The 130,755-nt window shown below is 37.0% G+C and overlaps 1 protein-coding gene across 4 annotated transcripts; it reads right to left on the bottom strand.

The window, feature by feature from the left end:
• Nucleotides 1-9,232: 9,232 nt before the first annotated feature.
• Nucleotides 9,233-111,679, bottom strand: EFR3A (EFR3 homolog A). Of its 4 annotated transcripts, none has more exons than XM_077944034.1 (23): nucleotides 111,197-111,679; nucleotides 78,974-79,119; nucleotides 74,779-74,906; nucleotides 73,012-73,162; nucleotides 69,532-69,653; nucleotides 65,666-65,815; nucleotides 63,473-63,610; nucleotides 59,719-59,797; nucleotides 56,320-56,455; nucleotides 54,132-54,299; nucleotides 48,626-48,740; nucleotides 47,657-47,708; nucleotides 45,183-45,355; nucleotides 44,808-44,883; nucleotides 39,290-39,451; nucleotides 38,519-38,650; nucleotides 37,331-37,398; nucleotides 35,917-36,044; nucleotides 26,894-26,985; nucleotides 21,898-21,946; nucleotides 20,984-21,087; nucleotides 20,404-20,453; nucleotides 9,233-12,327 (listed from the first exon to the last, which is right to left on the bottom strand). In XM_077944034.1, the coding sequence occupies exons 3-23, from the start codon at nucleotides 74,883-74,885 to the stop codon at nucleotides 12,222-12,224; spliced, it is 2,358 nt and encodes a 785-aa protein (XP_077800160.1). In that variant the 5' UTR covers nucleotides 74,886-74,906; nucleotides 78,974-79,119; nucleotides 111,197-111,679; the 3' UTR covers nucleotides 9,233-12,221. The 4 variants fall into 4 exon arrangements, with proteins under 4 accessions (XP_077800160.1, XP_077800159.1, XP_015001486.1 ...); XM_077944033.1 differs by having other exon boundaries at nucleotides 79,043-79,119; XM_015146000.3 differs by having other exon boundaries at nucleotides 111,457-111,679.
• Between the last annotated feature and the right edge of the window lie 19,076 nt (nucleotides 111,680-130,755).

The following is a 130,755-nucleotide window of genomic DNA, read 5'->3' as shown; positions in this document are numbered from 1 at the left end:
GCACGCACGCGCACACACACACACACACACACACACACAGAGAAAGAGAGAGACAGACAAACAGAGACAGTGAGAGAGAGGGATGGAGGGAGACAAACTTCCATCAGTCATTGCTCCTGAGGAGGGTGATATTTCCTTCTGGCCTGCTGCACAGTTGGGGACAAAATGGGCTCTGGTGGCCAGAGAAGTCTTTAGGCAAAGAAATGCAGATGTCAGCAGCTGACAATCAGCCAGCATGCACTAAAATGGCAAGGATGGAGGCATGCCCCCATGGCATTTGCTGCAAGTAATAAATTGCTTGTTGGCTGGCTCCTTCTTCCCTCCCTTTAATCCAGGAGGAATTGACTAAAGGTCCACTCACCATGGCTGTCACTGTGTTAGGTCACCCACAGTATAATGACCATCTGCCTTCTCCACATCTTCACTAGAGGCAGCTGAATGTGACTGGAGGAAAAAAAACGAAACTGAGCTGACCCATTTCACTTCAAGTTTACAACCATGAAACCTCAAATGGATGCTCAGACTTTTCCTAATTCGTTGACTCTTCTGCTCTACAGGACAACTATTTGGTATCTTCTCTTCTGCCCTCAAATTCCCCTTGCCTCCCCCTCACTCTCAATTGAGGACTCAAGAACTTTGAAGAATTTGAAATTTTACCTTACTTACAACCTTACAAGGTTGTGTTTCATGGATGCTGGCAAAAGACCTGAGATGCTTGGGTCAGAGACAAAGGACTTTATTACTTACAGCAAAGACAGTAGCCTGAGTGCCAGCATTCATGTTGCTTTCCTGAAACCTGAAGCAGTGCAGAGAGGGCCAGGGGACACCTACACATGCAGTGGTTTTAATTACACAGGAGAATTCTGAATTTAGGGAACCTGGATGTTTTATAATGGGCTTTAAGACTGCCTGTCTTATATCCCAGAAGGAGACATTATCTTTAAAATACAGGAAAATAAGTATGTCTGCCTGTGGAGTCAAAGGGAAACATCATCCCTGTCTTCCCAGTCTGTTTGCTATACTGCATCCTTGAAAAGTTAGTCCAGAATAAAGGTAGTTTATGTCTCAGCTCACAAGACATGCAGAAATGCAGGAGACACATGGAGAATTGTTTAGTACGATTCTCATCTAATACTCAGTACAGTATTAGATCTCATCTAATATTCTTCTAATTAGATCTCATCTAATACTCTATTGAGATAATTGAAGCTTTCCAATGGGAATACTTTCATCTTCCTGCCATCAAAACTACAAAATTCCCCACATAGTCTTTCTCTTCCTTCTTGTTACAATGAAGTAAGTGTTCCTTGTCCTTATTGAAGGTCAAATTCTCCACCTATCATCTAGTACAATGCCCTCTTACCTTCTCTAGGGTTTGATTCCTGCAAATATCTCCTCTTTGTTCTATATCAATTTCTCTCCCTCTTCTGTATCACTCTAATCTGCGTGCAAACACAGCCTAAAGTCTCCCATCTATAAAAATCCCTCCCTTGACTCTACATTCTGCTGCAGATATCACTCCCCATTTATTTATTTGTTCTTATAAGACAACTTCTCAAAAAATGGTTACATTCCCTGTCATCTTTTCAATCAGGCACATAACATCATTCAACATAAACTGTTCCAGTCAAAGTCACAGATGACCTCCATATTGCTTCTTGGACCACTGGACACCTTTTAATCTTCCAGTATAATTCCACACTGACCACTCCTTCTTTCTTCAATATTTTTCTCTTATTAGCAATGACTATACATTCTACTAGTTTTCATTCTACCTTTTTGGTTACTTTCCCTCAGTCTTCTTTGCTTATTCCTCCTTCTTTAGCAATCGCTCTAAATGTTAGTGTACTTTAGTGCTCAGTCCTAGGCATTATAAAAGAAAAATTTTGCACTAGACACTTGTTAAAAATGGCAAGGCAGATTTTATTCAGTACTACTGCGGTAGAGGAGAGACCTCTGTGCAACTTGAGCTCAACTCTGCCAAAACAAAAGGTGAGAGGCCTTTTTCTCAGGTATACAATACAATATTGTAAATTATTGTCCCCATGCTGTACATTAGATCTCTAGAACTTATGTTGCACAATTGAAACTTTGTATCCTTTGACCAACATCACACCATTCTTTCCTCCCTTAAGTCCCTCTTCTCTGCTTCTACAGGTTTGAGAATTTTAGATTTTACATATAAGTGAGATTATGCAGAATTTTTCTGTGTCTGGCTTAATTTACTCAGCATAATGACTTCTAGCTCCATCCACGCTGTCATAAATGGCAGGATTTTCTTTTTGTGGGTGTAGCTGAATATTTCATTGTGCATATATACACCACATTTTCTTTAATCATTAATCTGTCAAAAAATATTTAGGTTGTTTCCATATGTTGACTATTGTGAATAATGCTGCAATGAATACAGGAGTGCAGATACCTCTTTGAAGCCTATTTTTAATGCCTTTGGATATCTCTATCTATCTATCTATCTATCTATCTATCTATCATCTATCTATCTATCATCTATCTATCTATCATCTATCTTTCTATAGAGAGAGAGGAGTGGGATTGCTGGATCATATAGCAGTTCTATTTTTAATATTTTGAGGAATCCCTGTACTGTTTTCCATAATGGCTGTGCCAACTTAAATTCCCACCGAAAGTATAAAAGAATTCACTTTTTTACATATCATCACCAACACTTTTTTGTATATTTGGTACTAACCACCATAACAGATTTGAGGTGATATGTCATTGTGGTTTTGATTTGCATTTCCCTGATGATTACAAATGTTGCACACTGTTTTATATGCTTTGTTAGCCATATGAATGTCTTCTTTTGAGAACTATTTAGGTCCTTAGCCCATTTTTAAACTAGATTATTTGTATTTTTGGTATTGAGTTATGTGAATTCCTTATATATGTTGGATACAAACCAAAATGCCTAAGAATGTATTTTTTCTCACATTTTGTAGGTTGTCTTTTTACTCTGTTGTTTACTTTGGTACGCAGAAGCTTTTTCATTTGACATAGTCCACTTGATTGTTTTTGCTTTTGCTGCCTTTGTTTTTTGGGTCATCTCCAAAAAAATTATTGCCGAGACCAATGTCAAGAAGGTTTTTCATGTTTTTTCTTCTAGGATAGTGTCAAGTTTTGTGTCTAAATCTTTAACTCATTTTTGGTTGATTTTTGTGTATGGTGTGAGATGTGGCTCTAATTTCTTTATTTTTTCAACGTGTATATCCAGTTTTCCAAACACCATTTGTTGAAGAGGCTGTCATTTCCCCATTGCGTGTTCTTAGTACTCTTGTAAAAGATCAGCTAACCGTTAGTTTGTGCATTTATTTCTGGGCTTTCTATTCTGTTCCATTGGTTTGTGTCTGTTTTTATGCCAACACCATACTTGCTTATTATAGCTTTGTAATGTACTTTGTAACCAGGAAGTGTGATGCCTCCAACTTTGTTCTTCTCAAGATTGCTTTGGCTATCCAGGATCTTCTGTGCTTCCGTATGAATTTTAGGATTGTTTTTTCTATTTCTGTAAAAAAAAAAAATGCCATAAGGATTTGCATAGGGATTGCATTGAATCTGTAGATCACTTTGTGTATTATGGACATCTTAATAATATTAATTATTTCAATTCTTGAAGAATGTTTCTCCATTTATTTGATTCTTTTTTAGTTTCCTTCATCAGTGTCTCATAATTTTTATTAAATAGGTCTTTTACACCTCTGGTTAATTCCTAAGTATTTTATTTTCTGTTACAGATGTAAATCTGATTATTTTCTTAATTTCCCCTTAGCATAGTTTGTTGGCTGCGGTGTGCTAAAGGAAACGTACTGAAGGATGTAAGGGGGACTGGTCTATGTGATTAGCCATCTGTGTTTGTTAATTGGTGGTTATCTGAAGGCAGAACAAATTTCTCATGTGTTAAGGACAGGAGGCAGTTTTGCAAATGAGAGCAAGGTGGGAGATAGCTCTTTTGTAAACTGGAGCACTGTTGAGGGAGATAGCTCTGCTGTCTCAGTTCCTGAGGCTACCCACCCTCAGGAATTGGGACAGGAGAGCTATCTCCCTCAACATTGGCCTATCAAAGAGATGGTTCCTAGGTCTGTGAGGAGACATTTCTGAGTGGTAGAAGATTTATATCTCAAAGGATCAGGGAAAATAATTCCATTTCACTGGAAGGAAGAGTAAATTATTTTGTCAGCATCGAACTTTCCCAGACAAGGACTTAAGTGGGGCTGAGGTCCTTATCCTAAGGGTGTGGCCTTGAGCTGTTAGGAGCTATACTGGTGTTTGCTCCAGACTCCTAGTGTGGGGAGTGGACAAAATTGTTTGTGGTGAGAGTGGAAGTTCTCAAAGGCCTAGTCTGAGGCCTACTTGAGAAGAGGGCTCAGAGGAGCCTGACTTGATCTCCTTGATCAAGGAGAGAGTCTTTGTCAGTATTCTCTTCTCTCTTCATGCAATCTACTGATGATTTCCATATTTATGGCTCAAATGCTGACCTTTTCCATGACTCCAAACTCGTATATTTGAAAAGTCACTTGGATTTTTGCTTGATAGTCTTTAAGCATCTGAAGTTTAACTTTGCCAAAACAAACCCCTTGATTCCTAGCCTGATGCATCCTCTCCCACTATGAACTTGCTCTTGCCCCACTCTTCCTGCCTTAGTGAATGACACAGCCAATCATCAAACTTAATCTGTCCTAAAACCTCGGAAACTTTTCCTGTATCTTCCCAATTCAACCCATCAATACACTCTCCTGGCTCTACCTCCCTTGGTCTACATCTCACCAGCAACAACCAGCTGCTCAGGTACTGAGAATGAAGTAGGTCTAGATTCCTGAAAAGTCCTGCCAGGGAGAGCCGTATTTGGACTAGGAAGCCTTTATGGAGAGCTGTTTAAAGGGGTGTCTAGCAGTGTCTGTCAGGTACAGCTTAAACTGGTAGTTTGCTTTATATTTACAGTAGTCCCCCGCTTATCTGCAGTTTTGCTTTTTGTGGTTTTAGTTACCTGTGGACAATTCAGGTCTGAAAATATTAGATGGAAAACTCTAGAAATAAACAATTCAGAGTTTTTAAGCTGTGTACTGTTCTAAGTAGTGTGATAAAATCTCTCACCACCCCAATTCATCCCACCTAGGATGTGAATCACCCCTTTGCCTAGCATATCTTGCTGTAGACACTACATGCCCATTAGTCACTTAGAAACTATCTCAGTTATCAGATTGACTGTTGCAGTATTGCAGTGCTTGTGTTCAAGTCACCCTTATTTTATGTCTATAGAAGTATATTGTTATTAATTTTTCTATGGGCTTATTGCTGTTAGTCTCTTACTGTGCCTAATTTATAAATTAAACTTTATCATAGGTGTGTATGATAGGAAAAAACATAGTGGTATATGGAGTTTGGTAGTATCCACGGTCTCAGGCATCCACTGGGGATCTTGGAATATATCCCCTGCAGATAATGGGGGAATAAAGTACATTTGTTTTATGTTAATAGCTTATCAAGAATTTCACCCTGGTTGGCTGACTGGTAAAGGCAGGATTCAGGCATTCCAGATCCCTGGTAAAAATACCATCTTACAAAAGATTCTGGGTTTATGCTTAACAATCTGCAGGGTAGGTTTAGATTGTGAAGGGCCTTGAGTGTCTGGCTAAGAAGTGAGCATATTGGTTCTTTTAAAACACATCAAGTTCACTGCTTCTGCTTAACAATCGTTAATGGTTCTCCCTATAAATACTGTTAGGCAGAAGTAGTGAACTTATGTTTTAAGAGATGATTCTGACAGTGCTTAACTGAACTAGAATTGAAAAGTCCCCCCATGTCCCATTCTCCGCTGTGTGTCTTGGAGTAAGCACCAGCTTCTATCCTGTTTAGTTTCCTAAATCACTTTTCATTTCACGTCTTTTCCCTTGGGCCCATCTTGCTGGCTGCGTAGCGGAGGGAGGGGACAGTCCCATTCTGCTCCAGAAGGCTAGAGTGAAGGCGTTAGATTTGATGACTCCTAAGCATTATTCCAGGTCTGACTCAGTGAAAACAGTCTTCATAGCACTACACTGTAGACTGAATTACAAAAAGCTGGACCTGAAAGGGATTTTAAAGGTGATACTTTCCCTGAGATTACAGGATTCTGATGGTAACTTCTCCCCCAACAGTATAAATCAATAATGGGTGGAGAAAAAGACTTTTTACCCCACTTTGAGTTTATATGGCTTCTAGGGCATTTTTAGATTTCAAATCCTAATAGTTTGAAAAAGGGAACGGGCAAAACATGAACAAGCAGCTCTTCTAACTTCTTGGTATCTTTCTCTTGGTCCCTTTCGCAGCCCCTCTTTCTAAAGCTATGTGTTCCCAGGTGTCTATGTGGGGCCAGCAGCTTTTCACGTCACAAACCCTCTCTTCCTTGGGACACGCTCATTCACTTTCAGTTTTAATTATTGTCAATGTGTTTTTGACTTCTGAATCACTACCAAATCTCTGAATTCCAGGCCTGAATATTCAACCTCATGCTAGTATATGTTACTTGGATGCTCCCCAGGCATCTTAAATTTAACACATCCAAAACAGGACTCATGTTAGAGTCACTTCCTCAGGAAGCAGAAAGGCTGGTGTTATAACGATGATGGAAGCCCTGTAATGTTGGGCAAGGAAGTCTGGGTCCTATTGTGTATAGGAAAGTCTGAGAAGTATTTTAAGCAGTGCTTCCTACACTTCAGAAAGATGTATCTGGCAGCAAAATAAAAAATTGGAAAGAGTGCAGACTAGGGACAAGAAGCTACAACCAAAAAAGACAACTCTATAAAAAATAAAGATTCAGAATATATATTTCTCCAAGAAGATATACAAATGGCCAAAGAGTACATGGAAAGATGTTCAACATTATTAGTCCCTAGAGAAATGCAGTTGCCAGGGCCTGGTGGTGAAGGGGAATGAGTGACTGGTAAGGAGTATGCGGTTTCTTTTTGGGTGATTTAAGTGTTCTGGGATTAGATAGTGGTGATCAGTGCTTCACTTTGTGAATATATTAAAAGCCACTGAACTGTACACTTTGAAATGTGAATTTTATGGTATGTGAATTATATCTCAGTAAAATTTTTTTTTTTTTTTTCTTTTTAAAAGTAGACTACTATGGACTGAGTTGAATGCCCTGGATCCCTAATTTCAATTTCTTTATTCATTTAGATCACTTACAATTATATTTGAGATGATTACTTTTTATATTTTCTTGCTATATTAGGGCATGGAATGGTATTTCTAATTTTCAGATACACTAAAGTTGATGTCATAATGAGAAGTTTACTAGTTTAAAGTTAGTTGGTGAATGACTACTGTCAGCTTTAAGTCTGAATTTCAATGTACTCATCTGTAATATGTAAGCTTTGAATGAACCTGACTCTAAGATTCTTTCAGCTGTTAAGTCTTTTAAATCAGGAATCGTACACGTGTACAGCTGTAACCTTTATGCAGGTGAAGTAGGATAAGAAAAGCAAAGGGTCAGCAAATAGAACAGTGCAAGAGGTATTATGGCCAAAACCAGTGAGCAAGATGGGGGACACATGAAATTATAAACCAAATGCTCCCAGATTTAGTCTTGTTCTTAAATACCAGATTAGATGGTGCTATCTTGGACATTTTTTGCTTGACTTCACATCCTCTAATCCTCACATATCCCTTCAGACCCTGCTGTGATAACAGTTTCCACACAGACTCTGGCTGCCTCATAGAAGTGGAATGGCAATGCCTGCGTGCTTGCTGTACTGCTGTACTTCCTGCCTTTTGGCACAGGACTTCCCCGAGAAAGAGGTATGGGAAACCTGGGGTAACAGTTCAGCACTCAAGCACAAACAGTCCAAAAATGTGGGGGAGTTAATGACCACAGGGCCACCTTCAGCCATGAACAGAAGCCAAATAATAGATGCTTTCCCAATTTTTCATCCCCTGGGAAGTTTTGAGATTATTTTTATGAGACTCCTTAGAATGTCCAGTGGAATGGTTATGCAGGCACCTCAAGTGATAGGCAATCAAGAAATCCTCTTAACCGGCTTTTTCTGCTTCCATGTTAAATCAATTTCGAAAGTAATACCTGCACATACTCTTGTCTCAGGCTCTGCTTTAGAGAAACCTAGGCTAAGACAGTGCCTTCCTAAGAGTCTGCCTCTGATTCAACATACAGGTAAAAGGCTGAATACGGCAAAACTAAGAGGCAGAGTTTGATGTTCCACCTCGCCTCTGCTTAAAACTTATTTGAACTTGGCACTTGAGATCAATAGCTTATCAGATGAGAGAACAGGTAACAGGATCACAGCAAGAGTTGGAAGGAAAGTATATGGGATAGCACAGCAAACACCGTGCTCATTTTATACCCATGCAAACAGGTTCACAAACGTGGAATGGCTGGCCTAAGACTGCAGAGCTGAGGGCTGCCCAGTTGCTTATGTCCCAGTGTAGTGAACTTAAGGATGATTATTAATCACTTATTGAATGATTATTCTGTGTCACGTAGGTGTGGCACAGGGAACCTCTTCTAAGTGGTTCACTTACTCCTCACAGCTAACCTTGGAGAGCAGAATTTACCATACTCATTTTACAGATGAGAACTTCATGGATCAAAGTTCAGTCATTGGCCTAAGGTCACTCAGCCAGGTAGTGGTGGTGCTGAATTTGTGAACAAGAGCCGGAGCTCCTCACCGCTATGCTACATTGCCTAACAAAGGAGGTTCAGGCTATGAAGCACATCTGTGTAAGTGGTAGAATAAGCAAACCGGGGGTTGGGAGAGAGAGGGTACTGAGAGTGTGTGTGTGTATATATATATATATATATATCTTATTTTTTTTTTAAGAGCTGCTTTGTGTAATTTATACGACAAAGAGGTAGGGTTGAAAAGACAATCATTAAGACTGACACAGAGATGGCAACTACATTTTCACAAGCACACACTGTGAACTTTACCTTACTATGTCTTGTCATGATTAGCAGTTATCATTCTGATATTCCAATGTACATGGGAATGAATCCACTTGGCAAATTGATTTCTACTAAAGCTCTTCATTTTTTGTTTTTGAGATAGGGTCATGCTTTGTCAACCAGACTGGAGTATAGTGGCATGATCCTAGCTCACTGCAGCCTTGAACTATTGGGCTCAAAAGAAGCTCTTCATTTTTAATTTAAGCAAATATTGAATAAATTTAATTAAATGTAACAATAGCTATTATAAAAAATGAACTTAAATACAAGTAATCTGATTTATGTTTTATTGCTTACATACGAATTGCACAGTGAATTTTTACATTTCAAAAACTAACTTTATTACATTTAATACAGATATAAGCATGAATAAGACAAATTAGTTCCATTTTCAGACAGGAAGAAAAACATTTTGGGTAGGGAGAAGTTAATTGCTGGTAAAGTGTAGTACTATTATTCTAAAAGATAATGAGTTCAGAAATATTAAGGAAGTATGTGGGTGTGTGCGCATAGGTATTCAGGTAAACTCCAATAACAATAAAACTCTGTAAGTGGTCACAGACAACACAAGTACAGGAGGAACATTTAAATGTTAACTGTTTAATGTCATGAAAGAAAGAGTGATATAAGCAACCCAATACAGCAAAAAGAGAATGATTAACAATTTATTGAGTTTTATATATCTACAAAAATATAGCAATACAGTGAACTTCACCAAATCCTAAATGTTCACTACCTGAACTGGCTACCACCATGTGCACACCTCGTTCCTGCAGAATCTCCTGCAGATATGGGAGAGGCAGCCAGTGAACAGATCCATTTCTTGGGAGTCCTTGTCAACAAGACCAGTTCAGAAATCCAGGATATAAAGAAGCCTACTGTAATTTAAAAACAGTAACAAAAACCCCAACAAAACCCAAATCAACAAAGACCAAGATAAAGGTGTGATAAACATTAATTGTAATGGTTTTCCTTTACATGCAATACATGCATTTTAAAATCACTAAGAAACATGAAATTTTGTAGAGCAAAGTTTGTGTTTCACAGAAGTGCAAATGAATATTTTACTTTTTATACTATTAAATTATATATATTTTTCCATACAAAAGCACACAGTGTTAATCTATAAAATGACATCCAAGTGGATGATGATTGTTTTTGCATGTCCCCCTGCTTAGATTTTTTTAAAATATATAGTCAAAAATTAACATCCTTCTTTAAAAATACAGAAGGAAAAAAGGGCAATAAAAAAAATACAACTTGGCTTTACTGACTGGTGTAGCATTTTACCTGATCAAGAGGCAAAGTTCCAGTGACAACTGCCACAGGGCCCTTCAGTCCTCCAGTGGTAACGACTCCACTGTCACTCTGAAACAAATCTTGTTGATCCACATTTAAGAAGCAGCCCAGGATCTTTCAGTGTCATTTCATACGTTTCAATGACTAGACTGGTTTTCAAGATGTTGCGCTTTTCTTTAAATATTCAGAAATTTTCAAGTATGCTTGTCCTATTATCATTTCCTTACTTTTTTCCGTTTCTACTACAGGTGCCCAAATAGCCATAAACACAAACATCCCATTCTTCACTGCAATTTTTTAAACAAAAACAAAAGCCAAAAATTAAACTCTCTTCTAGGCTACAGTTTTTGATATGTATGCTGTTTTATGTAAAAAGAAATGGAATCTGAAAAGATAGAACTATAAACAGGTGACTTTATAAAAATGTCCTAAGAGAATTTTCTGAGTTACAAAGAAAGCTGTTCATTTTACCACGTGATAGAATTCACTAAGATGTAAGTACTGTTATGGGTCTGTCAGTGTATGTGTAGAGTGCACCTGTGATCTTGGTAGCTGAAATCAAAAGCAGCTTAAATTGACGAACTTTAGCACACTTGATTGTTAAAACACAGGCAGCTTTTCAAATATAATATAACTGATTCTAAACAGATGCGTACAAGTCACAGTTCAAATCTTACAAATTAAAAGTCCATCTGGGGAATTTTTTGACTATGAGGATCTAAAACAATGCACAATATACAAATGTAAATAAATGTACTCTTAATGGAAATCAAAATGTACAGACTCTTCACAGGTGAACTAATAGCTGTTTTAAATGTCTTTTTTCTGCACTAAATATATATCTCATTTAATTAATGGAGCCACAGCAAAATACTACTATAATTTCAAAGCACAGCCTGTAAACTAATACATCTTATGATGTAAAAATATTGCACAGTTTGGTACTCCAAGAGTGAGCTCTACACTTCTCAAGCAGAATGGTCAAACTCTTGGCAGGAAACCCAGTATTACAAGAACCGGACAATTTAAAGTATGGCGTTTTTAGGGTCATTTTCGAGGAATGCTATTCAACAGATATCCTATTATTGTGAAGATGAGGAATGCCTATCACATATTATTACAGTAACTGAATAGCAGGGTGCCTATCCCAGCTTATCTAAAGCATGGGGACAAAAAGCCACTGAACAGTTTTACAGCCCCAGGACTAGGAATATATTTAAATGTATCTGCCTTTGTAGAAAACAATAACAAAAATTCTACATCTAAGCGGCCGTGTAGATGTTTTTTTTTTTTTTTTTTTTTTTTTGAGACGGAGTCTCGCTCTGTCACCCAGGCTGGAGTGCAGTGGCCGGATCTCAGCTCACTGCAAGCTCCGCCTCCCGGGTTTACGCCATTCTCCGGCCTCAGCCTCCCGAGTAGCTGGGACTACAGGCGCCTGCCACCTCGCCCGGCTAGTTTTTTTTGTATTTCTTAATAGAGACGGGGTTTCACCGTGTTAGCCAGGATGGTCTCGATCTCCTGACCTCGTGATCCGCCCGTCTCGGCCTCCCAAAGTGCTGGGATTACAGGCTTGAGCCACCGCGCCCGGCCTAGATGTTTAAGAGAGAAACAATTTATACAGTTTCAATCCTCTGAAGGCTTACTTTTGAAAAAACATTACATTTGTGAAAAGTTTAAAATATACTACTTAACAGTGGAATAAAGTGAAACCAAAACATGTTCAACTTAAAAGGCAACAGGAACCTCAAAGCAAATTAACATGGCATAAATCTATCTTTGAAAGTACTTGAAATTATATATAGCTCCAAAACTTCTAATATGGTATGCCAAGCATTTGGTTAAAGATATGTTCCATCATTATTTTCAAGAAGTATGTTAATACACATTATGTAAACCCTGAAAGCTCAGCTTGGCTGTAATTTTTAGGCTTTACAAATCATATGCTGAGGTCTTCATGAGCCAATCAGTACACACACAGATCTGGAAACTTCATCTCATAGACTGGGACCGATTGGTATTGGGCATGCCCAGAAGTAATGGTCAGTGTTCCTGATGGACTGGGAGGAGGACTGTAAAAGAACAAAGGAACATGGTCAGCAGGTGTACTCACAAGCTGTTCGTGTCACCGAGTATTCTGTCTACTATCTGCAAATATCAAAGTCAGACTCCTCAACTGCAGAGATCAATGACATTGTAGTTACTGGCCAACTACAAGGCTGCATGGGAAACAGACCACAGTAGTGTCAAACTGTTTTTAAGTCTAAAGCAGACATTTTCCTTGGAAAATATGTATATACAATTTTAAATGCGATTATACTCTACCCATTCTTGTAAGCTGCCTTGTTTCATTAGTAAAAAATTATTTCATGTATACAGATATTATGTTTTTGATGACAGCATGGTATTCCATTATACAGATATATCATACTTGATTTAATCCAGAGAACAAATGCAGGTTCATTTTCATTTTCTCATCATAATAATGTTAACAAGTCTGTTCTTACACATACATAATTTTATTCTGACTGGTTGTCTCCTTGGTTTATAGTCTTACGAGCAGAATTTCTGCATCGAAGTGTATTCAAAATTTTGACTTTGGTACATACATATTACCGGAATACCAGCAATTTATACTTTCAGCTTTTCAGTGTACCTTTTACACTGTTACAAATATTAGATATAGTCAGTCTTTTTAAAACAGCTTTGCCAATCTGAGAGGCAGGAGGTAATTCTTTCTTATTTTCATTTTTAATTTTTATGTTACTATTAATGGCAAGTATCTTTGTAGTATCCATTTTAGGTTTCTTTGAAAATGTAAACTGCCTCTAATCCTACTCAGATATTTTTCTCTTATCAATTTGGGAAACTAACCTTTTGTCATATGATACAAATGCTTTCCTCTAATTCATTATTTCTCAACTTTTTCTGTTGCCAAATGCTTAAAAACCTTACCAGAAAATCAATTATTTCCTTGTAATTTTTAGTTTTTGAGTTATGCTAAGAACAGCGTTCCCTCTATGTCAAGATTACAAGAAATACAGCTGTATTAATTCTACTGTTTTTATGTATTTTTCTAAACAATGAGTGAAGTTGTCTATTTTGGTAAAAGCAGTGAAGTGGAAATCTTCCCCCAACCCTCCCTCACTGGTCAGTAGTGTTTAGCAGTTGTCCAAACGAGATTAACTCAACAGTTGCTCTTTTCCTTGAAAATCTGAAATCTTATCTTTACCACAGATACCTTCCTATACTTGAATTTTCCTCTCTTCCACTTACCCATATGCAGGTCCAACCTGATGTAAGTACCAAAGATCTGTCATATGTTTTTCTACCAAGCAAGACAATTGCTCCCTTGTTTCTTTCTACAGCATTTTCCTGACTGCTCTTGCATGTGGATTCTTTCACATTGCCCTTAGCATCATTTGTTCAAATACTTAATAAAAATTATCTTACTAAAATGATAGCTCAGTCTACAGAAAACTGATGTCTATATCAACTTCCTATTCAAGAATAAGATGTTTTCATTTGTATAAATATTCTTAAGCATATTTCAGAGATATATAGTTTCTTCATTTAAGTCTTATATAGTTCTTTGAATTTATTAGTTCATGGTTAAGAATGTTTTCATTTTAACAAATGCACAGATATTAATTTCATATAATTATTTTTAACTGTAAATTATCCTCAATTGTTAAGTTATTCAGTTGGTTTTCTTCTATTTTCCTGATATATCTATTTTTGGTAACTAATAATTTTGGAATTGCTCCAGATTTATCATACACTTAAATTTTTTATTAAGGGATAATTTTCACAGAGTGAAATACACTGATCTTAAGTGTACTGTTTGACAAAAATTGACAAATGTATACACTCATGTACATCACACCCATGTAAATCATAGTCCAATAGAGATAATGAACACTTTCTTTTTTTTTGAGATGGAGTTTTACTCTTGCCACCCAGGCTGGATTGCAATGGTGTGATCTTGGCTCACTACAACCTCCTCCTCCCGGGTTCAAGAGATACTGAACACTTTCAATCACCCCGAAAATGTTTCATGTCCCTAACTAGTCAATTTCTCCCCACTCTGACATACCCATACACATACATCCTCATGCAACAACTATGTTCTGATCTCCATCACTGAAGATTAGTGGTGCTTGTTCTTAACCTTCATGTAAATGGTCTATACAGGCTCTATGAACAGTCCAACAAACTGTCTTTTTATGTCTGATTTTTGTTACTTAATATGTTTTTTAGATTTATCCCAAAAATTGTGTTCCTTTTTATTGCTGAATAGTATTTCATTATATTATCATCATTTGTCTGTTCTCGTGATAATGGACATTTGGCAACTATGAATAAAGCTGTCATAAACATTCACATGTCTTTTTGTGAATATACTCAGTTCTCTCATTTTAATGGGCACAAAATCGTATCTTGCTATTTAAATTTGCATTTCCTTGTTAACTAATGATTTTAAACACTTTTACACATGCTTATTGGCGATTCAAACATTCCTTTTGTAAAATGTCTACTGTCTTGGCCATTTTGAAAATTGTCTTTATTTTTCAGTTGTAGGGGTTCTTTATCAGATATCGGTACTGTGTATACTGTATTTTCTCAGTTTGTGGTCTGCCTTTTCATATTCTTACTGGAGTCTTTTAAGGGTAAGTTTTTAATTTACATGAAGACCAATTTACCAATTTTGTTTAGTACTCTGTGTGTCCTAAGAAATCTTTTTGCTCATTTAAGACTGAAAGGACTCTTTCCTATGTTTTGTTTTAGAAGTTTTGGTTTTAGATTTTACATAGACATTGATTACCCAACTTAATAATTAATGTTTATGTTCAGTGGAAGGTAGGGATTGAGATTAGTATTTTTCTCTGAGGTTATCTAGTGGTTCCAGGACATTTGTTTAAAATATTTTCTTTTCCTCATTAAATTGTTTTGATTCCTTTATCAAAAATCACTTAAGTTTTTGATAGGACTCTCTATTCTGTTATCTTGATCTCTTTGTGTACTCTTATATCAATAATGTCTTGACTTCTTTGGCTTTAAAAATCAAGTATTGAAATTAGGCAATGTAAATTCTTCAACTTTATTTTTCCTTTTCAAAACAGTTAGCTACTCCAGGTCCTTTGTACTTTCATCTGAATCTTAAAATCAATTTACACGTTTTTACAAAAAAAAAAAAAAGTCTGTTGGGGTTTTGATTGACATTTTATTGAAGCTACAGATCAACTTGAAAGAAACAGCATATAAACAATATTTAATCCTTCAGTCCATGAACATGGTATATCTCTCCTTCATTTAGGTATTCTTTAATTTCTCTCATTCATGTTTTACATTCATAACAGAAATCTTACATACTGTTAAATTACGGCTAAATTTTTTTTTAATGCTATGTTTAAAAATTTACTCTTGCAATTGTTTGTTGTTAACATATAGATATACAACTGAATTTTGAATACTGACCTTGAATACCTTGAATCCTGTGACCTTACTAAAATTCATTTAATTCATGTAATAACTCTAGTAGGGTTCTTTTTTTTTTTTTGTCTTGATTACTTAAGATTTTCCACATATACAACCATGTCATCTGTGAAAAGATAGTTTCATTTCTTCCTTTCTCATCTTTATATTTTTCCTTTTTTTCACTTTACTTACCTAAGACTTCCAATACAATGTTGACATGGTGAGAGTAGACATCCTTGACCCAGTTTTAGGTGAAAGGCATCAGACTTTCACCATTATATATAACACCAGCAATAGATTTTTTATAATTACTCTTTATCAGATTAAGTTCCCTTCTATTCCAAATTTTCTGATAATTTTTGTCTTAAATGAACATTGAGATTTTGAAATGCTTTTTTTTCTGCTACTGGTGTGATCATGCAACTTTACTCTCTTAATTAATGTGGTGAATTTTGCTGACTGATCAACTTTCTAATGTAAAACTGATCTTGCTTTCCTCATAGTAACCCCATTTATTTAGGTCATATCATCAGTTTTATACATTTGCTAACATTTTGATAAAGATTTCTATGACTATATTCAAGAGGGGTACTTGTCTATAATTTTCTTTTTTTTTTAATTATTATACTTTATGTTCTAGGGTACATGTACACAACGTGCAGGTTTGTTACATATGTATACATGTGCCATGTTGGTGTGCTGCACCCATTAACTCGTCATTTACATTAGGTATATCTCCTGATGCTATCCCTCCCCTCTCCCCCTTCCCCACAATAGGCCCCAGTGTGTGATGTTCCCCTTCCTGTGTCCAAGTGATCTCATTGTCCAATTCCCACCTATGAGTGAGAACATGTGGTGTTTGGTTTTCTGTTCTTGCGATAGTTTGCTGAGGATGATGGTTTCCCACTGCATCCATGTCCCTACAAAGGACACGAACTCATCCTTTTTTATGGCTGCATAGTAGTCCATGGTGTATATGTGCCACATTTTCTTAATCCAGTCTGTCACTGATGGACATTTGGGTTGATTCCAAGTCTTTGCTATTGTGAACAGTGCTGCAATAAACACACGTGTGCATGTGTCTTTATAGCAGCATGATTTATAATCCTTTGGGTATATACTCAGTAATGGGATGGCTGCGTCAAATGGTATTTCTAGTTCTAGATCCTTGAGGAATCACACTGTTTTCCACAATGGTTGAACTAGTTTACAGTCCCACCAACAGTGTAAAAGTGTTCCTATTTCTCCACATCCTCTCCAGCACCTGTTGTTTCCTGACTTTTTAATGATTACCATTTTAACTTGTGTGAGATGGTATCTCATTGTGGTTTTTATCTTTGTCTCATTTTATGTTGAAGTTATGCTGGCCTCATGAGTTAGAAAATGTTTCTACCTCCTTTGTTTCCTGAATATATATGAAACTGGTATTATTTCTTACCTAAATGTATGATAAAAGTAAGCAGTGAAGTTAAATGCATTTTCTTGTAGGATGCTTTTAAATTTCAAATCTATTTCAACAGTTAGAGGGTTATTTGGATGTTTTACTACTTTTTGTGTCAATTTTAGTTAGTTTTGACTTTCAATGATTTTTGCCCATTTCATCTAAATTGTTGAATTTATTGTCATAAAATTGTTTTATCACATTCCTTTATTATAATTCTTTTTTATTTGTAATATTGGTAATCTGTGTTTTCTCTCTTTTTCTTCCTTAACACTGACTAGAGGTTTACCAATTTTATCAACTGTTTCAAAGAACAAACTTTTACGTTTGTTAATATTTCTTGTTGTCTTATTGCCTATTTTCTGTTTCACTGACTTCTGATATACTAGTTTAGCTTACATTGTTCTTCTTTCTCTAATGTCTTACCAAAAGTAATTAATTCACTACTTTCAGATCTCTCTTCTTTGCAAGCAAAAGCATCTAAAGATATAAAATTGCTCCTGAGCAAGATTTTAGCTTCATCTTACAAAACTTTGATAGGTATTTTCAGTTTAAAATGTTTTCTAATTCCTCCTTTCATTTCTTCTTTAAGATATGGGTGTGTTTTAATTTCCAGACATTTGAAATTTTTCTAGATATGTGTTAATGAATTACATATTTTTTTTTGTGGCAAGAGAACATACTCAACATGATGTCTTAACATGTCAGTTTCCTGACATTTACTTACATTTGTTATAGTCCCACATTTTTCTATTTTGTGAATGTTGTATGTGCTCTTCAAAAGAAACTATATTCTGTATTTTCCTAGCATAGTGTTTTCTAAAGGCCACTTAAATTGACTGAAATGGTTCAAATCTTATATCCTTTCTGCATTTTTGTCTTCTTGTTGGTTATGTTTTAGTACTCTTATGAGAGGAACATTAAAATTTGCAATTATAATGCAAAGAAACAGGAAAGTATCATGAGAATAAGCAGTGTCACACACATTTCTTTCCATACTATATGTATCTTGTCCTTTAAATTCTTTGACATGTGTGTGTGGGGTCTGGTGGGAGGTGTGGGTGTGTGGTGTTCTAAGGGCCTTTTCTACTAATTCTAATAACTGGGTTATCTGTGAGGCTGCTTATTCTCACTGTATTTTACAGCTTCTTTGCCTTTCTTGTTTTTTTTAACCATACTCAGGTATGGTTAAAATGTAAATGAAAGAACAGTGGGAGCAAAGTATAATATTGTGTGTTCTGCTTCTTTTATGGAGAATACAAACTCTTTCCACTGTCTGATGGTTAGGGTGAGGCAAATTAACAAGAGGAAATGTATCAGACAGGACCTGAAAACTCTGAAGACACATTTCTATAAAGTCTGTTTAGTTTCTCCATAAAGCTGTTCCAGAGCTACTGCTTCCTAAATAGGTGACCCTGTATAAGTTACCTAACTTCCATGTATCTGTTTATAAACATGTAAAATGAGAATAATCACTATCTGTTTGTTAGGGTCTGTTGCAGATATTAAATAAAATAATACATTTAGCACAGTGCTTAGAACAACACAGGTGCTTAAAAATGTTAATTATTAGTAGTAACTTTTCAATGAATGTAAGTATTAGTAGTAGCTGTGGTATCAATGAAACAGAATTAGTTATAATACTTACTCTAAAATATTAAATTCATATAATTATGTTAGTTTGACTACATGTAATATGGTGATCTCTAGCAACATGCCTTTTAAGAACATCAGTTATGGATTTGAATTTTGACTTTGTCACTCGCTAGCCGTATGACCTTCAGCAAGTTATTTTACTTTTCTCTAAGCCTTGGTGTCTTCACCTGAAAAATGAACAAAATAGTGTCTACCTACCTTTCAGGGCTATGGTGAGGATTAGCAGAAATAACAGATATAAACCATGTAGCATAAGATCAAGTACACAGCAGACATTTACTACTAAATGTTTGAAATTTAGTCATCAAAGAAGTAAATGCCCATACCCAGCAATTTTAATTGAATCCTAAGTCTAGCACAATAGTCCCCGACCTTTTTGGCACCAGGGACCAGTTTTGTGGAAGACAATTTCTCCACGGATGGGGACTGGGGGGATGATTTCAGGATGAAACTGTTCCACCTCAGATCATCAGGAATCTAATGGGATCCCCTGCATGAGCAGTAGTTCACAATAGGGTTCCCGCTCCTATGAGAATCTAATGCCGCATTGATCTGACAGGAAGCGGAGCTCAGACAGTAATGTTCGCTTGCTCGCCGCTCACCTCCTGCTGTGGAGCTTGGTTCCTAACAGGCCATGGGCCAGTACAGGTCTCTGGACTAAGGGTTGGGGACCCCTTTTCTAGCACATGTTGAATATTTTATTGTGATTTTCTGTTCTTAAATTTTGTAAATGAGTGATTCTCAACTTAGAGAGTGTAGCAGGTATGGGAGGGAAATGTCTAGAGTAAGATATATAATGACAAAAATGTGCCTTGCTTATCAAAGCAGAAAAAAGGCTGAAATAAAAAAGCAAGTTGCCTAGAGCATTTACCTATCTAATATTAATATAATACAGGGTTGAAGCAAAACAGACTTACTTAATCAAGCTAAAAATATAAAAGATATGGCAGATACAGAAAAAATTTCCAGAAGCATAGACATATCTTCTGGCCGCCTCTCACGAAAGCAGGTTTCCACACTGCCTCTCCTTCCTTCAGGTGCTACATTTCTTACTAATGTACAGACATAGGATAATCAAAGAGCACAATAATTCACAACAGAACTGAAATGAATATGATGTAAAAAAGCTAAAGGAAAGTTCAATAATTCAAATGAGCTATCTGCATAGGTAGACTTATTACCGCCCTGAAAAGAACCATGAGGCTGACATATTAAAATGCAGTTTCTGCAGGACAAAACGATTCAACATGAGCAATTTCCTAATTAAGCATAATATTAGAATATGGGTCTTTCAAATTACCCAGATGTCCTTATGAGATCATCAGGAAGGAATGAATAATCTAAAAAAGCAGCTAAAAAGCTAGAGGACAACTAGTCAAGAAAGGGTATCAGACTCTGCCTAAAAAACAGAATCCCTATTAAGCAAAGGATCACCTATATGATCTTACGTTAATCCTAAATGCAAAGCATTACTTTAACATAACTTAAACATAATGAACCACAAATTCATAGGGGTCCGACAGTTTCTATTTGCGTATGTGTGTTATTGCTACTGTGGTAACAAAACCCTTACCGTATGGTGAGTTCCAATATTTGAGCAAGTCTATCATGAAGCAAATTTGCCTGCAAAAAAGAAAAAAATGTTAAGAACGGATTATTTTCTAAGAATCTATATATAATAATAGCAATGTAATTTAAGAGACAAAGTGTAATTGTGACTATTAAAGCTGATTAATTATTAAGTACACAATGCTTTAACATTTTGGTTTGATCTGTCTTACCTATTAGAATTTAATGTAAGGGTTGTCTTTTTCTCCCTTTCCTAGTCTCGATGTTAAAAACAAATCAACAAACACATAAAACAAAATACCTGCAGCAAAATCATGAAAACCACTGAAAAAAACTATCAAAAGAATAACAATCACTAATATTTAATTTGGGAAACCAGTTCCACCATTTCCATCAGCTTACATCACACAAAGAAATTATTTAGGCCTCATAGATATGCCTTCAGAGTTTTCAGTCCTTATCAGATATATTTTCCTGTGTTCTACTGATCTGACTAAAGCTTGGAACTTATCAACCAATCACTAAGTAAGAGTTTCCACAAAACAACAGCCCACCCACAATCCCTTCACCATTTGTTCACTTACTTTGGATTCACACTGTGCTGCTATTTCTTCAAAAGGTGCTTTCTGAAATTTCTCTATCACAAGACGCCTCTTTTCCTTTTCCTGTTCTTCCATTCCACTGGTATCTACATAAATATTTATAAAGACTCATTAAAGGGAATACATAATTTCACAGAACCCAGTCAATGACCATTAAGAGCTAATGATATATCATCCAAAATTAAGGGCAATTTACAGGGCTACTTTTGCAAGAAAAAAATAAAAAGGCCTAACATCCATGAAATATCTTAAGGCTAGAAAACACATGCACAAAAACAAAACAAAACAAAACAAAACAAAAAACTAAGGGTTAGTACTACACAGCACAAGATTCCCTTTCATAGAATGCCTTTGTCTCTCTTACCCAAAAACAGCAAGGGAATGGGAGCTTCCTACAAGTCGAACTACTTCGCGGTCCTTCCCGAAGGATGACTCTTTTATATAAACATGTTCTTGCATATATGAGGTACTATATAAAATATTTGCTAAATTGAATCTTGGTACTGAGTGGAATAACTGAAATACGAACGGGGTCATTTGGAACCATGTTGTTGTAGCCTTTTCCATTTATTTACCATAATTTGGGAAGGAATTTTCTTGGTCTTATGATGATGTATGGTCTGGCCAAAGTTTGTGGGAAAGTAAATTAATAAATGTCTTCTTTTATATCACTGCCATAATTGTGTCTACTTGTTCAGGAATATGACCCTGATGGGACAAGACAATTTTGAAGCCTAAAACATGTAGCTAAATAAATGATACATTTCTATAGAAGCCCCCAAGTGTTTTTGGTTTTGTTTTTGTAATGTCCCCTCTACTTATTCTGTCATTGAAAAAAAGCAGCAGATAAAGATAAGTTAAATATCGGTAGTACTAACAAGTGCAAAATATCTCACCAATTGCTTTCTTCAATGCTTCAAAAGTGATTTCTTCAGTGTTACTAACCTAGAGAAAAGTGATTATAGGTGAAATCGAGAGTTAAAAAGGGTCAATATAAGTAATACCTTTACCTAGTTACAAGTCATCTAAGAAGTTTTTCAGATTTGTTTTCTTCTTTGTGTTGGTCTGAGCTGTGATTATACTCTGCAGTACCAAATAATCTCCACTTTTTCACTGGTTCTAACAATGGCCTACTGCAGTGGTTCCCCAAAACAAGTCTATAGATTAGCATTAGACTGCAATAATTAACATACTCTAGGCAACAAAACCACCTTGAATTACAGAACTCAGTCTCCACTTCGGTGAGGCACAGGAAGATTTGAGTCTCACTGACTGAACATTGTGCTGTAAGTAAACGATGCTCTGAGACAGTGAAGGCTGAGATTATATATAAATACATTTTTAGACATGTGATAAAAAACAACTAAGTACTCTACAGCCACTATAATTTTGGTATCACACACAGTTTACAAATCAAAAGTGAAACTAAGATTTTAAACGATTGAAAAGTAAAAACCACTACTTCAGGAAGTATTTCTCTAAAGTCAATCACCAATTTATAATCTCTGAAACTATCCTTTTAACATATGTCTTTCAAGTCTCTCTTGCTTTGAGATATGTAAAAAGGTATGAAAACAACTGCTTTAAAAAAAGGCAAAAATACATTTTATGGCATCAGCACATTTTCAGGAAAAATAATATATCTAGTTCCTATAGTATCTCTGAATAAAAATTAAGAAACGATACATGGGTACTTGCCTGGGAATCTGGTCATCCCTAATTTTAGCTCATGAGCTTCTTTTGCTAAGTCTAAGGCAGCAAGACTAACGAAAGCAAAAGATTTCATTCTCTGCACCTTAGCTTCTCTGTAATACAAAGGCTTTAGCTGGAAATCAAGCAGCAAGAGTTCCACTCCCTCAGTTTTGCTACTGAGGGTTCATATTTCTAGTTGAAGTCAGATTAAACTTGGGAATCTTCAGCTGTTTTGTTCTAGATATCTGGAGCAGACATATAAGATTAGACTCTGGCTGGTCAATTATTTGTACTTATAAGCATTCTAGTACTTCAGTGAAAAAAAGAAATTGCTTTTGTTCTTAGAACTGGCTAAGAGCTTCTGACTTTTGAGATACAACTCCAGTATAGGAAAAAGAACATGGGAGAAGTCAGAAGGCCAGCATTCTTGATATATATAATTTTTACTTATTACCTGTCAATCTCAGATAAGAGCTAAAATACCTTACCCTATTAACTCTTCTTTTTGTCCCTGTTTGCCTTAATTCAGATAATTATGATGCAGCTTCCTAGCATCAAGAGCCCCCAACTCACGCCATCAGTGTCCACCTTTTTTCTTTCTTTTTTTTTTTTTTTAACATCTCCTTTCTTTAAATCCCTTCAAGTCATTTGTTGGTCCTATCCATTCTACTTTAAAGTAGAGTATTACTGCCCTCCTGTCCCTCTTTGTTACCTCCAGCCTGGCTACTCTAGATCCTCATTCCATCAACTGTGGACTATTACAAGGATCTCCTAACTGCCTCTACCTCCAGTCTCTTCTTTCTAATTTAGCCTTGTCACACTTGAGAGATTCTTTTTATGAAAACACATTTCTAATAATGACACTGACTAAATTTCGGTGTTTACCTACTTCCTATGAAGTTACATACAAAGCCCTCAGCCCGGTATACAACTTTCTATAATGTTCCTTCAGTCTTATCTCCCACTTGTCCCTTTCGTGAATCTTTTTTTTTTTTTTTTAAAGACTAACTGCTTTATACTAGCATTTAATGATTCATGTTTTTATATACCATAGCTGGTAAATACAAGCTACATACTTTATTTGGTGATCTACCAAACTACAATCTATTCCAACTCTAGAGGAAAAACTGGTTATGTTGGAGTTATAGAGAAGTGGTGCAAAGGCACCATCCTAAAGGAATTTCAACATTCCCTTTATAATCTAGGACTTTTGATTTATCTATGATCTACAACACTAACCTAGACTATATAATGCCCTTGGGCCTACATAAAATCTACCATTCATCTTTTTCTAATTATAGTAGTTGTTATGTCACTTCCACAAATATCATAGTAATTTGATAGCATCTAGCACCACAGTGTGACTAACATTGACTAGATGTTAGCATACACACAGTATCTCCAGTTGTATTTGGGGAAAAAAGACAGGAGTACATGGATATAAAACAAAGATCTGTTATTTGTACCAGAATAAACAACAATCTTTTGCAGTCAACCAGTGACTTAATTTTGTACCAAAAAATTTAACATATACTCAAAATTTAATATATATAACATCCTACCCATGGCCTTAAATAATCAAGCACTTACTATAAGCTTTTAGAGAGAAGAGTAGTGTGATGATTTCAGGTTTTACTCATATCAATTATGCATATATAAGGAAGCAAAAAATCATGCCTATAGTGCTTTATTCTATTAGTCAAGCTGATAATTTTATCTCGGGAAACAGAGATGCCTCTGTTCTATTTTAGTCATATATCTTCTTGAATATGTTAATTTAAATTAGGTATCGTTATAAAAATGTGTGTATGCATATATATGTATATATATGCATATATATGCATACATATACACATGTGTATATATGTGTATGCATATATGCGTATATATATACAGATATATATATGCATTGGGAAGCATTCCTCTAAAGTCAATTACCAATTTATATTCTCTAAAAATAACTTTTACCTTGAGTCTCTCAAATCTCCCTCTTGCTTTGAGATATGTAAAAGGTATAAAATCAACTGCTTTATGATAAAAGTATCAGTAATACATTTTATGCCATGAGCACATTTTTAGAAGAAATAATAATATACATCTTTTTATCTATGGCAATTTTTAGAAAAAGTTCACCAAATGATTCTCAGTAGGCCAAGGTCGGAATTGCAAATGTCAGAACTGGCACATCTCAAGTGGACCAGGTATTTCACCAGACTAGAGTTTAGGGAAACAAAAGTTTGTGATGGTCTCCATCTAAACAACCTTCTGCCTCTCTCTCTTTTTTTAAATTGTAAGTTTAAAAAGCAAAAGCAAATACATCTGAGGATAAACTAGGATTATACATACAAACTATAAATAATTTTGATCAAATAAAAAAGTTATTTTTTATGAGCAATTTTCTTATCTGATTCATTGTAAGAAAATAGTTTGATATTTTGCTGCACCATTAACTGGTAAATATCTATTTGATGTGAATTTCTTCTGTCTGTTGTATGAAAGTAATTAATTAGTTTTAGCCTAGAAGATAGTATTATTCTGTCTTCTGGTATTTGAACAAACATCTCTAATATCCAAAAGCAGATTCCACAATGGTAAATGAGTCCGAAACTCAAATGTGCTCAAGTAAATGTGATACTAAACTGTACTTAACTTTTCAGATGCTTGGTGTGAGGCATATTTGACTTAGGACTTATAGTAAATGAAAAACAACAGGATCTTTTAAGAGTTAATAAAAATATTAACGGACTTTTAATGTAAGATTTGTGACAAGAATCTTTCCCCTACACTGGGTCTTTATGCAAATGTTTTTTCAGTTGATTTTATCAAAATAGACTGACTCTTTCCAACAGTTTCAAGTGTTCTCCATATATTTTTGAAAAAAATAAGAATAGTTAACAAAAGGAGAAAGGTGAAAATAGCAGTCAATAACATATAGTGTACTCTTAACAAAATTAAGTTTATAAACTAAGACTTTGGATGAACTTCTTCCCTAGAAAGGTAATAGTGGCAAATTCATAATCATTAAAAGGACAGAACTAGCAAGATACTGTTCTTACTAGTAAGGGGTGTATAAATTAAATAGCTCTGAAGAAAGAGGTGAATTTAGGCAAGGTGGTTATTAAGCCTTAAATTGGTAAGAAACTTTAGCTTTAAGGCGTCGAGTTTCAAAATGAACACTAAATGCTGCTTCAACTACTCTTGATGCCGTGCTGATAATTTCTTAATAAAACTGATAAGTTCTATGTAATGGGGAGTTGAATGGCATAGAAAACATAAGTCAGTTGGCTGTACTCTGGCCACTAAATAGGTTTAGTACCTGAAGACAAATAAATCAATAGGAATTGGAAGGGGGTAGGAGGGAGGCTTGAGAAAGCATAAATTCAGATAACTTCCTTTCCCTTTCCCTATAGGGATATTCTTTTAATTATGCATATTGTACCAATGAGAAATAAATACTTAAGAAGGCAGACAATGGATAAACCACAAGGTGGAGGTTCACTTGACATGCTGGCATTTTGGCATTTTTACTTGACTATGAAAAAATTCTCTGGTGGTTTGTGTTGAATAAGTCCTAGAGAATACTGGCTGCTTTTTCCCCTATAACTCAGGAGGGTACGCTCTTGTGCTCTTCTGAAACGGGAGGAGAGCATGAAATCTATGTTTTAAATAAGCCACAGTCCTTACAGAGTACATAGCTCACTAACGCAGCTTAAACTACATCCTTACTATCCAAAATAATTAAAACATTTTACCTTAGAGATGAACTTTTAAAACTTTTTAAAGGTAGTGAGCATTTGGCTTCACATGAGGATGTATAGTTATATTTATTTCTGTAATTTGCATTTCCTAAATTTTTAAAAATAAGTAGGATCTAGACAGCCCACTAATTTAATGACAGGCTTTGTATAAAGTTTCTTACAAAAAAAAAAAAACTTTTACACTAAATTATAATGTGAAATCTGACAACATCGTAACATATAATGTTAGGTTTATATATCTTCACAGACAGCTGAAATGAGTTCAGTAAAATAAACTATAAATAAATTCAAAGCTAAATCAGATTAATTTCTACTAATAGTTTAGTTGATTTGAGGATAATTTAGAGTTGTATTTTCTCTTGTTTGAAAGTGTGGAAGGCAAAAATTCTTTTAAATGATGTCTACCAAGACAGTACTCTACCATAAACTTTCAGTAACTTACCACATCATCAGAAGGAACATTGTTGGATAAAATATCCACCTGAATGGATACGGTGTCCACAATGCTTTTTCTTCTAGAAAGTCGATCTTCATCTGAAATAAAATTGTTTTCCTCCCATTATTTGTTAGAAATGTTATGTTGGTTTTCATTTATAAACTCTACTTATCTCAGATTTCAAAAACTGTCAAAAAATTAAGACAGTTTGTCTTTTTTGTTCCTTCTAAATACATAAAGCAGTGTGTTCTCGGACTTTTACATTTCGTGAAGCAGATTAAAAAGTAAGATTGATGGGGTAAACTGAAATAAGGTTATCAGATTTTTATTTTTCAAAAAGGGGCATTTAGGACAGCAACAACCACCACCACTACCGAATAGTTTAAGAAAGCAAGTCAGTGTAACAGCAAACAAAGGAAGTACATAATCTAAACTTAGTACATTTATCCTAACTCAAAACTGACAATATTAATATTGCCCTTATCTCTCTAATATTTTCACCAAACAGTGAAAGCTGTCAACTAACTCTGGTTCTAGGATGACAGTTTGGGAAGCAATGTTTAAAGGTGTTTACAGTGCATTACAATTTGTGGACGGAAAGCAATTGCTGTTTCAATTAGTATCTCCTCCAGCATTGTCCGTTCTGTCATCTCCATCAGCTGTTGTTATTTTGTTATTTTGCTTTATAACTGATCACTTCTCCAGAAAGATGTTGCCTTTACCTCAGTGCTCTAGCTAATCTACTTTTCTGCCCCCAATTCATTTGTACAGTCTGAACAAATTGCTCTGATTTTTCACTACTGACTATGCCGAACTCCTGTAATTATAATCCCAACCCCAACCACTCTTCTGACAGCGCTCTTAAATAAAATTCCACGGTCTCCCAAATCACTAAATTCAAAAGCTAGTCCTAGCCCATTTTCTGCTTAACCACTTTATGAACATTTGAATTTGTTGATCATAATGTCCTTACATACATTCTTTTCTACTTCTGTTTTTCTACTTTAGCATTCAATACTCATCAAATCTAGGAAATGATTAGAGACCCTGTTAGGTGTTACGGACAGTCTGCTGAATAGATATTACACACCTCGTGCAGCTTCCAGTTTAACAGGAAAAATATACAATAAAATCACACAAATTATTAAAGTATGATGGAGAGTACAGGATGCTAGGAAAATATCAAATAATCATGATTACAACCGAAAAAAGGAAGTCACTTTGTGTATTCCAATATATAGAATTAGAGGCTTATTCAACCCTTGGAAAGCTGAGTGAGTAAAAGTTAGGCTAGCCATCGGATATTCTCAGTCTGCAGCATGGAGACGGTAATTCTCAAGAAGCTTCTGGAAGTTGCTAGTCTGATATCCACCCATTTGAATGCTACACTGTCTTTTAAAGATAACAGTTTCTCCTCTTCTACTTGCAGATTGTTCTCAGCGCTTTTCATTGTCAGTCTCTGATTCTGAAAAAACAGTTCCCAATTTTTCCTTTACGACGCAGAAGAGAATTCAGGAAGGATGACAATGATGCCAAGTTGGCTACTGTTCTACTCCCAGTCCTAAAAGGAATGTACTCACCCAGGTCACATCCCAGGACCTCTAACTCTCTCAGAGAGTTCCCAGGTACTATTAGGGTTGCAGCTGGCACCCACTAGGTGATCTATAAATACTTGTGTGACTGAGCAGGATTCTGGCGCCTCCTTTTCTGAGTTCAACATTTCCAATTTCTTATTAATCAATTCTATTTGACATGTTCTAAATCCAATTCCACATCTCTAAATAAACCATCTTTATCTCCACATTGTCCTATTTATTTTCAGGAGTGCCATCTTTCAAAATCTTCATTTTTTCTTACCTAAACTCTTAGGATAGCTTTCCAGTGGGTCTTCCTAGTATGTTTCTCCCTTCTGTACTACCAATAGAGTTGTTTCAAAAACAGATCATTTTCAGTCCTAATTAGAATTGTTAAACAAATGCAGCCCACTGCTTAATGCCGAGTTCCCAAGGTTTTCTACCTCACTGCACATATTGAATTATAATGCATGCATGGTACACAGAGATAAGTGGAAGGGCCTGCTCATATTGCAGGCTCAGACTGCCCTAGGCCCTCTCCAGCTACCTGAAGAGCAAAGGAGAACAATACCCAGACACACCTATAAAGTTCCCCCAAAACAGTAGGGAAGTTCAGGTCTAGAATCAGCCTAACAGCACAGAGTTACTGTATCCTCTGGCAACACTTCATTGTTCTTTTTCTTCCTGAGACAGTGTCTCTTCTCTGTCACCCTGGCTGGAGTAGCGGTGTGATCAAAGCTCATTACAGCCTCAAACTCCTGGGCTCGGGTGATTCTCCCACTTTAGCCTCCCGAGTAGTCGGGACTACAGGCACGTGCCACCATGCCCGGTTAATTTTTTTAAACTTTAAAGTGCAGGGGTACACGCGCAGATTTGTTATACACATAAGTTTGTGTCATGGGGGTTTGTTGTACAGATTATTTCATCACCCACATATTAAGTCTAGTATCCATTAGTTGTTTTCTGGAAGCTCTCCCTTCTCCCATCCTCCACCCTTCAACAGGTCCCAGTGTGTACTGTTCCCCTCTATGTGTCTGTGTGTTCTCATCATTTAGCTCCCACTTACAAGTGAGAACATGTGGTATTTAATTTTCTGTTCCTGTGTTGGTTTGCACACGTGTATGTTCATTGCAGCACTACTCACAACAGCAAAGACATGGAATCAACCGGCTAAATTTTTTGTTTTAACTTTTTGTAGAGACGGGGTATTTTTTTTTTTTTTTTCTCAAGCTGGTCTCGAACTCTTGGCTTCAAGCAATCCTCCTACCTTGGTCTCCCAAAGTGCCAGGATTACAGGTGTGAGCCACTGTGCCCAGCCTATGCTCCATCTTTCTAATTCCATTCTGTATATACTGTGATTTTACTTTACTAAAGAAGCAAAGATTGACGAATTAAAAGCAATCAGCAAGAAACTGGTTTCTCTCTTACTGACTACTCCTCTACTCCCAGGTAGCCTTCCATGGTTGTAACTAATGCTGTTAGTCAATATTACAGTTTGCCCTTTCTGGGGATGTGACAGGATTGCAATTCCTGTCCTCTCTGTGGTTAGGAGGGGTTCTGTAATAAGTCCTGGCCAATACAGTACGAGTAACGTACCAGACAGTGGTAGCTCCATCAGCTTGAATTCCAGAATGTGGATGATGCATAGTTATGTACAGCAAGTCTGAGCAATAAATAAATCTTTACTGTTTCAAACCATTAAGAACTTGGGGTTGTTTGCTACTATAGCATAACCTAGCTAGGGTTTCTTAACCTTGACACTATGGACATTTTGGGCCAGATAATTCTTGTTGTGGGAAGCTGTCCCTTGTATTATGAGATGTTCAGCAGCATCCCTAGCTTCTACGCACTAGATGCCAACAGGCCTATCCCATCTCTCTCCGTCCCAGTTGTGACAACTAAAAATTTCCCCAAGATTGCAAAATTCACCCTTAGCTGAGAACCAGTAACGCAGTGCATCCTAATGGCAGACTTTTCTACAATTTTACCTGTATGTCACCACCATGTTAACTAAGCTTCTTAAAACACTAACCACATAACTCCCCAAGCTATGCTCCCCAACTGCTTGTAATTAAAAGGACATTCTAGGCTCTCTCATCAGATCTTACCAACAGTAACTTCAGCCTTCCCTAATTAATCTAGTGTTCAACTCAAAGATGCCTGTTTTCTAACCTCTGTGCATGCTGTAGGATATCTGCTTTCTAGAAACATGTCATTATCCTGTCTTTCTTTGCCATCCTCCTCACTATAGAGATTCTTATCTTCCAAGGCCTATTTGAACATCACATCGCTTCCTTAAGTGTTAAATATTACTCCAATTATTTCTACTTGTCCCTCTTTCTTCTGAGCTACAAAAACTTACTATCAGTTATTAATGAACTTCCCTTCCATCATCCTTCAGCCTTGTACTACCGTCATGTACACTGATGTCTGACCTATATATCCATGCATGAAATTCAGTGAGACTCTGGGTTTTGTATCTACCATACAAAAGTCACTCAGGTTCTACTGCATGAAGGCTGAAGGTACAGAATCAGTACATACTCAACTGCAACAAAACAGGACACATTGTTGTGCAAGAATTTTCAGGATGAGAATATTTTATATCCTGCATGTGGCTACTGCTAAGTTAACTTAGATCCTGTATTTTTTGTTTTTCCTTCATAATGATATGCTTTGATTTAAGTAACTGGACATAAACACATCAGTGGAATTGCCCAAGGCAGTATGCGGTCATCCCTGCTGATCTGCTTATAGCATCCAGGCACACTAACTTTCAAGGTCTCTCCAGAAGTAAAAATAAGGACTTCTCTCAAAGGAGACTATAAAAGAATTTCTGGGTTAATTTATGAAAGCTGAGGGGTTGCAGAAAGAGAGTCATGTTGAAGCCAATAATAAAAAAAGAAAAGAGAAGTATGGGGGCCGGAAAGGGGTCCCTGAGCGGCAAAATCATTGAGAACAAAAAGGAAATATAGTGTTGTCTCAAAGGTGATCAATAATCACCTTCCAGGAAAATCCAAAGAAAGGTCTTAATCAATTTTCTACTTCTCTGAAGCTTCAGCAATTTGTGCCAAGTTACCTTTCCCTTTTTGGAAGCTCCTCTACAGCTGCCTTCTCACCCCCCAACCTCCTAGCACCCACATTCTAACATTACCTTACTTTCCTTTCACATTCTTGAGACTTTCAGCTTTGGGGCTTTACGTTCCTTCCCAATACGGCCTCTCCTCAGGAAAAGAGAACTGTCTAAAGCCATTCCATCCTCTTTATCTCCATGCCTTCACTGTGAGAAGTCATCCTCCCTGAAGGCTTTAGCAAAACCCCCTATGTTGCTTTTTTCAAAATTTGCATGTATAACCTCCTAACCCTCACACAAAACCCAGTCCTAACTCCTAACTGCCTCAAGCTACTTGCATGCTCCACTCTCAAAGATACTCAACACGAGGATTATCTCCAAAACCAGCCACTTTTTCCTATTTATTTCTGTTAACAAAAACTCTATCCTTCTACCACCCCAGATTCAAAACTACTTACAGAGTTTCAGCTGAAATATGTACTTCTTTCCTTCTTCACTTCAGCCCAGCTGATATGGTTTGGCTGTGTCCCCACCCAAGTCTCAACTTGAATTGCATCTCAAGAATTCCCACCTGTTGTGGGAGGGACCCAGTGGGCGGTAACTGAATCACGAGGGTTGCTCTTTCCCACATTATTCTCGTGATAGTAAGTCTCACAAGATCTGATCGGTTTATCAGGGGTTTCTGCTTTTGCTTCTTCCTCATTCTCTCTTGCCACTGCCATGTAAGAAGTATCTTTCACCCTCTGCCATGATTGTGAGACCTTCCCCAGCCATGTGGAACTGTAAGTCTAATTAAACCTTTCTTTTGTAAATTGCCCAGTCTCTGGTATGTCTCTATCAGCAGCGTGAAAACGGACTAATACACCAGTTTTATCTCTCATCCCTCCGAGAAAAACAAAACGTACACAAAAAAACAAGCAAATGAAATGGTAAGTAAATCCTATGTGTCCCCTCAGTTTTACACCATCCACTCAAGCGCCCAAGCCAGAAACCTGGACAAAATCCCTGGCTTTCTCCTTGTCTCTCCATACCAATCAATATTCTCACTGATGCCTCTTTATTATGGGCCACTGTCATTTCTCCTAAGGATGACTAACATGCCATCAAAATAAATAGTCACCCCATCCCCAGTTTGCAAAATTACAACCAAAGTACTATTTCTAAAATGCAACTCTGATCATGTTATCCTCTGATTAAAATCACTCATGCTTCCCCACTGCCTTCAGAACAGAGTTTAGTTCACCTTGCTTTACAATTCCTACCTCCGCTCCCTGAAGTCTGTCGTCACTCTGTTTTAATTCACAGAACAAATCCTGTTCTTGCCTACCTCATTCCTTCACACATGTTGTTACTACCATATGAAGCATAGTTCACTTGCCTAACACCTGTTTCAAGCTCAGCTTAGAGGCTTTTTCCTCTGGAAGACATCCCTGGCCCGCCAAACCTGGATTAAATATTTTTACCTGCTACTGGAGGACCCAAAATGTCCCTAATCATAGCCGTATAGTCATATTACAATTGCCTGGTTATCTTCTTAGAGAAAAATTATATAATGAAATTAACTTATTTCCTATGCACCTAGAATAATACCAATCATCTGCTGTGTTTTGTGGTTCAAGTAAACAATACATTTAAGAGAGACTGTAAGCTCTGTCAAAGTAGAGACCTACCTGTCTTGTTCATTCTGGCTTTTGCTTGCACAGCAGCTGGCACACTGGAGGTGCTCACTTAATATTTAAATAACTGTATGAGCTGACTGAAGCCACTGATACCTCTGAATGATTCAGATGGGGGACACTACTGTTTTCATAAAGCAGTACTTGGCACAGGCCTAAACATACACTATTCATTTGAATTCTAGGTTGATTAAAGTAAAATACAATAATCTGCTAACATTTATCAACCACATTATTAGGATGCCAGGCATCAATAGTTCAATAAACTTGAGGTAGATCATCATTCTTTCTCTAGATCCAGTTATCATTGTGTTTCAATCATTCATCTGCTTTTCCCACTAGATTGTATTCCTTGAGGATAAGAATTGCATCTTAACATCTTGCTACCCTATGAAAGTCATAACAGTGCCTGATATATATTAAATTGTAGGTACCCAGTAGAAGTTAGAGAAATAAATGATAAAAATCAATCTGGATCTTTCTGGATGTGTGAACAATACTTGAGCCCCTGAAAAATAGTGAAATCAAATAATTTATTAAGCAACTAACTGGAGAGGCTGGTAGTGGTGTCACCTAATCATTTAATTCAATTTTAGCCTCACTATCCTCATTTGTAAACAAAGATAATGCTACCTTCCTCACCAAACCATTATGAGAATTACATAAGAAAATGAATACAAAGCACTTATCACAGTGCCTAGCACACAGTGCATAATACATGGTAGCTACTATTGTGATGATGATGGGTATTGCATGATACACAACAAACTAAATATGTTCTGCCTTTTATTTTAATACATTGTTCTTAAATCCCTTCAAGTTTTTAAATGAATTATCTGATGGTTACATAGCAAAAGGTAATTTAATTACAGATTCAGTATCCCGGCCGGGCGCGGTGGCTCACGCCTGTAATCCCAGCACTTTGGGAGGCCGAGGCGGGCGGATCACAAGGTCAGGAGATCGAGACCACGGTGAAACCCCGTCTCTACTAAAAATACAAAAAATTAGCCGGGCGCGGTGGCGGGCGCCTGTAGTCCCAGCTACTCAGGAGGCTGAGGCAGGAGAATGGCGTAAACCCAGGAGGTGGAGCTTGCAGTGAGCCGAGATCGCGCCACTGCACTCCAGCCTGGGCGACAGAGCGAGACTCCGTCTCAAAAAACAAACAAACAAACAAAACAGAAAAACAGATTCAGTATCCCATAAAATATCACTGTTTATTCTGTTTCTGCATTAAGGTAGGATACTCACGCCACAGACAGGTTCTAAACAATCAGTCTTTACAAATCAGAAAAATCTAGGATTTCTATGCAGTTATACAATTAAGTAGACACTAAAACATTCAGAATTCTTTCAGTCATTGGCAGAGATGCATTATGAGAGAATACATCTTTTTTAGGGGTGGGAGGAATCAGGGAAGTGCAGACCATTTGCTAAAAATTTTAAAAGTACCAGAGCTTTCATTAAAAATTGTTAAGAGTTAAAGGAACAGGGTAAAGAGAAATAACAGGGGTAAAAATAAACTATGGCTATAAGGAAGATAAAGGAAAATAATAATTAAACTAATTACAGAAAATATGCAGGCCACTGGCCCCATTTTCTAAAAGGCACATTTTATTAAGCTATTTTCCTAGAGGACAGGTGAGGGAAAGGGCAGGCCAAACTGACAACTGGATTTACCTTTGTGCTTGTGCCTGGGTTTAAGAGGTTTTTTGCTTGAAGGAAAGAGAGCTAAATTCAAATTATAAGAGTTAAAATATTTTTAATTTTTTTTTAGTCTTTTAAATTATAAAGCTCTAATAATGTTTTATTCTTAGCACTTTTATTTCCTCAAGGAGTTCCTGAGGAACACAATCTTTTATAGCATAAAATTAAAAAGAAAACGCAAAAGCACTCATTAACATCTCAGACTGTTATGAACAATTATTACTGTACTAAATGTATGTATTTTGGATCCATGTTGTTTAAAAAAAGCCATTTACAAAGACTGCGCTACTTGTAGTGACTAATCCAGAAATCTTTCTAAGTGAAATCAAATGGTTCTCTTGTAGAACAGAGGTATCCCCAAAGAAAGAACTAACTCACAAAATCTACTTATATAGTCACCAAATGAAAATGAAAGCATAAGACATAAATTCTTTGATTTTAATTTTTACAGTAAAGGTTGAATACAAGACACTATGCAATTTTACCTTCAAACAGAATTATTTCAGGCAATGGGAAGAATAGAAGGGACTATATAGGTCACAGAGAAAAAAAAATCCGTAACTCAAAAAGTTTGTAGTTTTATTTATATAACAACAGTCTGTACTCTTTCAAATAACAAAAGTTGTCTAATTCATTAACCTCAATAATCACTTATCATTAAACAATTTTCATCAATTTCCATAACTTAAATAGAGTATCATTTAATGAGAAAAGATCTCACTTTAAAATATACTATTAAATAAAATATTAAGTATTGTAACAATAAATATTCAAGGACTTGATTTGCTCGTGGTAAAATCATATCTATGTTGTTAGAGATTTACTGAAGGTTTTCAATAGCAAAATTAAAAAACAGAAGTAAATACTCTTAAGCATTTGAAAATGGCTGGGCTATAGTAAGGACACACACCAGAATTAATTTTCATTGCTAACTGGGTAATGAAAAAATTACTATAACATAAGCAATCACCAGAGTGAGAGTTCTAATTATCCTCCTCTTACCTGTTACTTGCGGTACATACGGAACTGACAATCTCTCAACACTATATCCACTTCCACCTAGGGACTCTGCAATCTTGTTGGTCAGAAAGTACAAATCTTTCTCATGCTTCTCTAAAGATTTTGGAAGCCTGCCAAGTTCATCAAAGCAACAATCATTCAGTATTAAATTACTGAGCAAAAATTAGTTACTATGCAAAACATTCCAGAGCAAAAGCCTCAATATTCTAAATATAAACACAATGTAAACTGTAGTAACAGAAAAATCAGTATATTTTAGGCAACTAATTTGAGCTCTTTAAAAACACATAGTATGCGGTCCCATATATTAACCATTCTGCAGTGATTCTTCTCCCAGTAACATTCCAGTAGTGAATTTAGCCTTATATTACTCTGCTGATCTTCACTTGTTAAGTAATAAAGAACACTAAATGTAGCTTTTATTGTCATGTTAACAAAAAAGTGTACTGAGACACAAAATAAAAATGCAGCCCACTGACTGTTAATGAAAACCGTATTAGCCAGCTAAGTGTTAGGAAGTACTTGCCCACCCACATAAGGTTTCACCTTCCTTTCAAACTGCTTGATATTATCTTACTGATGCTTTCAATATAAACTGCTTTTATAGCCCAAAAGTTCACACAAAAAATTATTCATATATATACTTTTCTTTAGAGAACAAGAAATAATGCAGGAAATAACACTGATTTTCCTTAATACATTCTTTCTTCCACAATATTTTGAGTATTGTTACCTATTACTGAACGTCTTCAACAGGATACCGTATTCTCTTAAAGGTTTGATCATTTACATATGAGAACATAAAATATGCTATATTTAAGAGAGACAGCCAACATTTTTTAAAAAGTAGGGTAGGTTTTTTTTTTTTTTTTTTGAGATGGAGTCTCCCTCTGTTACCCAGGCTGGAGTGCAGTGGTGTGATCTTGGTTCACTGCAACCTCCGCCTCCTGGGATCAAGTAATTCTCCAGCCCCAGCCTCCTGAGTAGCTGATACTACAGGCACATGACACCACGCCCAGCTAATTTTTGTATTTTTTAGTAGAGACAGGGTTTCGCCATGTTGGCCAGGCTGGCCTAAAACTCCTGACCTCAGGTGATCCATCCACCTCGGCCTCCCAAAGTGCTGGGATTACAGGCGTGAGCCACTGCGCCCGGCCAAATCTTACTCTTAAAAAACTTTTTCAAGATTGACTCCATGTTGTGCATGAGTCAACATCCATAATGTGCAGGCCCTTTTATAACAAGGGAAATAATTAAATGAATTAAATGACAGACACAAAATGATGATTAGTATAAAGCACCAGGAATTACTGTAACAATATTTACTCCTTTATAATTATTACTGATTGGTTTATCAAGTCAGTACCCCATCCTTAAAACGTAAAGATTAACATACATGCACTTATCTCTGAAGATATGCTCTGGTAGAAAATAAGGGGCTTCCATAGTTCGAATTTCAATAACCTAAAAAACATTCAAAAACAGAACAAAAATCAAAAATCCCACCCCTCAGGACCTTGCTATAAAAATTTGGAAAACAGTTTAAAAACAAAACAACTTTAAACATTTATAAGAAATACCATCACTGTTTTTGAATTTCAGCTAAGTTTACAGCCCAAGTGTACAGTCTGTTTTCACATTTATTATTTTTAAAATTTAACAGATAAAACTGTGACAATAAAGTAATATATAAAGCAAAAAATGATGACACATTACATTTGATTAAGCCTAGTATGATAAAGCAAGAATATCTATTTTCTCAAATGCACTATTTTGTAAATCGCTTTACAAATCACCATCCTCCACCTGCTGCATTACCTTTTGCAGCCTGTGTACAAGGTCTCCAGGCACTTGTGTGGTCTAGCTCCTCCAATGAACTGTGAGCAAAGAGGTACTCTGCTTTTGTAATACTTAATTCTCTAGTGGTGGGCATCAATTATTCACTCAAATATCTGATTAATGAATGGATGAGTTTTGTTTCTTAGATTACACTAAAAGCCTACATTTTAGTAAGGACTAAACAATGTGCTTCCAATTTAAGAAAAATAAAGTTCTCTCTTACAGACGTCTTTAAAAGTGGACTTTTTCTGCTAGGTAAGTTGGGGGCACTGTAATGTTTATTAAGTTATGCAAATAACGATGTAAGAGTTACTGCTAAAGAAAACTAAATATATTTGAAAGACATAGGACAATTCTCTGAGATGCACATTAATTATTCAACTTTTGAGATCTGCCTCAAGTAGTTTAGAATAAACAACAAAAGAGTGTAATTTAAGAAAATTTAGATACCAAGATTCATAAGGGTTCAAAGGAAAAAAGTCACAGAATAAATTACATAAGGTATTCTAGAAGAAAACCATATATTGCATTCAACCACTACATTAAACTATTATAACAACATTCATCTAAGAAAATATAAAAACAGTAGTTACAGTTTTAGCTGTAGTTTCAGTTTACTGGCTGTATATTTTTATAGAATTATCTTAATTTGATACATAATCACCAAAGTTAAAAATAATCATTGGAATAAAATTAGCAATTTTGTACAAAATTCAAGTTTAAGGACTTTTCTAAATACATTTACCTTGCTAACATGCTGGCAAAATGCAGGGACAGCTATCATCTGACTTACAAAGTTGAGGTATGCTGCAACCAGTGCCATGATTCCACAACGATGGAACATTGGCAAATTATCCTCATTGATAATTGCACTGTCCTTTAATGAGAAACAAACACATCAGAGAGATCAAGTTCTTATGCTCCACCAGCATTTTCTCTGATTACACTGGAAAACTGCAGGTAGTTTGGAAAGCTAACAAAAATGCCACTTTATCAGAAGTTATTTTCTAAAACAATTCTGAGAGGAAAATAAATGTTCATTTACAATAGAGTTAAATTTTTCAACTTAAACTCTCTTCCCTAGGAAAGCCTTTCCTGTTCACACACACACACACACACACGCGCGTGCGCACGTGCACATATAGCCATTGCATACTGTCCTTCTATTACATAACACTTATGCAACTCTAATTAAACAACTGCATGTATGTCATTCTTATTTAATGACTATCCCCCCAGGGTAGGAAGTGTGGGTACAGGGGTACAGGGACTGTGTCTGTCTTCTTCATCACAGTATATCCCTATGGCCTTGAAGGATATTTAGCACACAAGTTGATGCTTATGCAACATATGTAAAAGGAATAAATGAAGAATGTGATCATAGTCTTGAGTATTTTAGATTTACAACTAGATAACTCCCTTTTAAAATTCATGTCCTTGGATAAAGGCAATACCTCAAAGATGGTGTCTGCTTTATAAAAAATGTATTCTGCAGTGAATGGTTATGAAAGCATACCTGTAAAGCAATGGCCAATCGAATGAGATCAATAACTACTTCTTCATTAGCCAGTTCAATAGTTATAAGAGCAAGAGAAGTATAAAGTAGTTCATAGTTTTTCTGAACGTTGTCTTCCTCTTTACAACCCAAATATATGTGCCGATATAGCTGTTGCCCATTCTGAGGATAAAAGACAGAGGAAAAAGGTAATTTTGCTTAAAATGTAAAAAAGGCAGATTTCACATGCATACACTTTGACAGTGTAGCTATGTTATTATATAGCTTAACATGGAAATGAAATTTAAATTGATGATCAGATGGTCAAATTCCAATTATTAACATCAGTCAACATGCTAATATATAACTACAAGCTAATGTTAAAATTGAAGACAAACCTTAAATAAAAACAATCAGTAAAAAATAGTTCCTGTGCTAACGATGAAAATGTTTTTTAATAGTAATTTGAAAAAACAAAAGCAAATTATGGATTGACTTGAGAAAAAAAGTGAAATGGATGGCAGAATCCTGAGAGATACTTTGGCAATACAGCCTCAGCAATGATAAAGAATATTGTGCTGAGAGGAAATGTACTCAGGCTCTCTTGACTGGGGAACAAGCCCTGTAGGTTAGCCGTACAGAGAAGAGCATCTGCAGGTTCTGTTACATTTTGGCATGGAGTCTCTGAAGGCAAGTCTATTAACAGGGAAGAGGTTACAGAAACTCCCCAGGTATTGCATAGAGGCTTCCCCTAAACTGGACTGATCTAAGTAAAGATCATTACAATAAGGCCGGGCGCGGTGGCTCAAGCCTGTAATCCCAGCACTTTGGGAGGCCGAGACGGGCGGATCACGAGGTCAGGAGATCAAGACCATCCTGGCTAACACGGTGAAACCCCGTCTCTACTAAAAAAATACAAAAAACTAGCCGGGCGCAGTGGCGGGCGCCTGTAGTCCCAGCTACTTGGGAGGCTGAGGCAGGAGAATGGCGTGAACCCGGGAGGCGGAGCTTGCAGTGAGCTGAGATCCGGCCACTGCACTCCAGCCTGGGCGGCAGAGTGAGACTCCGTCTCAAAAAAAAAAAAAAAAAAAAGATCATTACAATAAAGATTTATTATTTATTATTATAATAAGAGATTATTAAAGCCTTTCCTTTCTAAAGCATTCCTGGATATAGGTGCAATGCCATTTCCAGTCACAGTGGCGACATTAACTCAATTAGCTCTCAACCCTAACTGTCCACTGGAATCACTGGACGACTGGAATGACCACCATGCTCTTGCCCTCCCCACTTCTCACTACTGTCCACCCTCCTTTAATATCATGTAACTGGTCAGTGGCAGAGTATCAGTATTTTTCAAGTATAAAGCTACCCATGTGGTTATAATGTGCAGGCAGGGTTAAGAACACTCATTTTTCCCATGTGGAGAGACTTCAGGCTTAATATTCCAAGCCTGTTTCTCAGAAGGTTCTTCGGATCATTTTAGGAAAAGAAACTGGGCAAGAGCAGCACAGACTCTTCTGAAGCCAGCCTGCCTGTAACAAGTATGCATTCTGCTCTGTTCTCTATTTAATATGCACTAAGGTCCCATCTCAGTAAGGTGGCCTGTAGTTCTCCAGCTGTGACAATGACTGACTGGTTAAGTCTGCATAAATCTGTGGTACGGTGTTAGCCTTTTTTGGCTACAGATATAAAGCTACCCTCCAGATTCCTTTATTTCTGAAGTTGTTATTTTGGTTTCCACCTTTCTGAATTCAGAGTTTGTCTCTCTCATTCTTTCTCTCTCTCAAACACATATAGTTTCTATACTTGGGTGGGGAAAAGAAAACTTTATGTATTGGGTCCTCTTAAAACCTAAGAATATTCTTAAATTCTATGGTTCTAAACATCACTAACAAATATTAAAGTGGTGCATATATATGTGAGAATTTAGACTTCAGGTTCCTTAAGTAATAAGTTTGTTTTTAAAAATTACCTACTACATACCATATTAGATGAAATAAAAAATTTGTAATATGTAATGTAAAAATACAAATAGGTATAATGACTTTACAAACTGGTATGGCATTATCCAGTGAATCTGAAAAATACATAACCTATTACTCAGCAATTCCTCTCCTACAGGCCTTGGAGAAATGGGAGTTATAATACACAGCATAACACATGTACGAGCATGTTCACAGGAGCACAGTTCATAACACTCACTAACTGGAAACAATTCAAATGTGTGCCAACAAAAGAAAACTTGTGGTATATTCATATCATGGAATACTATTAAAGCCACACATGGATGAATTTTACCAAAATAGAGCTGAATAAAAAAAACTAAACTTAAAAGAATACACAATGTATGGTTCCCTTCACCCAAATAACAAAAACTGGCAAAACTAAACAATATAGTTCAAAGACGTAATGTATATTAGGTTATCAAACTGTAAAAAAAACTCGAAGGAGTCAATTTCCATCAAAGTCAGAGCAATGATAGTGATTACTTGTAGGAGAGAGGATGGAGTTATGAAGAAGACAGAACATGTGGGATGCTTTTGTTTATACTGTTGTTCACCTTAAAACAATTAAAGTAATAATTTCCATATATTTTATACTTCATAATAAAAAGTACTCTTTTCTACATAATTCCTAGATTTGGTGAAACATTAACAAGAGCCCTTTCACATGGTGTGAAACCATATACTATATACTGAGTTGCAGACTCAGTGGTGGCCGCTGTTTTCTCTGGAAGAATACACTTCATTAGGAAATTACAGGTGAAGTGATACCTCACAATGTATAAGGGATTCCAGCCCTGGAACCATTTTTCAAACAGACTCCGTATATAAGACGTCCCTAAAACATTCAGATGGAGTCGTTTTAGGCTGGGTAGTAATCTCAGACACAGTTGCCTGAACAAACAATGTTAACACAGAAAATATACTGTCTATGCTAAACTAAGATTCTCTTAACTAAAGGCCAGTCCATTATCCTGTGGCTACAGAACCCATTTTTTTTTCTTTAGTTCTTTGCAGAAACTTCTCTCAGTTGCTAGTTTTCATATGGAAATCAAACAACATTTTTACTGATAAAACAAATTGGAAGGTAAATGAAAAATGGTGTCAAATTATAAAAATAAAATTTTGACAAAGGAAAAAAGTGTGAACACATTGCTTCTAAAGAGAAAGACCCAAAAAGGAATGGTTTACATTAATGATAACAAATGCTTAGCAAGGAAAGTTATTCTGAATTATAAAACAGAGGAATAACTAATTCAGAGAATAGTTTAAAGATTCAAAATCTAACATGAATAATAGTCTAATCTTGCTGTTAAATTACAGCCTTCTAAATTGGTTGACTAGCAAAATAAACAGCAGAAGTATTATTTCTATAACTCATAACGGATAAAATGAAATCCAGTCTCAATGTCCGTGACTGTTTAATGTCATTGTATAAAGTCAATAACTCAAAAATCAGTTATCAATTGAGTTTTCAAAATTCATTATATCAGTAATGATTAAAAATTCCTCAGTATGGAATCAGCCTAAGTGTCCATCAACAGATGAATGGATAAAGAAAATGTAGTGTGTGTGTGTATATATATATATACTATATATATATATATATACACTATTCAGCCTTACACTAGAAGAAAATTCTTTCATTTGTGACAATATGGATGAACCTGGAGGACGTTATGCTAAGTCAAACAAGTCAGTCCCAAGAAATACTGCATAATCTCACTTGTATGTGGAATCTAAAAAAGTTGAACCCACAGAAGTAGAGAATGGTGGTTAGCAAGAGCGGGGGCCTGAGAGCAAGGAGGAGGGTAATGGAGAGATTATTGATCAAAGGTTACAAGGTTTCAGACACATAGAAGGAGTTAAGTTTTGAGACCTATTGCACAGCAGGGTGACTAGTCATTAACAGTGTATTGTATATTTGAAAATAACTAAGAGAGCAAATTTCAAATATGTCACCATAAAAAAAGATAGGTAAGCAAGAAAATGGATATGTTAATTAGCTGGATTTAAACTTTCCACATTGTATACATATAATCAAAACACCACATTGTATCCCATAAATGTATATTTATAATTTGTCAATAAAAAATATTTTAAAAAATTGTTTGAAGTTCCTCAGTTATGTAGAATAACTTCTTTCATTAGTTAGGTGATATAAAGAAATAAAAAATAAAAATTGAGAAGTATTAATGTATCTGTCCTACTTATTAACCAGTTTTTTGATATACAGTATAGCCTCACTTAAATTTTTTTTTTTTTTTTTGAGACAGAGTCTCGCTCTGTCACCCAGGCTGGAGTACAGTGGCGCAATCTCAGCTCACTTCAAGTTCCACCTCCAGGATTCACGCCATTCTCCTGCCTCAGCCTCCAGAGCAGCTGAGACTACAGGTGCCCGCCACCACGCCCGGCTAATTTTTATTTATTTTTTTCTGTATTTTTAGTAGAGACGAGGTTTCACTGTGTTAGCCAGGATGGTCCCAATCTCCTGACCTCGTGATCTACCCACCTCGGCCTCCCAAAGTGCTGGGATTACAGGTGTGAGCCACCGTGCCCGGCCAACCTCACTTAAATATTTTATTCAGTGAATCACATTAATGTAGAAACGGTGATATTTTGTAAATTATTTTTTAAATGAAGTTTTAAAAAGGAGTTAACTTGAAACACAGCAATCAATAGTATAGGTACAGATAGTAACACGAAAGACGGTGTCAGGGAGAAAGCATGGGCTAGTAAAGAGGCAAAAAAGAACATGGATTACAGGTCTCTGCACCTAGCTTCCTATGGGGCTGTCTCCTGTTCCCCGTACCTCTAAAAACAGGCTCCCTTAGCTGGCAATACTGTGTTCGTTATAAGGGCAGCTGGCAGTGTCATGGTTATCATATCTCTCAATGTTGACTAAGTGTCTGGCAAATATTAGGTGCCCAAGCTTTGGACAAATAATAACTGCAAAGAAAGTTTACTCAATATGCAAATAACCATAAATATCATAATTTTCTAAATTCAGCCATTTGCCAGTAGACCTACAGAATTTAAATTATCATCATGAAAATCCAGCAAAAACCACTATTAGGGGCAGAGATCCTGCCCAACTCATCTTTATATCCCAAATAGTGTAGAACACAATGCCTAATAGACAATAAAAACTCACCACAGTTAATTTATTCGATGGTAACAGGTATTTTCAGAAACTTGAAACTGTCTACAAAAGAGCTGCTAAAAGAGGAATCAGTATCTATGTTTTTCAGTGGGAGAGGATTGCCAGGGCAAGAATTATAGGAAGACGTTTTACTCAGAGAAGAAATTAAGAACTACTACAGCAGCCCAACAATACAATGTTCAAATACAGGCTGGAGGAGACACCACCAGGAATGTTATACTTGAGGGAGGTTGAAGATGGCATCTTGAGGTCTTTCAATTTCAAAATTCTATGGCTTCATTTCAAGGTCACAGATCAATACAAAACCACCTAACAATTCAAATGGCTGTAATTTACACTACGCATTTTTTTTTTTTAGAAGATGTCTTACCTTTTTCATGAAACTTGTATCTTGTCTACAAATTTTTTCTCTTTTTATCTTTAGGTCAGCTACATCCGGTATTATTCTAGAGACAATTAATATATCATTTTTAATGAATAGCACATTTATTTACAATATCACATCTTATATGGAAAATTGTATTTACACTTAAGAGTTTGATAAGCCTGTATGTAATACTACTGAATTGCTTCTGAGGAGTACATATGTGCTTTCCAAAAAATTGCTATCTTAAAATATATTGATTAAATTATCTCAATACCAATTAAATAAAATGCTAGATTTTTAAAAATCACAATACTTAAATACACTAATTTAGCAATTTAAAAACATTATCATTTGATCCATTTCAAAATGGCATATTACCTGATCCCTCGAAGCTTTGCCCTATTGTCATGGCGATCCATGAGATTATGCATTACTTCCAAGACCAACTGTCTCAGTTCATAGTCTTCCATGAGAGATGCTGATAACAAAGGATCCAGGAAAGACCCTGGCAGTGCAGTAACAATCGTCTTTGCTTTATATCCAGAGGTCACCTGATTATCGGGAAGAAAGCAAACAATTTTGTCACGAGTCCTTTTTTTTGTAAAATTCTCATATTGTTTTATAAGAACCATAAACTTAGGAAAGAAAATATGGACAGAAGCCTGCAGAGAAGACATAAAGGAAATGTGCAAAGTAATGAAGGATTCTGGCTGGGTGCGGTGGCTCACGCTTGTAAACCCAGCACTTTGGGAGGCCGAGGAGGGTGGATCACGAGATCAGTTGATCGAGACCATCCTGGCTAACACGGTGAAACTCTGTCTCTACTAAAAAATACAAAAAAAAAGATTAGCTAGGCATGGTGGCGGGCGCCTGTAGTCCCAGCTACTTGGGAGGCTGAGGCAGGAGAACGGCGTGAACCCGGGAGGCGGAGCTTGCAGTGAGCCGAGATCGCGCCAATGTACTCCAGCCTGGGCAACAGAGCGAGACTCTGTCTCAAAAAAAAAAAAAAAAAAAAAAGTAATGTAGGATTTTGCTGAATTCACAAAAACATCATTCATAATGAGAATAAAGGTAATAACAGCATACATTTACCACGTGTTAGGCATGATTCTAAGCACTGCATACGTATTAACTGTCCTCACCATATCCCTGTAAGGTACACTCTAGCGAATCGCATTCATAAGGAGAAACTGAGGCCCAGAGAAGTTAAGGTTAGTACGAAAGAGATATAAGGAGCTTAGGTGACAAACAGTAAAAGTAAGACCTGCAAATTTTAAATTTAAGTTTGCAAATTATTCTCTCATTTTAAATTAGGCAGTTGGTTAATGGGAATACATTTTCATTTTGGGAAGTTGTACTTAGTTACTTGATTGACTTTTTTTTGAGACGGAGTCTCGCTCTGTCACCCAGGCTAGAGTGCAGTGGCGTGTGGTCTCTGCTCACTGCAAGCTCTGCCTTCCGGGTTCATGCCATTCTCCCGTCTTGGCCTCCCGAGTAGCTGGGACTACAGGCGCTGCCACCACGCCAGGCTAATTTTTTTATTTTTAGTAGAGACAGGGTTTCACCGTGTTAGCCAGGATGGTCTCGATCTCCTGACCTTGTGATCCACCCGCCTCGGCCTCCCAAAGTGCTGGGATTACAGGCATGAGCCACTATGCCCGGCTGCTATTAAACATTTTAAGCATACCACATAGATGTTCATTCAGTCGACTATATGGTATAATCAGGATGGCAAGGCAAAATAATTTACTTAGCAAATTTGTCTAATATAAATAAAGGCTTAGGATCAAATTAAATTGCAGGTGGGAGATCTCAACATATTTACAGGATTATAAACATATATGGAATACTTAACATTTACATTTGGGCATTTATAGGATGGAGGTAGTTTTATAAGTCAGCTGGGAAACCGGTGGGACACCTGTCTACCCATCCGGGAAAATCATACCACATATAAACATAAACTTCAGATTAAAGTTCTAAATATAGAGAGCTAAAATTTTAAAACTGCTATAAGAAAATACAAACAAAAGCATTTATATCATCAGAGGAGGAATGGAGTTCTTAGATACAAATGAAAAAGTACAAAACATATAGAACAAACTGATAAATCTGGCTATATTAGAATTCAAAACTTCTATATGATAAGGGCCATAAACAGAATTAAAAAGAATTAAAAATAAAACCATACGAGGTATTTCTGCACTTAGGTATGAGACAGTCCGTTTAAAAAATGAGATCATGTATAGTAAACATTTCCAGGATAAATCTAAAAGATACTGATTTCGAAAGGATACATATCTGCTAGCAATGGTTGAATCAAATGTGAGTACAATTGCTAGAAAATAATCAGAGGACCTTTCGTTCTGGGTATACTTTTCCTTTTCAGCTATTGATAGCCACTTCAAATTTTAAATGGCAAATATTCATTTTAATGAATTATTTTCCCAATCAGAAGCAATTATTTGGTCAGTATGAGAAAGAATTAGCATAATATGTTGAAAGAACTTTGGATTTCAAATCTGAGTTCTGTTTTTCAGCCCAGCGACTTTGGTGGACCTCATCAACTCCTTCTACTCACAGTCTCTGAGCCCAGGTATCTCATCTATAAGACGGCAATAGTTTCTGCCCTGTGTATGTTTCATCATTATGAAGATCAAACACAATGACAGAAGAAGTGAGAAATAAATATATTTTTTATAGGATAATCTTTAAAATGAAGAACATAATAAAATACTAACCATAAACAGTAACTTACTTAAGAAAAGAAAGGTTGTAACATGAAGCTATTCAATTAATGCTTACAGTAATTTAAGGTTAAGTGTGTCCTTTATTTAGCTTAAATGCCTTACCATAAGCAAAGATCTCAGCAACATTATCTGAATCCTCCTGGTTCCTAAATCCCTAAAATATACAAAAAGCTGGAATTATTATACTAATTAGCATTTATATTACTTCATTTACTCCAATTACTGATTTTAAAATTCTATTCTTATTGGCTAAATAGATTTTATTTTCATAACAGTTTTAAGTCACGGCTCACTTTACATGCCAAAGTAAAATTCATGTGAATTAAAACTATTATCTTCAAAAATATCAAACTAAAAAATCTGTTATTGGCTCTCAAAACAGTCCTATGCGTGTGATGATAAGAAAATTTAATCATATAAACAGACAACTAAACAACCCAAATTAAAAGACATTTTACATTGGAGAAAATAATTACTGCAAACATAGCTGATGAGTATAATCTCTCTTTAACAAATATGAATAAACAGGTAAGAACAATTTTAAAAAATAACAAATTAATGGTCAAAGAAATGTAAGTCGAATAAGATACTATTACTTCCTTATTAAATTAAAAAAACAAAAACATTCACAAACAAAAACTTTAGCATGTTATAAAACCAAATAAAATGTATAAAATAAGGGGGTCAGAGCACATAATCTTTAAAATCCCTTTCAGTTCTAAAATTCTAGGAATAAGCCACTATTTCTGATATACTGACATTAATTTTTAAAATTTATACAGGAAACTTGAAGCTTAACCCTGAATGTGTGTGCACACACACACAATGTCCAGGCCAAACAATTTCTAAAGATGGAAAAATCTGAGAATTTATAAGCTGAAAATGAATCTAAAGGCCTAAAAATGTTAATTCAATTGCTTAGCAATCTACTGTCATAATAATACTAACTGTTTTCCATAGGAATTTTATTACTAATGATTTTTAAAAAAACAAAACTTAAACATTTTCTAGATTTCATTAGGATAAAATGTAATTCAAGATTAAGTTCAAATTTACAGTCTGAGAACATACCCTAGTTGACTGATATCCAAAGTATGGGTAGATGTTCCAAAAACAGGTACTTTCCCCATAATGAACATCATGATTTCTGACCTCTGATAATCTGGTAAGTTACTTCCAAAAAATCCTATGAAAGTATTAAGATAAATTTTAGAAATTGAAAAAGTCTACTTTTCCATATAGCACAAAATTATTTTTAGCCAAAGTTTTCAACATGTGGTAAAATAATCACTGACAAGTCTGTATGCTACATGTAACATTAAAGAATATTACAATTTCATCTGCACAAAATCATTTAGTTAGGTACAATATAAACTGTGTATAATGGACTGATAGATAAAATGATAAATTTATCAAAGTCTTTTTTATATAATTATAACAGTGACAAACCAGCACTGACTTGAGTTGACTGGAATTTTAGAAAAAGGAAAAATATTGCCCGGGTGTGATGGCTCACACTTGTAATCCCAATACTTTGGGAGGCTGAGGTGGGTGGATCACCTGAGGTTGGGACTTCGAGACCAGCCTGACCAACACGGTGAAACCCCATCTCTACTAAAAACACAAAATTAGGCAGGCGTGGTGGCACATGCCTGTAATCCCAGCTATTCAGGAGGTTGAGGCAGGAGAATTGCTTGAAACTGGGATGTGGAGGTGTGGTGAGCCAAGATCGCACCACTGCACTCCAGCCTGGGCAACAAGAGCGAAACTCTGCCTCAAAAAAAAAAAAAGAAAAGGAAAAATATTTTGGTAGTATTTCTGATGAAACTCTAGTTCACACATTGTGAGCCTAAATTTTTGTTCCAGTAATCAGGCCACACATTGGTAAAGAAGTCAATAATTAGTCACTACTCTGGTTTTCCAGGATTGCTCAAATATCTGAATGTCATTATAATAAGCCAAATTTATAGTTTACAAACCCTGTGAATTAATTCAACATACATAATTCAACTGATGTAAAAAATAAGTAAATAACTTACCTGTCATTTTTCTGATGCAGTCTAGTTTCTGAGAATATTTTAAATTTATCTGCTGTAGCTTTTGATACTTACTTCCTGGTCACAAAAGATTTATAACCTTTAATTATTTACTCACACTTTAAAAGTTTCTTATTTCTTTGAAAGACTGGAACAGACTATCAAATCATGGCTGTTATGTTCCTTTCTTAAAATTCAATGTCATCATTACAGAAACTTTCTGCATTTTTAGTATTTTTAAAGAATAAGCTGACTTTTCAATATAACTGTTCAGCTTCTATTACTGGAGTTAATGATCTGTTTATACAAATTCAAACTGTTCTATTCATCATTTTGATTGGACCTAGGGGTAAAAGTCATTTCCCACAACCACGTACATTAGCAGTCAAAAATCTCATAACCTTAACATGACTCCATCTCCATAAAGTATATTACTGTAGTTAACACTTACAGAATACATATTTATGAAATAAGAAATTATTTTGTACTTGGATCCTCAAAATAACCTTATGAGTCTAGGTTCTCTTATTTGTCTCAGTTTCCTCTTGTGGAAATGAGGATTAGAGAAGTTAAGAACTCACCAAAAAATTACACAGCTAACATTAGGGCCTGAGATAAGGGTTATTTATTTCCAAAGCCTACGCTATTATTATTATTCTATAATTCTTCCATACAACTAGATACATTCCCAGTCTTGCAGAAAACTGGACACTGACCTTCTGTTTCAAACAAGTTAGTTATTACCACAAGGACATGAAGTACCCTGCAGTTCTCTTTACCACAGCACCTAACTACAGTAAAAGTTTGGAGTTAACAAGCACTATCATACTTCCCTATATTCAACAACATTTGTATCTCTGATTCAAGGTCATTCTTCATGCTTTTCAAATGTGTGGAATAGTATTCTCTAATTCAGTGGTTCCCAAGCTTTGCTGCACATTAGAATTACCTCGGGGAGCTTTTAACATGCTGATGCATAGGCTACATACCAAAATAATGAAGTCAGAATATCTGGGGGTTTCGGAAGTCCAAGCATCAGTGCTTTTCTAAGATCCTGAGGTAATTTCAATGTGCAACAAAGTTAAGAACCATTGTCCTAAGGAAAAACTCTTATTTTTGTCTCCCAAGCATACGGTCAACTGAGTCCACTATATCTGATGTTAATTAGACACAAGACTATTAAAGACCTAAAAATAGTAACAGTAGGAAATAAATGCAACTAATGTATGCTTTAGAACTGCTTTATTTTTTTAACTTAAAATTGGGTAGGAGTCTTCAATATGACTAGCTCTAAGGACAGACAGTCACCAAAAGCATCTCATTCTCTACACTTACTGTTTGTATTTGAACTACTGAACAGAAATGAGTCCAGAAGAAAAGAACAAAGCAGGTAGCTATGTTCTTCACTATTTTAAAAGAAAGAGGCATTGGCCAACAGCCTGATAACTTGGAAGTGCAAAAGCTACAGCAGCCCTGTTCCATGGCCCACCGACAGGAATAACCACATGATCTGACAACTGCCAGAATACTGAGAAATTAAAAAGGAAACTATTAAGGAAACCAGATTTTTGTTAAAGTTTGATTTTAAAAGAGAAATCTTACTGTGCCACACTGCATTTCTTTCCTCTCTTTTTTAAATTCTTACATGTTATTCTAAATGTGTTGTATCACAGAAATATGGCTTGAGTCTTCTGTATATACGCTTTATAATAAAATACTTAAGAAACAATACATTAAATATTCTAGAGTGAAACAGTAACACTGAATTAATTAGAAGTCATTAAAGCATTTAAATCGATTCTGTGAAATCAAGATTAGCTGATTTAACATCCTCAAATATCACAAAAAATCTATAAATAATCCAAATAAATGTAAAAGTCACCACAGAAGCGAGGTTCACTATACATTAATACTAATTGTTTTAAGCAATAACTAGAATGTCTATGCTTTATTATGACTCCATGGTAACGATGGAGTTTATTACATTTTGTCTTTTCAGTCAGTCTCAAAATCTTAAGTGCCTACTCTGTGTTAGTGTGTTGAATGAGACACTCCTGGGTATTTTCCTTAATGAGCACAATTTCTAGACATGTGATGAGACGGCAACTAGATGAAATAGAGGTACCACTCCAAGCAGATCAACAAATGCCTCCACAACGTGAGAGCCCCATGTATCATGAAGCCCTAGTACAAGAAATGGTGTACGCATATGTCCAATAAATAAATAGGTGGTGTCAATGGAGATGCACAATCCATGTATGCATATCCATAAAACTTTAAAAACAAGATGACCAAGAGAAAGTCTGTATTAAGTATCCCAAAGGATTATTATAAATAAGTAGCCCACAAGTGAAAAACTTACCCAGATAAAAGGCATAAGCCTAGTTTCAGAAGAAATTTATATACGACTCTACTATTAATTGAAACTATTATTAGGTTAGAAATTATGTACTAAACCCCAGGAATACAATTGTGAAATTCTGAAATTATCATAGCAAGCAGGTGGTTATATTAAAATATGATCTGGCTATACTGAAGAAAATACTGAAAGAAAAAGGTTAAAGTAGAAAAATAGCTTGCTTGCTTGAATTTGTATTTATACACAGTCAGATTATTTCATTTCCAGAAATGTGAATTCTCATGGCTGTTTTCTTAAGGAAGCTCTTCACTCTTTGTACTTTGACCATCGTCAGGACAAAAACAAAAAAGAAAATTTAAAAAAGAAAGAAAAGTATACGATATTAAAGTCCAAGATATTAGCATCCAGATATTAGTCTCTAATACTATTACCCACTAAAAGTAACCACAGCTCCTTTGGAGAAATGACTAATTCCAGGGCTGGGGCAGAAAGTATAGAATTCGTCTGGAACAGCTTACCCAAGTAAGGCAGTGCTTTAAAAAAAAAAAGGTTCAGGGGGGTTGGAGGATGTCTTGAAGGAGCTCCCATGAGCCAAATCTGGGACAATCTGAGCATCAAAATGATTAACTATAGTAATGAATTATAAACCATGAAAATACAAATCCATTGAGTTCATACCAATAAACAAATACATGCATTCTGACATACATAGAAAGGTAGAAAAGGGGGCTCCTGCTTACAATAGAACATTGAGAACATTGAGAGGCAACTGATAGTTTTGGAAGGAGTGCTAGAGTTTAAAAACCATCATTTTGCAGCCATCATGGTAAAGACTAATTCAGACAAGAATTATGAACGAATGCTAAATCTAACCTTAAGTCTGGATGAAAAGCAGAATATCCCCATGGTCTGAAAGTGCCTTTTCAGAGGTTGCTTATTATTTACAATTTCAGAAAAAACTAAAACCATACAGTGGAGGAATATAATAATGCCTTAAGTGATCAAAATTAATTTAATGAAAAAGGAGCAAGTTACAGTGTGTACCTCTGGATGTGCTAATCTGAGAAGAACATATTTAGGAATATTTAACTTGAATTTAATCACAAGGAAACACCATTACAAAACCAAATGAAGAATTTTCTATTTTTAAAAAAGTGGGAGGGGGACTTTACTCTTTTTTTTTTTTTTTTTTTTTTGTTGAGACGGAGTCTCGCTCTGTCGCCCAGGCTGGAGTGCAGTGGCCGGATCTCAGCTCACTGCAAGCTCCGCCTCCCGGGTTCACGCCATTCTCCGGCCTCAGCCTCCCGAGTAGCTGAGACTACAGGCACCCGCCACCTCGCCCGGCTAGTTTTTTGTATTTCTTAATAGAGACGGGGTTTCACCGTGTTAGCCAGGATGGTTTCGATCTCCTGACCTCGTGATCCGCCCGTCTCGGCCTCCCAAAGTGCTGGGATTACAGGCTTGAGCCACCGCGCCCGGCCGACTTTACTCTTAAGAAATGTCCATGTCATAATGGAAATGTTCCTGACTAATGGACTTAAAGAAATATTACAACTAAATGCAATATATGATCCTAGACTGAATCTTGGACTTAAGGAAAAAAGTCAATATAGTACATTATTGGGTCAACTGATAAAACTGAAATAGGAAGGGTTGATTCAAGTACTGGATCAATGTTAAATTTAGTGATGTTGACAATTTAACTCTGGTTATATTAAAAAATACATTTATTTTTTGGAAAAATACATCAAAGTATGTAGTAGTAATAGGCCATGATGTATGCAACTTCCTGTATCTCGTGGTTTAGAAAAAAATACGCATGTGTATGTGTGTATTCCCACATATACATACATGCACAAAGAGACACACATAGGGAGAGAAAGAAACAGAGAGGGAGAGAGAGAAGGGAGGAAGAGATGCAGGCAAGACAGAGTAAAAGCAAATGAAAAAGTATATGTCATAAAATGTTAACAGTAGATGAATTCGTGTCCTGCAGATTTAATGGAACAACATAGTGTTCTTTGTTCCATTGTCATGCTTGCTTATTTTCGAAAATAAAGTTTTCAGAAGTTTAAGCTATCATTCATCTTTGACAAATGTACCAAAATAGTCCAGGACTTTATGTGAGAGCTTTGTCTATCACTGTTTTATATGACAGTTTTGAAAAGTGAAATGTACTCACCTATTGTTTGGATGATAGCATTCTGCACAATCTTCTCATCATTGTCTTTGGAACTTGTGTTTAAGTTGACACTGCCTACAGATCCCCCCTGTAAATCATTTGCTTCGAATTCAACACTGAGACGCAGATGTTTCAAAAGGGTGTTGAAGACTTCCAGCACTGTTGGACCTATAAAGGATCACTTATGTGAGAAGATATATGTTTCTAGTATTGCATATTTGAAGTCAATTATCTTATTTCTTCACAGATTGTTTTTGTAATTTTCTAGTCAAAAATCCATAGTAATTTATTAACTATTTTTTTAAAAAAGAGTAAATGAGAAATAATTAAGAAAGCCCCCTCATTATACCAATAAACACTGGGCATTTATGAGCAACTCACTGTTTGAATCTCTGGTTCCACCATTAAAAAATGTGTATGTGCATACAAGATTTACCAAAAACTTTCTACCTATTTAATCTTATCTGTTCACAATAATGTGTACTAGGACAATATTTAACTTAACTGCTAGGTAAGAATCCACGAAATTATATAATATAGCTCACAGAAGCATCAAATATTTATTTTGTATCTTTTGAGACTGAGGAAGGGAGAATATGCCTCAATTATGAGACAGAAACTACCTAATTTATTAGATTCAGGTTAACTGCATTTGTTCTCTTGCTTTTTGTTCTATAAATTCTCTGCATGTGTTTCTATCACTGCTTCTGTCCACTTTATTTTAATGAGTGGATTTCATTTCTGCCTTTTACTCTTGATTCAAGCTTCATCAGGACAGGTAGCCATGTTTAAATGCCTCTTCAAATGTATAGAGCCTAGCACACGGTACCTAACACACAGTAGACATTAATCAATGTGATGATTCAATGTATCATCTATGTTTTATTTCATATTTCCAATTAAATAACTTTCCAATTAAATAACCTGTTTTATCTCTCTAAGTTACAAGATAAAATAGAAAATTCATATCCAAGATGCCCACCTTTATTTGACAATAAAAGAACAAAAGAATACAGTTGGTCCTCCATATCTGCACTTCTGGATTCACAGATTCAACCAACTATGGGCTGAAAATATTCGGGAAAAAAAAAACCCACGATAAAAAAATAAATAAATAAAAAAGCAATACAGTGTAACAACTATTCACATAGCATTTACACTGCAGTAGGTATTGTAAGTAATCTAAAGATGATGTGAAGTATATGGGAGGGTGTGCATAGGTTATATGCAAACACTACACCATTTTATACACAGAACTTGAGTACCCGCAGAGTTAGGCATTCTCAGGGGTCCTTAAACCAATCCCCTGCAGATACCGAGGGATGACTATATCATTACATAATATAGTTCCACTTTGTGTTTCAAGCAAAGAAACCACAACCAGATTCTCCTTCAAACTTCTGTATTTCTAATATGCACTATTCCATTTTTGTAGTTACATGTAGGTATAATATCATAAGTTTTGAACTACCCCTACTTCTCATTAACCCATTATCAAATCCTATCAACCTGACATTGTTATTCCTGCTGCTTCCATGCAAGGGCAAGTTCTTTCCCTCATGGATACAATGACACTAACTCGTTATTTCTAATGTGCTCTACATTTTGCTGCCAGAAAAATTATCCTATAGCACATTTCTCATGAAGATTAAATCTTTAAGGACTATTAATCAGCTAAAGGAATATGTCCACAATTTGGCTACGACTTAATTTTAAAGCCACTTCTCTGATTTCTAAACTAATACCATACATTCTACCCAAAAAGGACCACATAAAATTTTGCTCATGCTAATCCATTTTCCCTCCCTTCTATAAACCCTGGCTTTTTTTGTGATATGTGATCAAAGCTTGCCACATATTACAGTATTAGGTGGAGCTGTCAAATCACAAGTACACTATCAGTTTCTTGTCTCTGCATTCTCCCAATGTTCAGTATATAGTGAATACTCAAAAACCTTGAGTATCCTTGAAGAAGGAAAGGGAGGAGGAATTGATGTGGAGGAAAATACTTAACTGTGCACTAAAGAAGCCTGAAAATAATTGCACAAACCCAAATTTCAAAAAGAAAAAATTATTGTACATCTAAAAACGTATAGAAATATTCTTAAAGAGTTCTTCATACACTGCTATAATTACTGAAAGAACACTTTGAACCAGATTAATGCACATTTTATTTACTGGCACTCACCTATGGAACCTTTAGCAGCAATGGCAACAGCCTCTAACAGAACCTGAATGATACCTGCCCGAACCCGAGGAGCATCTTTTTTACGAGCATCAAGGTGTCCTAGAATCTCCTGGATCACATGGTGAGAATACTGAGCCTGAAGGAGACAAAACAGTACAAAGATGTATAAACAAGTACATGTACCTTGGCAGAATTCCTAAGACTGAAAAAAACCACCCGACACATAAATGTCCAATTAGTGACTGGTGGTAATGTTATGAGACAATAAATAGCCACAATACAAAGTCATTCTTTTGAAGAATAAACACAGATGCTGGAAAATATTTATGACATTCTGGGTGAAAAAAAGCATACTGCACAATACTATGTTTAATAAAATTCAATCTAGTTTTTAAAAAGTAAATTAGAATTATATATAAAAAGATTAACACTGGCAACCTCTGAGAAAGCGATTTATGAGAAATTTTTATTATCTTTATATTCTCTGTAATTTCACAAAGTACATTTATACACTTTTATGATTTGATAATAGTACAAAATTTTGTAAAAAACATAAATTATGACATTCACAGTATTTTTCCCATACCCAAACTAGATAAATACTATTTAACATGGACACCTAACAATCTGAACAGTCAAAACACTCACCTAATCAAGAGCTAGTGTCAAAATGAAAATATTATCGATGTGTACCTGACAAAATTTAAATCAAGGAGATATCAAAAGATGTACAATTAACAAAGGCAATTTTATCACATATAAATAAATCTGATCAACTGTAGTAAATGATGTTGGGGCCTAAAACAGAAAAAGGATAGCCAAAAAAATGTTTATTTTTAATTCCAGTGAATAGATTTTTTGGTTTTGAAGAGTAGCAAAGTTTTGTTTTTTTAAAACCTACACTTACACTCATGAGTAAGGATCAGTCTACTATCAAGCACAAGCTGTAAAAAGTGCCTGTGGCTCTCAATCTCCCTGTCTGTATTTGCCTTCAGAAAGGTACCCCCACTCTGTTTTCAGGCTGGTTACTTTCTTTCCTTTGGAATGTGTGGTTTGATAAGAAGCAGAAGTGCCCTATGCATAATGGCTACTCTGCTCAAATGCAAAAAGTTTCCCTCCTTCTCTATCAAGTAACAGATTTCATCTCTAGGTATTTCTCAAATTTTTGTCATAATACACATCTACTTTTACTTTTAAAGCCACCCAAGGTAAAAACTAAGTTTGTTTTCATCTTTACTTTTTTTCATTTAAAGCTATGTTAAAATAGATGAATGTTAGGCAGGAAGACACACACAAAACCTGAAACTGAACTTCTTGTCCAGGAAGCTGCACGCTTCTGATGTGTGAACCTTGTGCAGTTATTAGTCTGCCTTTATAGGTAAGAGTAGCCATTTGATTTATTGTCCAAATGAGGACACTGAAGAGAGTGAAGGAGGTATTGTCGATAATTATAAAGTATGACTACACTAAGCAAACCAGGGCATGTGTTCATTCTACTTATAAAGAACAACTCAAGAACGATATCATGTATTAAACAAAAGAATATGGAGTGAAAGGAAGGAAAGTGCGAAGATGTTATACAGTATGTTGAAGTCACGTGTACTGAGGTTTCATTTATCTATCGTAAAATTTGCCCTTACACTGAAGTTTAAAGCAATGCTAACAGATGAATTGCTTTAAGACACAACGTAATACAGTGGTGGTTAAGTACTTAAGCCCTGGAGTCAAACTCGCCCAAGTTCAAATTCTGACTCTATCATTTAATAGCTAAATAACTCTCAGATTAAGAGAGCATTATTTAATCTCCCTGTAACTCAGTTTCTCTCATCTATAATATTTAAACAATAACAATTATTCACAGGATTCTTGGGGCAATTAAATAAGTTAATTTGTATAAAGCACCCAAATTGTGTCTACTGTATGACAAAATGCTTAATATGTATTAGTTATTATTACTACTTTTCAATTGGTGACTCCTGAGCTAATATATGACTATAACATTGAACATAACAACAATGACGACAAAAGAGTATTTCATTCAGAAGTGACCAGAAGCAGGCACTCTTCTAAGTACTTTATATGTATTATACACGCAAACAGTTCTAGGAGGTAGATTCACCTCAATTACTCCATGCCCTTCACAGTATAAATAAGGCACGTTTTAGTAATTTGTCTAAGGTCATGCAGAAACTATTAAGAAAGAGCCTAAAAGTGAATTCTGTCTGATTTCAGAGTACAACTCTTAATCACATCTTGTTACCCTCAAGAAATAAATTTAGCATAAAAGATAGGCTTTAAGTAAAATATTTTCCCTTTACCACAAATGCCTTACTATGTTTGAAACTATGTCTATGTAAACCCTTAAGGATATAAATCCTAGTCAAGACTAGCTAGTTTGTTTTATGGAGAGAGGGTGAAATACTACCTAAGAGTGATACCTACACCAAGTTTATGGTAAATGGCAATTAAAACAATCAAAGCTATCCAAAGTTTTAATTGTACAATGGTAATAAACAGAAATTTCTATTCTAGTATATACTACCATTTCCAGAAATATTACACGTTTTCCCAAATTGCCAAACCCTGTCATAACACAATAGTAAAATACTAGACTATAGCTATCCCTTGATATACTTGGGGATAGGTTCCAGCCCCACCCCACACCAAAATCTGCACATACTCAAATCCTGCAGTTGGCCCTGTGAGGAAAAAAATCAGCTCCCATATACGTGGGGTTTTGAATCCAACAAATAATAGATTTTCGATCTGCATTTTGTTGGGAAAAAAAATCTATACTGTAAGTGAACCTGCACAGTTGACACTCATGTCATTCAAGGGTCAGCTACATATAAGACTTTCTGATATCCAGATAAAGCGACAAGAAAGGAAAGTCCCTTAGTCTAAACTCCACAAGAAGGTAAGCATCTGGAAAGGTGAGTGCACACTGAGGCCAGCAGCAGTCCCAGGCACATCTACAGCTCTCCAGTGCCCAAAGCTACTCATTTAAATGGTTGTATACATAGGAGACTAGATACAAAGCTTAGGGGCCATCCAGGAAAGGTAGGCTATGAGATCAGATATCCCTGTGACAATTCAGAACCCCTACAAGACAGCACCCTCAATGAATCAGGGGATAGCAGGAGACTGTCAAGAAGCTTGTCTGTGTTGGCCTTGGCTCTGAGAGGAACCATGACAGAATGACTTAGTTATCCTTATTAGATCTATCTTTTCATCTTAGCAAATAAGAAAATAAGTAGCAAATGAAAATGTATGAGAAAAAAAGAGCTAAATTAAGAGGAATGATTTATATCCTACAGCTTTCCACATCTGTTTGATAATGTGCTTATCTATACAGAACCAAAATTACTTATATATAGTAAATAGTTAATCAAACCTTACCTGAATGGAATACATTATAATTTTAAAGCAGTGAACTGCAAATTCATTGGGATCCCACAGTTTGTGATGATCTAAATGCCTGCAAATAACAAAAATTACTTTAAAATTCTCTATTTTATTATACTTTCTTCCTCTAGAAACCTCAACAATAGGAAAAGCTTAATAGTGAGAATACTACTGAAAAGAAAAGCAAGATTTCAATTTAATTCTTAATTAATGAACTTCATGAAATATATGTTGCAATTAAAGCTATTTCTAAAGCAATGCTGTGGACCAGAAATAGTTTCATGAACATTTAATCAACAAATATTTATTGATTCACTGGTTTTTTTGATGTTGTGATTTATTAATTTACTTCTCTCAAAGGGTAATTTTAACTAACAAGTAAATCTGAATGAAAGAGGGTGAATGAAGGAAAAATATAAGGCTGGAAAACACCAGGGGAACAGCCTTAGATTATATTCACAGATTGCCAGATCTACTTCTTACCTACTATATCAAAATTAAATTTTAAAAATTGTCCTCCGCATCAAAACCAGCTTTATTATAGCTATCATTTGTTGAAAATATACTTTATGCTAGGCATATATTATTAATCTTAATGGTTAATCTAGACCATGGGTTCAGGAATAAAATGATCAGAATTTGAATTCTGACTTCATTTTCTACCTATATGTCCTTGTCCATGAGCGAGTTACTTGACTTCTCTAAGGATCAGTTCTCTGACCTGGAAAATGGGGATAACAACAACATCCATTTCATAGGGTAAAAAGATTAAGTAAGATAAAGTACATGAGGTTAGCATAGTCACAGGGTGCGGCAGCACTTGATAAGTGGTAGCTTCTATTTTAATATATAAATAAACCACTTAATGCATGCATTCAAATCTTTTCAAAGGTGAAAAAATTGGAGCTCAGAGAGGTTGAATGAGTTTTTCAAGTTCATACAACTAATAAACAGCACATCCTGATATGACCTATATTAACATCTGTGCTGCTTCTTCTAACTTTCATTTCCTTGAAAGTAATAATTACTTTTTGGGTCATTAAAAATGGAAATGGCACAAAACAAAAGACATGAAATCCCTCTTGAATCATCATGGTTATTAAGGTCTACTATGTGTTATACTATGCTCTAGGCTCTAGACATTCGAAGAAGCATTTGAACATGGCTACCTGTTCTGAAGAAGCCTGAATGAAGAGTAGAAGGCAGAAATGAAACCCAATAATTAAAATAAAGTGGACAGAAGCAGTGATACAAACACATTCAGAAAATTTATAGAACAAAATGCAGAAAACAAATGCACAGTTAACCTGAATCTGATAAACTGGGTAGTTTCCGTCTTATAATTGAGTCAAATTCTTCCATCTTCACTCTCAGAAGATATAAAATAAATCTTTAACGCTAATATGACCTGTATTATCATGATCTTACGGACTCTTACCCAATAGTCAAGTTAAATATTGTCCAATACAATATTTATCTGCTAAGAGGCAGAAAAACAAACTTTATTTACCACTTCAAGCACGTTACCAATTACTTAGAATTCGCAAATTTACTTGTCAAGAATTTTATTACAGTAACCTGCTAACACACTGGTCCTGGCTCAGATTTGTCCTATATAGCCCTATCTGATTAACTTTCTCAAAGGGACATTTCAGCCACTTTATACTTTGAGCTAAGGTCTCCACTGATTATCTATAAACTTAAATATAAAATTTTAAGATCTCTACAGTACAGCCTAAACATTTTCCCTCTTATGTCACTGTAAACCCCTAAACTACATCCAACACTCCAGCCAACATTATCACTGTCTTGTACTTACTATTGATTAAAAATATGATATTCAAAATTTCTTTTAAATCCTTTATTTTCTTTACTCAATCAAATAATAATTGAAATTAAAAATCTACTTCAATGTCAAACAAAAGCATTCTTTACAAATAAAATACAATTTCCAGAGCAGTTTTTGATAACTACCTTCATTTACATTAAAAGATACTGGCCCTGGCAGGGTGCTGTGGCTCATGCCTGTAATCCCAGCACATGGGAGGCAAAGGCAGGCGGATCACCTGAGGTTGGGAGTTTGAGACCAGCCTCAACAACATGGTGAAACCCCATCTCTACTAAAAATACAAAATTAGCCAGGCATGCTGTTGTGCGCCTATAATCCCAGCTACTCGGGAGGCTGAGGCAGGAGAATCGCTGGAACCCAGGAGGCGGAGGTTGTGGTGAGCCGAGATCATGCCATTGCACTCTAGCCTGGGAAACAAGAGTGAACTCTGTCTCAAAAAAAAAAAAAAAAAAAAAAAGACACTGGCCCTAAATTCTCAAATTAGACATGATTTATTTGTTTTGAACTACTAGAGCACTTTTTGTCCTTTCCTCATAATTCATATATTATTTTATAAATATTATACACGTCAATCACCCATCAAATTTGTTATTCATGCATATATTCCCAAAATATCTGGCACCTCGCTTGCAGAGGGCATTTAATATTTAATTAACTAAACGGCTAATGTGTAATCACATGTTTACTTAAGATTAATTTAATCAACTAATACATGATCAGAAATTTTAAGTTCTATGTAGAAAAGAACATAACTCAGTTCATGTTATTCAACTCAAGTACAGCTTATTTGGTAAATTCTTTCTTCCAAGCTGGCTCTGTAGATTTTTAAGGTCTTATAGATTAGTTCTAAGAGTATTAAGATAAAAAAATGGAATTCTGATGTTAAGTCAGCATGTCTAGCTGGATATTAAAAAAATAAATTTGCCCTTGGTATATTTGGCATAATTCTGATTAATTTTTAGCAGCATTTCCGTAAGTTTACAGAACATTTAAACAGTGGATCTCAATATTTTGGAGGTGGGAGGAAACATAGATCCCTTTGAAAATCTAATGATTCTCTAATTTTTAATATAATTTTATGATTTATAGATTCTTGTAACTAAGGTTCAACTTTGAACACTAGGCTACGAACATCCATCTGTCCTAAAGAACTCTGGATGTTACATTAGGAATACCGTATATATTCTATAAAGCCACTATTACAGTCAGAAGGAGAAAAGGACAAGGTGAATTTTAACAAAAGAAAGACTAGCAAAAACATCTAGAAATTACATAGAATATTTTATAGTAGATCTATCATCTGGTGACTGAGTTAGAAACACAACGGCTTGACAAGGCTTGAGAGATCATGTCTATGTGGAGAAACTCAAAGCTCATTAACGTATTTTGCCGGGAGGAGAGCATGAAAGTACCAATGAGATATTTAATATTCTTGCTCTGATTAATCACTATGTAAAAGATGAATTTACTCAGGGATGTGAATGTGATCTAAGGTAGCCCAGCCATGGCAAAAAGACAGCCAATAAATAGAAGCTAGTGACCAGGAAAAACTGACCATGAAAGTTAGTAGAAGAAGATACATCATACTTAGACACTGTTTGTTTAAATATTTCACTGCACATATGCATTTCAAGGTCTGTAAGTAGATACTCAAGTTAAACAATGCCCATGATATTAAACATATTATTACACTTCATACTTAAAGGGAAAAAGCTAATTAAGTAATTGAACCACTGTTCAAACATATCATGCATGACTCAGTCCTGTACTACTTCTACAATGTTACACTGGTTCCATTAATAACTCACTCATGCAAGTAAAAAAGTAGTTGTCCTCTATAAATAAGTTAACACAGAATTAACACAGCAAAGTCACAAATAACCAGGAAAAACTACTTACGCAAAAACTGGTCTAACAGCATTATTCATATTCCCAAAAGTTGCTCGACCCAGCAGTTCTCTGAAACAGTTTTCAGCCAGCACAGCAGGATTCTCTTCTTTGTCAGTTGCAGAAGGAGAAGAAGGAGGGCCTATGCGACTAAAAAAAAAAGGGAAATAAAGAAAAACACAAGAATTTTAACATTAGTTCTAATAAACAATACACTTTACTTTTTAGAAATGTTAAAATGGCATTTTCTTTTTATCCTCCAGCAAATATAAAGCTTAATTCTAATTTCATGAATTTAACACCACCAAAATGAATCATACACTCTTTCAAATTGAAGAAATAAACTTGGCTGTGCAAATTATTTCTAACAGAATGTCTCTTATACTCAGCAGCTTGCTATTCACTTTCATTCAACTTTTCTATATTTATAGCAAAATCTTAGTAAGAACACAGGGCCCAGAGACCGTCTTTAGGTATCCTTCATTTAACTGTAAATGGGCAAAAATAAAGTGAAAACCTATGACATAGCCTGTAAATAAAAAATAAAATTTAAAAGCTAATTAGAATATCTGTATACATAGCTGTCTTCAGCAGACAATATTCTATTCACATCCTGAAACATTATTTTAGGCTAATGAATTTATGAATAATAATTTTAAAAATGTATATGTGGCACTGGGATTATATCACGAAAAAACATAATTTCTTAAGAATTGACAACCAATGAGCTGTTTCTTGTATTTTACTTATGCTAATTCTGGACCTCAAGAGCCATAATTATGGAAAATGGGTTCCCAACTAGCTAGTGAACCTTTAAATAGTAAATATTTGAGATAAGGAAACTTTCACCTCAGCTACAGTGCCAAGAATAGGAAAATACAGATAGTGCTAAAGTACATCAACTTTCACACTTTAGGAAAGGTTCCCAAAGCTGGAGGCAGTCACATCTAAGGAATTAAGCATGAATCCTTTCTGTAATTACTGTAAATTAACATCAATGTTTAAGTGTTACCATACAGTTATCAACTACCTATCATTTCTAGACTACTTTTATGTTGCTACTACACATATAATCACTAAAATCATAAATAAAATGTAAATTTAGAACTACAGATTGGATCACTTTTAAATTTGATTCAAATTTTTCTCCTCAAACTGCAAGAACCAGGAAAGTCAGGATAATAAGCCACTGGAGAATACTGCTTCTGAAATATTTATAATATATTATTTACATTAAATGTTAAGAAAAAAAAAAAATATATATATATATATATATTTTTTTTTTTTGAGACAGAGTCTCACGCTGTTGCCCAGGCTGGAGTGCAGTGGCGCGATCTCGGCTCACTGCAAGCTCCGCCTCCCGGGTTCACACCATTCTCCTGCCTCAGCCTCCTGAGTAGCTGGGACTACAGGCGCCCGCCACCGCGCCCGGCTAATTTTTTTTTTTTGTATTTTTAGTAGAGACGGGGTTTCACCGTGGTCTCGATCTCCTGACCTTGTGATCCGCCCGCCTCGGCCTCCCAAAGTGCTGGGATTTATAATATTTTACTATTCATTTATTAACTCATTATCTCTGTGTGTGGTAACAAAAATGTGGGGGATAAGCATGCTTCTAGTATTTGAGAAAGTGGAATAAAGTACAGAATTCTAACTGCAAGTGAATGTTGTAGAGGAAAAAGAAAAAAAGAGCATAAATCCCAAAACAATATTCAATTTCAAAATATCTTAGGACAAATCAAATATGAACAGTGTCTAACTATTTTGTTGAAAAAATAAAATACAGTGTAGGTAGCTATTATTATCATTATCATTATTATTTTTGTTAGTTCTAACTCCCTGTGCAAAAGTATGCTGGATCTTTTAGATTAACAAAAGTAAAGTTATAATTTCTGTTTCTCACATTTGTAACTTTAAGTAGTATTCATTAAAACGGCAATTTGAATATTCAATAACTAGTGGCAAATAAACTGTAAACTTATTCTAAAAGAAAGGCTTAAGTGTATGAGTAATATTCTGTAGTCTACTATAAGCCTAATGTGATCACCACAGACTAAAAATTTTTTCAGAAAGGTACATATTTTTAAACTCATTTAACTTTATGAGACTACTTACACAGTACTAAAGACAAAACATTCTTATCCTAGCAAACACACATACATATACATAAAAGTAACACAGTCTCAACATTAGTATCTTTTTAAATACCTGTCAACTTCTTCTATCTTTTGCATGTTAAACAGAAGGGATGGAACAATCTTATCCATATGCTGAGGTTCCCAAATGGTGGCCCGAAGTTCATCGTTAACTGTTTTGCGAACCACACCTTGAATACCTCTAATTCCAGCAATTCGTATCCTATTAAAAAAAAAAAAAAAAAAAAGGAAGAAAATGAGCCATAAAAAAATTATTTGAATAAGTCTGTTTGCCTAAGAGAATGGATATCAAGTAAATACTGTTATCTTATCAATAAAATATCTTAAAATAACACACAAGTCTAAGAAAGTAAATCTCAAGACACAGAGATATGCCCCAAAAAGGCTTACTTTAAATATCATGTTCTTAAAATCAGCATTTAAAAAGTTAAAAGGACTCTAAAATACAGAAATATCTATTTTTCTATTTAAAAAAATCAACAACATAGATTTTCTTAAAATGATAATGATACTCCATTTCTTACCTAGAAGTCTTAAGAGCTGAGTGAAAACAGGATTTCCCTGTTCTGAACACCCTTCATGCTTCTTCACACTTCTCACTGTTCCTCCCTAACAGCCCTTCAACTCCCTTAGTCCACCTAGACAGAAGACTAAGCTGGTTCTTTTAAAAGGTATTACAAATAAGAACTATCGAAATGGAGCACAGATAACCTCAGCCATATATATACAAATGTGTCTATAAACACATATACATTATCATATAATAATCGGATGTGACTTAAAATGTATCAATATAGTAGTGAGAGAATGCAGCCTTATCCTCCCATCCCAGATCACATCACCAAACCTCCTCAAGCTCTTCCTTATACTTCTTCAAAAAAGCAAAAGAAAATAAAAATCTACAGGTTCAAGAATGAGAAGAAAAGTGACTTGTAAACAGTTTCTAAAAACTGCAACAGAACAAATTCTCAAGCAGCGCTAACTTGGTGGCCCAATTAGTCTCAAAACATTTTCCTTCTGGTCAAATATGATGGCTATTTACTTCCTTTCTTTCTGCTGTCTAAAATACTCACCAATTAGATGTTTATTCAGTTTACCTAGCATTGTCTTCCAAAAACAGTAAATAGGTTTAAAGAATAGAAGATATGGGGAGGGAGGTGACATTGCTTTACATCCCCATGGCAAAATAATGCAGGCATTCAAGAGTAGCAGATGGAGAATGGGAGGTGGCAGTAATATGATACTGAACAGGTGAGAAAAATGAATTAGAAGACACAAAGGCACATTTTGCCTATTTCAAAGCTGTGTCTATACATGCTACTTTTTAAAACATAAAGAAGATCTATGAGAGAGATTCTCGTGCAGCTATTACAGTGGGCAAGGCTAACACTGCTACAAAAGGTGCCTGCTTTACGTACCTGCTGCTACACCTTGGGTGATGAGAAGGCCAAGCACAAGGTGGCATGGAGCACATGAACAAACAAGATGAAACTTGTATCATGCCTTGTGAGACAGCAGCCTAAATGGTGCAGCAGCAGATAGTGGTGCCCTTGTTCAAGGTTAAAGGGTGGTGTCGGTGGTAACTACCAATAGCTACTATAGCTACACGGCTTCATCCTATCCAGATCTAACATCTAGACTAATCAGCACATTCTAGCCATGATCCCCCAAAAGGAATTCTACAGTTTCCCCATCAGTAAAATAGAACAACTGTCACATCTACAGCATAGAAATGTTGAGTAATTTAAATGAGTTAATTCATATAAAGTGGTTAAACAATAATTGGCACACAGTAAGCACTCAGTGTTAGCTGTTCCCGTTTGCTGCTAACCATGATGAGGATGATGACAATGATGGTGGTGGTGGTGGTAATTTCTACCACAGCTGAAGTTTCTTTAGAAAATCAGAGTTAGAGATTAAGATTGTGATGCTACAAGTGGGAACCAGTTCTTCAAGGAAAATAAGAAAATCCTAATATTTACCAGCTCCATCTCCTACTGTCCATGTCCCCTGGAGTTCTACTTGATAAGAGCTTGGTAAAAAAAATAAAGGGACTAATGATTTATCTAAGTTAGAATTCAGAATATAAATATACTTAAAGAAAATCAAAAGGGCTTTTATTTAAGGTAAAGCAAAAATAATCAAACTAAGTATTTTATATTAAATAGCATTTTAGTTTACTCATTTGTTTTACAGGAATTCAAATAAAATGTGGGTATTATGGAACTTCAAATATGATATAATATTGGAAAGACATAGAATTAGCAAAATGTACTGTAAGTCCTTTCATTGGTTTATAGAAAATTTCAAAGTTTTTCTTGGAAGCAGTAATGAAAAACAGGTAAAAATATATTCAAAAGACAAGATATTTCACTAGGGAATGATAAATATTTAGAAAAAACATACCATATTCCAGATATTTTCTATATTTTGAAAGAAAGCAAAAATGTTAAAATCTTGAAAAAATTGCCATTTTCTTTAGCTAATCTTCGTATCTTTTTGCTCCATTAAAAACTTATTATCAGCCTCTCAAGAGAGAGAACAGTCTCATAAACATTTAAAAAATATCCTTGAGAGAGAGAAAAAAGAATTTTCCTGATGATGGAGACAAACAGAAAACTAATTCTTATAAGGTAATTATAGTATTTTTCACCTCTGAGAAGGCTGTACACTTCGTAATAAAGGAATAATAGCAGGACTCTAAATGGCCTATACTCTACTGAGCAAAAATTATACCAGCAGCATCACAGACAAAAATAAATTTTATACCTGAAAATAACTATTTAATCACCTTTAAACTTTCTTTCTCCAAGTTAAAATAACATTTATACTTATTTTTGTTTCATGTAAACCAGCACTGTAGCTTGTATGCTTTAACTAAAAGCTAGTTATATTTCTGTACATTCCTTTATTTATTTTAAAATAAAAGTAAAAATTATAAAGCATTCTATATCTTGATTATCAACTGCCCACAGTAACTTTAAATCCTGGCAGATTTCTTGGTTTTTAGATGTAAGATAGTAATGCTCAAATTACTTTCTATGTTTCCCAAAGTCATTTTGACTTTAATTCTTAACTTTAAAGTTTCTCATTTCTGTATTTCTCATTCTATCCACCTACAGATTGAGTTTATAAAATATTTGACTCCAGATTTTTAGTAGGATACATCTAGAAGAAATGTTTAAAAATGTCCAAGATAGTTGTCATGACAACCTCAGATGGATAGTGATTCAGTAACATACATTCATTCCATTGATCTACTTATTCACTCAAAAAGTACTAACTGAGAGCCTACTATGTACCAGGCCCTATTCAAAGTACTGGCAATACTGCAGTCCTCAAACCAAAGTCCTCACCCTCCTGGAATTTATATTCCATAGAGGAGCAAGAAACAAAGAGATACATGATAAAAAGATAAAGATAACTAGGGATGGAATAAGAAGGGTGACATTAATAAACGGTGGCTGGGGAGGGTTCTTGTGATAAGGTGTCATTTGAGCAGAAATCTGAACAAAGTGAGGTAACAAGCCATGTGGGCACTAGAGAATTGTTTTTTGCACCAAGACCAATGTGTCCAAAGGGCTTGAGGAGAAGTGTGACTAAAGTGTTCAAGAAATGGCAAGGAGATCCACGTGGCAGGATTAGAGCGCAAGCAGGAAGAAATGATAGAAGGACAGGATCTGACAGAGTAAGCAGAGCATGAGGAGACATTCTAGGCAACAGTAAAGACTGCATTTTAGTGAGCTGGAAAGCCATTCTCATTTTGCTACTTCAGTCAGTAATTATAGCTTCTAACAGCAATGGAAAGCCATATTTCAGCCATATTCTTGTTTCCTCTGGTAATCATTATGTAACATATAAACATAATATTCATCTCTAAATTACTTACTATAGATCATAAAGTAAAATAATACATACTCTGTTCGTATTTCTGGATCACTATGACAGGAATGACACATGGCACTGAATCGAGACACAAAAAAGTCATAACGTCTGTGATAGGAAGGTGTGTCTTCTTCAATATTTGCAAATTTGACAAACTAAAAAACACAAATAATATAAACAATATATATTACCTTCTTGAAAGTGTGGACCAAATACATTTAATTTCATACACCGTCATATTAACAAGCAATATAAAAATAAGAAACAAACAAAATATCAAATATGACATTAATACAGAAGAAACTTTTTTTCTTGAGATAGGGTCTTGCTCTGTTGCCCAGGCTACAGTGCAGTGGTGAGCCTCGAATTCCTAGGCTCAAGTAATCCTCCCACCTCAGCCTCCCACGGCGTCAGGACTACAGGCATGCACCACCAAACCTGTCTAATTTTTTGATTTAATTTTATTTTTGTAACAATGGGGGTTTCGCTGTGTTGCCCAGGCTGCTCTTGAACTCCTGGCCTCAAATGATCCTCCTGCCTTGGCCTCTCAAAGCACCCAGATTAAAGGCATGAACCACTGCACCCAATCCAAAAGAAACTTTTTAATAATAAACTTTTAGAAAACAAGAGGAAGAAAAAAGAAGAAACGTAATCTATGCTTTCCCTAAATCTTAATCCATAATAATGACAATGTATTTATCATTGCACAAAGAACACAAGCTTTGAAGTAAGAAAGGCCTAAGATTGAATCCCCCTATTATATACAGCATTACTTCACTGTGTCTTTGGACAAGTTATTTAGCTGTAATCCCTCATCTATAAAATGAAAATAGTATTTTTAAGTTTGAAGGGTTTTCGAGAATCATGATATAATTAATATAGGTAAAATATCTAGCATATACTATATTATTTCTTTAAAAACATGAACCAATGTTGCATGCCATTAACATGTATTACCAATATTATTATTTATAACAAAATTATATGTTATTTATTGATATTATTTAACATTTTTCTTTCTTGAATCAGTAGGTATACAGCTATACTATATTATGCTCCACACTTTTCTATATTTGAAACAGTTTACAATAAAAAAAGAGGTAAAAACAAAAAGTATCTAGCACAGTTTTTGAAACAAAGGAGAACCGAAATACATTGCATCTATTACTGTCATATTGAGTTGGCATTAGCATGAAGAGGAAAATGTCAACAAATTAAACTGTAGGAAGACCATTAATAAATTTTAAATTAGTACTGGTCGTGCTCGACAACATAAGGCACTCAGTACCACTAAGAAAATCAGACCAGCAGTAAATACTAGGTAATTAATGTTGGTCAAGATAATATGGCATTTCATTTAATAAAATTCACTCAAATTAAGGTAAGTAACTGGGGAAATTGGTCTTTTGCCCAAACGACTCATTAAAACAATCTAATGGCATTGCTGGGTGAAAGTAAAGACACTTCTGGAAATGTATACTAAAATTCTCCCCCTAGCTAGTAAGCCACTTCCCCAAAACGTTCCTCACCTAATGTAAACAAAACAGGAGAAGCCTAAGTAGCTACCTTGCCTGAAACTAAGCTTGTCACATCATCTAAATGCATTTGGAAATACCCAATATATTCCTGCTGAAGTAAGTGAAAAAAATCATATTAAGAGTTTTGAATTAGGGCTCATTTAATGCTCTTGCTACCAGTAATAAGTAACAGTGCTATGCACTCTTCCAAGAGCTTCATATATATCAACTCATGTCACACAACAATCCTGTGAGATTGGTATTCTCATTATCCTCATTTCACAGATGAAAAACTGAGGTAAAGAGAGAGTAAATAACTTGCTCAAGGTATACAGTTAGAAAGCGGTACAGGCGTAGTTCAAACTGGGGTGGTCAGACTCTGGAATCCGTACTGTCAGCACCTCTTATACTTCCTCTTCCTGTCCTATACCAGAAAATAATTATCCATAAACAATAGCAGGTAATATATGATTCTGTTATTTTTTTAATTAAAACTCTGAATGGAAACATACAGTATTCATGTAGGTTGAACGCCTTAAAGCTTCTCAGAGAAGAAGTTGGAACTGAAAGACTGAAGGTGATACAATGAAACTAAAGACAAGAGAATAAATATTACCACTGTATTTTCTTTTTAAAGTAGGTATGCTTTCCCCAAACTTATTTTAAGGGACAATGGTTCAAGATGGAAGAAAATGAATGTGGCGAGCAGAAATAGTTCAGAAGCAGTCTAAAAAAGAATAAACATACAAACCTTAACTTCTATGGTAAATTTATTTTTAAGACCATTCAAAGACCATTCAAGACCATTCAAAGGAAAAGAATAGCCTTTTCAACGGATAGTAATGGCATAGTTAAATATCCACATGCAAAATGTGGATAAAGCTGAATGCTGAATTCATAGCACATACAAAAGCTAACTCAAAATGGATTATTAAATACAAACCTAAACTGTAAAACTCTTTAGAAGAAACTATAGGAGTAAACCTTTGTGATTTTGGATTAGGCAATAGTTTCTTAGATATGAAACTGAAAGCATACCTGTCCACCACCCCCCCAACACACATACACACCCATGCACACCAACAACAAAAGGAAAAAAAAAAGCAATTGGACTTCATCAAAATCAAAACTTTAGTGACTCAAAGCATACCATGAAGAAAGTGAAAAGAGAAAACCATAGAATTGGAGAAGATATCTGCAAATTATGTATCTGATAAATAACTCTTACCAAGAATATATAAAGAACTTTTACAACTCAACAATAAAAAGACGATTGAAAAAAGGAGGGAAAGGATTTGAATAGACATTTCTCCAAAGAAAATATACCCAAGAGTCAATGAGCACATGCAAAGTTTTACCATTAGTCATTAGGGAAATGAAAATCAAAACCACAATGAGATACCACTTCAGACCCTCTAGGATGGTTAAAATAAAAAAAGATAGACAATAACAAGTACTGATGAGGATGTGGAGAAACAACACTCACATTGGTGGTGGGAATATAAAATAATGCAACCACTTTGGAAAACAGTTAAATACAGTTACTACATGACCCAGCAATTACACTACTAAGTATATATCCAAGAGAATGAAAAACACACATCCACACAAAAAACGGTACACAAATCTTCATAGCAGCATTATTCATACTAGCCATAAAAATGTAAACAACCTTAATTAATGAAAAGGCATGAAACTCAAAAGGAATGTAGGACACAGAGTTAGTGTTGCAATAAAAGACCAAGAGAAAATAAAAATGACAGGTATGCATTCATTTACAGGCAGATATTCTATTATGATTAGTTAATACCACAGATTTCACAAGAAACAGCAGAAAGAGTGAGAGGCAAAGTATTCTAATTATCTTAATTTGTGTTGACTATTCAAATGCTCTATTCAGGGAATTCGTCTTTACCAGGTAAAGTCATTCTAAGAAGGAATTAATTCTAGATATGCTAATTAAGCATAAATTTAGCAACAGAATAGTTTTACTCACAGAATTCGTTCCAAGAACTTGAAGCTTTGGTTCCCCCGATTCCAGCAGCTTTGCCACCATATGAAGAAAGCTTTCTACAAATGGCTTAATGCTTTGAGAATGGCAAGCCATGAGAAGTTGGTCCAGTGCCTCCATAGCTATCAAAACATACCTACATGTAGGAGAAAAAGAACGTCAAAGCATTTCTACCTCTCTTAATTCTCCTAAGTGCTTTCCATTGGAAGAACTGAAATAATTCTATTGAAATACACTGAAGAAAGAAATGCAAATTTAGTAACTCCTAAGTAAAATCTTAATTCTCACACAGCACTAATATCTTGGTTATAAAATAATCCTTCTATCAAAGTATACAGAAAATATACACTGTATTCCTCCATTTTCTCCTTAATTATCTGAGCTTCTTTAACATTAACTTTGTGTATATTTTTCTTTGTAAATATGGACATTTTCTATTTTCCAGACTTTTAACCATATTTACTTGTATCTGACCCAAAATAATAATATTACGGTAATGTGACAATTTCCAATATAATCTACTTAGATGTCTAAATGTGAGTAGATAAAACACTACCAGCAACAGAACATTATTTTTAAAATCTCATAAATATTACTTTACAATTCATCAGATTTTACATCTTGTACTTAAAATTCAGACAGACACCAGAGGCTAGGAAGAGCATGTAAGTGGGGCTGGGGGGGCCGGGGTGTGGAGGGATGAAGAGAGTTTGATTAATGAATACAAACTTAAAAATCAGATAAAAGTAGTAGTTCTAATATTCGGTAGCACAGTAGGGTGACTAAAGTTAGCAACAGTGTACTGTATATCTCAGAGTAGCTAGAAAAGGACTTGAAATGTTCCCAACACACAGAAATGATAAATTGAGGTGATGGATAGCCCAAATACCCTGACTTGATCTTTACACATTCTGTACATGTGACAAATACTCACATGTACTCCATAAATATGTAAAATATCATGTATCAATTTTTAAAGGGTAAATCTAAACAATAATTAAAATTCAGTCTTTAGACACTTTTCCTTCAACAATCAACCATAAAGCTATGTGTGCCATGACTTACTAAAATATTCTAAGTGGTAACAATGCAAAGGTACAGAAAGCTAATATATCACTTGGAGAACAGAATACTCCTGAAAACTTGGATCATAAAATGACAGAATGAGAAAGTATTTATAATCCAAATTGCAAAGTTATTCTTGTGCGAGCACAGAGACTATAGTAGGACGGTAGACTTCTATTTATCAGTAGGAGTGTAGCTAGCACAGTGCCAAATCAGCATGCTTGAATTTCCTGGGCCTTGATATCTAAGCCTAACACGGTTCTTTCTTATTACTCCTCTGAGAGGTAAAACTGAAGCTGTGTGGAAAAAAAAAAATCATCTGGTTAACAGGATCTTTCTGTTTGTTTTCAATTTAGAGATTGATTTTAAAATTACAGTATTGCACTGATAGACTAAGTGAGTCAATTTCTACTATTTCCCATTAGAAAAGTCTCAAAAATCAATAGTCACAAGCTAAAGGTAACTCAGTAAACTAACATAGTCTACTCACAAAACCTGACCACCAGGAAAGTAATAAAAGCCACAGCATCTATCAGAGTATTATACATTTCTTTGTATAATACTACATGTTTTATCCTCTATATATTATCTTTGTTGCACTAAATGGCAAAATAATCTATAGAATGATTTAAAAGTCTAGAAAGAATTTTCCAAAGATACTATTTTAGCAGCCATTAGTTTCCTTACCCAGAACGATGTCTGACAACATCCCTGCTCAACCTTTCTGCCAGGTAAGAACCAATTCGATCCAGTTTCTCTGGAGCAGATACTGCATAAAATGTCAATTTCTCCATATCAGCTTTCACAAGGCCATCCTAAAAATAATAATAACAACAAGATAGATTATATTTTCATGCTTATCATATTTTTAAGTGTTGCCTGCTTTACATTTTCCCTTTTTGGATTGGGGATTAAATGATATTTATGAATAACCCTTCTGTACATAACCTCCTTAGCGCTAATATTCACCATGATGGATACATAGAACTTTCAAAACATTTTTTAAAATGCCCCATTTACACAAAGCACAAACAGTAAATCAGACTCTTAACATCTTCCTTTATAGAGACATAGCTCAATTATCTGTAGTATATAGGGAATGGGATATAGATGTAAAAAGATTTCAAACAAAATTTGTTTCAGTTTAAAAATGTGAAATGTTTATTAAGCTTGTTTTACTCATTTACTTACATGATAGTCAACATATGGCTTTTTTAATGATTCAGAAGTCAGTGATATCATTATAAGTTTTTGTTGTAATTAATAAACGAGAAGGTATTCAGAGCTGTATAATCTATACTTGTTCAACATATTTAAAAAGCAACAACAGGTCCCTGATATGGGATTCTAAAATGGTCATTTGTTGCTGCCTTTTAAAAGATGATGTGCAACAGGTGCATACATTCTCTCCAATTACCACCTAAGTTTCTTGGCCATATATAACCCAAGTAAGTGTTGCTTAGGAATATTGGAATAGGTGAGAAGAGAAAAAGGGAAAACTATGTTAGAATCTACAACAAAAATCATGTAGATGTGTGTTTTCACCTTCAACTGGTCCCTCTATGTTCTTTGGCTATTTTGCTGTTTTCCTAGTTGAGTCACCACCTCATATTCTGCACCTACTCCGTTTTCCTCAAACTTGCTACTTTGTGCCTCTCTCCTCTCTCAGACAGCAAATGAGCTCTTCTCTTTCTCGGAGAAGGTGGAAACCATCAGATTAGTATTTACTGGCAAAACATCCCTGCTTTCTCAATGCCTGCTAGGCCAGTAGATCTTAACCAGGGGTAACTGAGCCCCTCCAGGGCAATGTCTAAAGGCATTATGGGTTGTTATAGATAGGTGAAGGTGGGTACTGGGATCTAGTAGGTAGAGGCCAGGGATGTTTCCAAATATCTCACAATGCACAAAATAGCCCCCAAAAGTAATTATCTAGACCAAAATGTCAACTGAAGCCTAAGTTGAGAAACCCTGCCCTAGGCAAAGTGAAGGAATCTAGTTTTCCTGTCTATGAGGAATTGGTTTGCCTCTGCTCTAGCTGTCTTCCACACACAGTTCCATGATCTGGCTCTATCAGTGAGCCTCTCTTATTCCTAGTTCTTCGACCTCTCCCTCTGTATCAGTTCCTCCACATCATCATTTAAATACAATTGTGTCTCTCCTATATTTTTAATCCCTTACTAATTTCATTGAGTGATAATCCATATATAAATAACTGCATTGACTTACAGTATATAATCAGAAATGTGACAGTTGTATATATCTGTGAAGACACTGCTAAAAATAAGATACGGGGATACCTCATCCAAAATGCTTGGGATCAGAGGTGCTTTCAACTTTGGCTATTTTTTCAGATTTTGAAATATTTGCAGATACTTAACCACTTAGATAACCCTAATTCAAAAATTCAAAATCCAAAATGCTCCAGTGAGCATTTCCTTTGAGTATCATGTCAGTGCTCAAAAAGTTTTGGATTTCGGAGCATTTCAGATTTCAGATTTTTGGATTAGGGATGTTCAATATGTACAGAACATTTTCATCATTTACAAAAGATTCCCCATGTCCTCTGCAGGCCACTTCTCCCTCTTCCGGCAACCATTGCTCTGCTATCACTATGAATCAGCATGCATCGGACATAAATAGAATCACACAGTTTACAAATCATATCTTTTGTGCAAGATTTCTTTCACTCAACTCATCTCTTTGCCCAGGAACCCTTCTCCACTTCACATGGATAATTCCTACTCATCCTTTAGGTCTTAGCTTCCTCCAAAAATGTGCTGCGCCCTCCCAACAACCCCCGCTTCAAGTTTGGGTGAGATGTTCCAACTATATGTTCTTTTAGCTCACAGTACTTATCTCCACTATTATATTTTATCAGATCTTTTCATTCATTAAACAAATGAATGCCAACAATGTGCCAGGCACTATGATAGACATTAGGAAAGCAACAGTGAGCAAAGAGTTGCATTAACTCATTTAGTCTTCATGAGAACATTATGAGACTGCTACTATTTATTACTTCCATTACATGATGAGAAATCAAGGGACTTGCCCAGGATCATCTGGCTACTAATTTTAAGAAATTGTTTATCTGTCCCCCTTACTAGATTTCTCTTTCAAGGCAGGGACTATGACATGTTTGCTTCTGCGTTTGGGTACCTACTGTCTGACCCATTATGGACATATCACAAGATGTTTGTTTTAATAAATTAAAAATAAGAAATATGGCAAATTGAGTAATGTTTGCCATACGTATTCAAGGTTCATGCAGATCTTTTCCTTTTAAAAAATCTAACTTTAAAGACTGCTATTTAAATAAATCTTATACAAATCCTTGCCAAAAACAAGGATTCTTTCTCTAATTTACCTGTGGTCATTTCAATGATCAAGTGTACAAAGCTCCCTCACTGCCTACGAGTTAAAGTGACTAAAGAGAGGCCTTGCTTGTCATTCACAATCCTCTAAAATCTGGCCTCCACCTTACCTTCAGTAACCATATGTCCTAGACTTCTCAGGAAAATAATTATTTGGATATTCAGCGTACTAACTGATAACATTTGAAATTTCAAATGAGAAATCATGGTCAACACGATTACCACCCTTACACTCTAAAATTAGGTTATATAAACCTTTGCTTGAAGTCTGATGGATAACTTGCTCTAGGCTTCAAATATATGTCTTGCTTTCCCATGTCTTTTCTCTTTCCCCTCACTTGCAATAAAGAGACTAATCTTGTCTACCTCTCCAGATGGTATACATCCTTCAAAGCTCAGTAAATCTCATTTCCTCTGTGAATGCTTCCTGGAGGTTCCCAACTCACAGTGATACCGACTTGCTTTAGAGGCAAAAACTTTCCACCTGATTTACTCAGCATTTTACTGACGATTTATGCATTGTAATTTCATATTTAGTATGTTTCTGCTTTATGTCAGTTACTGCATGGAAAGGTCCTTAAAGGCAGGTACTGTATCTTAGGATTTTTAATATGTCACAAATTATCCAGGATATCTGGTAGCCAATAATATTTAATTGATTAACCTCCTCTACATAACTGAAGGTTTAAACAGATTTGGTTAAAAATAAGATACATCAACATTAAGTTAATATTAAGATAACCAAAAGTTTTATACAGGTTGTTACATTTTAAAATAAAGCAAATTTTGGAAGTCAAAAGCCATGTAACTTTTTTTTGTTCATATTCATTTAACATGAGACTACAGAAGTCTTAGAAAGGTTGAGGCAATGTGAAACAAAATCACCCCAACCAGTTGCTTTGAAACCAGTAATCTTCACAAATAAAATAATTGTTATTAAAAAATTAAATAGTATTTAAGCAAAAAGAAAAACTCTGCCTGAAACCATCTTTCTTTACCTCTCAGTTCTCTTCTAAAAACTGTGAGGTCAATCTGTATTTATTCTTTGGATCTTAGCTTAGATTTTATCTCCTCCAGGCTTTCTTCTCAACCCAAATTGGGTATCACTCCTATTTACTCCAGTAGCAGCCCATACTTCATTAGCCTAGTACAACATTTTTTCACAACAAATTGTAATTACCAATTTACTTATATATGTGCATAATGAGAGTAGAAAACCTTCTCTCTGTTCACAGTGGTATCATGAGCACTTAGTTTAATCTGGTACTGGTTCATAAATTAATGAACATAAATTAATGAGACAGTGTTACTTAAATTAGACACTACATAAACTATAAAAGAACATCAACTGTCCATTTTTCCAGATTTCTGCCTAATCTACTAAAAGGATCTGAAAACTAGACAAGCAAGCATGAGTCATTTAAGAGTTAAAAAAAGGAAAAGTACAAAAAAAGTAGTACAAATGATGAGATGTAGGGGTAAAAGTAGAGAAATGAAATTAGGGAAACCTTAGGGAGGTCAGCGGGGGGCAGAATGGGTCAGCAAAGAGAAGGATCAGTAGATGTAGATCAAATTACTTTTGGATCTTCAGGGAATATGTTGTCCACCAGGCGTTTGTAGCGAGGACGCAAAGCGGAACAGCAACAGCATACTCCTGTATAAAAAAAAAAAAATCAAGAAATACAGAGATTATTAATATTGTAAACTGACCTGGAAATTCAAGTTTCTGAATATTAACGGGCTATATAAAATACAAAATTCAAACTGCCACAAATAAAGATATACAAATGTAATCAGGGATTAAGAAAAGAGTAAGTTAAATTTCTTGTCCTTACTCCAAAGACATGCAGCTTCTAAGAATTTTTGTTTAACATGCATACACGTCCTGCCAAATTCATCTGACAAAGTGAAAACAATGTCCATGCCCCCTTTACCTCCTTTCTGATGTCATCTTCCCACAACTCTGTCATACTCCCACCCACCTGTCGCAATCCACTCTACGCCAGCCACAGTGGTCTCCCTGCTAATTCTACCTAGCTAGGCCCCCTCCTTTGGATCTTAGCTCTCACTGTTCCCTCTGCCTGGGGCATGCCCAAGTATCTACTAACAGCTGTAATAATTCTGTCACCTTCTTCAATTCTTCATCTAAGCCTCTCTGACCACCCTTACCCTGCTCTACCTTCTTTTTCCCATAGCACTTATCACCTAACACATTAAATAAACTTTCTATTGTGGTTATTGGTCCTCATCTGTGCACCCTCACCAGGACATAAACTCAGATGAAGGCAGGGATCATTGTTTTGCTCACTGATGAATTCCAAACAACTGAAATAATCTAAAAATACTTCAGATCAACATTAATACTGACACTGAAATAAATTAAAACCAAATATGTATTAAGCACACAAGCACTGAGCCAGGTCCTGTATTGCAATGATGAAAGAAGCTTATAACCTGAAAAGAAGATTAAGTGAGTACTTAGTGAACACTAATGCAAAGCCAAATATAGTAAATTCAAATTGTTAGCATGGCAGAGACTGGCCATACGTCTAAAAAACAAGTCCTAATGCTTCAAGTTTTCTATCAGAATGGGAAATGTTGTTATTTTCAATAAGAAAGATTCTTAATAAGCTATTAAATTTCACATTTCTGATGTTATACACTATACACTGCTTTTAGTTTAAAAAAGCTTGAAATATAAATGTAACCTTGGAATGCAAACAATGTCCAGTTCCCACTTTTGGGAAGCTTAGGTTTATCAGGAGAGACAGATAAGCAAATGGTGAAGTGTCCAGTGGACAGCCACGGGTTAAAGAACATGGGTTTGGAACAGATAGATCTGAAGCGAATCCTCTGTCTCCCTCTGATCAGTCTCCCATCAGCTGGGCTGGGTGGGTTGTCTTACTACACTCAAGTTTCCCCATCAGTAAAAACAGATGTAATAATGCCTTCTTCATAATAATGAGAATTAAATAAAATTGTATATAAAGCTCTTATTAAGCAAACACTCAATAAAATGGTAACTATTATTAGTAATGCAGTAAGAAGAGTATTATAATCAGGGTAAGCAGATGATGATCAAGGGCCCTTAAGATAGGATTCCCAATAGCATAAAAACCCTTGTTGTAAACCCATAATTGAAAAATCACAAATTTTACATACGGTTCACAACCGTAACTACATCAGTAGCAGGAGGGACAATTACCACTTTCTGAAGATGACATGTGCAGCACTGTACTAAGGATGTTACACCATTATTCACTCACTCCTTTAGCAACTCTCTGAGGGTCATGATCATCTCCATTGGATAAATGAGCAGACCAGCTTAGAAAGGCCAATTTTGTCCAGTAACACCCAGCTGGGGAGGATCTGAGGAACTGCAATTCCAACCCAGACCTGATGACTTCAAAGAGTAACTGCCACACTAAACTCAAGTACCAGCAAATTTCTAAATTATTTTAAATATTTTAGCTTTCTATAAATCATGACCAATGAAAATAATTGCAGAAATGTATGTGCCTAACAGATGAGGGATGCATTGTCACATAGGGAAATAAATGATCACCGTGAGTTTCTCGGGAAGGTCAACACAAAACAAAAACATCTTTTTGACCACTTACCAAAAATAAAAAACTACCCACTATAAAGAAGGCATATAGATTGAAATTTTTAATTAACAATTTCAGGTTTTTATAAAATTATATCAAAGACAATATAAGGTTTAAATAATTGGCAATAATAAGCACAAAAGAAATTACTGTATAGACTTTTAAATAAATAAGAATACTCTACTTATAAATATCACAAGTAAAATAAAATCACTGGACCTACTCAAGTATAGAAATGTAGTTGACTCCCTTGTTGAAGTAAATTCATAAGGCTTTTCGAGTTCAGCTGCAGGTACCTGAACATAGTCCTTCATGTTGTATCAGACTACTTTCTGGTCGATCTTTCTGACTCGAGATCCTCTTACCTGCTGTTGAGGAAGTGCCTAGTTCACTTTACTTCTAATTAATTAGCAGAGGGCACAAAAGTACTGGAACTTATCTAACTTGTCACTGACATCAAATATAAAGCTATCAAGAACTTGATAATATCCATATCAAGTTCTGCTAGCAAAGCCAACTAGCTTAAATAAGATACTATTAAAGTACTTATATTGCTGGCTTCATAAAAGTAGGTTTTTCATACAGGTTAAATAAGAAAGCAAGCCTACATATACCCCCTTTCCTTAAGGCATTCTTTCAGTTCCTCCTCATCCTAGCTTCTGATCCCTTCCAACAAACTCACTTAGGTCCTAAAACTAACATATTTGTGACCTCATCCCAAATTCCTCTTTCCCAAAAGCAAAAAAAAGAGGGGGATGAGCATATCACAGAAAGTCTCCAACAACTGGCACGTCTAAGCAATATAAATTATTCCTTTAAATTTAATTCTATATTGCAGTTCTTTTCTCCAATTGTATGTCTAGAGCCTTTGCAGTATTTGTCATCTAGGAAATATTCAATAAATACTATTATCAGTAAAAATAAATTAATTCCAGCATATAAAGGAGAAAGTTATCCACTATTCTCCCCCTACAGCATGTAGCATTCAGAACTCTGATTATGATACATTAGAAAAATATGAAATAGGAAGGCTCAAGTGGGGTAACTTTGGGAAAATAGAATTCAGACACAGTGGATAAATTATAACCAAAAAAGTGCCAGGCTGAATATTATAGTAGTGTACACATAGGCTCAGGAGTAATCTATTCAATACAGCTCTCTAAGCCTTAGTCAGTGAACAGGAAAATCCTACTACCTACTTCTCACAGTTAAGGGTATTAAATTAATAATACATAAAAAGTGCCTAGAGTGTAGAAGCCACCTAAACACACTTAATATGCTCTTTTTTTATGAGCAAATTTTACATACTCCTGAAGTAACATTTCTTTAAAGACATCTGTGATATTGTGAAATATATATTTAGTCTTCCCATTTCCTAACAAATAGCTTCTGATAGCCTTAGGTTCTCCAAAGTGCTAAGCGTCATTGTGCATACTAATGAGTTGACTGATGGCTGGGGGCTCAAGGATAGCTTCCAGTGTGGGTTAGTCACGGTAAAGAGCAAGGCATAACCAGAGGGTAGGGACTTTCAGCCATAACCCCTCACCTCTAAGGATGTGGGACGGGCTGACAGTTAAGCTGGTTATGGGTGGCCAATGATTTAAATCAATCGCGCCTTTATAGTGAAGCCTCTATAAAAAACCCAAAAGGACTGGGTGTGGATGGGCTTCCAGGTGGCTGGACACATGGAAGTTCCTGGAGGGTGACTTATCTGGAGAGAATATATTTGGAAGCTCCTCACCCCTTCTCCGATACTTGGACCTTTGTATCTTTTCCATCTGGCTGTTCATCTGTCTCCTTCCTAATCCCCTTTATAATAAACTGGTAAATGTAAGTAAAGTATTTCTCTAAGTTCTGTGAGCCACTCTAGGAAATTAGTTGAGCCCAAGAAGGGAGTGTGGGGATCCTGATTTATGGCTGGCAGAAGCACAGGAAAAACAACCTGGGGCTTCCAATTGGCATCTTGAGAGAGAGAGAGAGACAGAGAGAGTGTGTGTGTGTACGTGAGAGAGACTGTGTGTGTGTGTGTGTGTGTGTGTGTGTGTGCGCGCGCGCACTGAGGGGGAGGGGGGCAGCGGGGAGGCAGTCCTGTGAGACAAAGCCCTCAACCTGTGGGCTGTGACACTACCTCCAGGTAAATACTGCTAAGAACTGAATTACATTAGAGGACACCCAGCTGGAGAACTGCTGGCTCGGTGCTTGGGGAAAATCTCCCACACATCTGATCACAGAAGTGTTCTGTGTTGTGACAGTATAGGAGAAGAAGCAAGCAGTTTGTTTTTTCTACTCGATACCCCAAGAAAATTGTTCTCCTTTGCTCCCCTAACATCATTCTCATATAGATTCAGCAATGCCTCTTAGTCCTTAAACAGCAGTGATGCCAATTGACCTCTAGAAGAGGAAACATCCTCCTCCTTCAATAATGAGGTATTACAGCTAATTTCCAATCCATCCTGCTTCAAAGAGGCATTCATAGAAGGACTTGAGCAGCTGCATAGAGAACCTCAAGGTGAAACTGATAGTGGGGATTAGGCAGGCAGGCACTCAAAGGTACTAGGAGAATTCTGAATACTGGGAACCAATATAGTAAGTGGTTGGTTGACCAGTGAGTACTTCTGGTTTGTGACAACATTTGCTTTCCTATGCAATTCTATAAATTTGGGGACTTGGAGCATTAAAAAAAAAAAAAAAAAAAAAAAAAAAAAAGACCCCTTTAAAAATAAGCAACTTCCACTTTCAAGGGACTATATTATTCCATGATAATTTAACTGGAAATATTGATGTCTCAACCACTAACTGCCACCATGCCACTGGCTATACTTGGGATAAAGCTATCCTCCAAAACAAAAATGCTAAGTTAGTAACACTGTCACTGGAGATGAAGAATGCTTAGATTGTATTAATATTATGGAAACCGACTGGATGGCTTTGAATTAAGTGTGTTTCATAATCTATAAAAGCATACAATAATAGTATCTATACCTTCTATGTAGCAATTCCCTCATTTAATTCTAACATGTAACATAATAGAAATTCACTGACATATGTATGGCTCACTAGATTTCATACTTTTAAATGACAGTGCTTATGATTACAGGATTTTGGTCCTTTATGCCCTCACTATATATTTCTATCATAGCACCTGTAACAATCTACCGCTCTTATTTACATATATGTGTCTGTCTTCACCACCAGAATATGAATCCCTCAAATGCAAAGCCCATATACCTTACTCATTGTTATGCATGTCAGGCATAAAGCAGACATTTATAAAAATGCTTTTTCCTAAATAAATAAGGAAAACAAAATATAAAGTGAGTTTAACATCTGCTCCTATATGCTATAAAAATCAATAAAGTACACTGCCCACCATAAAACACTAAGTGCCAGAATGATATGATTTTTTCCGACAAACAGATGACAATGTCAAAGGAATCACTTTGAACAATTCAGGTTTTATTTTTAGGTCTAGCAGAGGCCACCAGTAATCAAGGTGAAAAGAGACAGACTTTCTATTAGAAGATTTCTAAAATTAACCACTTCAAGAACTCTAGCTCTGTGGTGTCCAAAACCCTTTAAAAGAGTCTGCCTCACATATATTCCCCGCAAGGTTAAAATTAAAAGTCAAGTTACTCATTCAGTTGATGTGAGAACAAGACATTTACTTCACACAATCAAAAATACTTAGCAATATTACAGTTCCACTCACACATATCCTTTCCAGGTACCAAAACAATTTACATATAATGTGTGCGTGTGTGTATATACACATATATGTCACACGCAGTAAAGCTAAATATGTATGTGTACTGCATATTATCTTACCAGAAAAAAATTAAATATTACTCAGCAGAGCTACCCAAAGACAAGAGCAATACACACACACACACACACACGTATTATATATAATTCTGTATTTATACATATATACACACACACATATTATATATAAAGCCTGTAATATAGGTGTTATTTTAGCACACTATGCTACAAATGACAACTACAAGGACTTAAAAAGGTGACTACATACTTTAAAAGAAAAAGGTTTAAAACTTAAGTTTTGAAACAAAATTTGGACATTTTAGGACAAAGGCTCTCCCATGTCAAATAGACTGCACGGCCATAAGCACCACAGAGGTTCAAAGGAGAGAAAACAACTTCTGGCTAAAGTGAAAAGAAGTTTTACCCAGGACATGGAACTTGAACTGGATACTGAGGACTCCCCTGAAGAACGAGTAAGACTGAACTAAAAGGAATAAACCAGAGACAGTGAAGGACAACTGTAATCAAATGGAACAACACAAGCAACACTAGGCAGGATGGCACATGGGAAAAACAAAATGCATATTCTAGTATCCCAGAGCTTTGAAAGAAAAGTGGGAAAACATGAAAAGAGTTTGGTGACTAATTAGATATGGAGTCAAAAGAAAAGGAACAAAATAATCTTATCTTCAGAAAAGTGTTCCTTTTAAAAGGATTTTAATCCATTAGAGGAGTATTTTATTACACGATTCTTTCCACATATAATCGTAAACCTTCTCTCCTTTCATTCTCAATTTCACTACTTGATTTTAATTCCTAGGCACATAAACCTTATGGAAAAAGAGGACAACAAAGCAATAAATGGAATTAAAGCTCCAATTCTGTTTTAAAAGATGGTCTTCTCCTTACATTGCAATAACTTTGCTCTATAATAGGCATAACACAGACAAAACTCTTGTACACTTCTCCAAACAATTCTGGGAAACTGTAGAAAAAAATAAAACAGCACCTTTTTTTCCTGAGGCAACTAACTGGTTTATACACTGTATCTGATTTTTTCCCACTATTACAATTTTTAAGGTAAAAAGTTTTAATTTTAGACATTATCCTACTTATTAGTAGTCAAGTTACAGACTTACATTTAGATTTAACTTTACTATATTTTATCATATTTATTGGAAAAAAATTAAATATTACTCAGCAGAGTTACGCAAAGACTAGAGCAATAAAATACAGAGTAATCCCGGCTTTTGGAAAATATTATTCTGAGAGATTTCATTGGAAAAGCTTCTAGAACCATCATTTGAAAAAAAAAAAACAACACAAATATTAAAGTCAGATAATATAATTCCCTTTTCATTTCATCTGATCCTGGCTTAGTTTGCAAAACAGGAAACAACCCAATGGATGAAAGAGAAACCAGAGCTGCAACCAGGAGAGAAAAGTACTCATACCTCTACCCCACCACTGTACAACACTGCATGGTTCATCCCTATTTTCAAGACCATATCCCTGGACCCTGCATGTCACAGACCATCTTCAATGCGCTCAGCTGGCAGAGTCTTGGCAAGGAGACTATACCGCCTCAGTGTCCCAATCTACAGAGGTAAGTAATCAGATGATGCAAAAATAAAAATTGAAACAGTATGTGATTCCCTTTTGTAATACATAAAAGATTAACTAATGTCTTCTACAATGTCAGTAGTACTCTTAGAATTAAAAACAGAACATTTTCATTGTTGTAATTTTTTTTTAAAAAAGATGTAAGCAGTGACTTTCTTCTTTAATGCAAACCATGGTACTATTACATTGAAATTTACTTTGCATAATTAATATGTTTCTGAGGACGGTAGTAATTACGTAGCGGTCTAAGATAAACGTTAGGGATCATGATTAAGAGGGAGAAAAACAGAGGAAAGGCATAAGGCAAATCAGACTATCCACAATTTATAATGGAACTGAGAGTGAATTTACAATAGTACTAAGCACTAACATGTTCTAAGAGTCCTACTAAAATGCAGTCTAACAAAAGCACTTGTTGGCAAAAATAAAGTGTTTCCCTATATTTGTAAGGAAAACAGTTGGCAAAGTCATTATGGAGACAGTTTCCATTTCTAGAGTGCATTTCAACCAATCAATCAATATCTTTGGAGCTTTCTATAGGAAATTACTTCCACGTCTCAGAGAAAATCTTGGTAAATACACAAAGTAACAAAGCTAGCCATGTATAGTAGTATTTTACCTTAAAAACGGAGATCTGTGTTTCTGGTAACAGCTTCCTTTAATACTAAGAGCACAAAAGAAACTGAACTTACAGCTTCCCTTTTATTAGCCTTTTTATAAGCTAAATATTTCCTGTAAAGGACTTTTAACAACCTGAACAAATATTCATGAAACACCAAGGAGCACTGTTAAATTGTCTTTTTGAAAACTGCTTTTGTTATATCAATTCTTGAACACAAGCTAATGACCCCGGAACTGTCACTCATTTCTAAACCACTTTAAAAGAACAAATTATTTTGAGACAACTAAAACTTTCTGTAATTCAAAAATACTATTAAGGTAAATTAAAAATTCCCCTCCCATCATGGCCCTCATGCACACGCACGTTCATTCGGCAGCCACTGCTCTAGAGAACCACTTCCCTTGTAAAACGATGTAGAGAATTTAGCATATGACTTTTTTTTCTTGTGTACCTCAGGTGTTTGGGAAACTGTCTTTATCTAAGTCATGCAATAGGTAAGTTATAATATAGACTGCACCTCATAATATCATCTTATATATTATAATAACTGAATCATAAACAGCACTATAAAGAACCAGGAGACCAAATGAGTGAGAAAAAAGACTTCACAGGAGATGCTGATGTGATAAAGACCTATCACTGGCAACAGGGAGCTGGTATTTGTGACTAAGACCACTAGAATTTCCCTATTATTTTCAAATGCTGCCACCAGACCTCATTGGGGAGGAGATTTTTTAAGTAATTTGTATAAATGAATACTTGGCAGACTCACTTCAGAAATAAATCAGGACTAAATGGTCTTTAAAATCCTAAGCCAAGTATTTCAAGTTCAGTAAAGGAAAAGTGAAATTATCATGATCAAATTTTCCACGTTTTTCTAAAACATGACCAGACCTTTGAAATTTTCTCTTTTCTTGAGATTGTGCTAATATGTTTCTCTGTATTTCATTCCATTGTGTTCTTAAAATTATCAGTCCTTGGGATTTATTTTACATGCAATGACTAGAGAACAGGTTACACTTTTGGATAAACTATTCTATTCACCTGTTCCTGTCTTCCCTAGAGAAGACTTCCGCTGTAAGAGAGGAAAAGTGACTTATTTTACTCATGAGTCTGGAAAAAGGAACCTAGTAGGCTCTAAAACGTAAGCATCAAATCTGTATCTGCACCATCTGCACAATGTACAGATAAGATACATGGACTTTAAAGAATGCTCCAGTAATGAGGAAACATCAGAAAAAGAAATTAGGAACATTTTAAAATGCAAGTAAAAAGGAAAACATGATTTTATAATAAAGTTACCATGTACATCTTTCCCCTCTGTGAAAGAAAATTGCAACCTTGGAAATGTGAAGTCCTCTCTAATATATTAGACTAAAATATTAATCATTTTATAAGTTGCAATTAATTATAGTCAAAATGCTATAATAAAAAGTGAAAACACCATTTGACTCCCACACTTAAAATACATAGAAAGTTTAAACTGATTATCATAAAAACTAGCTGGACATGGTGGCACACACTCATAGGCTCAGTTACTCGGGAGGCTAAGGAAGGATGCACCTGAGCCCAGGGGATTGAGGATGCAGTGAGCTATGATCATGCCACTGCACTCCAACCTGAGCAACAGAGCAAGATCCTGTCTCAAAAAAAAACCCTCCCAAATTTTTTTTTAAAAAAACAACTTACAGGTGTGTTTCTTGAGCTATAAGTAAATTTTGGCAGTCAGTAGACATATATCTTAAAATGTAATTTTTAGTATCTGGCACCACACATTTTACATCACTGTGCCACAATAAAGCTTTGACTACACAAAATAATAAGATACAAATTTTTTTTTATTTCTTCAATTTCATCATTTTTGATGTGGTTCTTGTGTTTAAAATGTGCTACTTTTACACCCCCCCAAAAAAATACTTCAGTCTGTTAATTTTAACTATATAGTACATCATAGACATTTACAAAGAAATTTGAAATCACAGATAATACAAACGGTTTTTTTAAAGTCACCATAATACATTCTGAAACTGTGACTAATATACTGCATTTCTTGATCAATGAATTAGCCTTTGAGACAGCAATTCACATTAATATTTGAAGTATATTGTTTATAATTTTTATAACATGAAGCTAATAGTATACATTTTTTTCCAGTCTTACAACACAAGAAAGCTAATAATCAACTATAACCCTATAATAGATTTTAACTATTTTATTCATTGACTACTCTGGTTTTAGTCTTGACAGTGTGATTACTGACCTTGCTGCATTTATTTTAAAACTCTCTCTCTCTCTCTCTCTCTCTCTCTATACAATAAAATAAAATTAAAATAAAATAATCTAGCCACAATGAATACCAACATCAGCCTGGCATATTCATTACTGTATATACTACTGTTCTGTTTTAGGCCTTAGCAAAATTTGGGACGAGGATAATTATTTTAACAACTGTGAAGGAAAACACAGGATCAAGGACAAAGTACAGGAAGGCGATCTTTCTACTAAAACCCAATTTAAGGCAACTTTACCTAAAAGCACTCACTATACTTAATATAGCATAAAGACTTATCTTTTAAAAATTATAATCAGGTCTTCAGGGAGAGAAGACCTTATTAAAAAAAAAATTACTTCCCTCTGCCACAGGAAACATATTACTTATTAAGAGCTTCCTCATTCAGATTTTTGCAGAAGCCAATATATTTGTATCATTTTTATACTTCTGTGTTTTCATATTTAATGTCCTCAAATCAAATCAAGATATTTCTTCATAATAATTTTTATATAGTTCTCTGGATGCTCTTCATCACATATTATTGATTGGAAATGGAGTGCAATGCATTACCTGCCTGCAAGAGCTAAATTTACTGATAATTGAAGGACGCTTGCCCCACTTCATAGATTCTGCAAAAATGAACTGCTGTTGAATTTGACTAACTGCACAGATTGTGGTGTATTTGAAGGCTACTAAGTACAATTTATAATGCATAACAAAAATCTTCATTATTTTAGTTACAAAATGCTTAGCACAGGACATATCACATAATAAATGTTAAAGTATCAGGTATTACTCAGATATTTAAAGGACATCATGTGAAAAAGGGACTAGTCTGTGATATCCTCAAAGGACAGAACCTGGATGTAAGTATATTCCTGAGACTCAAACCAGAGGTCAGACTAAGGAATCTCTCTAAGGTTTATTCTCTCAAGCACATGACATTCCAACTCAAATGCAAACAAACATTAACTAATTTTTGTTGAAAGTAGTATATAAGGTACTGTGGAAGATAAAGAAAAAAACTGTAACGCAAAATATTATTTAACAAGAACGTACATGCTTGAAAGAGTAGAAGGATCCACCTATAAACAATATAAATAAGATATAAGACAAATAAGAAAAATCGAAGTCTAGAAAAGCTTCTTAGAGGATGTAAAAGATGAGCTCAGCCAAGCATGAACACGAAATGAGTAGAACAGATTATTTCTTAGAGACCAGAAGATGAAAAGACTTTTCTGAGTTGGACTGATTAGGACAAGTTTCTCCTTTCAAGAAACCTGAGCTTTGAGTTAGCCTTTGAAGAAAGGAAGAAAACAAACAGAGGGAACAGGGTATTCTAGAAAGGCTGAGGGAAACAGGATGTTCTGCTGTAATAAAATGACTAGCCCAGCTGAACTGCAGATTTAGCTCTGGAGCCTAGAGAAGAAGAAACAGAAAGATAAATTAGCAGTAGCTGTACAAGCATATATGATAACATATACTTCTCTCTCCTCAAAACTTTAGACAACCTTGTACATATATGGATGTTAAGCTTGGACTTTGTAGGTACTGTAAACAACTCAAAATGTTAGAGTAGGGCAGTAGCATGATGAAAACACTGTAATTATGTGATTAGTCTTTTCACGTGTCAAAGGATAAAAAATTACTTTGTGAAAAAATTAAAGATAATTATATCAATAACTATGAAGAAAAATGCAGAGTCAAGGACAAAGTACAGTAAGGAGATCTTTTTTTTTTTTTTTTTTTTTTTTGAGACGGAGTCTGGCTCTGTCCCCCGGGCTAGAGTGCAGTGGCCGGATCTCAGCTCACTGCAAGCTCCGCCCCCCGGGTTTACGCCATTCTCCTGCCTCAGCCTCCCGAGTAGCTGGGACTACAGGCGCCCGCTGCCTCGCCGGCTAGTTTTTTGAATTTTTTAGTAGAGACGGGGTTTCACCGTGTTCGCCAGGATGGTCTCGATCTCCTGACCTAGTGATCCGCCCGTCTCGGCCTCCCAAAGTGCTGGGATTACAGGCTTGAGCCACCGCGCCCGGCCAAGGAGATCTTTCTATTAAAAATCTCTTTTAAGACAACTTTACCTAAAAGGATTTACTATACTTAATACAGCATAAAGAGTAAACTTTATAAAATATAACCAGCTTTTCAGATTTCTATTGAAATTGCCTTCATCTGTTTAATTAGATATTTATTAATGCCATTTCTGAGTATATAAAAATACTGAAGGGGGTATGCAGAAATAATTCCTTTGGCATAAAATGCTAATAATCATACTTTGGTAATAAATGATCTCTACACTGGTCCTTAGTGTTCATGAGAAACAATCTAATAAGCATTCATTTTATGACCTAAGAAGTATCTGTACAGCAGGTCTTAGCAAGATACAGCAATTACATTAAGTCCCTGATACTTAGTTTAGCACAAGCTAAATGTCAAAAATGCCAATCACAGTGCTGCGGGTTTTTAAATTTTAATTGCTTAAAAAAAGAGGAAACTAAATCTACTAATGCCAATTTCAAATTGCTTCATTCATCTTCACTTAGTTCTGTTACCACTTCTTTGTAAGCCAAAGGACACCGCTTCCTACTGAAAGCTGAAGAGAGAGATGTTTTGGCAAGAAGCAGTTCTTCTCAGTGCGCACCGGCAAATGAGGTTAAGCAGGAGATTGTGACTCAGCTAATGCTGGTTCCCAACTTTTCTCATTTTAATATTTTGATATGTTCCTTCCGAATTAACTTGCCATTCAGGTGACAAGAAAGCCTCCTGAAGTTCTTGGTAAATAAAACACTTTATACTAAAACGAGATGAATGTTTAAAGTTCAAACCTAGACTCAGAATAACAACGTTTTATTCTTCCTAAGAAGCATCTGCATGTGGCATTTCCAATTTGTCAAAAAAAAAAAAAAGAAAAAGAAAAAGAAAAAGAAACAACCCTGACATTTTCCCAGATGCCTTTTAAAAGGCCATGAAGTTTATAGAGCAAAATGAACACGTTAGAAAAAAATGAGAACAAAACATTTTATTATATGTCACACAAATATTGAGAATGGCAAAGGTAATTAATATCCACAATTAGACAATTTAAAAGATAGTTCCTTCAGTGCATACCCACGAAAACTCAAATCACTTATTTTAAAAAGTATACATGATCAATAGCTTATTTTCGCTTTATACACACACGCCAACATATTTTAAACAGTAAAGTCACGTAATACTTTGTCAAAATAACGATCTCCCCAATTTATTTATGTTTCATTGACAGGCCGGTCTTGGAGGTGAACCTATGCAAAATCTCTACCTTTTCAGCCTTACTTCCCAATAAAGCATAACATTTTTCACAGCCAGCAAAAGCTGTGAATACGCTTTCAAATCAAGTCTCAAACATTTTTATTCCAATGCATTTGCTCATACCATTCATTCTGTGGAGAATATTGTTGTCTCAACAGAAAGTGGTATTAGTAATAAGTATTCAGTAGTAAGTCAATATGCATTCCAATTACAAAAAAGTTCCTGGAGATAAAATCTGTTATAAGTCATAAAATAGGAAGTTCAATAATTTTAAATACAACTTATGATACTGAGTTGGTAAAGAAAACAAGAAACCAAAAACAACCTAAGAATTTCCAACAAACTGTTGGAACAAAAGGACAAAGAGTGAAAACATGAAGCATGATTATGTACCTGGAAAACCAAGGCAACAGGCTAACATACAGGAAAGTGGGAGAGTTCTCAGTTGTCACACTCAAGTACATTGATGTGTGGGAACAAGGCTGTCCATTTACTAGTCAGAACAACTGGAGAATTTAAGAGAGAAATTAAGAGTAAATGTGATTTTAAGAAGCAATGGACAAGTGTTGTGGGTTGAATTATGTTCCCCCAAAAATATGTTTAAGTCCTAACCCGAGTAAAGGCTGAATTTACCTTATTAAAAATGCTTGAGACAGGAAGTGTTTCAGAATTTTTATTCATTTTTTTATTTAAGGGTACTTGCAAAATACATACTAGTTGAGCAACCCTAATCAAAAAATCTGACATTCAAATTGCTCCAAAGTGCATTTCTTTTGAGAGCTCAAAAAGGAGCTGAAAAGTTTCAAATTTGGGGGCATTTTAGATTTTCAGGTTAGGAATACTCAACCTATACCTGCCATTGTGACTTTATTTGGATATGGGGTCTTTGCAGATATAATCAAGATGAGGTCATACTAGATTAGGGTTAAGCCCTAAATCCAGTGACTGGTATCCTTATATAAGAAAAAGAAAGATATGGATACACACCAGAAGGCTGCATGAAGACAGCGGAAGAGACGGCAATTATTTTGCACAAGCCAATGAATTCCAAGGACTACAGTAAATACCAGAAACTGGAAAAGGCAAAAAAGTACTCTTCCCCAGAGCTTTCACAAGCGTGATCCTGCCCGAATCTTGATTTTGGATTTCTGGACTCCAGAACTGTGAGAGAAAAATATTCTGTTATCTTAAGCCACCCAGTTTGTGCTACCTTGTTATGGTAGCCCTAGAAAACTAATACACGTAAGATTTCACACAACATGTATACCAGTAAATTCTATATTTAGCATATATGTACCATTCCTGAAACCAGTTTAAATGCCAAAATGACTTTAAGTCAGCCTCCAGAGAATTCAACTCCTTCCTTGATACTTCAGTCACTCAAACTCAAACATTCCTCCCTTCTCAATAGTAACATACAAAGTAACTAAGACAAGGAAATAAGGAATTTTTGTTCAATTACACCAATTTTTTTCAAGTGCTACATATACTTCACTTAAGTTTAGGTAAATGAATGTCTGGTCTCAGTAAAAGAAAAAAGATTATACCATTAATTTACATCAAAGTTTAATAAATAAGCACAATTTAAAAAATGAAAATGTTGGAAGTAAAAGTCTGTTTCATTTTCACGTCTGATATATATCTATTATGGATTACATTGTGTCCCTTCAAAATTCATATGTGAAAGTCATAATTTCCAGTGCCTCAGAAAGTGACCATATCTAGAGAGGGGGGGGTCTTTGTAGTAGCAATCAAGTTAGGATAAGGCCATTGGGGTAGGTCCTAATCCAGTACGACAAGTATTCTTATAAAAAGGAGAAATTTAGAGACAGACGCACCTAGAGTCAGAACTCCAGGTAGATGGCTATCTAAAAGTCAGGAAGATGCCTGGAACAGATCCTTCCTTCACAGCCCTCACAAAGAATCCACCCTGCCAACACCTTGATTTCAGAGGTCTGCCCTCCAGAACAGTGAGACAATAAATATCTGTTGTATAAATCATCCAGTTAGTTGCACTTTGTTACAGAATTTCAGCAAACTTATACACCAAATTCTAATCCAAGTGTTTTTCAAAGGCACAAAATCTGGCTTCATGGATATTGTGCAAATACAGTGGGAAACCAGAAGACTTAACCAAATGGCAACAAGATCCAATCTACTCCAGGAATTCCCTGCTCCTATCTATCCCTCATCTACCAGTCTGATTCTTTCAAAATGTATTTAGCAAATATTTGAGCCTCCACTAAATTCTAGGTTTGGTCTTATTTAATCCTCAGAATGACCCTATGAGGTAGGTATTGATATTTAGACTTTACGAATAGAGAATCAGAAAGACAATAACATCCCCAAGACCATACAATGAGAAGCATGGAGCACAGACCTCTTTAAGGGCCTCTAAGCCTGTACTCTCAACACTTTATACACTATACTGCCTTTCTGAGAAAGTTCTTTTCAAAAAAAATCTGAACTGTCTACTTTGGAGACTAAAGCAACGTAGTCAAAACATTGTGCAGCTGCCAAAAAATTATACAATTACTGCCACTGTTCTCCAGAGGTACAAAACTTAAATCAGATGGTAGAGAATGAGGAAGTGACACCCTGCTTGAGAATCTGTCATATTACAAAACTTCCCACTTCTAGAAGTTATCTTCTTTTCCTATCATAGGTTACTCTGAGCTAAAAAATGTCCCTAAGAATACAAGAACATGTGAGAAAGAAAAAAGAAGCTTTTATGCCGTTAGAGGGTCCACATAAGAAGTTCCTGGTAAACTCCCTGCATACCAAGACCACAAGCAAGAGCTACAGGGAGGACTCTGCTGTCCTTGCTACAGGCACACCTTAGGAAAAAGGGGAGAGAACGTTTTTTGTTTACAAACTCAACAGTCAAATGGCCATGGCTGTTTAGGGTCTAGAATGTCTTAAAGCTTTTCCACCCACAGTGCACTGTGCACTGAAGTTTCAGCTTACAATAACAAAGCACTCCGGTACAAGTATCACAAAACTGACAAGGAAAATAATGGAAATATTTTTACATAACCTTTTACAAAATTCTAGCAGTAAATCCATCCCCAAGCAAAATCCGGTTTTAAAGCTAAGGCCAATTTTTATTTTGTAAAACTACAGTGAGAATCCTCTGTTGTACTGTAACTTCAGCATGCAGAAAAGTCCATTTACACTTTCCTGCACAGATTAAAATGCTTCTCACTACAGTATTCTGATACTGGAAGCTTTCAGGTTTTTAAACTTAAATATCATATATATATATAATCCAGAAATAATTCCTTACAATTAAAAGGTTAAAAAGGACGGGGATTTCAGAGACTTTCGTTTTCACAAGTCTCCTAATACTTAGAAAAGTGTGAGTCCTAATGAACCAAAATCTAGGGAGAAGAAAAGGTGGAGCATCTGAAAATTCGCATTTGTTAAAAGTAACTGTCTAGGTGATTTCCCAGGGATTTTGTTTAACGTAAAAATCAAGTATCTCCATATCCTTAAAACAGGTAATTTTGTTTTTCTTTTTTTTTTTTGAGACGGAGTCTTGCTCTGTTGCCCAGGCTGGAGGGCGATCTCCGCTCACTGCAAGCTCTGCCTCCCGGGTTCAGGCCATTCTCCTGCCTCAGCCTCCCAAGTAGCTGGGACTATAGGCGCCTGCCACCACGCCCAGCTAATTTTTTGTATTTTTAGTAGAGACGGGGTTTCACTGTTTAGCCAGGATGGTCTCTATTTCCTGACCTCGTGATCTGCCTGCCTTGACCTCCCAAAGTGCTGGGATTACTGGCGTGAGCCACCGCGCCCAGCTAAACAGGTAAATTTTATGATATGCAAATTATATATCAATAAAGCTTTTAAAAAAAATCACTCATTTCCTTCTGTATACTTGCTGTGACCTTAATATGCATTAGTAATACTAAGGTCACAGTTTAAAATTCTACTAGCCTGTTGTCCAAAATGAAAAGCTGAATATGGAGGGAAAAAAAGATAGATTTGGGGCTCTCCGCAGATTTTTAGCTAAGCTTTTAGAAAAAAGAATCACTGACAAAGGACAGTGTCTGCTTAAACAAAGTAAGACACCACTGTTTAGAAAAACCCCTAAATCAAAAAATATTAGTTTGCTACCATTATGAGCATAAAGAATCTATCACAGGCCATGACTAGGATCTTTCTTAGTTAACCAAGTTGGTTTGAGTTACTTTAATTAAAAGTCCTCTAAATAATTCACAAATAGGATATGAGTTATCTCAGGCAAAATTTAAAACAGCTCTAAAACCCTAACTACATAAATTTTTTTAAAAAAATTATTTCCTCATTAGTCACAGAGCAACAAAAGTGTTAAATCTGTAGGAGTGTTTGTAACTTCCAAAATTATTTTTAGAGGAAATACATTTAATATACCAACAGCATTGATTCTTCTTATAGATTCCATAACACCCACAGCATCTATGCCATATGTTAGAGATTTTCATTTGAACTGAGATGATTACATTTTCTGATTAAACAGTAACTGAAAAGATAAGTAGCAGTCTAATTATGTATCTAAATAAAATATATATTTTAAGTGATTTCTCTATCCAACATTTGAAGATAGCAACACACAACACAGGATTTGCTGAGCAGGACTAGTTAAGTAAAATATTCAATTAAAAAATTATTCTACTAATGTAAACATTCAAAGTTCAATGCCTGATATATTCTCTCCAATCTTCCAACTAAAACCAAGAAACCCTAAACATTTTATACTCACTCTATACATTAAATTATAATAACACAAAGTCAAAAGCCTAAGACTTCTTTAAATTTTAACCTATTCTTTTTTTTTTTTTTGAGACAGAGTCTCACTCTGTCACCCAGGCTGTAGTGCAATGGTGTGATTTCGGCTCACTGCACCTTCCCCCTTCCGGGTTCATGTGATTCTCCTGCTTCAGCCTCCTGAGTAGCTGGAATTACAGGCACGCGCCACCACACCCAGTTAATTTTTGTATTTTTAGTAGAGACTGGGTTTCACCATGTTGGTCAGGCTTGTCTCAACTTCTTGACCTTGTGATCTGCCCACCTTTGCCTTCCAAAGTGCTGGGATTACAGGAGTGAGCCACTGCACCAGGCTCCTATTCTTTTAATTTATCACAAACACACAGTGTGGTCACAACACAAACAAGGTATTTTTATGTTAATCACATGCCTCTAAGAAGAAAATCAAATCTTTTCTAATCAATATTCTTAAATGGCTCATAAAGCAAAATCTGATGCTACCCTAAGAATTCAATGTATTATCAACCGACAAAATTACCTCAAGTTCAAACATAAGGGTTACTACTACTGATGCACTGGAAAAAAAACCAAACCAACCAGTTTTTCTGTAGCATTATACACAAAGAACCTGGAAATCTGTATATATTTGTAGAATTCATTTTATTACTGAAACTATAAAAATAAACTTAATTTACTCTTACAAATTAAAAGAATCAATAGAAAATTATCTCACCTCTATGCAAATACTTAAAAGTGTTTAGCAGGGTTGAATTACTGTGCAATTTTAGATGAAAAAATTAAGAATGGTTGAAACAACTGCCAATTTTGGCAAAAGCAAAGCATCCAAACCACACTATTATACTCAATCCTCTCTAATCTTCTCTGAACCACTGTACAAAATACTTTTAAAATTGTTCATCCCTTAATCAGCAGGTTGCTGTACTCTATCAGGACAAGCTGAACAATATTTCTATGTTGCTGAAAAAAGAGAATAGAGCCTGTTTACTGTGTCAGACCAAGTAGATACCCAGAAATCAATGGATGGGGAGGAAACGAGAACAGTATTCGCTGTATAAGGGGAAAGAAATCTTACTGAAAACTCCAAGAGCTGAGTGATACTCTCAGGTGACAGCTCAAGTCTCTAATGTCCCTCAGTTCCTTGTGTGAATAAAGCAGTTTCCCAGCAACTCTGCATAAGCATTATATCTGCTGCCTGCAAATCATTCAGTTGTTTCACAAATATACATTATTATGATTCTCAAGATGGCAAGGGGTTGATAAATTACTAACAGTTTACTTCTATATTATTTATTTTAGCTTACATATGTGGAGCCACCCTAATTTCTACTTGCAAACTGCACAATTTACAGTTTACATCCTCTCACCCAATTATAATTTGACAATCACCTCCCCCAGCTAGGAAGCTGTGAAAAGATAGTTAAGGCCAGACGTATAGGACAGAACTGCCATGGATGAGACACAACAATTGTTCTTAAGTCCTAAAGCTTAAAAAAAATTGTTTCATAAATTACCTTTATTGTCATCGTAGCAGATCAAACTGTAAGAGACTGTCCAGTGTTTCTGTTTCTTGCTACATTGGAATATTCAAATGCTACTAAAAATAAGTGTGAGTCATTTGAGTCTTGCATAACTCTCATCCTGCAAACATTTGATGCAATGGTATTTGTTTAAAAAATGACCCACCTGCTCCCTCTTGGGTTCCTGTGCCTCACTCCATCTTGAAATAAGCATGCTCCTTAAGAGTTTGCCCTCAGCTTCTTTGGCCTCTATACAACTTATCCTTTTGTAATTTTATGCAGTATTATTCCTACTAACATAACCTGAATGTCTTTAAGGCACTATACTCATCATATCCTAAAATGGACTCATCTTCCATCTCAATTTCCCCAAACTGCTCCGCCTCCAAAAAGTCCCTGTAGCAAACCAGAACCATTCACCCATATGATAAAGCCAGAAACCTGAGTAAATCCTTACTCCCCTTTCTCCCTCAATCCTTTGATCCAAGTAATCCTATCAACTGTATTTCCTCAAAAGTGTAAACATTTGTTCACTGCAGTCCTTCCTACAACCACCATCCAAGTCCAAACCCTACCAATTAGACTACTGTATTTTAATAACCTCTAACTGCTCTCCCTCCAGCCTCACTTACATGTTTACATAGCAACCTGTGTTTCTTTTTTTAGTAACATCTATTACATTTCTTTGATTCACTCTATAAACATACATTGAATGTGTGCCATGGTCCAGACACTATACCAAAACTACAAACACAGCAGTAAAGGAAAGAAACCACAGGCCCTCTAAAGCTCTCTGTCTCATCAGTGTAACTACGTGCTGCGCACCTTTCTTCCCCATCAGACCAAGCTCCATGAGGGCAGGGATGACGTCCTTGTTAGTGTCCATATGTCCTGTATGAGGATACCACTGTATCCTCAGTGTCCAGCATAATAAATGACACACAGTATTCAATAAACATGTGAATAAAAGACAAAATTACCATGCGCATGTGTGCACACATACACAGCCTTAAATTCTTCACCTTCCCTAGCACTACTGTCTCATTACACTGCTTAACGGTTATTTCCACCTGCATAACTCATCTCAAACATTTTCCCCAAACCAGCATTTCTCCTTTGACCACTGTATCTGTAGCATACTTTAAGGTACTCGGGTTTAGAAAGCTGTCCTCCACTCATCTTCCCCTTGCTCTCTTCTTCCAATCAGAGGTGCAGTCTCTCCCCTGGGCCCCCAATGGCACCATTCTAATCGTGCTTCCCATTCTCTGTGTTACAGCAATTTATACCCTTCTATAAATAAGGTAAACTTGTTGAAGCTAGGGACGGCTTCATTCACTTCTATATTCTCCAGCCAGCATTGCCTTACAAATGTAGGCCCAAAAATATTTGCTAAGAGAAATCCAATAGGAAAACAAGAAAAACTGAAGGAACATTTGTGAATCTAGGAACATATTGACAGTACCTATGACTGAAATGACTGCAAGAAGAGACTATAAAATCTCCAATCTTGGAGAGCATGAGAGCAAAACAGGTGAGGCACTACCAGCTAAATAGCTTTTATTTTTGCCTCTAGGTTCCTGAGCTACTGATTATAAAACAGCTTAAATTCTTGTCAGAGGGCATATTCTAATGTCTACTACTATAAACCTCAAACTTTTTAAAAGTAGCCAACATTATTTCCCTACTGAAACCAAATGCAGAATGTCACAAATAAAAGAGATAAAAATAAAGCTGCTTAACTATTCACAACAGCAAAGACATGGAATCAACCTAAATACCTATCAATGACAGACTGGGTAAAGAAAATATGGTGTATATATACCATGGAATACTATGCAGCCACAATAAAGAAGAAGATCATATCTTTTGTGGAAGCAGATGGAGCTGGAGGCTATTATCATTAGCAAACTAACACAGGAACAGAAAACCAAACACCACGTTCTTATTTATAAGTGGGAGCCAAATGATGAGAACTCATGGACCCAAAGAAGGGAACAATGGACACTGGGGCCTACTTGAGGGTAGCGAGTGGGAAAAGGGAGAGGAGCAGAAAAAATAACTACTGGGTGCTAGGCTTAGTACCTGGGTGCAATAATATTACCACAATATAATAATATTACAACAATCCCCTGTGACATGAGTTTACCTATTAACTAACCTGTAAATGTGCCCATGAACCTAAAATAAAAGTTAAAAAAAAAAAAAATAGAGCTGCTCCAGCTGAAGCTGGTCAGATAGAGAGGGCCACCTGCACAGTCTTGTCGGGATCCTTCCCATACAACAGCCCTTATTATGATTTGTGGAAGAAATCTTGAAAATCTGGCTCTAAAGGCAGTTCAAGCTTCCCTTGGGCCACCCTCACTGACTGTATGCATCAATGTGGGTCAAGAGCAACATGGAATCCTCAGGAACCAACAATGAGGATGCTGTGCCAGGGGAAGGAGCTTCTGTATAGGTATTAGAGATAGAACTGTCCTGAGGCAGATACCCCCATTATTGGAAGACCAAACAAAGAAGCAAGATGGAACTAAGGGAAAAGGGGTCATGACAAGTCACTTAAGTCTGCTTCCAATTTGAGTTGTGAAATGAAAAGTAATCGGACCTCTGAAATCCACATACTCCAGCCCAGCTAAGAAAACAGGAGAAGCCATAGGGACTTAGAGCCAGAATCTTAGGTGTTATATACATTTGCCCAGAGTGTCCTCCCCGCTATAGATGCCCTTCCAGAGCCAGCTGCAGCAGATGGTGGGATGATAATGCAAGAACTGATAACCTGCTGATTCCAACAACATGTTCATAAAGCATTTCCACCTCTAAAGCATAGTTACGCAAATTCTATTGTATCTAAATATCCGTAGGAGATATAATCTTCTCCATTTAGTGGGTTAAAAAGCTAATAAAAGTATTTTTAATTAAGTTAATAAAACAATCTAAGTCAGATGTCATAAATGGGCCATTCCTTTAGCCTGGCACAGTACCTTCTGCAAAGTTTACGAGATTCCAGGAATTGACAATGCCAATCTTGGACACCTTACATTTCACTCGGCTCATCAGGAGTGAAATTCATTTAAAGTTAACTGTAACCACAGCAAGGGAACTTGGTAGTTAATTGCCAAGACAGCTGTTCAAAAACACCAATTAAATAGCAGGGATGTGAAGAGCACTTAGCATTATCCAGAAAACTACTGCAGCAGAAATACCCTGGAGTTCCGGTAATAACAATAAAAAGGTACAGCTGAATAACTCACCAACTAAGAATAAAAACAAAAGTAGCATTTAGGAGGACAGAATTCCTCTTAAAGACCACAAAGCAACGGCTTAATGCCTAATTTAAGAATACAGAAAACTCTTGATTCAGAAGTAAAATTAAAAAAACAAACAAACAAACAAAAACCTGACTAGTGTTTCCTTCCTCCATAAAAATTAGAATCACACTATCTAATAACACCTAAAGTCAAAGAGCAAGAAATACATATGCAAAAGGGAGAAGACGATACTCTACATGGAAAGAAGAAAAATACTAGTTCCTGTTTGCTTTAGAATATACTTGAGAGCTGCCTCATTTCAAGAGCTGAATAAACCTGGCAAATACACATGATGAGAGAATTTTGACAAGTCTGACATATTAATGATAGGAGGAATTGCCAACATTCATTTCGTGATCATACTCCCCTAGAACTGTATTCAATTCAACTCTACAACACAAGATCATTAAAAAAAAAAAAAAAAAAACAGAAAAATAAAAACCTGTCAGTTCCCAATAAACTGAACCCCACATCATGACTCATCTCAACCTTCCAGGTTTTCATGATTTAAACCACCACTTAATAAGGCAGAAATTATTTCCTCTTCCTTTAAAAAAAAAAAAAATAAGTGATAAGAAAAAAGCCCCATTCCTATTCCTGAACAATATAATCCGCCAGTGACTGCTCAAAGTCGTTCACAGATTTTTACATGATAGCAATCAGACAGCTAATGCACTGTTTTCCTAACCCACTATGGTCAAAACCACTAGACCGGTACTCAAAGTTCTTTTCTACAGGCTAAAGAAAAACCAGTTCAATGCAGCATTTTAACATGTCATTTCAAGGTTTTGGAAAAAAACTATAAAAAGTTTTATAAAATGTTGAATTATAAAAATGTTGAAAAAATTATGTTAAGCTGTAAAAACATCTTAAGAATCTTCTTCTCTGCTTGTAGAATGCTAACTATAGAAGGAAAACACAAATTATAGGAAGAAAAAGGATAGATCCCCTAAGTGAAATTACTGTGTCAATGGTTTAAGAATTATTTGAGTATTTGATAATATATTGCTATATTGCTTTCCAAAAATGCTGTACCAATTTAAACTTCTGCCTTTTCTACTGTACTTCACTGCCTCTGCATGTTATTGTTAAGTCTTTTGGTAATCTAAGAGACCAAAAATACATTCTAACCACTTCGTAGTATTCGTAGTATTTTGCTTTCAGATTTGTACAAATGCTGTAAATAATAATTTCTTTCCTATTTGATATTAATTTTGAATCCTTCTTCATACTGTCAGCCATGGTTTCTATCATGCTTATCTCCCACCTCTTCCATGTGCCATGCAGGTTGTAGGAAGTACGTGGCTGTGAGCACACCCACCCAGGATTCAGATGAGCTGGGTGCTAGTACCACACCATTACCTAGCTGAATGACACAGTTAACCTATTGCTGGGCCTCAGAAAACATGCTCCAAACTGAAGGCCTCAAAACCAAGTTTTTCTCTGATCTTCTCCTGCCTTCCTGTCTCTCAGTCCTATTTTCTCCCAAGGCTAGCTACAGAAACCAGAATCACTCTTTCCCAAGGTGGGTTACAAAAACCAGAATCCTTTTTCCCCAAACCCAGTCATAAAACTGAAAAATAGTACTCTAACTTTCCCTCAGTCTTTCTGTGTAAAAACTGATCATAAAGAAATTACCTGACCTATCTTGTTTGACTGTGGGTCACAAGACCCCAAGCCAGACAGGGTCCTGCTCCATACTCAGAAGAAAAGAATGCATGCTCAGAGAATGCAAGAAAAATCTAGATGGGCCTTGCTGAGTTTCCCCACTCAGTCTGTTAACATTAGATCGTTCGTATTTTGGCCAATATGTCCATACTTTGTTGAACCTAAGCATAAAAATGGGCATTTTCCCCTGTATCTTTGGGTCTTCACTCTGAAGGCTCCCGTGCATACATACATTACATAAATTTGTATGCCTTTTCTCCAATTAATCTGCCTTCTAAGTCAGTTGATTTTTCAGTGAACCTTCAGAGGGCAAAAGGGAACTTTTCCCTTGGCCTCAAAATTACTTTGGTTTCACTTTCCCCTTAATGATTGGATAAAACGGCCTTTTAAGTTCAAATTCTATTCAATTTCATTTTTCCGTCTCTTAAAGTTCCTTCTCTGGTGATCCTGCAATTCTTAAACTAACTCTCTTCATAGATATCAATTTTAGAAAAGCCTTACTGAATATCCATCTATATATTATATAATACTTTAAAGATTTCAGTAGGCTAACAGAGAAGGTAAGAAAAAACAAGATAATGTTAAAAGGTTAGGGGGAAAACAGACAAAAAAGTAGAAAAAAGACATACTTATATTGGCATCATATACTTGGCAAATGATATTCTTCCACAACCTCAGTTAGGGTCCTTTTCTCAGAGAACTGCCACTGTGGTGATTCACTTCATTTTTCCATCTTAGTATGCCTTTGAATTTCTTCAAATTATATGCAAAACTTTGGGCAAGAATCTGCATTTTTCTGGGGAAGAATAATCATGGCTTTCATCAGATTCTCAAAAGGGTTCATTTAGCAAAAAAACTGAAGACTCCTTAACCTAGACAAACGACTCATGTCCTATCTTCCGGTCCACTCTTTCTTCTCTGAAGCAGTTGGGGACCATATTGGGGTTTTCTGTGCCCTCCTCTTTATTTGAGACTGTCTGGGACTCCTTTCCTTCAATGGTACCAATAAAAACCTCTCTACTCTCACTATAGGATGAAGATTCATTCACTGCAATCCATCCCACCACAACAGACACACTGCAAATGATAACTGGATCATTCCACACCAGAGTCGAGCCACGTAATGAGTAAAATGTGGTTTCATCCTAAAAATCAGTATCTTATTTGACCCATGAAAAAAGGGCCTCTGCCCTGCAAAACACAGAGGACTGTCTCTCCTTTTACAGGGGCGTGTGGGGGTGGGACAGTGCATGCGGTAGTGATAACTGAAAATCACTGCCCTAGAAAACCAGAGAATGTCTGGGCGCGGTGGCTCACGCCTGTAATCCCAGCACTTCGGGAGGCCGAGGCGTGCAGACTGCCTGAGCTCAGGAGTTCAAGACCATGCTGGGCAACATGGCGAAACCCCATCTCTACTCAAATACAAAACAATTAGCCAGGTGTGGTGGCACACACCTGTAGTCCCAGCTATTCAGGAGGCTGAGGCAGGAGAATAGCTTGAGCCCAGAAGGCGGAGGTTGCAGTGAGCCGAGATCGCACCACTGCACTCCAGCTTGGTCTAGAGTGAGAATCCATCTCAAAACACCACAGAAAGATGGCTGCAGCTGTTTTTGCTTCAAGTTTCCCATTCCATGACACCTAAAGTTGGAGTCTAAGCAGACTGAGTTCCCCAGAAAGCTGGGCTTCCTTCCACCTTCCATCTGTCCAGCTACTCAGCTAGTATAGTTCTGGGAGGTGCTTAGAACTAACTATCTAGAAATCCTGAGATGGAAAACTACAGTACCAAAGGAGGGAACCTGCTCACCCTGGCTTCCTGAAGGAAACTGACAGTCAATCCCAGGTCAGGGTCCGGCAAGACTCTGCTGTACCCCAACAGACTGCTACTGACTGGATCAAGCCTACAAGCTACTTGGACCTCTGCACTGAGAAGGCAATGTCTGTGGAGCAGTCTGGGGACCCTGCATGGGAAAGCAGGTCAGGCTGCAGGCATAGTATGGTCTATAACATTTAAATATTTAAACTAGTGGTTCTCAACCGGGAACAATTTTGTCCCCCAGAGGACATTTGGCAATGTCTAGAGACACTGTTGGTTGTCACAAGCTTGGGGCAGGAAGGTTACTCCTGGCTTCCAGTTGGTAGAGGCCAAGGATGCTGTTAAATGTCCTACAGTGCATAGGACAGTCCCTTAAACCCCTAAACCTGTCCCAGACATCAATAGTGTAAAGACTGAAAACCCCTGATTTAAACTATGATTTGCAGACCTCCATTTGTATTCTTGTCGCAGACCTCAAATATGGTACAGACAGGCCTGCAAAGAACATAATCACAAACTATATATATATATTTTTTCCTTTTTAGAGACAGGTCTTACTCTGTTGCCCAGGCTGGAGTACAGTGGTGAGATCACAGCTCACTGCAGCCTCAGCCTCCTCGGCTCAAACAATCCTCCTGCCTCAGCCTCCAAGTAGCTAGGACTACAGGTATGTAACACCATACCTGACTAACTTTTCATTTTTCTGTAGAGGCAGGGTCTGTGTTGCCCAGGTTGGTCTAGAACTCTTGGCCAAAAGCAATCCTCTTTTCTTGGCCTCCCAAAGTACTGGGGTCACAGGCGTGAGCCACTGCGCCTCGCCAAATTATAAAACTTTTATAACACTATCTTTATGAAAAAAAAAAAAGTTCCAGTTATGGTATCCAGAGAATAACTTATCTGACTCCAGTTACAATTCAATCCATTCTACACATAGGCCAGAAGGGTGTGGGGGAGTAAGGCGGATGAAGAGAGGTTGGTTAATAGGTAAATCATACAGTTAGATGGAGTAAGTTCTAACATCTGATAACAGAGGAGGATGACTATAGTTAACAACAATGTACTGTATATTTCAAAGTAGCTAGAAGAGAGGACTTGAAATGTTCCCAACACACAGAAACGATAAACACTCAAAGTGATGGATACCCTAAATACCCTGACCTGATTATTACACACTGTATGAATATAACAAAATATCACATGTACCCTACCCCATAAATGTGAAAATATTATGTATCAATTTAAAAATTTTTTAAAGATTCAATTATTAATTTATTCAACATTTACCAAGCACCTATTATATAACCAGGCACAGTGTTAAGCAAAAGTAACAGTGCTAAACTGATGGGATCCCATTCAACTCCTGCCTGGCTCAGAGCGCTATAGTATGAAAAAAGAGCTGGGACTTAGAGGTCAGACCCATCTAGTTGCAATCCCAGCTCTACCACTTACTGTCATTAGGAATGTTACTTACCTTTTCTGAACTTCAGTCTCTCTATCTTCTAAAACAGGTCAAATAGGGCTTCCCTCAAAGTGCAAGAGTTAAATAAGATAAATCAGGTAAAGCACAAAGCATACTGCCTACCACACAATCAGTATTCAATAATTACTTCCTATTACTAATAGCAAACTGTAAGTCTTCATAAAGCAATCAAGAAGTTGGAAACTGCTACTAAGCCTATAAAAAGCCACTATAACTGTGATTGTGAGAGCATAGAAACCCCTCAAATGGCCGGGAGCGGTGGCTCATGCCTGTAATCCCAGCACTTTGGGAGGCCAAGGCAGGGAGATCACGAGGTCAGGAGATTGAGACCATCCTGGCTAACATGGTGAAACCCCATCTCTACTAAAAACACAAAAAATTAGCCAGGCGTGGTGGCACATGCCTGTAGTCCCAGCTACTTGGGAGGCTGAGGCAGGAGAATGGCTTGAACCCGGGATTTGGAGGTTGCAGTGAGCAGAAATCGTGCCACTGCACTCCAGCCTGGGTGACAGAGCAAGACTCCGTCTTAAAAGAAACAAAAACCTCAAATTCTGGCTTTCTCTTTCTCCAGCATTATCTCCTACTACCTACATAATCTTTAATGTAGCTCCATGTCCCCATGAGTGGGGACAGACTGAAAGATGAGATCTGGGCAGCAAACAGGGCAGTGGCAAGCCAAAGGTCACTGCAAAAAAGAAAATTCATCAGCTACAGCTCTGGCAGGACACACAGGTGGTGGACAGAAGAAGGGAGGAAGGAAGGAGATGGGAGGGGAAGGGAGAAGGAAGCAAGGGGACGATGAGGAAAGGGGGGAAGAGGGGAAAAAAGGAGAGAAAGAATGAGAATATGAATGAACACAAAAGGCTAATAATCCAGTAATATGAAAGCGTAGGCCAAGTTTGCATGTAATGTGTCTCTAAAAGGAAAACACTTCAGTCAGCACTTTTACAATTCATTCTGCATTTCTTTCATAAAAATGAATTTAAAAATAAGTTAAATATAATCAGCGTCATCAAAAGAAAAACAAATATGGAGTAACCATATTATTACTACAGCCTGAGAAATTTGCCTAGACATCAACGTCAGTACCTAAACAAGAAAAGAAAGCATTCAACACACATCATCACTCAAAGTATAGTTTAACAGCAAACAACATTTGAGAGTTTTGGTGTTCCCTAGAAAATATAGAATAAATTCTCATATAATATAAAAGAGCACATTTTACTGGACCTGTTTTGAAGCAAGTTATCTGTGAACTCAGGAGCTACTTTCACATAAGGAGTTTACTAAAAGTTTGTTTGTGTCTATGTAAACAAGAATCTACTTAGCACACCAGTGGGATCCACAGCTTTTCCCAAGATTTCTGTCACAGGATGGAAGCAAAGACATTCTTGTAAGTTCACGGAATGATTTAAATTTTGACCAAGCTTACATTTGTCTTAATGTAACGCAAGGGGAAAAAAAGGCTAAACTATCATCAATTTAGTGCTAGAGAAAAATTAATGTTACTATGCTCGCTGTGGTTACTGATTATAGGGTCCAGTTCTGTGTTCAAGTCATGGTTTTACTCCATGGAAACTCACAGAAGGCTCAGCTTACCGATAAACAAAATAAAATGATTAAGAAGCTTTAACAGTCCTTCCAACTCACATTCCGATTCAGAGTTTGAAAATCTTTAAAAGAGAATGCTTCTTAATGGTCCTTTGAATGGAGAATGAAATAAAGGCCTCTAGAAAAATGACGTGTCAAATTATAGGTTTACAGGTTTGAAATAGCATTCAGTGACATAGTCTTGAAATCTGTGCCTAAGGATTGTTTCAGACTACAGGCTTGTAACACGACCACAAAATTGTTTCTGTGTCCTGGCAGTTTCCTGTCAGGCATCCTTCCAGGTGGTTGCTTTCTCAGAGAGTCTATGGATCTCCAAAATAATTCCAGTGAAGTGGCTGTTAATATTCATGAGATATATCATTGCTTAGCCAGTGGGGTTACTGCATGCTTCACTGGATTCTAGTTATTAACAACAGTTTCGACGAGTACCAATATTCCAAATAAGCAACAAAATAGCTAAAGTAGAATAATTCTATGACTTACAGCAAGGGTTGCTCTCAGAATTGGAGAGTCTGAGAGACCACAGTGACCACCTCCAACCCTTTGATTTTAATTAAAACTCTTAGGGATTAACTGGCCTGGGCTTATCACTGAGCCTCTCAACCATTTAACATTAAAACAACCAATCAAACAAAAACACTTAGCTTATCTGAGCATAGTTTTCCTCCTAAGAGCTGTGAACTTCCTCCTAAATTCCCTCAGAGAATAACAACTGTGCCATCTCTGTGTTGGATATATATTCTACAGACAGAATTTCAAAGAGATATTATTGTCCACTGCACTATCCCAGCAATTCTGGCAGCTGTGACAGCCAAAGAAGAGAAAAGGCAAATATGAACACTATGCACCTCACACGGGTACCCCCAGTCAATCAATCCACAGCACACTTCTATTCAGTCATAAAAAATGTACCATGACAAATATTAACAATGACAGATAAAGCAAACATTAAACTTGTCTTCCAGTCAGGGTGTGAAATCTGCATTTTTAACTATGCAAACTCCACCATGGCCCATCCTAAAATCATTTTGCAGAGTAAACTAAACATTTCAAAAGAAACAAGTTTACTATATTCACTCTATGAAGCTAGATAACCCTAGAACATAACTAAAAATTTTATTTCACAGGATAATTTTGGCATGTTACCAATAAATTCTACTCGAAGCCTCAACTTTCAATAGGTGCTTACCTCCTCCCCTTTGGTTTCTCAGAAAATAAAAGATTAGCATAGCACTAGTCTCAAATATTCACTGAATGACGTGAACATGAATTTAGAAGTAATAAACCGGCAATAACAATGAAGATGATTGTAAATGATATTCTTCCAGCCAAAAGGAATAAAACAAATATAAACTGGACATATTTACTGGATACGAAGTCCAAGAACGTGAGTTAAGGACACACAGTGGTGTGTCAAGAAAACAAAATCCACAGTACCCACGTATGTATGAGGAGTTAAAAGTAATCTGCATTAGGACTAAAGATCTGCCACAGGAAAATCTTTAAATCTCAAGAAAATATTTAAATATCTTTGGTATCAATTTAAATTTAACATCCTTAAATATCAAGAAAACATCAATCTTTCTAATATCAAGAAATAACTCATCTTTTCCCACCGCTAGACGAAAAGGGCATTTGAGACTGACCTGGAAATTCAGTGTCCCATATGGCTACAAAAATAAGGACAACTAGAAGTAGTTATGAATTCTAGGAAATATATTCACAAGTGTGTAAAGATTCTATGGTATTGAACACTTAGTCAAAAGAGTCCTACTTGAATTCTCAAATCAATGACCAAGTTGCTTCCTCTCTACCCAAGATCAGGAGCTTCCTAGTTTGCACATGTCCATATTGACCAGTGGATATAAAGTCACACTACGATTATCTGGGTCATTTAAAAATAGGTCATTAGTAGTATGGTAGTATCGCGTCTGTCTAAAAATCCTCCAAGACCGAGTGACTTTTAAACTTTGGGGTGCCTTGGTAACCCCAGGTACGCTTATTAGATGTGCAGACTCCGGGGCCCAAACTCCAGACTCTAATTCCATGGGACTAGGGAGGGGCTCGAAACCAGTATTTTTAATCATCTGCCCGGGTGAATCCGAAGTGTGGTCCAAAAAGCCACACTCGAGGCGCCTCCGCCTAACAAGCTCCACAGAGGGCGCCGACTTCAGCCGCCCCGGCCGCGATACGGACGCCTTTAGGCTGTCGGGGGTCTGTCTGGGGGCCGCGGGAAGGGGCTCGGGGCCCGCGCGTCCGCTAGCGACGTCCGGCCCCTGAAGTGAGAAGGGACTGACAACGGCACCGCAGTTATTTTCAGTATTTCCATAAAGTCCCACGAAGCCGTGTGGCCGTGGGAAAAGGGCTTTAACTTTGAAATCCCACGGGTCTAGGTTACCACCAGCTCTGCCGTCTCCTAACAGCGCGTCCCAGCAGTTGCCTTAACGTTTGGGCCTCAGTTTCCCGATCCGTGCAACGGGCTCACGCCATCCCCGGAAGGCTGAGCGGAAACGAAACTAACTCCGCCGCTCGCAGGCACTTCCTGGCTCTCCTCAGCGCGGCCCAGCCTCCCCAGCCGCCCCGGGAGGACGACCCAGCCGAAGCGCGTCGCGCAGGCGGCCGCCTCCTAACGCCCCCGGCCCTCGGCCGGCCACTCACGGGTAGGCATGGCGACCTCGACCGCGCTCGCCGCGGCACCGAGGCTCAGCGTGGTCGCGCAGGGAGCGCCGACGGCACCATGACGGCCGTTGCACGGCCGCGGAGGCCGAGACGAGGCGAAGGGCGAAGGGCGGAGGGAGCGGACGCGGACCCCGCGGTCACGCAACCGAGCGGGCGACAGCTACCGCCGCCAGCCCGGTCCCCGCCGGGCGACGCGACGGACGACCCACGCCCGTTACGTCAGCGCGCCGCTGTCGTCCCGGCTCCGCCCCCGCGGACGGCCGGGCTCGGCCCAGGATCCCTTGTCTAGCGGGTGTACTGAGTGACTGGGGACAGCCACGTAGAACAACTTCGGGTGCTTTCTGTTGCCAAAGCCTGGTGACCTGAGTTGCATTCGTTTTCCTTGATCTCTATTTGGAGTACATCACTTTACGTTTGTGAGGATGATGGCTTTGAGCGCACGGAGTATCTGTGGGCTTTTTCTTTTGCAATCGGTTTAACTTGCAATGCGTATTGCATACTCTGAAAGCATGGTTTATTTGAGATGCACTAAGGTCATTTGGGGTGATGGCTGCTCATTTTTTGAGAAGACAGAAAATGTAATTTCCTTTTGCTCTTGTGACTTTCAGAGCGACCTTACGCCTCAGGAGTTAGTCTCCTCTGGAGAGGGCAGGTACTGTGCACTTGGCTGAGCTACTCTTCTTGACTCTGGGTGTCATTAATAATTGAGATATCTAATAGTCACCAAGTTGAGCAGACACCCGGAGCCAGAGAGCTGAGCAACGCACGTACACTATGCTAGGCGCCGTGGGCTGAGGACAGCCCATATGGAGATATAAAAGTCAACCGCAGAGGTCTAACACTGCCTTCCTCAAAGTGGTCCAGGATCGTTTTGTGCTTGGATCCCCTGGGGACCTGTTGTAAAGCAGATTCCTAGGTGCCGAACCAAACCTACGAACACATATACAGATGATTTAAATACAATTTTAATTTTGAGAAATTTTGTCCTAAAAAGTAGCGCTAACATTCGGATTAAGAAATGAGATTGTGCAGTACTGGGAGGAGAAGATGAAGAAGATGAAGATCAGAGCCAGGAAGCGCTGAGGAGAAATTAGTCTTGGCTTGAGGTGGACTTGGAAGAAAGCAGAATTTGAATTAGCAAAGCCTAAGGGAGACCTGAAAGAGGCTGGCGAGAGGGCGGAGGGTAATTTAGAGTGAGTCACAGCAGCTGGGGAGAGGAGAGTGCGTACTGTACCTATAAAAGAGACTGCCCAGCGGGGCACGGTGGCTCACGCCTGTAATCCTAACACTTTGGGTAGACCGAGGCCGGCGGTAGGTGGATCACCTGGGGTCGGGAGTTCGAGATCAGCCTGGCCAACATGGCGAAACCCTGTGTCTACTAAAATTACAAAAATTAGCCGGGCGTGGTGGCACATGCCTGCATTCTCACTCAGCTACTTGGGAGGCTGAGGCAGGAGAATCGCTTGAACCCGGGAGACAGAGGTTGCAGTGAGCCGAGATCGGGCCTCTGCACTCCAGCCTGGGCAACAGAATATGACTCCTCTCAAAAATAAATAAATAAATAAATAAATAAATAAATAAATAAATAAAGAGACTGTCCCTTGCTAACAGTAAAGACCAAACTACCAAGTGCTTGGCCAGCACTTATTCATGTTTCAATGTCCTGTTGCATATTTTATCATCTATAAAATCTTTCCTGCTCCCAGTTTTCTCCCTAAGACTTTGGCATTATCTTTGATTCCCACTGCATCCTAAATAAACTGTCATGAGTGCTTGTGTTTTACCATGGGCCTATATGCGTTTCAGAAAATGGGAAAAGCCATATTCTGTTCATATTTATGTATCCTTGGCTGGCACACAGTCGGGGGCCAGAGTATATTAATTCAATAACTGTATAAATAAAGGATTTGATTCAAGAGCGTGAAAACAAAAACAGGTAAATAAAACTAGTTAATAATCAACTTTACATTCAACCTTGAAATTTGTCTTTTAAGAAACTGTTCTGTGATTTTTACAAAAAGCATAACAGTAGCATTAAATGATCAGAAACAGGGCCTTGCAGGGGGAATGGTGTGTGGTAGAGAAACTGTGGAGGTAGGCAGTCAAATCGGAAGGCCTCAATACAGGAGAGAGTGTTGGGTATTTAGTCTTGGTGGTGGCTCTGGAAAAAGAAAGAGCTGAATCTTACTGTAGGAAAAGAATCCCTGGGATTTGTTGGCTGCTGACTTGGGAGTAATAGAGAGGCATCTGTTAGTTATGTAACTCCAAGGTTGGAACAAGGAAAGTGGTGGTGCTGGAGAGCAGTAGACGAGTCAGGAAGAAATGCTGTTTTAGGGAAGGGGTGTTAAGAAAGGATGTGAGTTTCTCCTTGACATATTGAGCTTGACGTGACATCAGAGGGAGACATCCGAGTGAATGAATCTGAAGGCAGCTGGGAAAGCCAGGATGAAGGTGGGCTGAGGGATCTCAGGGTGGGAGGTTTGGAAATCTTTGGTCCTGGGACAGGAACTGAAGCTGGGTGTCAAAGAGAGCCCTTTTAGGGAGGATGTGGAGCCAGTGAAGGCACAGAGAGAGACGAGATCTACAGGGCACAGTGCCCCAGGAGCCAAGGAAGGCACAACTCCAAAAGGCAGACATCTCTGCTTACATTACCTAGAAAAAGATGCAGATCCCAAAGGCCCTGAAATTGTCCTGCACATACTGTTTTTTTTTTTTTTTTTTTTTTTCCTGTTTTTAATCCTCTTGGTCTTTTGGTTTTGTATTGTTGCCAGAAATAAAAATCAGCAGCCAAAGATTCTGAGGAAGGATAGCTGAATGTCAGGAATAATAGTGTCATAATGTTTTGATTATATATACAGTACCTACATGGTTTTTTTTCCCCTAGTTTGTGCACATCGGTAGCAATGTGACCATACCCTTTCCCTAACCTATTCTCTGGATCAGAGTTCTGCCGGTGTATCCCCTGCAGCCAGCCCCCACTTCTTTTTTGATTTGGGTTTTTTTTTTTTTTTTTTTTTTTTTTGAGACAGAGTCTCACTCTGTCGGCCAGGCTGGAGTGCAGTGGTGCGATCTCAGCTCACTGCAGCCTCCGCCTCCTGGGTTCAAATAATTCTCCCACCTCAGCCTCCCAAGTAACTGGAACTATAGGTGCATGCAACCACGCCTGGCTAATTTTTGTATTTTTAGTAGAGATGGGGTTTTGCCATGTTGGCCAGGCTGATCTCAAACTCCCAGCCCCAAGTGATCTGCCTGCCTTGGCCTCTCAAAGGGCTAGGATGACAGGTGTGAGCCACCACGCCTGGCCCTCCACCCCCTACTTCTGAGAGCAGTGAGTCTGCCATCATCTTTGATACTTGGTCTTAGCCCCTCTTGGGGCACCTTCTTCTGTCCCCTTTTGCAAACACCCTTCCCCTGTCTATCCCCTATGTGTCAGTGCTCCTCTCTTGGAGCCCAGTCTGGGCTGGCAGGAACTAGGATTTAGCCATCTCCCTTGGTGCCCACACTGCCCAGCTCTTGTCCTGGACTTGTGTGTGGTAGACATGGAGATGAGCCACCCTTTAAGAGAAGATGCACTGCCTTGATTTGAGCCACTTTAGTGTTTGAGCTCGGTATTTGAGGTGATGTTTTTGTCAGGGTGCAGGGCAGGCAGAGTGCCCTTTCTAACATGTAAATCTAATGATACCTCTGATATGGTTGGATATTTGTTCCCTCCAAATCTCATATTGAAATTTGATCCCCCAAATTGGAGGTGGGGCCTAGGTGGAAGGTGTTTCGGTGATGGGGGTGGATCCCTCATGAACAATTTGGTACCTTCCTTAAAGTAATGAATAAGTTATCTGTCGGTTCCTGCAATATCTGATTGCTAAAAATTGTCTGGCACCTCCTTTCCCTCTCTCATGCCATGGGATACCTGCCTCCCCCTTCCACCATGAGTAGAAACTCCCTGAAACCCTCACCAGAAGCAGACACTGGCACCATGCTTCTTATACAGTCTGCAGAACTGTGGGCCAAATAAAGCTCTTTTCTTTATAAGTTACCCAGCCTCAGGTATTCCTTTGTAGGAATGGAAATGGACTATGACCTCTCACCTGCTAACACTTGTCTATGGCTCAGTAGAGTGTTCAATCTACAATTCAAACCCCTTAGCTTAGCACAGGAAGCCTTTCAAGGCCTGACATTGAGAGCTCTTCAGTTCCCCCACATCACAAGTTACACTCATTAGTGCACAATTCTCAGAAACCACTCTGCTATAGCACTCTTCCATTCTTTTGTCCATGTTCTTTGCCCTGCTGGAGTGGGCTTTTCTCTCCCCTGCTCTAGCTAACTTCCAAAGTCCTTGTGAGTGTGTAGTGTAATTAAGTATGCCCTATGACCTGGAGATCATCCTCCTGGGAGTATATCCTGGAAAATTTCTCACCAGGGTCCACAAGGAACATGGATAAAAGGTTCATTGAAGTGTCGTTCATGCTAATGGGGAGTTGGAGGCCACCTAGGCGTTTGTCACTTGCAGAACATGGTGGATTCATACGTATTGTGGATGCACATCAGCAACATGGCTTGATCTTAAAAATGCAGAATTGGCCAGGCTCAGTGGCTCACGCCTGTAATCCCAGCACTTTGGGAAGCCAAGGTGGGTGGATCACTTGAGCTCAAGAGTTTGAAACCAGCCTGGTCAACATTGTGAAACCCCGTCTCTACTAAAATTACAAAAAATAGCTGGGAATGGTGGTGGGCGCCTGTCATCCCAGCTACTTGGGAGGCTGAGGCAGGAGAATCACTTGAACCCAGGAGGCAGAAGTTGCAGCAAGCCAAGACTACACCACTGCACTCCAGCCTGGGCAACAAGAGCGAAACTCCATCTCAAAAAAAAAAAAAAAAAAAAAAAAAAGGCAGAATTAAGAGGCATCAATATTTATAGCATGGTACTATTTGTGTCAATTTTTTAAAAAGCATGCACATAGAAAACATGGATCTTAACAATGCTATATAAGGAGGTGAAGGGAAAGGGAGTGAGAATAGGGAAATAAAATTAACAAAAAAAGGGCTTTGAACAGAAAGATGACAATGTACAATGAAAAAGGAGTGTGATTGCTGTAGTCTTTGCAACTGATTTTTTAAAAAAAGGAATAAATTATTTTCAAATATCACTAAGTACAAAAAAACCTTCCAAGACCTCTAAGTTGGCTTTGAGGTGCTTCTTTCAAGATCCAGAGCTAATTTGCATACCTCCATCTTGTCTCCAAAGGGCCCTAGTGCTTCTTATGGTACATAGCAGGTAGTGGGGACTCCCAGTAACTGGGGTGGATCCTAAGGAGGGCTGCCGAGGCCTGCATGTGCAGGTGGGATAAAGAACCAAGGTAATGTGGGTGTTAACTTGTCCTTATTTATACCTACAGGCTGGTCAGGACTGGAACATTTGTTACCTCATGACCTATATATTAATCATTACTAATAGTACCTGTTTATTTTGTTTAAACTCTTCAAAAGCCAATGTTGCGTTCAAATCAAGAAAGACATTCACTAGCACTTAAATAGGAGAGTCCTTTCTTTTTTTATGTTTTCTGGCACATTTTCAGAATACATGCCATTAAAAATAGAAGTTCTTTGTCCCTTCTTTTATTCCTTCTCAGAAAATAAGAGGTCAAAATAATATTAGAAATGTCGTTGTTGACATCCTATTAGAGCATTAGCTTTTAGCTCAAATTGTCCAAAATAGCTCTGTTTCCAGTTTAGTGTAGTATTTGTTCCAATTTCTAAATCCTGCACTGAGATAATTCACTTTTAATTAGCATGCATTTTAGTGCTTCAAAGGTAATTGCCAGCAAATTTACAGTGTGTAGGAAATAACTAATAAGGCTATACATTCACTCCTCCTAAAAGCTTATTCCAAAAAAGTCATAATGATGCAATTTGATGCTCTCATTGCTTAGTTTTTTTCTCACAGTATATATCAATAATATGCCCTTTTCGTTTCATTTCATTCCATTTCATTTTGCCATTGATTAATCGTAACTTAAGGCTTTCCAGTTGTTATGAGGCATAAAAAACACCCTTTAGACATAGAAAACCTGAGTTTGAATTCTGCTTTCCCCCCAAAGGAATTGGAAACACTTATGAAAACATATGAAAAACATAAGTCTTGCTAAAGTAAATTAAGATGCAGACCAGGTCTAAAGAACCCCTGAGCAGATAAAACCAGTTAGGTCTCGTAAGTGAACTAAGCCTTGCTTGATTTGCAAACATAAGTAAAAATTAACTTGAGCTATTTCTTGTAAATGCTGAAATTCAAGTAAAACAGAACTTAAGCTCAACCAATCAGAAGTTACCAACAAATTTATGTAACTAGGGACTTTCTAACAGAATAAACCAAGTATGGAGACTGTATAATTAAAATAAATCAAATATTTTATTTGCTTTACTTCTATGTCCATCCTATAGAAACCTTCCCCTGGTGTTCCTTCAGAAGTGGTTCCGGAGCTGTCCTATTCATGCATCGCTATTTGTGCAAATAAACTCTTTAAAATTTTATTATGCCTCAGTTAACATTTTTTTTTTTTTTTTTTTTTTTTTTAGACGGAGTTTTGCTCTTGTTGCCCAGGCTGGAGTACAATGGCATGATCTCGGCTCACTGCAACCTCCGTCTCCCAGGTTCAGGCAATGATCCTTCCTCAGTCTCCCAATTAGCTGGGATTACAGGCATGTGCCACCGTGCCCAGCTAATTTTGTATTTTTAGTAGTGACAGGGTTTCATCATGTTGGTCAGGCTGGTTTCGAACTCCTGACCTCAGGTGATCCACCCGCCTTGGCCTCCCAAAGTACTAGGATTACAGGCATGAGCCACCACGCCCAGCCAGCTTACTTTTTAACAGCCTCAAATCCAGAAGGTCATTACCCAACCTTTTCAGTGCCAACTAGGACACTGTGCAAGGCAGACACTCCTGATCATGCCATGAGCCAAATGTCTCAGTCATCTCTGCTTTATAAAGAGAATTGCAAATGGGTGGAGCAAAATCTTGAGATAATCAGGTTAAGAGTTCTTGATTAAATCAGACAAAACAGCTGGAAACCCTTCCTTAGAAACACTATCATTTTAAACAGTTAGAGGAAAGCGTTAGCTCTCATTGTTATTTATGAAAATGTTAGCTAGCTTTAGCATTTAACACAGTGTAGGGGAGCAGCTAAAAGGAGAGAAAAAAAATTTTCTAAATATGGACTCGTTCTAGGCAGTGAGATTTTTTACACGACTTTTATGACAATTGGAATCAAATCTTATTTATTGCTGTATCTCCTGTACGTGAAATATTTTATTTAATAAATATTTGAGGAAGAGTGGGAATTTGAGGAAGAGAGGAAGGGAGAAAGGGGAAAAACATAAAGGGTATCAAGACAAGCAGTACAGAGAGGTCAACTGAAGTGTTGAAAGGAGATCTTTGTGGTAGATTAGAAAAATGGCTTTAATGTGTTGACCTCTGGCTGTATCTACACTCTTGCAGTTGATTTGGGGATACCTCCCTTGAAGAGATAATTTTTTCCTCATCCCTGAGTCTGCATTGTCCTTGTAACTTGCTTTGACAAAGAGACAGTGACAAACATGATGTGAGCAGAGACTTCAAAAGGGTGAAAAAGCCTGATCTTTCTATTTGAAGGCAGAGGCCCCAATCCTACTGACCATCCCAGATGAGGCCACCATATATCAGCCAGCCCCTGCTGGTCACCCGGCTCAACAAGGATTCAAAAGTCAGCCTAGCCAAAAGCCAGATAAGCACCACCCAGCTGAGACCAGCCCAAATGGTCAACACACAGGAGCATGAGCTGAAGAAATAGCTGTTACTTTAAGCCACTAAGTTTTGGAGTGGTTAGTTATGTATCCCCTAATCACTATTACTAGTTTTCACTATAACTATCGCTAATAATCATTAGCATATAAAAGTAATCGTGGGTGGTGTAATTTATCAAGCTGTTAGTATGTGCCAAGTATCATGCTAAGTACCTTTATTTTCTGACATAATCCTCACAAAACTGAATGGATAAGCTTCAGTATACCCGTTGTTTTAATATGAGGAAACTGAAGCATGGAGAGATTAGTTTCCCCAAAGTCACACAAGTCAGTCATGACCCAGGAATTTGAACTCAGGCCTGTCTGCCCCCCACCCACCCCCCGGCAAACCCAAGATCTTCACCACAGACAGTATGCAAAGTCATCTGAAGAGCAAATTAGAAGGCCCAGTAGGAGATGCATACTTACAATGGTTGGATTTAGAGGCAATTATTGTCTTTTTTTCCAATCTGTTTTGCAGAAAGAATGTCAAACCCTCCAGAGGAAGAATCATGCTTTCCATCTGTTTCTAATTCCTTAAAAAATGCCAGTAGGTTTTGTATTGAGTCTCCTTTTAAAGGCTTGAAGCTGAATTACAATCATCATGTAATCGTTTGTTTTTCTCTCATTTGGGAAAAAGATAGAAATTAGAAATTGTGACTGTTGACTATTGGTTTCAGACTATAACTATTGTTTCAAGCAAGTTCTAATTGTATCAACCTTCATCTTTCTCAGGAAATAAACTTTAAAATATTGCAATACTTGTACATTCAATACTTGTGCATTCCTATGAGAAATCTTTGTCCATACATTGTTCCATCTTGGTCTTTAATGTAGCTAGTAAATGATAAGTGGGAGGAGGAGAGTTATTAAATTTGCCTCAAATAAGGTAATAGAGTTATGATTAGCTTTATCACTACTAATTATATTTACCTTGAATCTTGAACTGGCAGGGGTAGTTGGGGGATGGGGGTAGGAAGTAGTTAGAAGTAAAGCCAGAACACTTTATACCTTTAAAACAGAAACCCAGTTCAACCAAATCCTATTTATACCTAATGAAATAAAGGAGAGAGGTGGTAGACCTGCTTGGAAATATGAAATATGAAAAAATACATCTCACAAGCAGATTGCTGACACTAGTGTGGAATTCTGGTTGTTGTATCATATTGTTTCTATTAGAGAATCAGGGGCATTGTTATGTTATAGACCACTTTCAGTGGTCTATAAGTCTCTTTGTGTCCTAGATTTTCAACAAAGTATTTGTTTTAAAAGAGCAAGAATTAGGCCTAACACAGCAAAATAAATTCCCAATGTTTTTGACAAGTGCATGAATCGAACTGCCTTGCTAGATCCAGAAACATGCACTGAGGTAACAGGGAAGTGATGGAATCATCCGAGAGCCAGTATCCTACTGTGGAGATGTCTGATGTGAGCACAAGAGATGCTCAGAGCTCAAAGAGTTAAGTTGTAAAATTGAAACACCAGATTTGCCCAATTCTAAGATGTATTTTTTTTCTCATTTAAATGTTTCTGGAATAAGAATACACCTGACATTTGATGTCAGCTGAAACTTGCCAGCTATGGAGGGAAAGGTATAAATTTCTGTGCCCTAGCACTGTAGCTGTCTCTGTCTGACTCAACCATGCCTAGATCCAGGCAATTGTCCCAACAGTTATTTTCGCTAGTGTCGTCACACGTGATTGAATTTTAATGTAAATTTGAATTCAATCAAATCTAATTGTTCCTTAAATTGGTCCAAAAATACCACACTATAATGCAGCATTTAAACAAAAAGTTATTGTGTGTGCAGGCAATGAGCCTAAAGTCAGTAAAAAATGACTTTCCCTAAATCACAGATCTGTTTAGATTACAGGTAATAGAGCATAATAATAGATAATTTTCAAAGCTAGGAGAGATGGTGTGACTGAATCATGCAGCAAGCAACCATTCATCACCCAGAGTTCTATGGCTAAATACTTCCAACTGATATTGAGAGGCCAGATGTGGTGACTCATGCCTGTAATTCCTCCACTTTGGGAAGCCGAGGCAGGCAGATCACTTGAGGTCCAGGAGTTCCAGAACAGCCTAGCCAATATGGCGAAGCCCCGTCTCTAATAATAATATAAAAATTAGACGGGCTTGGTGGTGTGTGCTTCACACTACCTACTCAGGAGGCTGAGTTCCAGCTACTCAGGAGGCTGATGCATGAGAATCGCTTGAACCTGGGAGGCGGAGGTTTCAATAAGCGGAGGCTGCACCACTGCACTCCAGCCTAGGCAACAGAATGAGACTCCATCTCAAAAAAAAAAAAAAAAAAAAAAAAGAGAGAGAAAAAATATTACTGGTAACCACAGAGTGAGTTTTTTTAACGGAGTAACTCACAATAAATAAATGAAACAGAAACAAGATAGGAAGGAAAGAAGGCTATAGAAATAGAAGTTTAGCAGCAAAGTGGAAAGGAATCTAATTTCCCAACAAAGGGGTTAGTTGACTCAAGGAAACCCTATGAGCTCATAATATATGGCCAGTGGAATTTCCCACTTTGCTCTCAAACTTAGTTTTGAACTAATTGTCCAAAACCACAGTGAAGTTTGTACACTTTTAAATGGCACCACTACAGGCAAGCTTGGTAGGATGCAGAAGTCTGAACATAAGGGATCATTACACAACTCAAATAAACAAGCACAGCATGAAGAATGAGCTGTGGGGAGAGAGAAGACAGAAAAATGTCATTGATTTCTGTTGATATCACTGTTCTCCCACCATGGAGGTAAAATAATACAATTTTACATAACTAAGCAGGTGACAGAGCTTAGACATTTAATAAGTCAGTTCTAAAATCATCTAATTTAATTGCAAATCTTTTAAGGGTAATTTTTCTCCATGGTCATTTATTCCAATATTCAATAAAATTGTTCTTAATATAGTCTGACCTGCTTTACTTGTTTTATAACAGTGCTAACAAGAAAATAAAGCATATCTTCTAAATCATATTAAGACATATTATGTTAACAAATTTAGTATAATCTCACATAGACCAACTACAGTTTCCAATTGCTGTTATAATGATGCAGGCTAGTGAAAGCAGTTTTTGATAGCATTAACTAAAACTCTTTGCAGGTTTCAGTGATTCCAGCTGGAGAGCAAAGTCCAATCTGTCTAATGGAAATGATGTTTTAAGAAGACATGCATGCCAATTATACAGAAACTGCAAAATGCAGAAAAGTATTCTTAAAAATACTAGTTATGTCTAATTCACCTCTTCCCTAGTCACGAATAACATTTTGCCTCTTTCCTTCTGATCTAAATACTCTTGCTTTAATGCCAAGAGAAAGTAATGTCATGAACTTCAAGGAATTGTAAAGGTGGAAAAAACAACAGAATTAATATCAAATGTATTTGCATAATTATTATATTAATATCTCCGTCTCTAGCCTATAAGTTCCATGTAGGCAGCAACCACATCTTCGTTTGTTCACTATCGTAACTGTGGCATCTGATAGTCCCTAGTGCCTGGCACATGATAAAAGTTCAATTAATCTTCATTAAATACATGATATGTATTAGTCAGAGTTCTAAATTCCAATCGATAGAAAGCAAGTCTGACTGATTCAAGCAAAAAAGGAATTCAGGACATGATAACTGGGTAACTCTTGGAGTAGTCAGGAAAGCCTGAGACTTCAGCTCAGTGACTATAGACAAGTTACATGAGACTGAGCTGTGAAGCATCACCAGGCTGCTGCTTATGGATACACGATTGTCACTAGCACTGTTCACTGACACTGGACATTGCTCCTAGAGCCTCTGGCTACTCAGGGTGCCTGCTGCTACTGCTGCTGCCTCCCACCACAAGCAGAAATTCAGAGAGGCCCTGCCCTTTTTTTCTTTCGCACCACTACCTTCTAATTCAAAGTTTGGTGTGGTTAAACCTGGTAGGTAATGTTGAAGTCAAGTACCTAGCTGTAAGAATGGTGGGAAAGCACACAGATGGTATATTAAGATTCTAACAGGAGAGGGGGTCTGCCTTACCAGGGCAGATTTTCTATACAAAGGAGGCTTTACATGCTGGACAGCAGAAAATTATGACAAATGCACACCCATTTGACTGCTCAACATACCACATCCACTTTGTTTTCTCTACATTTTCACTGTCAACAAGAGAAAACAACAAAATAAACCAGGCAACAAACATATCACCTAATATAATGCAAACATGCCTCATAAACTTGACAATATTCTCATCTCCTCCCATGCAAAAGCCAACACAATGCCATTTAAGTTGCTGAATTCAACTTCAAGTCTAGGGTGTCTGAAGGTTCTTTATTCTTATTCCAGTCCAGTCACAATCCCATCTCAATATTCTGCCTTCCATGGAGGTAAATGCTGAAGTTAACTATCACTCATCCACCTCATAAAACTAGCAGGACAGAGAAGAAAGAAGAAAATTAGTCAATATATTTCTGTACATGCAAGAAAACGAGCAAAAAGTGTCAGTAGATGCTGAGAACTATTTACTGTAACTCTTTATAAGGTTGTGCTTGGTGTTTATGCATTTATGACTTCTCTGCTACACATTTCCTATTGCCTTTGATCGCCCATTTCCCATTGTGGGGTAATTAGTGCCGCCTAGCTTAGCTTGACAGAATTAATCACCCTAACCAACACCTTAACTCTCATTTCCCCTTGCTTCTCCAGTGAAGGAACCTGCATAGGGAGGTGGCAGCTCAGCTTCCCATAAAATAGTGTTATGTGTCCTAGGGGGAACATTCTTCCCTTGGACACTAAATTTCCTAAACCATTGATGTCCAGAGTTGTGGTAAGGGAATGCAATGTACTCTGACTGTAGAAGAAACAGCTGATATATTACTATCTGGCTCATAGTCATATACTACATTTTATACGCATAACTGCAACTCAGTCTTTTAAGGTAGTCCAAGAAGGTCAGGAGAGCTCAGGAAATAGGGTATTTGACAAGATTAGTGAATCCCATGGACTTAAATGTCTCTGGTTTTTTCACTGTAAAATACGGTTCTTGTTCAGAAGCAATGTGGAGTGTAATGGTTTGATGATGAGTAGGTGTTTGGAAATTCTTTGGACCTGCTGGCAGAACATTTCTGGGCAGAGAAGACTTTTGTTTCAGATTCTGGAGTGGGGAGGGCCATCTTGCTCCAGGGAAGGAAGGAAAAGCAAATTTTTGGCATTTCAGATTCCAGAGTGGAAGGTGGCTGCTGCTTCATCTGTGAAGAGCTTAAATGTTGGATGGGTAAAGACCACAGATTGTCCTCTTCAGAATGAAGAGTCTAATCACTCCAAGCAGAAATAAGGTTAGGATTGAAAGGTAATATCCAGAAACCTCATGATCTCTCCCTCGCCCCCTGCAACTCTGCCCCGAGTTCTCTGCCCCAAGAAGGTGTGTGGACCATTTAACAGGGCTGCATACAGGGCAAGGAGTAGTTGTAGCCATTTTAGTGAATAATCTACCACGCAGCCTTGCCCTCCTAGACACAGTGAGGGCTGGGAACCTGCAGGGTTTTTTGTTTTTTTTTTTTTAAATTTTCCTGAGGTAAGTTCCTTTATGTGACAGAGACAAAACAAAACATATGCTTTCTGTAGGCAAATTAGCCCATAGCAGAAAAGGGGAGACAAAGGGGCTGGGCTGTGAATTTGCAAGTCTTCCTTCTTAACTCACCCAAATGCAATCTTCCCTGAAAGAGTTAAGTGAAAGTTGGGAGACCCCAGGTGTGTTACTGTGATGGTGCTCCTTCCACCTGGAGGGAAACAACACATAAAGAGCAGAAATGTTCCCGTTTTTAACAATAACAGTAAGCACCACCACCCCCTTTGTTTTCTTTTGAATTAATAGGCTAAAACTATCCAGAGGATGATGCGTCATTTGTCCTACGGCTTTGTCCAGCCAAATCCTTCCACACTTGAAAATGTGATTTGAGTCCCCTTCAGCAAGAGTTAATTTATTCTTCCTCCATCAGGCAAAGAGAACAGCAAGAGAAAGCGTAAAAGCTCTCAGAGATCATGAGGGAAATGCATTAGTATTGCTAAAATGAAGAGGGAGAAGGCAAGAAAAAGAGTAGTCAATTCAAAAGCCTGCAGAGTGTCCACGCATGGTGGCTCACACCTATAATCCCAGCACTTTGGGAGGTCAAGATGAGCAGATCACTTGAGGCCAGGAGTTTGAGACCAGCCTGGCAACATGGTGAAACCCTCTCTCTATTAAAGATACAAAAATTAATTGTGCGTGGTGATGCACACCTGTAATCCCAGCTACTTGGGAGGCTGAGGCGGGAGAATCACTTAAACTTGGGAGGCAGTTGCAGTGAGCTGAGATCGCACCAGCATACTCTGGCATGGGCGACAGTGACAGCCTGTCTCAAAGCAAACACACAAACACACACACACACACACACACACACACAAACAAAAAGCCTGCAGGGCCAGAGAGAAATAAGAGCCCATGGCAAACTGAAGGTCCAAAACTGTGCCCAGAAGGTCAGCCGTTACTCATTTGTAGCCGACTGTTATGCGAAGACTGTGAGAGCATTTGCTGGATTTTCCCATTTTCCATGATAAGCTGGAAATACAAATTTCTTGTGAAATTTCTCAATTTTTAAACATTATCACCTCATTTCCTTTTGAGTCACTGATTGCACACGTCAGTGCATGTCAGTTAAAACTCCCAACAGACCACCAGGTCAAGCTCCTTGCTGGACTATGGGAAATCGTTAAGCACTTTGACTTACAATATTCAGTGTTAATTTGTCCGAGGAATAGGTCTGCGACACCTTGGACAAGTATCTGACTTATTTCTCCCACAGTGAAATGTGGTTAGGGGCCCCTTCTCCAAGCTATTACAGGTATGAAGTACTGTGGAACAGTTCCTGCACCGAGTGGGCTGTAGTCATCTCGTGAAGTGGCTGGCTGGGATTTACTGTGCCCACAGCAGAGGTTGCTACTGTCATTGGCAGTCCTTGTAGCTCCCTATGTGGCTTCATAGAATCACCCTCATCAGCCACCCTTATTCCTGTGGGGAATAGGTCACAGAAGCTACAGAAGTCAGATCAGATTCCACACTTGCTGTATCAGCTTTCTCCAGAGAACAGAACCAACAGTACTCATTCATTCATTCATTCATTCATTCATTCATTCATTCACTCATAATAACTGGCTCACGCGTGGCTGAGAAGCTCCACAATCTGCAAAGAGTCAGCAAGCTAGAAACCCGGGAGAATCGATGATGTGCAAGGGCAGGAGAAGACCAATATCCCAGCTCAAGCAGTCAGACAGGACATGTTCTTTCCTACTCAGCCTTTTTGCTCTATTCAGGTCTTCAGTTGATTGGTGAGGCCCACACACACTGGGAAGGGCAATCTGCTTTACTTCTCTACTGATTCAAATGTGAATCTCATCCAAAAATATCTTCACAGGCATACTCAGAATAGTCTTTGTCCAGATGTCTGGGCACCTATGACCCAGTCAAGTTGACACATAAAATTAACCATCACACTCAATTTACCAGGGTGTATCAGAGACCCATATGATAGGAAGCTAACACGGGGTCCTGGGATGCTAGAAATCTAATTATTAAACTATGTCAAATGACTGCTCCCAACACATGGCTGTTCCTGGACCCATTTCCAGACAGGAAATGTCCTGCAAGGGGGTCTGTCAAGGTATCACTATCTAATTCTTAGCGCTCAGTATTCCTCCTTCCTATATGTTGCCAGCTGGGGAGATGTGGATATTTACCCGATATCTTTGGGAAGTGTGAGAATTGGTTATTTTCCACCTTTTTGCTTCTCTTTCCCTTTCTACGCTAAGATGTGTGCTCACGTTTATGACTATGCAACTAGTTCAACATGAAGTGTTCAACAAATGTTGGCTGTTACTAGGACTTAGTCAGGATTTTTATTTATTTATTTATTTTTTTGAGATGGAGTTTAATTCTTGTCGCTGAGGCTGGAGTGCAATGGTGTGATCTCGGCTCACTGCAACCTCCGCCTCCTGGGTTCAAGCAATTCTCCCACCTCAACCGCCCAAGTAGCTGGGATTACAGGTGTGTGCCACCATGCCCAGCTAATTTTTTTATTTTTACTACAGATGGGGTTTCACCATGTTGGCCAGGCTGGTCTCAAACTCCAGACCTGAAGTGATTCACCCACCTCGGCCTCCCAAAGTGCTGGGATTACAGGAGTGAGCCACCAGGTGCCCAGCTGGACTTATTCATTATAGTATTATATATATAATTATACTATTCTAACATGATGTTTGCACCTGACTGTAAGATCCTCTGGGCAGGGCTGGTGTTGTGCCTCATGCTTCTGTGAATTTTCTGCTCCTTGGTCTCAGCCTGATCAAGAATAGAAGTTCAAAAAGTATTGTTGGAGAGATGGGTGGTTTTCTAGTTAAATAGAGTAGTCAGGCTTCTCTCAGGGAAGGTGACATTTAAGCTGAGAACCAAATGAAGTGAAGACTGAATTCAGTGGCGATTTGGGGCAAGAGTGTTGGATACACAGGGAAACATAAGTTCGAAGTCTCTGTAGTGGGAACTTGCTTGTGTGTTTGAGTAGCAGCCAAGGCCCAGGGCGATCAGAGAAGACAGGTAAAGTAGAAAGTGGGAGGTAGAACTGAGACATTGGCAGGGGCAGTGTTTGGAGACCTGCTCTTCTGCTGGCTCTGGTTGTAAGGCCTTCTCCCCATATTAATGATATTAAAATGAGAAAACTCCTCAATAATAAAAGAAGTAATAATTTAGAATGGAGCAACCGTAGTCTAACAACTTCTACCTTGGAAGAAAGGCAGGCAGGACTTTGGGATAGATGTTGGCAGTGGACAAAGGATAAATCCATGAGAGGAGAGACTTAGGGTGTAGATAAAAGGGATTATTCTGAGCCTAAGAAAGCTAGAAGTTCTTGGGTATGGTACCCCTCTAGCACCAGCCTCCTGGTGTAATTATCAACGTGAATAGAGTGAAATTCAGGATCCATGGCTTTTGGGAAAGATTTTGGTAAGCAGCTGTTACGGGCTGAATTGCGTTCTCACAAAATTCACGTGTTAAAGCTCTAACCCTCAGTACCTCAAAATGCAACTGTATTTGGGAAAGGGAAGAAGTCATTAAATTAAAATGAGGTCATTGGGGTGGCCCTAATCCAATAGGACTGGTGTTCTTACCAAAAGAGGATGTTATGACACAGGGATATGCAGAGGGAGGACGATGTGAAGACACAATAAGAAGGTGGTGGTCTTTTAGCCCAGGAGAGAGGTCAAAAAATACACCAACCCTGTTGACACCCTGATCTTGGACTTCTGGCCTCCAGAACTGTGAGATGATATATGTTAGTTAAGTCATCCTATCTATGGTACTTTGTTATGGCAGCCCTTGCAAACAAATACACCAGGAATTGTGGCAGTATAGTGTCCTTAAGGCATTTTCTGCCCTTTCTCGATTGTGTTGGGGTCATTTTAACAAAGGGGTTAGAATTAGTAGAAGGGGAGACTCTACAGTGGCCCATCAGCTGAAGTGGTCTTGTGCTCGGTCCTTGATTCCTGGTTTCCAGTTTTCATTCATATTAGAAATGGCACCCTGGCATTGTTTTCTTCAGAAAGTTCATAAATCTAAATCTCCTGCCTTGGTGGCCTGATGCTGTCCCATTCCCATAATGTCGTTTGCAGGGCTATGATGTGCTAGATACTAGGTAAGTAATCTCGTTAAATCCCCACAATAGTCTTATAATAGAGGCATCTAATTTATTAACCCCCATTTTATATGTCAAAAAACTGAGGCTTAGAAATGTTAGGTAACCTGCACCAGGCCCTTTAGCTATTAAATATGGACTTGGGATTTGAACTCAGGTCTGTCTGACTGTAGTGTTAGACCTCTGAATTACTGTTTTGGTATGAATTCACACTTGACTCATGCTAGAGTTAACTGTGCCACATTTGCATTGGTGACTGGGGCCAGTTCTTTTTTTGTTCTAGTTGGTTTCCCTATCTTATGCCTGGACACGCAATGCTGCGTGGATACTCCAGAATTATCAGATGGGGCGGCTTAGAGTCCTGAATGCTCTCCAAGGCTGTCTGCATTTGTTCAGGAACAGAAACACCTTCAGCTGTTTCTTTTTTTTTTTTTTTTTTTTTTTTTTTTTTTTTTTTTTTTTTTTTTTTTTTTTTGAGACGGAGTCTCGCTCTGTCGCCCAGGCTGGAGTGCAGTGGCGCGATCTCGGCTCACTGCAAGCTCCGCCTCCCGGGTTCACGCCATTCTCCTGCCTCAGCCTCCCGAATAGCTGGGACTACAGGCGCCCACAACCGCGCCCGGCTAATTTTTTGTATTTTTAGTAGAGACGGGGTTTCACCGTGGTCTCGATCTCCTGACCTTGTGATCCGCCCGCCTCGGCCTCCCAAAGTGCTGGGATTACAGGCGTGAGCCACCGCGCCCGGCTCAGCTGTTTCTTAAAGATCTTTGTAGTTCAAATCAATCAGGCATCTTTAAAATTTTACTAAACACCTACTATGGGTGTCATAGAGTAAATATTTCTGCCCTCTTTTCCCAAATGTATTTGTTGAAACCCTAACCCCCAAGGTTATGGTATTGGGAAGTGAGACTTTTGGGTAGTAATTAGGTCATAAAGGAGCCCCCAGGAACAGAGTTTGTGTCCTTGTAAAGGAGACCCCAGAGAGATTCCTCATCCCTTCTGCCAGGCAAAGACACAGTGGGAAGAGGACCATCCATGAACCAGGAAGTGGGCCCTCACCAGAGTTTGAATATTCCAGTATCTTGATCCTGGACCTCCCAGCATACAGAACTGTGAGACAGAAATTTTGGTTGTTTACGAGCCACCTAATTTGTGGTATTTTGTGAGGCAGCCCAGATGTACTAAGGCAATAGACTAGTCATAGTTGAACCAAGTGGAATGAATACGGCAGCGGTGAGCACAGGGGCTCCTGGACACAGTGGAGTGAGACTTCCCCCTCAACTCTGGCTTGTGAAGAGGGCCTGCCTGTCAGGAAGAGAGTTCTGGAGAAGTTTTAAAAGGTACAAAGTAGTTGTCCAGTGACCGCTATGGAAAAGACATTCCAGATAGAGAGGAGCATGTGGGAGGAAGCTGAGCTGGGCCAGAGCTCATGGAACAGGTGAGAGAATGGCAAAGATGAGGCTGCCGGCCGGGCCTTGCTCAGGCCATGGCATATTGTGCAGGTTGTCCCAGGAGCCTGGATTTTACTCTGAAAACCATGAGGAGCCAAGAAAGCATTTTTACCAGTGAGGCAGCCATGTTCAGATGTGCATTTGGGAAGTGTGGCTGATGGGAGACCGGTCAGAAGGCAGTTGGGGGAAATGTGGTGTCATGATCAGGGCTTCAGGGAACAAAGGGGGAATGGAGGCAGAGGGGATGGAGAAGATTGGTTGGAGGGAGAGGCTTCTGGGGGACATGGACTTGCCCGGCTGATGGACC

This window comes from Macaca mulatta, chromosome 8, assembly GCF_049350105.2.
Source record: "Macaca mulatta isolate MMU2019108-1 chromosome 8, T2T-MMU8v2.0, whole genome shotgun sequence".
In the NCBI taxonomy this organism is placed as follows: Eukaryota; Metazoa; Chordata; class Mammalia; order Primates; family Cercopithecidae; genus Macaca; species Macaca mulatta.
This window is presented reverse-complemented; position numbering and strand designations above follow the sequence as displayed.

What these genes read in the sequence shown, in the direction of transcription:
- EFR3A (XM_015145999.3), bottom strand. An exon ending in TGCTGCTAAAGGTTCCATAG is followed by an intron (nt 54,300 to 56,319) that starts GTGAGTGCCAGT and finishes GATCCTTTATAG; the next exon opens with GTCCAACAGTGCTGGAAGTC. An exon ending in ATATTGGAACTCACCATACG is followed by an intron (nt 12,328 to 20,403) that starts GTAAGGGTTTTG and finishes GTTCTTTTACAG; the next exon opens with TCCTCCTCCCAGTCCATCAG.